Source organism: Haliotis cracherodii, unplaced genomic scaffold (genome assembly GCF_022045235.1).
Source record: "Haliotis cracherodii isolate W230 unplaced genomic scaffold, xgHalCrac1.p SCAF_7, whole genome shotgun sequence".
NCBI lineage: Eukaryota > Metazoa > Mollusca > Gastropoda > Lepetellida > Haliotidae > Haliotis > Haliotis cracherodii.
This window is the reverse complement of record NW_027266330.1, coordinates 6,886,550-7,009,980: the sequence shown is the minus strand read 5'-3', so window position 1 is coordinate 7,009,980 and position 123,431 is coordinate 6,886,550. Positions and strand designations below refer to the sequence as shown.

The window sequence follows — 123,431 nt, the reverse complement described above, 5'->3', positions numbered from 1 at the left end:
AACTCTCTTACCCTAGGAAGATGAACAGGGGCCGACGGAGTCTTCATGCTGTGTCTGAGTGAGGTATTCTTGTTAAACTGCGGCATGGTATCTCAGTGGGATAGTACTATAAAATCGGTATTGGTCGGGACTAGTACAAACAACCACATACACACACGTGCAATAATCATGAACGAGACGGTAAACCCCATTTTACCTCACCTCACACAAAAGGCGAGTGTAGGGATACATTCATAGCCTACATCATACATACACCAATGACTACAGATAACCCATCACAACTATAAAAGAACATTGTCGGATGGTTTGGGGGAGGATTTCGATGTCCTGGACCTTAAACCTGACTTGTTTGTGATGAAATGGCAACTAGTTTGTTAGTTTGTCTTGTCTGGGGATGAACATTTATAGTCAACTTGGGCTGGCCCAACGACTCACTGTGAAGCCAGAAGAATTCGTTATTGATCAGTGAATACAAAAACGTACCTCCTCCATGTCAGTAGAGAAAAGTCACTCGCCATTTGGCCCCTTTGTTTACAGCGACGAAATATACGGCCGAAAATCCAGCCAAGGTAGGCAAGGGTGGAACTTGGACGGCTAAAGTTAGTTCACACAATTGATTCGGGAAGATCAAGTAGGTCAGCCAATCAGGTTGGCCGCGCCTAATTCCGCTCGCCTTTCGTGACTTTTTTTCGAACTCTAATGTGTGTTTGACAACAAGTGTGGCATGTACAATATACGGGAGGATGAGGAGTGACAGAGTGCATATTTTGTTCGGGCACTGACCATTATTGAGTTCCTGTGGGAAAGGTGGCTCAGGGTCTACGAGAAACAGATTGATTTACTGAGTGCGTGAAACAGAAGTAGATAACAACACTGTCAATTGTTATGTGTTCTTACATGCGATTCCAAACCTATGAGTAGTGATGTTGAATTTTTCTCACTGAAGCAGTAGCGTGAATTCTCCTTCACCTGGTGATTTTATTTGGAAACCCATTACATGAGAGACATGAACAGTTCTGTAAACATTACTGACTAACTGAGACATCAGATATTTTGTTAAAGCCTCGAATATTTTAATAATCCACAGAAACCTCCTACCCAGCAGGTGATATGTTTTGAATAAAAAAAAAATAGACTTCAAAACGCAAATTGCTTTGCAGATTATTTGAATTCGTTTTGGACTCAAAAACTGTATCCGTGCTTTCTTGGCGCCTATAATTGTGTGCACCAATTTATAGAACCGTTCGAAGTACCTCTTTAAATGTTATTGAGAGTGCGTGTGTGAGTGAGTTCGTCATAGTTTGGTTTAACACCGCTTTGAAAGTAGCGATTGCAGATATATATCAACTCCATGTGTGAGAAAGGTTCATAATGATGCAGGATTCAGACGTTTACCCATGGTATGGCTGAAATATTGCTGCGTGAGGCGTTAAACAACAAACAAGCAAACAAATGCTGACGTTTGCCACTTTTGTTTAAAACCATAATCACGATTTTATGATTCGGAAACCAGTTTGTTATAAGTGGGATCAATTCGTAGTCCTGAACCATTCGTCAGATAAAATCTGATGACATATAAGAGATAACGTCAGTGTTTTGAGGTTCTACCATGATGACAACTACACATGGTACACAGGTCAGCGATCTCAGAACGTTCCGAAAAGGAGTCACAGATCTTGATAGGTGTAACACATTTTACTCAAGTTTTAGATTAATTACTTATATTCCTGCCTGTTAAAAAAAATGTTGTTAAATAACACTTTTAACACTTTTAATAACACTTGATTCTATCTTTACACAAAATAGATACATATTTATATACTCAACAACAAAAGCTCCTGTGACACCAATATTTTAGTTTATTTTTCAAAGAAGTAAAGTTTGGTTTTCAGTGTTGTAGTACATATATGGAATCAAGTGCTACAGAAAAACATGTATTCCATGCAAAAGTTTACGTTTATGCAAGCCCCATGCATTTCACTACCCAAGAATAGGTATAAAAAAACATGTGCGTTCACGGGATCCATATGCATTGTTTAGCATAATGCTGACAACAACCACTCAGAAAAACAACAAAATTACGCAATTTATTCAACATTATTAAATGCCACGCCTCTCCGAAAATGAGCGTCTGCGAGCCATTGGTATGCTTGAAGCAGGATCGAGTCAACGTGATGTTGCAAGACAATTTAACGTCCACAGAAACACCGTTTGGTGTTTATGTCAACGTTGGCAACAGATGAAAGCAGCCAGAGACCATCCTCGGAGTGGCAGGCCATGCATAACCAATAATCGACAAGACAACTGGATTCGAACAACACACCTACGAAATCGATTCAAGTCAGCAACAGTGACTGCAAGAAGCATCCCTGGCCTTCGACGAATATCTTCACAAACCGTACGTCGCGCCTCAGATGTGCAGGGATTGTCGCCAGAAGACCAACCAGACGTCCCATTTAGACAGGAAACAACCCTCAAGCACGTCTACATTGGTGCAGTCAGCGTCTACGCAGGACGGTCATGCAAGTGGGACAAGTTCTATTCACTGACGAGTCTCGTTTTCACATCAACCACAGCGATGGACGGATTCGAGTGTACCGACGTCGAAGTGAACGTTACGTCAGTCGTTGTGTCATTGAAGATCGGTTCGGGGGCGGCAGCGTTATGGTATGGGTTTGGATTAGAGGAAGACAGAGGATCCGTTTGATAGTGTTAGAGGGAAATCTGAATGGACAGCGCTACCGCGACGTGAACATCGGCCCTGTTGTTCTACCGTTTTTGCGTCGTCATGGTTCAGGCATTACCTTTCAACATGGCAACGCCCGGCCTCTATTGCTCGACTTATTCAGGATTCTCTTCAACAAAACAACGTGAATGCCATCCCTTGGCCGGCTCGCTCCCCTGATCTCTTACCAATCGAGCACATGTGGGATGAGATGGATCGGCGCCTTCGACGTCAACCACGTTTTCTACAGACACTCTAGGAACTTCGAAACATGCTCCAGCAAATATGGACAGATATCCCACAGGTCTTTGTGCGACGCCTGGTCCATTCCAGGAGACGTAGATGTGTTGCTTCCATCGCAACCAGAGGTGGACACACACGCTATTAATTTGTAAATTGACATTTTGGCATGTTCATGGTTTTTTTCATGGAATCACGCATTTTCTGAAGTTACTATGGCAAATTAAACCATTTGAACACTTACTGGATTCTTTTATCTGTTGCAAACCGAAATTGTTTCAGATTTGGTAAAAACATAACTTTGCATTAAATCTTATTCAATGTTTCAGGAACTTTTGTTGTTCAGTATATTTACTGACAATATATAGAGCTGCTCATCTTCCCGAGGCATCGGGGTTAACTGACTATAAAAATCAAATTTCCACCCTTGACGAACTAGGCTGGAATTTCGTGACTCAATCGTTGCCCCACCATTGGCTGTTACAAGTTACGCCCCTTCTATGTCCCTCCTATTGACAAATCGGTTTCTCTTATTTCACATGCATTTGCTTCAAACAAAATGGCGGCGCCCAGTCGACACTGTCTGATCGATTATCAAGATCTATATTGTAATAAAATAAGTGTTACCTCTTGAAGCGCACCTGTTACCCTCACTTGAGCACTTTGTTTGAAAACATGAAAACATTTCCAAATATCCGTCAACGCCCAGTTCATGGTACCCTGCAATTGACCGAAGTTTGCACGTCAGGCGCTATGTTGTTTATGGACTGGTTGTCTATTTCGTTTCGCGATTTTGATTAGACTATGCAAAATATAACTTTATAATTCGAGCCTTGTTCGTCAAGGGCGGAAACTGGACGTTTATAATGAGTTATCTCCCTTGCATCGGGAAGATGAGGATTGCGGTAATGTCAGCCTATTTTGGAAGGAGATTCGGTGAAAATAAAGAAAAATGAATCAGTCGGCGATTCAGTTATTATTTAGACGAGGACCTTATTTGTTTACTTTAAAGAGAGGACTGGGCAAGCAGGAGGTTGAAAACTCAACATGATCTGATGCGTAATTCTTTCTGTGTCGAGGTCGACGAGGTCGGGTTACAGGTTATCACCAGCACATACAGAGATGGCAAAATCCAACACGGTGATCTTCTGATTAAAAGATCCGGGTCAGAACTGGTCTTCAGCAATTGGCTTTCTGATTTGCTGAAAATTGGCAGTGCTCTAATTAAACAAATTGGCGTGAAATGTGAAGAGGATTAATATTTGAGCATTTCAGTGAAGACATTTTGACAGCGGAATTTCCAAAATGACAACATAGAATTTCTTTACATTTTAAATACTTGTTTTTAAGATAAATACATATTTCTTTTGAGAAATGATTGACATTTTTTTGTTACTCAATTAAAACAAACATATTGTGAAATTCAGTTTTTGTAAATTCGTATTTTGAAGTATAAGGGATACCAATTTCACCATGACGCACATTTTAGTCGATTTACGTTACATGTTACAGTGGATCGCAGTGACCCAGTTGCAGGTATATTTTTTCAGATTCACGCAAATAATAGTGTTTCCAATCCAATACATAACAACACAGCTCATTGTTAACCACCCGACCTTCACCTCCAATAAATAACCAGTGATGTACAAGGTGTACAAGTTGGCGTATGACATCACAACCGGTGATCAACATTTACAAAATGGCGTGTCCTCTGACATCATTATGCGAGATTTTACGAGAGGAATTTCATTTATTCAGGGATCGATAATACATAAATGTGCCTTATAAGTATTCAGAAACCTTCTGACAATCCACGTATTGTTACTTGTTTTTTAAGTTTTTACGGATTTTTACAGGAAAATACCCGTCAATAGGTGGGAAAAACAATTATGTTCCCTGCATGAAAAGAAACGTAAAAGTAGAACATTCGTAAACATCTGACAGAGTGTTCAAATCATCCATACAAAATCAATGCCAAAAATGATTTGGTCATTTCTGCGTGGACATGATCGATTTGTGTGGAAAGAAAATGTAACTGTTGAAGTTTTGTGAAAAGATGGGACAATCGCGAACCCATAACCGTGTGAGAGCCTGGTGCCGAAACACACCAATATGACATGTATGCTCGTTTGGTTTTCATTTGAATGCCATCACAATCTTACAGCAAGTGAACTGCAAAAACATGACACAACGTACCCTTACCAGACGCGGCCGACCACGTAGTACTACGAGAACAACCACGGTCACCTCACTGAACCAATTCTTGATATCTACCCTTGAAGACCCGCGTTACTATTATTAAAGATCTTCAATAACCCATGCTTGTCGTAAGAGGCGACTAACGGGATCAAGTGGTCGGGCTCGGGGACTTGGTTCATGCATGTCATCGGTCCCAATTGCGTGGATCGATGCTCATGATATTATCACTTGATTGTCTGGTCCACACTGCATTAATTACTGACCGTCGGTTTTAAATTTGAATGTTGCTGAGTGCGGCGTTAAACAACAAAGAAACATTGCCAGATATAGGAAATTCGAATCATAACTTTGGTATATCAATGTGATTTCTTGGAGTATACTACAACATATAAGCTGCATGCACCAGACAACAATATTGTTGCCTTACATGTCTATCATGTATTTAAGTTGATGGATATATTTCTTGTTTGTGAATTATTCCACCATGACTACGTGAAATACTCGAATTTGGTTTGACAATCCATAACATTTGACATAATCAATTTGGATTGAAAATAATGCGTCTGATTTTATGACCGTTTCACTGCGCAGTCTCACAACTTGAGTTTGACCATCAACACGGCTGAAATCAATACAACATACGTGATGGGTTTCGGATTTGTTTTAATTCTGCATTTTTTCCATATGTGGTTCGATCTTGGCATAATTCAGTGATGTTGAGCTTACCTCTATCATAGCCAGTTTAACCAGTTCAGGTAAATTAAGCCCAGAAAGTTTAGCATCATAAAACAATGTGAAAATACATAAATCGAATGAAAATATCCTCTCCTTTCAAATGTCTTTGTGAATATTTCGTTACAAGGTAACAAAAGTACATAATATTTTTTCACCTCATTTAAAAATATCGGTTTCAAATAAATCTAGAGACCATCAGTTCGGTCTAACATAAATGGAAATTTCAAACACTGTGCGTTAATCTCCTAATTATTTAAAGACATCTTGGCTATGTTGAAAACTAAACCTGACATTCTGAAATGCCGCATTCCTAATTTGTACAGCAAAGGGATAATTTGTGTGAAGAGGTGATTTATTGATATCAGAAATTCGAAGATATCACAAAAAGAACATCAAAAAGTATAACATGACATATCATTATCACATTCAGAACCTAAAAGCCACTTGACCAAAATATCGTTTCCATTTTGTCAATCGCATCAGAGATTCCGATTTCTATGCAAGAAGAAACATGTCAGTTAGAAAGGAAAGGGCAATTGGTGCCCATGGGGATGCCTATTCTATGCCTCAGTCTTCTCTCCACAAACTTTATCTATGATAATAGAAAACGTCAACACAAGAGAATAACCCGTTTTGATAATCCACCCAAACATATTGCATTTGGTGCAAAAGGCGAGATAGCTGTGCCAATTCTGACAAATTGATTTTGACGTTAAAAGATGGATGTGTAAGTATTTCTATGGTTCCACATTTATTAATATAATATGCCGCCATAGATCAAAGAATACGTTTTTCCTTTTTCCTGATTTAGTTGTGTTGAATAGTGGTGTCCCATCATGTTTTGACAGAATGAAACATTTCTGCGATTCAAAAACATTAAAGCAGATTCTTTGTTTTACTTCATTCTCCGGATGAACAGTTTGTACAAATAAAGTTCACAATATCACAGTATTTGGACCTGCGATATACATTTACATTAAAATTGTGCAATAAAATTCTAAGTTTACATTTAGCTCTGATAAGTTAAGTATATTTCAGTCTGTAACAATGATTTTACTTTTCGGTAACTGCTAAGATAAAATGATTCAGAAATACTTTAATGCCAATGTTGAGAAAATATATCCTGTAGTCTTTGCTTAAATGAATATAACAATAACTGTGGATCTCCCTCATCTTGGGGAATCCATACATATGAAAAGCCACTAACAAATAATAGATTTCTCACATCTGAAACCCAATTATTTTTACCATTATCACGAAGTGCCTATAACATTTTGTGACACTGATATGGGCATTTAATCCAATACTTAATTACCCTTAATTGGGTGGCTACAAAAATATTACTACGGCCTGTTTCACCAAGGATTGCTCTGTTTGAGGCAAACTTACCAACACCTAGAAAACATTTAAAATATGAAGTGTGAACATTTTCAGTTGCAGCGTAATACAGCTTCCCATATTTCAGAACCATACAAAAGTATAGGCATAATTTTGCCTTCAAAAATGGCACATGTTTTGAAAAAAGAAACACAACTATTTTTCCTGAAACATTATAAAAAGGCATAATGGCTTTCGATTCAGTTAATTGCCTACATGCCATAGACCATGACAATCCAGAGGAGAACATAAAACCTCAATATTTATAGTAAGTGACTACACTCAAGACATATGAACCAAGAAACCATTTTACATGTTTTGCAACAATACCACCTTTTCTAAGGACTACATCATTGAGTTTTTTTTAGATTCACTTCAAGGCACCACTTTGAACAGTAACTCTGTAACACATTTAACTGTTTTTGCAAGTCATTTAGAGAATAGAAAAAAATACATCATCAGCAAAGAGAAGGAGCATAATGTCCATTATTTCTTGAGTTAAAGATATCCCATGTTGACACAGTATACTGACCCGACCAATCCTTGTTTGATGCCATTAATGCCGATTCCAAGGAAGAACCATATTCTAATGTATTTTGGTGTGACACGGCCAGGGATCGAACCGCTCACAGTACCGCTTTGTGAGGATTTCGGAGAGCATCATACGACTCTTCCTCAAAAGTTGTTTGAAACATTCGAGGTCTCAGCTGTGCTTTCACAAATCTTTATGTGTAGTTCATGTCCGAATTAGACGCGGCAGTGTAAAAAATGATGTCCGATAAGATTTAATGTTTTGACTTATACCATGTGTTTTCCGTCCTTTCAGGTGAACAATTGACTTGCCTTTGTACGTGTTTGTGTAATATGCCCGAAGGTGATGAGGTGAGGTGAAATGGGGTTTAACGTCGCGTCCAAGATTATTGCACTTATATAGCGATGTGCATGCGCGTGTGCGTGCGTGCGTGCGTGCGTGCGTGCGTGCGTGCGTGCGTACGTGCGTGGCTGCTTGTACTAGTCCGGTCTTATGCCGATTTTATAGTTGTTAGCCATTAAAATACCATGCCGCTGTGTGAGACGAATACCCTACCCAGACACAGTATTCTGATGCCGCGCCGACCAGTCCTTGTAATAACAAGTACCAGCTTTTAAAGTCGTTTGGGATGACGCGGCCTGGGATCGAATCCGGGACCTTCCGGTCCCCGGGCTGACGTTATATCCACTAGACCACGGAGGCGGTTGACACCTTGGAACTGACGAAAATGGAGAAGTGAATTGATTGTTTGTTGTTTTACGCCGCTCTCAGCAATATTCCAGCTATATGACCGCGGTCTGTAAATAATCGAGTCTGGACCAGGCAGTTCAGTGATTTACATCATGAGCATAGACGCGCGCAATTGGGATCGATGATATGCATCAACCAAGTCAGCGAGCCTGACACTCGATCCCGTTAGTCGCCTCTTACGACAAACATAGTCTCCTTTTACTGCAAGCATGGTTGCTGAAGACCTATTCTCTACCCGGATCTTCACGGGTCAATGTTCTTTTTGAAAAAGCGAACGAAAATTACGCTTTATCATGACAAACAACTAATCATGAAGTGTATTCAATGTACAAACAAAATTGGAACCAGATTCAGGAACTGGCTGTTGACTCTCGAAGATGGATAACATCATTTTTTATGCTTTACCAGTTCACTGCTCCTCCTTCGTTCCAAATCGTTTTAATGCTCATTTTAAAATGGGAAGATTGGTACACACATTGATCTCCGCTAGAGCCTCATTGGATGACTAAGGAATAATGCTGACGTCTTATTTTATGCAAATCAAGATCCTTGACTATGTATGGGGTCACGTTGAACATTTATCAACAATTCAGCGCACCTTATCAACAGCGTAAAGAAACTTAAACTGACACGTTCTAATGTCATTTAATCTTAGTGCCCTTCTTTATGATATATGAGACTATCACACATGAGGATAAATCCCTTTTTTCAACACACTCGGGAACAGCAATTGCCTCCAAAATAATCCAACCCCTACCACCCCCACCAAACCCAAAATATTAATGAAAGTAAAATAGAAGAAAATTAATGACCTTAAATAATAGATTGGCCGATCTATTAGTACTTATCGAAGGTTTGTAGATTGATATACGACCTGATGTGTATGGTCAGAGCTACAAACATTTAAAGTCGTTTGTTTGTTTGTTTAACGCCGCACTCAGCAATATGACAGCTATAGTCTGGAAGGTAATTTAAGACACCGACGTTTACTACAATATTTGTAAAACTATTGGACCTACTCCAGTCAAAGTTGGTATGAGATTATTAAACAGTCATACATAAGAGAGAGAGAGAGAGAGCGAATGTTTATTCGACGAATATTTTAAAAAGCGTCATACGTTCAAGGCCATAGTAAAACTTTCAAAATGTTTTATTGCACACATTTAGGGGTGTGACCAACGGGTGTGCCATGAACACACACGACCGGGTATTAGGCTAACGTGTAAATAGAGACATAATCAAAACAAATAGATGTGAATCGTAAGTTAATGATCGGCCATGGACGTCTGTGTACCAGACCATAGACATAAGGTTGTCTCGTCCTAACGCCACGATAGTGCATGAATGATTCCACAAGGAACAGTCTAGCCTTGATGACGAGCCAACAGTAGAACAGCAGTGATTTTAGCAGTAACCATCTGGTGCCATCATTGATTTATCATAATCCATACTTTTAACTTTCACTGCTATTTTGCCTTGTGCTCCCATTGGAATCTGTCGGATACTCCATAATGGTTTTTCCCTGGCGTTGACGTTTTGCATTGAGGTACGGACTTGTTGTAAAGGTCAGCGATTGATGTAAGCGTTCATTGCCGCGGGAACGTCCGAGTTAACACGACTGCTGCTGATTGATAAATATTCGCATAAAATCATGTGACGCTGGATTGCGGAAATTCTCTTTTCACTTTTAGGTCAAAAGTGTCATTCCAGGTGATTGCAATTATTATTGATGTTTGTTTGCTAAATACATGCTTTACTTGGAACAAGAGAACTCACTTTCACCTGCAAGGATTTGCAAATTTACATATTCAGTGAGTGAGAAGTAGTATGCAACCAACCAACAAACCCCCCAATCAACAAACCAACCAACCAACATCTTTTACAAAGAATATAAAATATACTGAAAGCGAACGTGTGCAAAAGTGCACATTGCATGGCAAACGTATCAATTCTTTAATAAACGTGTTGAGCGTCCACCCGGATAGCGGAAGGTCCGGGGTTCGATCCCCGGCCGCCTCATAACAAAAGACGTTAAAAGATGGTACTTGTTGTTACTCTGTCTGGCGCTCGACATTAAGGGGCTAAAACAAGGACTGGTCGGCTCAGAGTTAGTATACTGTGTTGAGTGGGTTATTCATGTTAAACTGCGACATTGTATCTCAGTGAGCTTGCACTATCAATCGGCATCAGTCCGGACTAGTACAAGCAGCCACACAAACAAACAAACGTACATGCACGTCGCTATATAAGTGCAATAATGTTGGACGCGACGTTAAACCCCATTCCACCTCACCTTTAATAAACGAGTTGATCTTCAGCACATTGATTGTTTTTATTGACACTAAAGTGGTCTGTTCTCTCTGTCAAGAAACAGTTGGAAAACCAGAAGATCTCTGGCATCAAATTTGAAGATGAAGTGACCGCTTTTCTTGTTGATGTTATAAAACATAATCCCCACTGTTGTCATGGATCGGTTTCCAATTTCCCTGTGCTAAAACTATGTATTTCATGACATGAGATGGAAAACTGGTTCTGACACATTTTCCTTTTTATGCTCCTTGATACAGCACCCAAACATGATCCACTAAAGCTGTTTTCAGTCTAATCCCCGGGTGATTGATATACGTGACAATGTACTGTTGGGCTGATCTGTCTGGAGGATTTTCTTACAAAAGTAATCAAGTGTCGGCCGCGTTACCCAAACCAGGGTCCCACAAGGGCGACGGACAGGTTCCACTCCAATGACCAACTGGATGCACACGGGTTGGGTAACGCGTGACCTAGCGATCTGTGTAAGGGGATGTTATTTAAGGCAATAATGTAGTTATTAATAAACTTAAAAGCTTATGACACAGTCTGAATAGAACAAGTGACTCTGCTTTAAGGACATAATTAAGGAAATGGTTTTGTCTTCATTAGTAAAACTAGATAATATTAGAACTGATGCAAGACCCGTTGTTACCGTTGCTGCAGATCTAAAGGTAATATGGTTTTAAGAAACGGATACAGTGCATCACCATATACACTCTATAAATGTTTTGTACATTTATACATTTGTCCACTAAACTGGAACAAGGATGTTACCTGTCTTGTCTTGCTTTATATATTTGTATCAGATTAGTACTCGTGTCCTCGAGTTTCACGTCGGGATGAAAAAAGAATTACTCCGCCGTTCCGACCTATTTGATTGAGAATGTTTGAGAGGCAGACTCACGAATGCTCCATACGCAGGTAATGAAAAGGGCTTGTGTGAATCGATACCGATTTGAAGAAAACCTTGAAAGCTGACATAGATAGGTCGCATTGTTGTGTCTTGTGTCGTGCATGCGGGTACTTTTCTTCTTTCATAAAATGAATTGGAAGCTTCATAATTAATTGCAGTGAAGATTTCCTGAAGGTAAAAATTGTTTTTAACTGAACGTTCGAAACGAGATTGTTTTGGTAAACATTGAAACGAATTTAGTCTTAGAAATATTTTATAGGTGATGTATATGGTCTTATCAGCTTGGGAGTGGGCCGTGAGACAGAGGGGCGTGAGTTGAATTGAGGTGAGGTGAGGTGGGTTTGGTGAGGTGAGGTGAGGTTTGTCGTCGCGTCCAAGATTTTTGCACTTATATAGCAACGTACATGCATGTGTGTGTATGGCTGCTTGTACAAGTCCGGCCGCCATCATATAGCAGGGATATTGCTGAGTGCGGCGTAAAACAACCAATCACCAAACCAAATGTACTAGTCTGGACTGATGCCGATTTATTGTGCTAGCCCACTGAGATACCATTCCGCAGTTTAACATGAATACCCCACTGAGTCACAGTTTACTCCGAGCCGACCAGTCCTTGTTTTAACCCCTTTATCCCGAGCGCCAGACAGGGTAACAACAAGGGCCATCTTTTAACGTCTTTTAAAAGGGTGTAATCCTGACCTCCGGGTGGACGCTCTACCACTAGACCACGGAGGCGGTCAAGAGGGGCATAAACGAAATTGGGATGCGGCGTCTCCCAAATCGGTAATAGCCACACATGTATGTGTGTGCGCGTGACCCCATGTCAAGTTAACAATCATTACTAAGTATACAACACCGCCTCCGTGATATAGTGGTAGAGCGCCCGCCCGGAGAGCGGAAGGTCCGGGGTTTGATCCCTTGCCGCGTCATACAAAAAGACGTTTAAAGATTGTAATTGTTGTTACCCTGTCTGTTGCTCAGCATTAAGGGGCTAAAACAGGGACTGGTCGGCTCAGAGTCAGTATACTGTGTCTGATGTTAAACTGCGACATGGTATCTCAGTGTGCTGGCGCTATAAATCGGCATCAGTCCGGACTAGTACAAGCAGCCACACACACACACATACATACACGTGCATGCACGTTGTTATATAAGTGCAATAATCTTGGATGCGACGTTAAACCCCATTTCACCTCACTAAGTATACACTCCCCTTGCAGCGACTGGTCCAACTAGGCTAACGCAGTGAGTGGCCTTTGACGTCTCCCGATCATGCCATGTCTTATGGCGGAACGGTCAGCACTCATTGCTGGTCATTGCATTTTGGCAATGTTTTTTTCTGGTGTATGTCGTCAGAAATTCACTGCAGAAAAAATCCATATATACAAGCTTGTATATCCTTTGGAAAGATGATATTTCCAAAGGATATACAAGATTGGAATGATGATATATACAAAAATATACAAATTTGTATATATGGTGTATCCAAATTTGTTTTCTTTGTATATATTGGTAAAGGGAGATAATTATTATGTATTTGTGTATAAATATTATATATGTGCAAATTGAAGTGTTTTAAGTTGAGCACTGTGTTTCTTTGTATATGTTGGTAAAGGATGATAATTGCTATGTATTGCTCTATATCTGTTTTGTATGTGCAAAATAGTATCAGCAAGTTACAAAAAACTGATATAGTGGCGGGTAACATTACTGGAATGTTTAATTAGTACTCCACACTGTTAGCGGGAGTACATACTGTCCTTGCAATGATATTGACGGGTGGGCGGTTGAGGCGTCTGGTACTTTTCCTGGCGCGGTGCTTGGTATGTGAGTAGACTTTATGGTCAAATGCACAGAGAGGATTAGCTGTCGGGGGCGATTGCATTGGCGGTAACTTCTGTATTGAAAGTGTTTGAGCTTGGATTCGTTTTACGGGGAGGCCGCGATGTGTTTTGTAACATGCTCTCGTGCACATATGCCAACAGAGTGGATTGCACAGAGGATGAAAACTATTTTATCACTACTTAAAAGTGTTGAATTTGGTTTGTTCTGAGCTGTCGGTTTCATTGTAGATATACATTGTTATAATGTGAAATCTCGGCGGAAACGCGGAAAATCGCGTTTTGTAAAACGGTAGTCCTTGCAAAAATCATCTACAAAATATTATCAAAGATTATTTTTTAAAAATACTACGAAAATATTGTGTTGCCGGACTACAATGGCGGATGGTCCTGTTTTCGTTCAGAGCGTTCAGCATCAAACATGCCGTTATTATTATTCATAACACAATCGTCGGATCTTACGTTTCCAGACATCATACGTTTTCTATCATGGATACTTGCACTGTAACGGGGAATGTAGCGTCACACATAAAAACTGTTAATACTCCGATGATGACTATGTTTATGATGAAGTTGTCTTTTATAAGTGAATGAGATGTTGAGCTGGCTTGGTCTAATTGGTATTGACTCCCTGGAACAAAAATATTGTTTACTAGCATTGTATTATGAGCAACCGGATGCGTAAATAACGTGTGTAATATATTCCCGTATTATATTTTATAATACTTGTTCTTTTAATATTGTTATCAATGAGAGAACGAAGATTACCTTGTAAAAAAACAACAGCATGCATATGTTCTAGCTAAAGGAAACTTGATATATATTCATTTGGCTTAATTTCTACTTTGGAAAACTTAGTTGGCGCTCTGAAAGCTTGACGCTGTATAATTTGGCACGCGCATGGTTGGGTGCAAACCATATGTACATCAATAATAATAATAATAATAATAATAATAATAATAATAATAATAATAATAATAATAATACATCATGATGGCTGTTTCAATGTAAAGATTAAGTATTTCTAAAGATATGGAAAATAAATCTTGATAACTGCTTTAATCTTTGATCTTTGGGAAAATAATTAAAAGTGACAGGAACGTGATTTACATAATTAAAATATAGAATAATATACAAATTATAAGAGAGGGTTTGTGATTTATTTTGGGATGAAGTCAGTATTTAACTTGCGCTTTCCGACATTATGCGTATTTCGCACACGGTTAAGAAAAAAAATGCAATTCATTTATTTATAAGAAGTACGAATGCATCAATCCTACATCACAGGACCATGTACATAATTTGTTGAATGTTATTTCGTGAATACACAAATTGCATAACACATTCCCTGAGGACAAACCCAAATTGCCCGTCCCTTTGTGACAGGTGTTAATTAGAGAATGTATTGCCACCACATGTCCCGGCACTTTTATGACATGTAATGAACCTAGTCAATCCCTGGGTCTGTAACAACAACATGGGTCTAATAAAATCAAAGTAACATAAATGTTACGTAATTCGAATTAAAAAAAAGACTGAAAAAATGTAACATAAATATAATTGCCCTTTTGAGGGTAATATAATTTTGGGAAAATATACGTTTTCTTGTATTTATAGACGACTTCACACAAGCTGAAAAATTAAACATATGTTTATATAGCTATATTTACATACATGGCATTAATATGTAATAATAATATTGATCATGTTTGTTAATTTGTACATTTCGTTGTTATTGGTATCCTGAGTATGTTGTAATAATGTGTTCTGATCTTATTTGACGTAGATTACATGAACTAGAAGAGTGACTTTCTTTCATCAGCGTGAAAGGATTACCCACACATATACCCTTAATCCTTTGTCAAACAGAAAGAAGTCATATAGATATCATATCTAACTGGTACTAAAAGTTCACTATCAATCTCCTCTGATAACAAACTTACATTTAATATCCCCAGGCTACAATACCCAGCATGCTCATGGATTAATTATGAGAAATCCGAATGATATCCTGTCTACGTGGTCACACCCGGTGATTGTTAAGACATTCAGACAATATGGCAGTCTGTATTCATTTCCTATATCCCAAAAGTACCCACCAAGCTTCCTTTTATTAACATTGGGATGACGGGAGATATACATATTGTATTAAATAATACATCAATACATCAAAACAGAACAAAAAAGATAGGTCAACAGTGCGGTTGATGGAAAGGGGTTTCCTAAGTAAAAGCTATTTAACTGTTTAATACTTAATACGTGTCTCAAAGTATGTATTAATTCTTACTACTAGTTATTATATATGTGCAAATCCACCCGAACGTCGGATGTACATGGCCGAGTTCAAAATAGCTAAATTAGGCACTGTTAAAATTGTTCCAATAAACCACTGATTAGAAACTCACTCAACCTTTAGAATAGAATCGTTTCTTAATATATTGTAGTTGGGGCATGTGAAAAAATTAATGCAGTGTACCATTGTGACAGCCACAAGAGCATGCATGATGTGTTATCTGAGATGTATTTTTTAAGCCGATGGAAGTTTAAAGTGACAAAATCTGGTATCATGGCTTAACTGAATATAACATTCTCCAAGTTTAATAATCCTCTTTTTCCGGTGACTATTCCAATTATTAATTGTATCAGGTAGGAATGACTTGGCATAGCATTCTGTTCTACAACGTATAGCCTGTGAATTGGTTAGATGTCTTTATATGTAATCACTAACAGCAAAGATGTTTTCCATCTTGTAAAAAGGTGTAATGGCTACGTTGGTCTCATTTGGCAGGTGACCGAATCATCAGACAGACCAATCAAGTGTGACCAGTGTATTCGCCTGGTCTAAACTAATAATTACTGTGCTGCTCTCGACTGTGGGCAGAGTAAGCTATTCAAACTCGTTAAGTGATACAGATTAACCAGATTCCTCTACGCTGGGCAAACACTGGTCTATGTAGAATCATATCGTTATCTGGGACTACGGGTTGACGAGCATCTAGATATGTGATGTGTTTTAAATTTGTTCATAAAAGTTTGTCGAAAATGAATTTCACTTTATTCAATGTTATGTCTTTTATGATCTTAGAAGTATTTTACTTAGATAATGGTCATCTCTTTTGTAACACGTGACGCGTTCATAAAATAACTTCCAATTGTCAGACATCCCATTTGGCAGGTGACCAAATCATCAGACAGACCAGTCAAGTGTGACCAGTGTATTCGCCTGGTCTAAACTAATAATTACTGTGCTGCTCTCGACTGTGGGCAGAGTAAGCTATTCAAACTCGTTAAGTGATACAGATCAACCAGATTATGATTGTGTAAGTGGCGTTTGATCTGTGTCGGGTTGTGGGGGGTGTGTTGTTAGCACAGAGTAGTTTGTTCAGTGATATAGAACATAGGAAATTAAGAAGATTAATAAAAACAAATCGTTGAGGTTGTTTTGCATCATTTTCATTAAATATATTGTTACACAGATTAAACTGCTCCATAACCTGAGTACAATCTCACCCACTATAAGTACAGTATTATATTACATTGAGGAATTCTCTAGGATCGCAATGACAAGGTGCGCCTATATTTTGCAACCTGAATCAATTCCCTGGAGCGTCAAGACCATACTTTGCTCGGTTTAAACAAGAATTGCAGTTAGATCCGCTTTGTCGTAGATAAGTAATAGCGAAGGCCAAACAAACAAAATTTCCCTACATTTCTGAGAGATAGCTACTCTAACATATGTACACAGAGCAGCTAAAGAAAAAAAATGCAAATATATATATATATATATATAATAATGGGATCATCACAAGCATAAATTTTATGAATGCTAAAACTCGCAATAGATGTGTACCCTACTCACACACGAGTCCCACAGGAGACAGGTCAGCCAAAGTGGCCCAGACAGAAGACGATCACACTTAAACACTTAAAGCAAAGCAAGAACAACAACTTTGAGGAATAGTGTCCTTTGCAATGATCTAATGAAATACATCAAAATGTGTGATAGCACTCGTTTCAGTTTATGTTGTATATATAGTGTCTTTCTGATAATGAAAAAAATATAATTTCTTATGATAACTTTTCCGCCCACTGTATGAGTGGTATGTTCCACATTAAAGTTAATAAGAAATAAATATATCCCGTAAAAATATTTTACTTCTGGTGTATGATTTGATTAAAAGTGCATAACTTATCCTGTAAATTCTCAAAATGTCTGCTTTCTGGCCACTTGGTCTGTTCCACTTTAATGAAAGGTAAACAGGTAACTATTTCTTAACTAACCATCCTTGACTAATTCTGACTAAAGGTGTCGTACGCATTTTATATTGATCAAACTGTTATTAAGATCTGTACAAATCTTCTATTTCTTATGTAAAACATAACGAAATACAAATTATTTCATAACATCATATAGTTGTCATAATGAAAATAGTATTAAAGCATTGTTGTCACATGAAATAATAATACTGTTCGGTATCATTAGTAAACTTTGCAACCACATATTATGTGAAACCTTCTATAGGAGGTGAAGAAATTCAATGAAGCAGTGGTAAAATCTAACCATATATACAAAGTTGTATAGTTTTGGAAATACCAACTAAACAAAATTGTATATTTTGGAAATACTAAACATGCAAAATTGTATATTTTGTATAAATGGGTATCTTTTCTTGTGAAAAAAACGTTGGCTGAAATAATGCCAATGCGACGTTAAATCTTAACACACTCACACTACTAGACCAGTGACGAAAGTGTGCCCTCTTGAAACGGACAGCATTAGCTGATAAAGTACCAGATGCCATTGAACAAAAGGACAACACAGGATTCTATGGATTCTATTCTGACATTCGAAATGTGAACATTTGTAAGATTGATGGATTTAACATGAGAATCTATCCAATGTGAGATATACAATTTTGTGACAGAACCTTGACCAAAAAGATACGATTGTGGATGTGATCGAGGATATTATTTCGATTGTGGAAAGTTGGTTACTATTTTGTGTTGACAGACTCCGTTCTATCAAGGAGGGGGATATGGACATTAGGATATTGTCATCACAGATTGTATTGCTGTGAGTATGTTATGTTTCCGAACAGGTAGTTCTGTTTCGTTCCTGTGTGTGAAACACACTGCTTTACTTCGTGGATACATATCTAAAAGCAAAAAAAAGCATGCATGTTCGCCAGGTGTCGACCACCATGTGTCGTTGTTATTCAGTTTGGCTTAAGAGTTAGGATAGGCAGCATCATTCGACACGCGAGTCATTTGGTAATTGTGGTTATAATAGAAATTTGAGAATTCAGAAACTTTGTAAATGTGAATTGAAGTACAATAGTAATTGTTGTCTGTAACTGTTGCTTGAAACTAAAAAAAACTATCGTAAATGAATTAGTGTTCTTTGCCTGTCTATTGCACTTGTACTGTTTCTGTTGACCACACACCAAGTGGAAAGCTATTCCAATAGCTATAAGCTCGGATTATGCAATAAGTGTTAAATTGTCACAAACAGGCTACTGTGATGTTGGTGTAATAGCCTGTCGACTACCATCTACAGATGTGTTAAACTCTGTATACTGTAATGCCCTTGATTAACTGATTGATATATATGATAATCTGTGTGAATTAGGAACAGTTTTTATCTTGGGCGATTTAAATGCTGATGTTTGTAAGGGCAATCTAACAGCACGGGATAAGCTACTTAGAAATGTTGTAGAAAATAGACATCTATTACATGCAGTAAATATGGTACAATTCGGAGGACCAGGATATATACTGAACAAATTAAAAGCTTCACAATCCTAAAATTTTATCATTTTGACCAGTTATCATTGTGGGCCCTTGTTGTGTATTTAAACAGTAATTGCTACGTATTGTGTTCAGATAACATCCGTTTTTGTGCAGGTGAATCGATCAAAATCATGTGCACAGCACTATAGTGGCAAAAGTGTTTTTTTCACGTGCATCTGGTCACGTGGCCATAATACCGCACGTGTTTTCAGCCATACTTGTTAGCAGTCATTAACAAAAAAAGAAAAACACAAGAAAACAAAGTCTTTACGGCCATTTGTCATGCCACACCTTTCAAATGTGCAACGTGTACGTGCCATCGGCATGTTGCAGACGGGGACGTCCGCAGCTCAAGTCGCAAGGACGATGGGTTGTAGTCGACAGACTGTTTATGATTTACAGACGCGTCTACAGCAAACGGGTACCAGTGCTGATCGCCCTCGGCCAGGTCGACCACGTCTGACGTCACATGCAGAGGATCGTCAGATTGTCTTATGTCACCTCCGTAACCATTTTTTACGGCTACATCAACCAGAAATGAACTGTTTAGGGTAAGACTGAGTTCGCAAACTGTTCGAAACAGTCTGAGAACTGCTCACCTTCAAGTAGAAATTTCCTTCAGAATACGGGAGTCAACGTTATATGGACTGGCCGTCAAGGTCTCCCGACCTCAATCCCATCGAACACGTCTTGGAAGCTCTTGGCAGAAGTCTGCACACTCTCCAGAACCAACCACAGAATTTGCAAGATCTGGGCACCATTTTGCAGCAACAATGGCGTCGTCTTCCCAATCATGTGTTCACAAGCATTACGAGGTCCATGCGGAGGCGTTGTGTGGCAGTTGTCAACGCACATGGTGGCCATACACGCTACTGAACTTGTGTGCCATCAGATTCTCGTGCTTGGGATTACTTTTAAAAATGTGAAGTTTTTAATTTGACTCAGTATATTTTAATTTGTGGGATAGGTTTCAAGCCGCAGAGGTCTACAAGCACAGATATGGCTACTGGTCCCGCTTGGCTAGGCCTAGTGCCCTCGCAAAATTGTTTCAAAATTTATATCTCCAAAGTTGCCAAAACTTATAAAATGCCTCAGCTACGTCACAGCTAGACACTGATTTTAAGTATATTAGACTGTTCTTTTGATAATGATAGCAATTATCTCTGGAGTTTATCCAGATTCCCGATGGTTAATTCAGACTCGATTGCCGAATGACAAGGGCGACGCCATGTTTGTATATAAACACTGAAAGTAGTCCCTACTTGATCTTTGATATTTGCATCTCTGTCTGCATATGACCCCAACTGATATCGTTTTTATCCGTTGCCTTTATCTTGCCGAGAAACCTACTCATCATATGATAAAAAATTATATCACGCCAATTTCCAGATTGGATTTGCTCAAAGGTGCTATTGAATGAGTCAGATAATCAAAGAGAGAGTACAGTGAGTGTTGTATGACTGACTTAGTAGTGTCGAGAAGGGACAGTTTGATGTTCTGATTACTCCACACAGACAGCAGATGTGCGTATTTTTCTTGTGACAAAGCATTCGACGAGTTTTCAACAGTCTGGGGGGACTGGGATAGTATTCCACGAGCTATACAAGGATGCTAAAGACTGCTAAATAAGGGTAACAGTCTCCCGCGTTCATCTTATCAGATGTAGTGTCTCGTTCGGGGGCCGGGTATCAAAGGTGTCAGGGCTGTCACATATATTCGTGTTAGCGTAAATCGTACTAACTGTACTTTCTGTTTCTTTCTGATGTTCCTTTCAGTAATAATCCTGCATCGCCTTCACACAATTGGGGCAGTATAGATGTGGTAGCATTCCCTGGCAGTTGTTTACGAGTCGAAATTGAAGCGCCCCCTCAAAAATCGACTGGCTCCCATCTTTTTTGCACGTCACTCAAATTCACGCTAAACAAATGAAAAGTTTCGATTATATACACATCTGTTGACGAACCTACTTTTAACGTATATATAATGCAGGATCTCATGAACAGGATAGACTGCTTAGCCGTCGTCACGAAGCCAGGTTGATGTTCCAAAACAAGGTAGGGTATATCATATGATGTATATTTGTCAATTCACTTTCCACTATGTATACTTTCAACTTCATATTGTAAGAAATCAGGTACTGCTGCAGTATGTAAAGCGCCGTAATCTATGTGTAACTGCTCTGTTAAAAGTCCAAAAGTTAACAGTAAACTAAAAAGCTAAAAGTAACTGGGAATACAAAGTCACTGTGTTTCTATGTTGGTTTGGCGTCAAAAGTAAAAATCTTTTCCCTGTTAAAGCGCCATGAAATCTCGCACAAACGTTAGACATTTCGCTATAATAATGAGTGGAATCATTTCGTAAGGAGACAGTGTTTATTAAAGTCTTACTTGCTGTACAATCGTGACTTCAAACGTTTTTATGTTTTTATTTCACATAAAAAGTGTCTAAAGTCTATTCATAAAATACACCAAGAATAGTGATTACGACGCCTTGATTTACAACGTTTATAGCCTCATTTTCCATACATTGGGGACTTCAAACGGATATGTCAATAAATAGAAGACGAAGCCATTGTACAGTAAAATACACTGAAATACACACACCGCTCGTCACGGAAGCCCATTTCTGGTGTTCCCCACGGTGATATTGCTGGAATATTGCTAAAAGCGGCATAAAACTAAGCTCACTCACTCATACACACACAGGTGCGCGCACACACGAATGCACGCATACACAGTGAATAATTATAATCAAGATTAAATTAGTGGAGTAAGATTAACACTGTTTCAATTGGCTAGCGCTTTCAGGTCTTACCAGTTATGCCCAGTTACAATTTTCAAGTAATCAGTAATGCTTTCAAAACGTTTTATTGCAGACATATGGAGGACATTTTCGATATTGGCACATCAGTGACAAAAATGATGTCCAATTCCCCATTTTGACTTGTACCATATGTTCCTATGTTTTTTCGGGTGAACAATAATTGACTTATATAATTATAACTATTTAGGAATTATTTATCCAAATTGATTGTTTTGGTCGAAAGCTGGTCAGACATTAGTGTCCAAAGCTAGTGAAGCTAAGTTATAAACTGTGAAATATTTCTCCAAAGGTATTGTTTGACCTGCAGATTAAACGGAATATTTATGGAACACAGATCTTGGATCCTAATTAACAGGTGTTTCTCAAACTTGTTTTAGCTAAGTTTTCTAAATTTGTTTCGGAGTTGGTTGAAAGGATGCAAACGTTGCAGTGTTAGGGGAATGTGGTCGTTATGGTATTGATATGTTCACTAGATGTGTGAGATATCTGTTTTAAACTCCTCAGTATGTCTCGAGGAAGATATAGCAGACGGTGTTACGATATGTTAGTTGAACTATATGCAGTCGGGAGAAAACATGGGTTTCAAATATCAAGAATATAACTTTTTCTCAGTCTTCGTTCAAAATATTTCCCATTTTTCAATGTCCATACTTATGTTAACCCAAGGTACACTTTGCTAACAATGCTGCAGTCCTCCGATGTATGCTTTCTTAAACATTTAGCAGATTACATTTAAGATGCCATCAGTCTCTATCTTCACATTTGTACATAATTGCACTCGTGTTCGAGATACTATCATTGTATTAATTGTACGTTGGGCTGAAAATGATGATGATACATACTTAAAAATACCATTCCTTGTCGTCACTGTGATAGTGTTCAATTCTCTACATATTTTTACCCGCCAAGACATAAGTAAGTATCATATTTCATTATAACATATTTTCTTTTTTTTCACATTTTTGTGCAAAGACACTGTGCAATGCGAATTTCCCTTAGGATAATAAAGTCTTATCTTATCTGATGTCTCTTTGTCTTTATGTGAAACCATAGGAAAAATACACCATGGCCAGTGTCAGGCAATGACCATGTTCCCAGGCATGGGCGTTAACTGACTATAAAAGTCCAATTTCCATCCTTGTCGAATTAGGGGATAATGTTACATCTCGAGCTTGATCGAAATCCGAACGGTACGACTCGTCAATGTTTTTTATCCTTCTTACTGGTAGGCAACTTCGACGTGACTCTTATGTTCACGGCGTGACTCTAATGTTCATATTATTCTTATCACAACTTGTGTTAACTGACCGTCACCCGCCATTACCCGTCTCACGTCTCACGTATGCAGTCGCATCGTCATGTACGAGTTCAAGATTGTTCATATCAACCAGGTCTGTGTATTATCGGGAAATAGCGAGTTTAGGATAATTACTGTAGTTAATAAGTATCCCTTTCTATGTGGTTATATGTTTGTAATCAGGTAATAATTCACCTTTTCGTTGATAACGTCATCATGCTGTTTTCAAATAGACCGCTTCTTCCTCTTTATGAATCTGAACAGAGTTTATTATCGTATCCTTCACTTGACTCAACGAAGACGGCATTGCCTAAAAGTCAGGTCGGGTCGGGCCAAGACGGGCCAAAGTGTTATTGGCTAATTACATCATTGGCGGCGATCATACCTACATATTATTGATGCAACATACACACATGACATTACTGAACAGCCACCAACAAAAACGGGCACCATAATTAAGTATTTCGGAGTAAATCACTTGAAAACCAGTGTTGTTGGTAAGCGTCGCTGGTCTAGGTAAAATCGTTAAACGAAATAAGATTTGAAACGTACCAAATACTTCTAGCTATCGAGATACAAATTTTCATCTGTCGGCGTAGCGTTTATATTTATAGGAACGTACTATATCTAAATAAATACCACTTTATAATGTCACTGTTCTTCGTATATAAAGCAGACACGTTGATTAAAGTAGACCTCTGCTCCTCATACTCTCAACAGTCTCACAAATGTTCGGTCTGACTCGGACCGGGCTGTCAAAATCAACTTAAACCTCACAGATGTAACATGAAATGGATTCACACCTATAGATTAGTATTATATCTAAACAAATAAATACCACTTTATAGCGTCTTAGATCGCGGTATTTAGAGAAAACAAGGTTCTCAAAGTGAAGCCATTTCCTCTCTACATTCTAAACATAGTCTCTATGAGAAGTGATTGGCTTGTGTCGGGTCCGACTTGGCCCGGGCTGTCAAAATCAACTTTAAACACACAGATGTATCATCAAATGTGTTTACATCTGAAGCTTAGTATTGTATCTACCTATATACAGCTTTATAATGTCACAGTACAGTGTTTACATCTATAGATCGGTGTAATATCTACCTATATACCACTTTATAATGCCATAGTGTATCGCATTTAAAGAAAACTGCACCGTTAAAGTGAAACTCTTTTACTGTATTTTCTTAAGAAAATCTCTGTCAGAAGTGTTTGTTCCGACTTGGCCCGGGCTTTCAAATGAAAAATGTCAAAATTTGGGGGTGCATTTTGTTCACTCAAGTGTGAAACACATAAAAAAGTTATCTTTAAAATACCAACCCATTTGAAGGTTGCTGAAGGCATCTGGAAGGTTTCCGAAAGGTTTCCAGAAGGTATCCGGATGCAAATTTTCTTCATGTCTTGTTTCTGGTTAATGTTACCCTGTGCATTACCGATAGCTGTTGTAATATTCTGTGTTATATTAGTTGTAAATATCCTCCTCAAACTGAGATATGTGGGCATGCATTGTTCACAAGGTGTTTCGTGACATGGGTACAAATGTGTGAAGCTTATTGCTGGTGTCCGCCACCATGATATTGTTGCAATATTGCTCAAAGTGGCAAAACAGCATTCTCACTCAGAAAAAAATGGAAAGTCATTGGCTATGTGCTTTGGCATTTGGCCCTTGTGAGATTAAAATATTAGTTTGGAACGGTATCAGTACTTATTATATCGGGACAGTGTAGTTTCATGGGAATATGAAACAGAATTCCGTTCTCCCAAATTGGTGCATAAGACTAATGGCATCCATAGAAAACACCTAAATAAAGTACAGAAAAAATATCAATGTCATTTGTCTACTAAGGTGGAACTACAACTTTTGTTAAGTGAGCTGTATTTATAGTAGGAAAACATTCAGGGCATTAGGGCATTTAATATTTGTTCAGCACCTATGTTATGGCTGATCAGTATTATATTTCTTTATGCTAATGAAGCAAAACAAATAATGTTTTTGGAAAAAATTCTTATTGATTGATTATATGGCATTTCATTGGTACATATCACAATGAAATTTGATCAAGCAAGAAGAGGAGCTAGCATAAAGTAACCAGTGGTGTTTGCAAGGCCTTACAGAACAGACGCTTCAATGCCATTTTCTAAATAAACAAATTAGTCAAATCTCAGAAGAATTTCATTGAAGAAGAATATCTAAAGTCAATTATGTTTCTGCAGTAAACCACAAAAGTCATTCAGATTTGTATAGTCAGCATCAGTGTACACAACCTGGACATAGTCACAGTGCTTTGGCATAAATTCATTCAGACTTCATTAGTGTCATAATAAAACCACCTACAATAACACTGATGTGGCATAATTCATTCAGAATCATCACTTTCTGAGGTGAATCTGTTGGTTGTTATCGTGAGGATTGTTCATCATCCGGCGAGTCCCTTGTCTGAATTGTGTGAGCAAGATCTTCTTAAATGTAGCTGGTGTCAGACTGTGAAATCCAGGTACCTGAAACAATTCATAACATCTTTAGAAACTTGTCAGTCAAAAATTATGAAACACACACATATTTACAAATGTTTAAAGTTGTTTTCTCGAACAGTGAGGTATTGACAATTTATCTTGCAACTGATATTTAACCAATCTTTGAACATGTAAATAAGCCATTGCAAACAGAAAAGTGTTCTGAAAATACAAAAATGTATCCGGTCTTCTAAAACAATAACATAAGCGCCGCAAGGTTCATCTGAATTTTGCTTGAATGTTTGCATTACATCAAAATGTAAGGAAAGGTAAACAGGACAATGCAAAACTAAGTTACATAGGTTCTTATACATAAAAACAGAACTATTCATAATAATCAAAACACATGTCATGTCAGTGATCTCAAAATACAACATAATGAGCGAGTGAGTTGGTATAGTTTCATGCAGTTTGTTAGCAATATTCCAGCTATGGGCTTCACACATCGTACCCATGTGGTGAATTGAACCCGGGTTTCAGAGACTGTTTTACCCACTAGGCTACCCTAGCACACCAAATACAAAAGAAAGTACATTAGGAATTCAGACAATAGATATTCTCTCAAAATTCATTACTTCATTAATGGAAGCTATATTGAAATTCAAATTTTGACAAATTAGGATGAGACTGTAGAGGTATTTATCTATGTTATTATGGATATTTAATATCTACCGTTAATTGGTAGTCCATCTTAGACAGTGATAAGAAATTCAACTGAAAAGTACAACCTGAACCATCAACTAAAAACTATGTATATTACATTAAAGGGGCCGGTCATGTATTACCGGTGTGTTCTCATTCATTTTTGACACTACCCTCCCTGAAAGAAAATGCAAAGCACTTTATATTTTATTGTCCATTTTGTCAAAAGCCTCCCCTAGAGACTCTCACTTTTTGGGGTGACCCTCCCTGTTTGTTCTGATCTGAATTCAAAAATTCATGACTCATTATCATATTTTATCATTTATCCTATCTTTTTTGAAAATTATCTTAATGAAGATAACAATAACATGCAAATCTGCCAAAATATTGGTTTGGCAAAATTTAAATTAATCATAATTACTGTTATAAAGTTTTGGATCCATCGTCTGTTTCTAAGTACAGTGAAACCCAACTTTGACTTGTGTGGCATTATTGAATCTACCCAATGTTCTTTATGCATTGATATGCATCTGCACAGAGTGTTCAAAGTCCTTGTCTGACACATAGTGTGCTGCAAGGGAGACATCAGTTTGTGTCCAGCCAAACTGTCTGATAATCTCAAGGGCTGCCTTGGTAGCATCAAGGGATGTAGCTAATCCTAAATAAACATAATATCTCTTCTACAGAACACATGATCAAAGCCTGCCCCACCTTTGATGTTTATTACTTTGCTACTCTAAAAACAGCTAATTAGCAAAATTAACTCAATGTCAACTCATTGTGGACTAGGGATTAACAGGGCAATTAGTGCTGGTGGGTATTAGCACTTGCAATTGTCTGTTAATTACTTAATTGAGTAGTGATGGCTTAGTCAGTTGTGCATTTACAACCACGCTGACTGCTATTCAACATATCAAGTCAGTTTACATGACATCTATTCCAAATCTCAAAATTCCCAAATTCTATATAAGCAGCCCCTAAAACCCCCTCTTAGTCATCTAAGGCGTCGCGATTCGCTGTGCAGAGATGCGTCCCTTGGGCACGCCAGAAACCTATGATTGTGGGTTCGAATCTCGCTTCGCCTAAATTATGTTTCTAGGTTTGTCAGCACCATACCTGTGCTCGTGGGTTTCACCGAAGTGGTAAACGTCTGAGACCTGCATCTTCAGGCTTTCCTCCCAAAATAAGCTGACACGCCGTGATATAACTGGAATACTGTTAAAAGCGGCGTTAAAACCCAACTCACTCACTCACTCACTCACTCACGCTGTGGGGTGTTGTGACTTAATTTGACGGGTGTGTGATTACACGCCATTTTGTGTACTGGTAGCTGAAGGCTCAGCAGAAAATCTCCCGTAGTGCTTCTTCGGCTGCAATGAAAAGAAGCCGTGTTTAAACATTGATCATCATACACATTATAAAGCACACAAATGGCGGGGCTCTTGCTAATATGTTAAATAAGATTGCAAGATGCAATAAGGTGTGTTAGCACTTACCGTTCCTTCTTTTCTTCATCACTGATGTAGAAGCGTTCTAGTAGTTCAAAAGCCTCATGCAGCTTCACTATTTCGATGTTGAAGTCGTTAAGATGGAAGTACAGGTGTCTAAAAAGCTCCCAGTTGATATACATCTCTTCTGCGAGATAGCATAGGAATCTGTGTGCGACTGGATACATGAAGGTGCGGTTGAGGAAGCAGATTGCTGCAGATTGCATTGTATGGTGGTAAGCTGAACGGTATTATCACATAGACCGGTATTGATTTATATAGATTGTTTCGATACGGTTTTATGCAATATAGCTAGATTTACGCGGTGTGGTTGCATAGAATACGACTCTATAATTTTGTACTGCGTTAAACTTTGTGACACCCACCAGGTGAGAGGAAGTGAAAGGTGCCAGGTAATTAAATTAGCCGCGTGCACTGTTAAACTGTGCGAGACTGGACATTATGGGCCTAGATGTAAGTACATAATTACCGTATGTGTTTGGAGAATGACACTGACATGGTAAACCCTTCTGTTAACATATGCTAAATCAAAAACCGTTGATGGGTTTATGTACATAGGTATATACTAATTTGTTAGCGGTTGTTTCTGTTTAATACTACTGGGGTGCCACGTTTAGGGATTAGTGGAGATCAAAAGATAATTGGGGTGGCATATTAATGGATTAGTGAAAATTAAAAGATAACAAAATCAGCAATTGGTAGTTTGATAAATCACTTTTTAATGAGGCAGATGTACAGGGTGATGGGTTACGTAAAAGTTAGCTGTAGTGGTAACCTAGCTACTTGCCTGATTATGACATCGTGCTTTGTTAACAGTTTAGTTACTGATCCCATAAACTCGCAACTAAGTGACTGATATAGAAGATTTAACGTGCGCCTGGCCAGACCATTTAGTGTATTCCGAAAAGGGTGAAAGTGGTGTGTGCAACCCAAGAGGGGGCTTTTAGGGGTTGCTTATATTGAAGTTTTGGAATTTTTAAATTTGGAATAAATGCAGAGGTGGGTGTAGGAGGGAACTAAAGGAGCCGGGTGAGGTGGGTGTTTGTATGTTTATTGGATTTTGGATTGGTAGATTAATTAGTTTTTAGATGCGCTTAATTAGGTCTGTTTTGATTAGGAATACGTCTTGGGCCTTGAAGTTTTCTAGGTTTTTTTTAGGGTTTAGTATTTCATCTAGAGTAGGAACCTTCTTTAGATTGAGGGTGGTTTGTAGTGTGGTTCTGTTTGTTTGGTAGTGGGTGCAGTGGATGAGTGCGTGTTCTGTGGTCTCGGGTTGTTTGCAGTGGGGGCAGTTGCCTTTGGTGTGCCTTTTAGTTTTTTTTAGGTGGTTATTTAGGTTAGTGTGTCCTGTTTGGAGTTTTGTAATTAATCTGACAATTTTTGTTTAGGGGTGTAGGATTTTAGGTTTGGCTAGTGGTTTTCTGAGCACTTTTTTGATTTGGCTATTAGAGTTTTGATATTGATTATGCCATTTTTTGATTATGTTTTGTTTGTTTACACTTTTAATTTCTGATTTTGAGATGGGTAGGTTTAGGCTTATGTCTGGTATTTTGAGAGATAATTTAGCTGCTTTATCGGCGCTTTCGTTGCCGTAAATTCCTACGTTGGCGGGGATCCACAAGAAGGTTATTTGTTTGCCTGCTTTTGTTGGGTCGTTGGAGCTTTTAAGTATTTGGTTTATTAATTTAGGTCGTTTTTTGGTATTTTTGTTTTGGAAGGCTTGTAGTCCACTAAGGGAGTCGGTGAGAATTAGGATTTTATTGTTGTTTTTAGATTGTTGGTTATGCAGGGCTGAGGCCATGCCCATACGTTCTGCCGTGAATATAGATTGGTTGTTTGGGAGTCGGTAAGATTATGTGGATATAACTGGTTGTGTGGTGGACTCCGAAGCCTGTGTGGTTGGAGATCGGGTCTGAAGATCCGTCAGTGTATATGTGACACCAATTTGGCCAATTTTCGTGTATGTATGCAAGTGTGGTGGTTTTAGCTATGTTTGGGTCGGTTTGTTTATTTATTTGGTTTGCTAGCGTTGTGTCTATTTTGGGTATTTTGAGTTTAGAATATATTTGATTTTTTGCAGTTTTGTTTAAGATTTTGAGTTTGGTGTTCATTGAGGTAGTTAGTTATTCTTTGTGATATTGGGGTGAGTATGGGGTGTTTGCGAGCTAGAGCTTGGTTTCTTGGGCTAATGTTTTGTTTAGGCTAAACTCGCGACCGGGATCTACTTGAAATAGATTTGGCTATTTTAGTGGTCCGCGTTTATATATGTGGCTCAGTGCATTAGCTACTTCTGTTGAATCTTTCGAGGTTAATGGCTCAGCCTCCTTGTAGCCACTAGCCACATCCACTACTGTTAAAGTGTATTTTGCATCTTACCTTATCATGGGGAAGAAACAAGAGGTCAGCCTGATGAACTTCATTCGTTGTAAAAATATCAAACTTCTTCCTCGGTATATAACGTGGTGCCGGTAAGTATATTTGCCACATCGCTTGTTTCTTTAACCAATCCTTGGCCACATCTTTAGATACCTTAGCCGCAGTGGCTAATTTTTGTATTGCTCCTATACCTTTCCAATATCCTCGTGGGCGATAGTTAATTTTATTCATTATTAATTAATATTCATGTTTCTTTTAATACGACTCATGACGATCGTTGAATCGCATCAGCATTTTCCCTCTGTAGTAGCAGTATAGGTATATAAATCTGGCTCCAGTGGGGTTGCGGCAGAATCACCATTACCTATACTACTTATCGTCGAAATTGCTATGAAAAATACTTTTCCATGAAAACAGACTATCACTGGCCACTGACAAACATGGGAGCAGTATTAGAATAAGAAAAAATAATTATACACAGTATGACGTGATGATGTGTAAGCATACAGAAAACCTAGATAGGTAAACCTGCACAACTTACTTTAAATACGATGTACTGTGACATTATAAAGCTGTATATAGGTAGATACAATACTAAGCTTCAGATGCATTTAAAGTTGATTTTGACAGCCAAGCCCAAGTCGGACCCACTACAAGTCAATCACTTCTGATAGAGACTATGTTGAGAATGTAGAGGGAAAAGGACTTTGAGCACCTTGTTTTCTTTAACTACCCCAATATGAGACAATAAATTGGTATATAGGTTGATAAATACTAGTCTTTAGATATGAAGAATGTTAAGTAACTTAAGAAGTGCTAGGACAGTTATTAACACGTGTTGATTTGGCCCGGGCTGTCAAAATCAACTTTTAACAGATAGATGTATCATCAATGTAGAGGGAAAAGGGCTTCACTTTGAGCAGCTAGTTTTCTTTACATACTGCCTTCTGAGACTCTATAAAGTGGTATATAGGTAGATATATATTATATTATTTTCTCTTGGAACATCTATAAGATGTACAGCTACATGTACATGTATTTACCAAAAGAAAGAATCTACATTTTTACTTCAATAAATAAACATTCTCTCATTGAACATCTCCAACAGGTTTGTCCATGTTGAGAGATCCACTGAAATGGTTAGTTCACTTGTTACATTTATACAGAACAGAACGATCTCTGTGATTAAATAGCTTGCGTGTGGTTTGTTTGGAAGCATAAATCAACTAACAAACCCCTATCATGTAATTATATTTTCCTGAATAACACGTTGTTTGCATGTAAAATAAATGTCCCTGTTCACCTATGTAGAAAGTCAATAAGTGAAATAAAACTGAGTAACAGACTGTGTATTATAGATCCATAGAAATACGATTGCATAGATGATCAATTCAGAATACAACAGGTGTAAAGTGTGGCTAATTGAAATGTATCTCGATGACTAAATGAAATATGTTTCGCAGGTAATAATCAATAAACAATGTGACAACAACAAGTGAAGGATTGGCAACAGCTGATTGAGTTGATTTTTAGTTTTGCGAAAAAAGTCCGTGGTTTCTGTGGATGAAACTAAGTTTGACAAGGTTACAAATGATCCCTTTCTTTGTCTCCATTTGGCATTCCTCATCCTGTATTGAGGAGAATTGTTTACAGTTAAGTAAAACTCTAATTAAGATTTCTTAAAGCTGTCACGGTGGCAAATTCAAACTTCGATATCATGCTACACAGTTCTATCGTAAAGTCAGATTGGGACCGAATCCGAGCTCGAGATGGCGCTTTGTATTTTTATCTCGAATTTGAAATAAGCTGCGAAATTTATATGCTTTGTTTGTTTGTTTTGTTGTTTAACGTCTCACTCAGCAATATGCCAGCTATATGACGCAGGTCATGCAAAAAAAATCAAGTCTGGACCTGACAATCCGGTGATTGACACCACGAGCATTAATCCACACAATTGAGATAAGATGACATGCATCCAATCAACCAAGTCAGCCTGACAACCAACACGATCCCATTAGTCGCCTCTAACGACAAACATAGTCACCATTTAATATAAGCGTTGGTTGCTGAAGATCTGTTCTAACCCTGATCTTCACAGGTCCAAATCTATATGTATTCTTGTGGTCAGGCGGTCGTGATCGGAAAGTAGGTTCGAGAGTTCGGTACACAGATTAGTGGTAAATATCTCTCATGTTGTGACTGATAGGGACTTTGTCATGTTTTGAAGAAATGTCATCACTGTCAGGCTTTTGATTGTAAACATAGCGTAATCTTTACCTCGAACATGCTACTTGTGGTCACAAAATATATGCTTTACTGCATTTCTTCTGATTTTCGTATCAATAACATTACAATGTTTCTAAAGGTTACAGACTCCAAGGATTCATTAAAGTGCATTTTAAGCACCTGAAATTGACAACTCACACTCACTCACCTAACGATTTATACTAAAAATAGATACGAGATTTGAATGACTGACAAATACGTACTTTCTTGTGTTCTCATACATAAAACAGCAGTGAAAACATGATCTAACATGGCTTACTGTGGAAATGTGTGTAGGATTGTAAACTGTCCGTATTATTCCAAATTGCATGCATACACATGTACATGTCTTTATTTGGTTTTGTGTCTCTACCCGCTAACATATGTGGCAAGATACACCTTCCAGGATAGTGGACGATGAAGACACTGACGTAAATTTCTACAACATGTCGAAAAATTCCCAAACAGACAGAATCATATGCTTTCTTAAAGTCAATCCAGCACATTGTTGTTGTCGTTGTCGTTTTTGTCGTCTACGTCACCATTATCCTCCAAGGATAGTGGACGGTATGGACACTGACGTAAACGACACCAAACTAGGCATACATGTAAAAAGGATTTGGAATATTTGGAAATGTGTGCATTTTAATTAATACAAACACTATTTTAAGCCCCAGGAAACGGGATTTTTCTTGCCATGAATAGCGAGTATAACAACTTGGGAAGCTAGCTTGACATTTCGTATACGTAAGTACAGTCCTCATACTGTCTTTGCCTTGTTTCTCCCGATTCTCATTAGTTTCAAAAGAAACAGATAAATGAGTCATAAAAGGATTTCATTGGATTTATCAAAAAGGACCTATCGGGTTTGTTCACTTGGATACGTCTGACTCTGTATGTGGGCGTATTCTAAAGAATTTTATATGTAATTATCATTTTCCATGACGCCCTCTACATATTCTGCGTCGTACCATTGATGGTCTCGGAGTCAAAACCAAAAAGGCGATAGGCGATGACGGTAACAAGAGGATCGAACCATGCCTTAGATACTTTGTTTGTGTCAAGTTGAACACCCACTTTGATACAAAATCACACATTGACGTTTTCGAGTGGGAAGTGACTGGTTCTGGGTCGATTTGAAATGGCACTTCGCTTGGTTGACACCATCCAGCACCATCAACAAAATAAACATTAACATTGATATTCGGTACTACATCAATGGGTCATTTAGGATATATTGAATGACTTGTTTTCAGTCTTGACATGCTTCACAAGAGGATCTTCAGATAAATACATATGTGCAATAGTGCACGATAAAATTCAATCATGAAAGGCCTCCTTGTTAATCACGCCATGGTTCCCGACCTCGTCATACCAAAAGATGTTAACATATGGTGATCATCATCATTATAAACTACTATCATCATCATTATCATTATAATGTTTATGTTCCCGTAGATGCTGATCCTCCTAAAGCTGTGTGTTTCAGTCTGGGTGCTAGTGTTGGATGCAGGAGCACAGGTCGACAGTAAGTAGCCTGCTATTATTTCTACTTTGGTGTGTTGTTTTCCAGGTCTTTTCCGATCAGGGCACTGGGATGAGAACTAAACCATTTTAAAATTGTCTATTTCTTAAATGGTATTTATGAGAAACTGGAATGTTAAAAGGTGTAGAAATACATATTTTATGTTATTATTAATAATTCTGAAGACTTACGTGTGAATATCAGACTCGAGGTTAATTAAGAAAAAATAAACCTGGATGCTGTGTCACATTCCTGTCTTTTAGGCTTGACTGTATTAGATGGTGTATTAAGGAGCGCCTTAAAATCAAAAGAAAATGCCAAAGTCCTACAACCTAGAAGACCGCATGTAACTCTATTCAATAACTTGAACTGAAAATATAGTTATATATTTAACTTTTAGGATAATAATCAGACAATGTTTTTTTTCTCAGTTTGTGGTAGTGCATCAGTGCTAGTTGCCAACTCAACGCCCCAGACACTCCACAACACAGATGGGTTATCTTCAGAATGTATAGTACAAATCACCGTGCCAGCTGGTTCCTCTTTGAAACTTGATTTCACCAGATTTAATGCCACGGCCCATGGTATTGATCTATTTGCGAATGGTGAGTTAAACACAAACGTATCGTGAAAATTGCTTAACTTCAGCCTGCTTCTATAGTGTAGTGGGCAGAGAAGGGGTGTAGTGGGCAGGGTGTTCGCCTTGAGAGTTGTTCAATTGTTCAATCTCCTGGCCGTGTCATACCAAACGATTTTTAAAGATGGCACCTCTGTTTCCTTGCCTGGATCCCGCCACACAGGGAATAACACAAGGACGGGTCGACTCAGAGTCAGTGGATTGTGACTAAGTGAGGCTACCATGTTAAACTGCGGCATCTCCGTGGGCGAGCACAATAAAACCAGAATAATTCCAGGCTAGTACAAGCAGCCACACATACGTGCAGAAACGTTGCTATATAAATGGAATAATCTTGAATACGACGTTATTTTTCATTTCCTCAGTGGGGACCCGGGGTCGAATAGAATGTGTCCTCAGCACCCCACTTCTGGTCGCAAGAGGCGACCGAATTGTGCAACTTGTGTGCCATGGGTTGCCGCCCTGTGTCGGTGGAGGAAGGGAGTCTGGTGGTTGAAGGCACTGGAGCCAGGAGCAGGTGTTCCTTTTGCCCAACACTTCACTTTGATCCTTACTTCATCTAGAAAGGTGGTAGAATGGGCCCGGTTCTATCAATCGGCTGGTCATACCGTGCCTTGTGCATGGTCAATTTCAATTTTGATTATATAAGTGTACTACACAGTAAATGTGGTACATGGCAACCTTGCCTAGAGTCCTATGCCAGAAGGCAGTGGCGCATTGGCCAAACTGGCATTATCGACCTCCAGGTTCCAATTGTCTTCAAATGACTGTTAAAAGGCAGAACCAAACTGACTTTTATTCTGTTTGACATTATTAGCTACCTATGTTGATATAGCTTTCGTATAGCACGCCTGTCGCCCTATAGTGTATGTTGACACTCCATGGTGGGTGGGGAGTAGGGTTGTCATATCTGTTTTCTTTCATCATGGCTTCCCAACAAATCTCTGGTTCTCGTAACAAAAGTAATTGAAGGCACGTTGACACAGATCTAGTTTCAACTTCTGATGATTTGCCAGTGCCACCCTCGTTGGATCCAGGACTATCTCATCCAGATTACCAGATAACTGTTCAATTTTACAGCAGAAACGATTCTCTTTCAACAGCACTAAAATATATCAACAACCAAACTAAACATTAACAGTTAATCAGTTTTTCAGATTCTCTATTTTGTCTTCCACACATGTTCTGTTTGACTATAGATTTATCCATCACAAGGGATAACTATTTCAAGACATCATATATACACATGCACAAAAGTTAAGCGCCACCATATTCATAGTCTCTTGATTTGACGTGTGGGAATCAGAAATACGAAATATGATGATGTATGACTGAATTAGGCTTCAATAGTTTCATGAACCCATATTTGTCCAGATACAACAAGGAAAGCGTGCTTTACGTGTTGCTGCAGTTCCCCTGCCCTATAAAAAGTGAAATTCAAGTTTCAGACACGTGGTTGCATTTTGCTCCTGTGTGAGATTCCACTTCCAATAGAGGTTGAAAATCAGCCACAGTGTGGAGAAAGTTAACGAACGCTGAAAGATGGCAAGTGATAGGCATGAATAATGCTGGCATGTCATGCAGGGCCATTGCAAGACAAATGGGTCGTCATCACAGTGTTATCACTCGTTTGATTGTCAAACATGGTCAAACCAATGATGTCAATGACAGGCTTAGGTCTGGTAGGCCACGAAAGACCTCTAACAGAGGGGATAGACGTCTTTTCAGGACAGTCAGATGCCACTTCAACAGATTTAAGACTGCAGTGGATTACCCATAAGAGACTCTCGACGATGACCGTAAGGCATCACCTCAGAGCGGCTTGTTATAACGCCAGAAGACCAGTAAAACATCCTCAACTGACTGAGAGGCACATGCGGAATCGTCTGATATGGTGTCGTGCCCGTAGTCGATGGAACTTGGCCAACTGGAGACGAGTGTCGAATGCTGCTACGAACTGTTGATGGTCAAATACGTGTTTGGAGGCAACATAACACTCGTTTTGCACCAAGGAACATCCAGAGGTCTAAGCATGTGGCGGGGGATCTGTCATGATATGGGTTGTGTTTCCTTCGGCTGCAAACTTTCGCTGTTGACAATTGTTGAAGCCTGAATGGCCAACAATACCAAGATGCCGTTCTTCGTCCAGTGGTAGTCTCTCATTTTGACAACCATCCTCTTCAGACAAGACCTGTTTACATGGTCGGCAATGCTAGACCACACATATCTCCGTCAGTTTTTGCTTATTTGCATCAAGAAGCTATTGCCACTCTTCCTTGGCCGGCCTGTAGTCCGGATCTTAATCCGACTGAGCATCTCTGGGACATTCTTGGCCGGAAAATCAGACATCGTGATCCCCCAGTTCAAAATCTCGCTGGTCTTGAAGCCGGACTTCATGAAGAATGGATCCGTTTGTCTCTGAGAAGCATTCAACTTCTTGTAATGAGTATGAGTCGTAGGGTTGAAGCTGTGGTCAATGTCGATGGATGATACACACGTTACTGACGTTTCTGTCGTGCAATAGACTCTGCACTCCCTAGGGTGTCTATGTGACACCTGATATGGTCTGCTGATAAAGTAAAAGCTCACAAATATGGTTTGTGGCGCTCAACTTGTGTGCATGTGTATATTAAGAATCTCCATGATCCCAAGTATGCTGATCTACCTTCAACTGTTGTCGATCTATTTTTAAGGTATTGTTATATACAATGATGTCCATTTGATGATTCCATACTACTTGTAAATCTTTTTCTGTGATACGACCAGTTATTTTACTTTCCTTCGTTGGGCGGTCGTGGGTAGCCTATTGGTTGTGCTGGAATACTGCTAAAAGCCGCGTAAAACCATACTCACTCACTCACTCATTCACTACTGTCCTTTTTTGGCAGGTTTAGATGTAAGCCTCAATGTATTTATTATGTTTAACCCTTGATAGTCACCATATGGATGAATGTTGACGATGTGACTTAAAATTTATCTCACCCTCTCATTAGAATTCATTTCATTTCAACTAATTAAGGGGCATTATTGTTGGCCAATGAGGTTCCAGGGACAGATTACTATATCCCCAGCAATATATACATGGTTGTCTACTAAAACTAACCGGGAGGTTCTGTTGTTATAAAATGCTGCTTAAACAGCTCCACATCGGATTGAGTAGGCTTCACTCATCTTTCATTGCTGTGTAATTTTGTATTCGTATTCTTGTCATCTTCTCTGTCACCACTGTGATTTAGGACAATATTCATCGCTGCGAGTGAATGATGATGTCAGACAACATTAATCAATATGAAATTATGCAAATTATCCCTACAAAATAGCCGTGCCATTGAGATAGATTGTTCTTGATTTTAAGTATTGTTCATTCTTGTATAGATCCGTCAGTCAACAGGCAGAGGCTTGCAGCAGTCATCACAAATATGAGAGAGGCCGGAGGCGCACCCACCTACGTTTACCATGGATCTGTCTACATCAGAGTTTATTTCTCATTCACAAATTCGACATTTGTCATGACGTATCAAGAGGTAGACTTCGAAGAGAACAGTAAGTCGTAGCCACAGTGTTTAGTATTTTGGAAACTGGGGGCCCATTTGAATAAAGTTGTGCATTTGACAGGATCTGCTGATCACAGACAAAAAGAGATTCACCTGATTATGTTTAAACCTTTGTTATGTTCATTGTAATTCCTGCATTTTGATTAGCTGAAATGGTCACGTGTTCAATAGTATTCATTTCCAAATGAATGTAAAAAAAAATCAGCCATGCCCACCGAGGATGACTACTTTCACCACTACGGAATATGTGGGAATCCCAATTTTGCTGTTGATGGAATTGCCTTCCTGCTCACCTGTATTATCATGCAAGGGGCTTGTGATCTAAAGTCATGCATTCATCATCCAAACTTGATTCATGTCACGTCACAATATGTATTCCTACGCAGGACATTTTAATCAATCTCGTTATATTTTGTGTCTGCTTTGATTAATATAACTGTTTTTCATTAATTGGGTATGCATAACACATAATGTAATATCGAACCTATTTATAAGGATTGATTCTTTTCGGTCCGTTTTGAGGTATGACTAAAAATAGTGATGTGCACACTTTTGCAAGAATCCACTGTGCCCCAATGAACCGAAAAAAACACAGAGTTAATCATTGAGTAATCACTCTAATATCAGCACCCAACTAGGGCTCGTGTGCGTCCCCAGTTTGTCAACCTGCATCAATTCCGGCTTTTTCCCTTCACTCACTCATTCTCTCACGTTAACTAGGATATATAACCCCAAAACGAGGTCCGTCACAAAATTGCTACCACAACATGTAAACTTAAAATGGGAACTTGAAACAGGTTAAAGGTGTGGTGTTTTTAATCAAGAGTAACAAGCTAGATTAGCTCAGTGATCTTAGGGGAGGAGATGTGGTCATTATTTGCATGAAAGACATCATACCCAATGTATGGATACGATAGGGGTTTCCTTACAGTTTTTTTTAAGTTATCAGAACAATTAGTGAAGTATCATTTTTACTGACCGTGTACCTTGTTGTATGTGATGACATGAGAATAATCACCAATAAGTCATATTCTTCTGTCATACTTCTCCATGGATGATTTCAGTCAAACTCATGTAAAAGAAACACTCAAAACCAGTTTCTTTCCAGCCAAACATAGGCCACAAAATAGAACATTTTTAATGTTTTTTCAGCGTGGGTTAAGTCAGTGCATGATGTTGTCATTGGTAGAATGCTCAAACCTAAAAAGAGGAAGCGGAATTGGAATAAACCCTGTCCCAAGTCTGTCTACCCTACAAGAAAAGTCACGTTTTGTTCTTAATCAGCCAAAGGCCCTCGTCCCTTTACAAAAGCCCAAACAGTGAATGGGACCGCTCCAAGGAAGCGCTACCTAATCGAAATCACCGAGAACGTTTTGGAGAATGTGAAGACTCCCCAACACTGCAGCATTCTGCATTATCCAGATTGGCAGAAGGCCTGTATTCCTGGCCGAAAACCCATGTACTCACCCAATGTCAGATAACCGATTGGGAGGTGCCAAACCTAAGGCACCGAGAACAATGGGCAGTCGGATAGCTTGGTACTTGGGATGCAAGCGTGACATTGCGAAAGTGAGGTCTGCATATTTGCCATGTTTTCCTCAATCTTGTCAATAACATTAGTGTCAAAAGTGATAGAAAATTCAATGATATACATTGGATTTATCAAAAAGGACGAGATCAGGTTTGTTGGAGTTGAAACGGGACTATTCCTAAGAATTTTGTATTTATCATTTTCCATGACGCCCTCTACATATTCTTGGCCGAACCGTTGATTGACCTCTGTGTCTAAACCACAAGCATGGCGAAGACGGTAATACAATCATCGAGCCACTCTATCATGTCGCTTAAGATACTGTATTTGTGCCAAAGCTTGCTATCCACTGACAATGTGTTTGACAGTCTCATTTCATTACATAATCTACATTTCACACTAACATTTTGATGCAAAATCCTATATTGACGGTTTCGAGTGGAAGTGACCGATCTTGAGCAGCAAACAGAAAGGCTTCTGTTTTAATTTTTCAGGCCAGACAACTTCATTCATGTGAAGGACTCTTCAGGGTTGCTCATTTTCTGAACACACTGCACATAAACTCGATGCAGTGCTCGTTCCGATAGCCTCCCCTTGAAAAAAACGGAGTCTGGGCCGATTTGATATGGCACTATACTTGGTTTACATCGTCCAGCAGTACAGAAGCTTTAACAAAATCAATATTGACAATGAAATTCTGTCCCACATCTTTGGCTCGTTTACGAATACGGTTGAATGCCTTCTTTTCATAATTAGTCTTGACATGCTTCACAAGAGGATCATGAGACAAATAGATGTGTGCAAAAGTGCACAAAACCATTATATCCTGAAGAGCCTCAACGTTAATCAAACCACGCCCTGCCATTACGATTGGTAAATATAAGCGATTGAGGGAAGAGTGAGGGGTAGTTGGATCTATTGTCTGACATGATGCTTCGTGTGAGAGTGTCAATACCGTCAATATTCTTGTTTCGTCTAATAACAACACCAATAGGATATGGGGTACAGCATAAGTATTTGTGGCTTTTACTTCAGCTCTGAACTCCAGATTTTGAGTCTACATTTGTACTCTGCCCAAAGTTGTTTCTTGATACAGGCATTCTGGAGTTTGTCCCTAATCTGCTTCCCTAAGTATGTCTAGGCCTGACCTTTCACGAGATGGTCAATAAGTCACCCCCTTCCCCCAGGTATACTGACTGATCTTAACATTTCTACCTTGCCACGTTCCAAATGAAGAATGTTGCATTTGTCGAGTGCAAAGGACATGCCGATATCATTAGACAAGGACTCGACAATCAATGAGGCGAAGGTGCCATGTCTGCATCAATGCATGAACTGGACACAGTCGCTACTGACCATGGGAACTTGCTTGTGAACCCCCTCTTGTGTTGTGGCTCATTTGCATATGCCAGGTGCCCTGTTCTTATGGACTGTTGACCGTTACCACACATTGAGACATTTGGGTAAGCTTTATGTATGAACTACCCGATAAACTACACGACTGGTCGACAAAGCTACAATCAAAAACGAAATGCCCAATTGTTCCCGAGAAGTATAGTGTAGTTTCACCTTGAATTGGCTATTGTAATGGCCAGTGCTTGATACAATTGGGCATTATTGATAAGGGACAGATGAAAGCATCTATGTGTGCCATATGTCTGTTGCAGTCTGTACTCTACCGAGTCTGGTCTTTGCTGACACCACTGTCCAGGAAGTTGTGACGCCCAACTTCGGGAACGGTCCTTATTTTGACAATGCAGATTGCGAAGTCATGATCGAAAGTAGCATCACTGGTGCGAGGGAAGTAAAGGTGGAGGTTATGTCTCACAATTTTGAGTGTTGTTGTGACGGTGTACGAATATGTGACGGTAAGTATATAGAGGTTATCACGCGAGTGTTTTGGGGGATGGAAACTATACTTCATTAGGAATATGCAATCTATTTAGCGAGACTTGGTGAGCTAAATACACAGCGTTTATTCCGTATACCTAGGGCATTACCAGAGATGAAAGTAATACAGAGGGTATCCCAGAAGATGGAAGTAAGACGGAGGGTATCCCCTGAAATAGAAGTAAGACACAGGGTATCCCTACAGATTAAGATAAGACAGAGGTTATCCAATGAGATGAAGGTGACGGAGGGCATACCCTGATATGGAAATAACACAGAGGGTATCCCCTGAAATGGGAGTAAGACGGAGGGTATCCCCTTATATGAAGGGAAGACCGAGGGTATCCCCTGAGAAGAAAATAAGACAGCGGGTATCCCTTTAGATGTATGTAAGGCAGATTGTATCCCCAGAGATGGACATAAGACAGATTGTATCCCCAGAGATGGGAGTAAGACAGAGGTTATCCACTGAGAGGGGAGTAAGACAGAGGGTATCCCCTGAGATGGGAGTAAGACAGAGGTTATCCACTGAGAGGGGAGTAAGACAGAGGGTATCCCCTGAGATGGGAGTAAGACAGAGGTTATCCACTGAGAGGGGAGTAAGACAGAGGGTATCCCCTGAGATGGGAGTAAGACAGAGGTTATCCACTGAGAGGGGAGTAAGACAGAGGGTATCCCCTGAGATGCAGGTAAGACGGAAGGCTTCCATAGAGATGAAGGTAAGACAGAGGGTATCCCCAGAGAAGAAAATAAGACAGCGGGTATCCCTTGAGATGTATGTAAGGCAGATGGTATCCCCATAGATGGAAATAAGACGGATGGTATCCCCAGAGATGGGAGGAAACCAGGGGTTATCCCCTGAGATAAAAGTGAGACAGAGGGTATCCCCACAGATTAAGATAAGACAGAGGTTATCCAATGAGATGAAGGTGACTGGGAGTATCCCCTGATATGGAAATAACACAGAGGGTATCCCCCGAAATGGCAGTAAGACGGGGGGTATCCCCTAATATGAAGGGAAGACAGAGGGTATCCCCTCAAATGGGGGTAAGATGGGGGGTATCCACTGAGATGCAGGTAAGACGGATGGCCTCCATAGAGATGAAGATAAGACAGAGGGTATCCCCAGAGAAGAAAATAAGACAGTGGGTATCCCTTGAGATGTAGGTAAGGCAGATGGTATCCACAGAGATGGAAATAAGACAGAGGGTATCCTCAGAGATATGAACGTTAGAGGCTGGGGCAGAGATGAAAGTAATATGGAGGGTCTCTTCAGAGATTGAAGTAAGACAGGGGGTATCCCTACATATTTAGATAAGACAGAGGGTATCCCCTGAGATGGGAGTAAGCCAGTCGGTATCCCCAGAAATGGGAGTAAGACAGAGGGTATCCCCTGAGATTGTAGTAAGACAGAGGGTATTCCCTGAAATGGATGTTAGTATGCGAGTATGACAGAGAATATCCCCTGAGACTGTTGTAAGAGGGAGTGTATCTCGTGAGATGGGAATAAGACGGAGGGTATCTCCTAAGATTGTAGTAAGATAGAGGATATGCCTTGAGATAGGAGTAAGACAGAGGGTATCTTCTAAGATGGGCATAAGACAGAGGGTATCTCCTGAGATAGGAATAAGACAGAGGGTATCTCCTGAGATGGAATAAGACAGCGGGTATCCCCAGAGATAGGAGTAGGACGGAGGGTATCTTCTGATATGGGCATAAGACAGAGGGTATCCCCTGAGATTGAAGTAAGACAGAGGGTATCTTCTGAGATGGGCATAAGACAGAGGGTATCTCCTGCGATGGGAATAAGACTGTGGGTATTTCCTGAGATGGGAATAAGACAGAGGGTATCCAATAAGATTGGACTAAGACAGAGGTTATCCTCTTATTCGGTGAATAAGACAGAGGGTATCTCCTGAGATGTGAGTAATACAGAGGTTATCCCCTGAGATGGGTAGTAAGACGGAGGGTACCCCCTGAGATAGGAGTAAGAGAAAGGGCATCTCCTGAGATGGGAGTAGGACAGAGGGTATCTTCTGAGTTGGGCATAAGACAGAGGGTATCCCCGAAGATGGGAATAAGACAGCGGGTATCCACTGAGATTGGAGAAGAACAGAGAGTATCTTTTGAGGTGGGACATCGGGTATTTCCTGAGATGGAAGTGAGACAGAGGGTATCCCCTGAGATGGCAGTTAGTCAGAGGGTATTCCCTGAGATTGTAGTAAGACAGAGGGTATCTTCTGAGATGGGAATAAGACAGAGGGTATTTCCTGAGACGGAAGTAAAACAGAGGGTATTCCCTGAAATGGATGTTAGGCAGAGGGTATCCCCGGAGATGGGAGTAAGACAGTCGGTATCCACTGAGATGTGAATAAGACGGAAAGTATCCCATGAGATGGGTGTGAGGCAGAGGGTATCCCCAGAGATGGCAGTTAGGGAGAGGGTATTCCCTGAGATGGTAGTAACACAGAGGGTATCCTCTCAGATGGGAGAAAGACGGAGGGTATCCCCAGATATGGGAGTAAGACAGTGCATATCCCCTGAGATGGAAATGAGACAGAGGGTATCCCCTGATATGGGAGTAAGACAGAGGGTATCCACTGAGATGTGACTAAGACCGAGGGTATCCCCTGAAATGGGAGTGAGGCAGAGGGTATCCCCAGAGATGACAGTTAGGGAGAGGGTATTCCCTGAGATGGTAGTAACACAGAGGGTATCCTCTCAGACGGGAGAAAGACGGAGGGTATCCCCAGAGATGGGAGTAAGAAAGAGCATATCCCCTGAAATGAAGTGAGACAGAGGGTATCCACTGAGAAGGGAGTAAGACAGAGGGTATCCGCAGAGATGGAAATGAGCGAGAGGGTATCCCTATAGATGGAAGTGAGACAGAGGCTATCCTCAGTGATGGAAGTGAGGCAGAAGGTATCCCCAGAGAGGAAGGTAAAACAGAGGGTATCCCCAATGAGAAAGGTAAGACAGACGGCATTAGTGGCGATAGTATTGAGAGAAGGAAGTAAGATGGAGTCTATCCACATGGTTTAAAGTAAGTCAAGTGAAAGGATATCACCAAAATTGCAGTTTGGAGGGATTTCAATCTCATTATATTCACATCTTTAATTTTGACGCGATACATGTACGCGTGAAGATGGCCACCCCTACGGGACCACCTTTTGCTCACTGTCGAAGCTTCTAAATCGGAACCAAATGAAAACAAAGTAGCACCGCCTTAATATATTATTGTTGTGGATATTTTACACATTCCGTCGTTTGGGGGTATTGGCATGTACACCTCAACGGGTGTATCATAAAGAGTATATCTGGGTTTTGTGGGGATTTTCATTAGCTAAGATGGACATTTCCGAATCGAGGTGTTTAAAACAGAATCATTCAGAAAGCCGGCGGGTGATTGGCTCAATAATCCACAATCCGTGGTTTACATTGGATTGTCAAATTTTGCTCAGGGTTCTCATATGATGTGATCTCCTTTGGAGTGAGTGAGTGAGTTTGGTTTTACACAGCTTTTAGGAATATTCCAGCAATATCACGGCGGGGAACAGCAGAATGGGCTTCACACATTGTACCCATGTGGGGAATCGAACCCGGGCCTTCGGCGTGACGAGCGAACGCTTTAACCACTAGGCTACCCCACCCCCCCCCGATCTCCTTTGGGAATGTGATTAGATTTACATGTGTAGTATCTGAGTATAATATCTGATTTTAAAACGGTACACTATAATCCACACACGATAAACACAATGTTTTCTTTATTTCTTCTTCAGATGACGGCTGTCTTAATTTGTGTAGTACATCCAAAAGGATCTTCCGTGGAAGCAATGTTACAATTCATCATTGGTCAGATTTCCTATTTGCTTACAATGGTACGAGATTAGAGTACACTGTAGGTAAATATCTTCTTTATTATCTTCTTTAACCCCTCCTTTCTCAAAAGTAAACATAGTATATGATTAAAATTAACCATTTATATCTTCCAAATGATTAGATCTGTTTTAGATTTATTGCTTAATGTAATCATAAAAAATGCAAAATGAATTACTTGTTATAGGAATAAAATAAAAGGTCAAAGTTCATAATCAATGGCAGGCCCTATCATTAAACACTATTACAATTGATCAAATCAAAATGTTATTGTTCTCGTTTTTATACTTGGCGTGTCACATTTCCTCCAAACCCAGCATACAACAATTGGACAATATGTGGCATAATGCACGAAATTTGTGTCATCAAATTTGCAAACATAACCACGTTTTCGTTATTTCGTCATTTTGGTCATTAAAATCCATGTATTATGTATATGATTTCGTGACAATAGTGAGGTGACACGAAATGTTAACGCACATGTCGCTACTAAAAAGGTTCTATCCCATTTATCAAACATGCCAACAAGGAATATATATATACATATTAAAAAAATATATATGCTCTTCAAAATAAGAAACACAAAGCCAGATTTGTGTGAGGTAGCCTAGATGTTGTGGAGAGAACATTTGGTCATTGTAGTCCTCTCAGTTATCGGTACATAGGAAAAGTCCAAGGTGAAGGTCAGCTACCATCAATAACGCGTATTTCGCCCGTTGGAATCGATAGCGGCCTGACATCTCCTGCCCATGGAAGAGACGAGTATGCGAATCACCTTCCTTGGATATGTGATTCTGTAGCCCACACTCTGCCTGCAACGCAAAAGCCAACTGCTGCAACGTCTGGGGTTGTGGTTGACTTCGGCGTAGCCGTCTATCCAATTCATCCCACAGGTACTTTATCGGTTTCAAATCTTGGGTTCTGGAGGGCCAGGGGAGAACATCAATGTTGGTGTTGTATAGACAGGATCTTGTGATCCGTGATGTCCTCTTGGAATACACCTTTGCCGTTGGCTGAATTTAGCAGGACATGTGGCAGGAGAATTTCGTTGATGTATCGTTGAGCCGTAAGATTGCCCTGGATAGCGATCAAAAATGTTCTGCCATGATGAGGGATAACCGCCCACATCATAACGCTACTACCACCAAACATGTCCACTTCATGTACGCAGTTTCCGGCGTATCGTTCTCCCCGATGTCTGCAGACCCGTGCCCATCCATTCCCTCGATGGGCGAGAAATCTCGATTCGTCGCTCAACCAGACATCTCTCCATTGCAGTTAACCACCAATGCAGTCGTTGTTGGCGATGTTGTCGACTCAATATGACGCGTCGAACAGAACGTCTTGCTCGTAGACCTGCTGCTCTTAAATGGTTTCGTACAGTCTGGTCGGAAAATCTGTGCAGTCCAGATATTTCTGATGTGGTTGAAGTGGCTGTGATGGTCTTTTCACGTATGTGGCGCAGTCGAATGTAGCGATCTTGGTCGGGGGTGGTTGCTCTTAGGCTTCCCGAACTTTGCCGATCACGTGTTGACCCATGCTGTTGAAACCGATCCCATAGCCTTGTGATGGTGCTCGGCGCTACATTGAAAACACTGGCTTCAGCTGATCGGGATTCCCCAGCTAGCAAGCGGCATTTGACGCTGTTTCTTTGCACTTCTGTTAATCATGGCATGTTGTTGAGCTGTCACTGTTCGATTGACGCAGATGCCAAGCAATAAAAAAACCTGCATTTTAATGCCGTTCATAGTACTGCTGCACGTGCAGCTCCATGGCCCTTTTTTTACTGCACTGGGTGCGTTTTTCCGAATCGTACGTGTTTCCCGACTAATGGTTTGCATGTCCTGGGTGTGAACATTTGATCCCGGAAATTTGTCACTGACACTATAACACGTTAAACCTCTTCATTTTGAACATCTTGGTCCGTAAAGTTTGCTCTTATGGCCAACAATATCGGTTTTGTGTTTCTATTTTTGAAGAGTATAAAATATTATAATTCTGATTGGCTTGCGCCGTTCCGACGCACGTCAGCCTTCGAAAGGGGGACAAGCCGTCTTGTAGGTTACGGCTACTCTCTCACCACATGTCTATTCCCGTTTCTCGTTTGCACAAAACATATGTCCTTGTTACGTTGTAGCGTTAAAAAGTAGCGTATTAGAACACTTAGAACATATACCTCGTATGGTGGAGTAATCCAGTTATATCACGGCGCGTCAGCTTAATGTGGGAGGAAAGCCAAAAGTGATGCAGGTGCCAGACGTTACCCCTGGGTATGGTGTATGGTGTAGCACGGATGTGGTGCTGAGAAACCTAGAAAGATAATCGGGGCGATTCGGGTTTCTGGCCTGCCGAAGGGGCGCAACTCTGCAGAGCGAATCGCAAAGCCTTAGACGAATGGGCCACCCGTGCCTCCTATGATAAAGTAAACCTAACTCACTCACTCAAAGGAAGAGGCCTTCTGCCTGGGTCACGACGGCGATGGTCATCACGTGACGATGTAAAACCGTCGAACCGAGGCTTGTTCGACTCCCGTCCGACCGAGGGTTATGGTGTATGGTGTAGCACGGGTATGGTGCTGAGAAACCTAGAAAGATAATTGGGGCGATTCGGGATTCGAACCCACAATCATAGGTTTCTGGCCTGCCGAAGGGACGCAACTCTGCAGAGCGAATCGCGACGCCTTAGACGAATGGGCCACCCGTGCCTCCTATCATAAAGTAAACCTAACTCACTCACTCAAACGAAGAGGCCTTCTGCCTGGATCACGACGGCGATGGTCATCACGTGACGATGTAAAACCGTCGAACCGAGGCTTGTTCGACTCCCGTCCGACCTTGGCGCGTTGTGCCTGTTTTGGTCGTTACGAGTTGAGTTAAAATTAGGTTTAACGTCGCGTCAAAGATTATTGCACTCAATAAGCGACGTGCATGCACGTGCGCGTGCGTTTGGGGCTGCTTGTACTTGTCCGGACTGATGCCGATTTATAGTGCTAGCTCACTGAGATACCATGCCGCAGTTTAACATGAATAGCCACTCAGACACAGTGTACTGACTCCGAGCCGACCAGACCTTGTTTTAGCCCCTGAATGCCAAGAGCCAGACAGGGTAAAAAGAAGAACCATCTTTTAACGTCTTTTGGAATGACGCGGCCGGGGATGGAACCCCGGACCTTCCGCTCTCCATGAGGGTGCTCTACCACTACACCACAGAGGGGATCTGGTCGTTACGAATAATAATGACGAAAAATATCGAATATGGGCATAGTGAATCCTAGTGGTATAATTTACGTTGTTCTTACTAATATTCCAGCTTTATGACGACGGTCTGAAGTAATCGAGTCTGGACCAGACAATCCAATATTTGCCATAATGGGCATGAAAACACACGCAACTGGAATACGACGACAAACATCAATCAATTCAGTGAACATGCCTAACTGATCCAATTAGTTCCCTTTACAACAGACATTGATTGCTGAAGAAAACTTCTAACCCAGATATTCACGGGAGAGGGAAGATGAAATGGGGTTTAAGGTCGCGTTTCAGATTATTGGACTTATATAGCAAAGTGTTTGCGTGTGGCGGCTTTCATTAGTCCAGATTTCAGTCAGTTTTATAGTGCCACTGAGATAGAGCAGGCCCACTGAGATAGAGCAGGCCAACTGAGATAGAGCAGGCCCACTGATATATGTTGCTGTTGACCAGTCCTTGCTCTCGTCGAGCGCCAAGCACCATCATTTAACATATTTTGATAGCATGCCACACTCAACAATATTCCAGCTATATGAGGGCGGTATGTAAATATTCGACCCACCTCCACCCCTACCAAACAAACAAAGAGGTAATGTCCTTTTGTGGATCAAGCCTTTATTTCATGTACTTATATTGGACGTCCGTTGCAGATTTTACTGACTGGACTCCGTGGAAGAGCAACGCCTGTTACTTTGACTGTACCACCAAACAACGCCTTGTCGACGACACTAGAACAAGGACTTGCCTCAAGGACAGCTGCATGGGCGAGACGAACCAGAAACGAACCCGGGTCTGCAGAACCACGTGTAAGGATTGCGTCCTCGGGAATTAGGTAAAGCTTATGAACAATACAATATTTGGTTCCAGACAGGATATGTTTAGGACTAATGCATGGAGGAAGAGCAGAACAGTGGGTATTTTACACAACACAAGTTTTCACAGGATATCCAACATGTTTCGCGAGGACATATGTTCTTTGAAGAAACACGGGAACACATGACACACCATTTTGATCACTGATGTGGCAAAGTTTGAAGTGTCCTACACCTGCCTAACACAACACTTCCTGAAAGCGCCACCAATGCTGTAACCCGTATCAAACAACCTCTGATAAAGCGTCTCATGACACTGTTTTGAAATCGTCGTAGAAAGAACACATTCAATTGCACGGCAAAGGTGAAATCACACCAGATGCTGGCGCTGATCGTCACAAAGAAAAATCTGGCTTTTGGAAATTGAAATAAAAACTCTGGTCATGGTCTTGTGTATACATGCTTCTGAATACTTTACATGTATTGTCATTCTAAATCTTAATGCATAAATCTCGAATGCACAAAAGACATCATATGTTAAAAGAAAATCATGTTATTTTTGTCTCTTCTAAATGTCTTTATAAACCTCAAGTGACGGCATGCCTTTCTTGTCGTGGCGGGTTATGCCTCTTAAAAGTAAAAACCAGGAAATCATGTTAATTAGCATTACCTTCAATATGTGTACAGATTATGGAGGTATTAACGTGTAAGCAGGCGTGCATACCATGTAAATTCGCGTTGAGGATTTACGCAAAGCCTGTACGCCCGTTTATAACTACATAGCCGAAGTAAATACGTCAACAAAAATAACTCCACAGACTGCATATTTTCACCAGGAACAAACACAAACTGTAAACAATAATTATCATTAGCGGCAAGTGATAAAATATGTAACTGTTTTGTATAATGGAAGACGCCCTTTCATGTTTTACAGTTCCGGTCTGACAGAATACAAAGAATAATATTCTGAAAATGGATTCAAGATATGGTTGCGCATTCATCACTGACTAGAGAGGGATTCACAAAGCTGAAAATGTTTCGGTGCAAATACTGATATTTGAAAGTATTTCTAGGGGAAAATCAACACGGTATCTGCTTATATTATTTGAAGACATGTCTATCTTAGAGGGCCAACGACTTTTGCATTTTGTTTTCTTTTAACTTGCTTTCGGGATTTACAAAGAAATAAAGCAAATGGTATACGTCTCCTGGCCTTCTTGGATTTGCTGTTGTGCACAAGTGAGCTAATATTAGTTATTCTGTCATGACATAAAAGAATGTTTGGGGTATCACGGGGCATCAAATGGTATCTAGTGGTATAGTGTCCGCCCGGGGAGCGGAAGTCGCGGGTTTGATCCCCGGTCACATCATACCAAATGACTTGAAAGATGGTACTTGTTGTTACCCTGTCTGGCGCTCGGCATTAAGGGGCTAAACAGGGGCCATCTTCCCGAGGCAAGAGAGTTAACTGATTTTAAACGTCCAGTTTCCATCCTTGCCGAACTAGGCTGGAATTCGGGGGCTCGATCGTAGCTTCACCAGTGGCTATTATGAGTTATGTCCCTTCTAAGCCTCTGCTATGGACCAATCAGGTTCCATCTCTCGTATCAGCCGCGCCCAGTCAAGACGATCTGATCGATAATCAAGTTCTATATTGTGATTAAATGGGTCTTACATCGCGAAGTGCATCAAATCAAGTGAGCACCTTGATTAAAAGCATGAAGAGATTAGGAAAATATCTGTTGACAACGAGTTGGCGGTGCACATACTTTGCAAATCCTGCAATCGACCGAAATCTGCATGACAGTTTACGAACCGGATTTCGATTTCGGTGCGCTATTTTAATTGGACTATGCATAGAGTCGTTAGTCCAGCCAACATAAAACTCTATAATACCAGCCTTGATCGGCAAGGGAGGAAACTGGTCTTTTGCAGTCAGTAAACTCTCTTGCCCTGGGAAGATGAACAGGGGCCGACGGAGTCATCATGCTGTGTCTGAGTGAGGTATTCTTGTTAAACTGCGGCATGGTATCTCAGTGGTATAGTACTATAAAATCGGTATTGGTCGGGACTAGTACAAACAACCACATACACACACGTGCAATAATCATGAACGAGACGGTCAACCCCATTTTACCTCACCTCACACAAAAGGCGAGTGTAGGGATACATTCATAGCCTACATCATACATACACCAATGACTACAGATAACCCATCACAACTATAAAAGAACATTGTCGGATAGTTTGGGGGAGGATTTCGATGTCCTGGACCTTAAACCTGACTGGTTTGTGATGAGATGGCAACTAGTTTGTTAGTTTGTCTTGTCTGGGGATGAACATTTATAGTCAACTTGGGCTGGCCCAACGACTCACTGTGAAGCCAGAGGAATTCGTTATTGATCAGTGAATACAAAAAAGTACCCCCTCCATGTCAGTAGAGAAAAGTCACTCGCCATTTGGCCCCTTTGTTTACAGCAACGAAATATACGGCCGAAAATCCAGCCAAGGTAGGCAAGGGTGGAACTTGGACGGCTATAGTTAGTTCACACAATTGATTCGGGAAGATGAAGTAGGTCAGCCAATCAGGTTGGCCGTGCCTAATTCCGCTCGCCTTTCGTGACTTTTTTTCAAACTCAAATGTGTGTTTTACAACAAGTGTGGCATGTACAATATACGGGAGGATGAGGAGTGACAGAGTGCATATTTGTCAATTGTTATGTGTTCTTAAATGCGATTCCAAACCTATGAGTAGTGATGTTGAATTTTTCTCACTGAAGCAGAAGCGTGAATTCTCCTTCACCTGGTGATTTTGTTTGGAAACCCATTATATGAGAGACATGAACACTTCTGTAAACATTACTGACTAACTGAGACATCAGATATTTTGTTAAAGCGTCGAATATTTTGATAATCCACAGAAACCACCTACCCAGCAGGTGATATGTTTTGAATAAAAAAAAAATAGACTTCAAAACGCAAATTGCTTCGCAGATTATTTGAATTCGTTTTGCACTCTCCCTTCCCAAAAAACTGTATCCGTGCTTTCTTGGCGCCTATAATTGTGTGCACCAATTTATAGAACCGTTCGAAGTACCTCTTTAAATGTTATTGAGAGTGCGTGCGTGTGTGAGTGAGTTCGTCATAGTTTGGTTTAACACCGCTTTGAAAGTAGCGATTGCAAATATATATCAACTCCATGTGTGAGAAAGGTTCTGCGTGAGGCGTTAAACAACAAACAAGCAAACAAATTCTGACGTTTACCACTTTTGTTTAAAACCATAATCACGATGTTATGATTCGGAAACCAGTTTGTTATAAGTGGGATCAAATCGTAGTCCTGAACCATTCGTCAGATAAAATCTGATGACATATAAGAGATAACGTCAGTGTTTTGAGGTTCTACCATGATGACAACTACACATGGTACACAGGTCAGCGATCTCAGAACGTTCCGAAAAGGAGTCACAGATCTTGATAGGTGTAACACATTTTACTCAAGTTTTAGATGAATTACTTATATTCCTGCCTGTTTAAAAAAATGTTGTTAAATAACACTTTTAACACTTTTAATAACACTTGTTTCTATCTTTACACAAAATAGATACATATTTATATACTCAACAACAAAAGCTCCTGTGACACCAATATTTTAGTTTATTTTTCAAAGAAGTAAAGTTTGGTTTTCAGTGTTGTAGTACATATATGGAATCAAGTGCTACAGAAAAACATGTATTCCATGCAAAAGTTTACGTTTATGCAAGCCCCATGCATTTCACTACCCAAGAATAGGTATAAAAAAAACATGTGCGTTCACGGGATCCATATGCATTGTTTAGCATCATGCTGACAACAACCACTCAGAAAAACAACAAAATACGCAATTTATTCAACATTATTAAATGCCACGCCTGTCCGAAAATGAGCGTCTGCGAGCCATTGGTATGCTTGAAGCAGGATCGAGTCAACGTGATGTTGCAAGACAATTTAACGTCCACAGAAACACCGTTTGGTGTTTATGTCAACGTTGGCAACAGATGAAAGCAGCCAGAGACCATCCTCGGAGTGGCAGGCCATGCATAACCAATAATCGACAAGACAACTGGATTCGAACAACACACCTACGAAATCGATTCCAGTCAGCAACAGTGACTGCAAGAAGCATCCCTGGCCTTCGACGAATATCTTCACAAACCGTACGTCGCGCCTCAGATGTGCAGGGATTGTCGCCAGAAGACCAACCAGACGTCCCATTTTGACAGGAAACCACCCTCAAGCACGTCTACATTGGTGCAGTCAGCGTCTACGCTGGACGGCCATGCAAGCGGGACAAGTTCTATTCACTGACGAGTCTCGTTTTCACATCAACCACAGCGATGGACGGATTCGAGTGTACCCACGTCGAGGTGAACGTTACGTCAATCATTGTGTCATTGAAGATCGGTTCGGGGGCGGCAGCGTTATGGTATGGGTTGGGATTAGAGCAAGACAGAGGACCCGTTTGATAGTGTTAGAGGGAAATCTGAATGAACAGCGCTACCGCGACGTGATCATCGGCCCAGTTGTTCTACCGTTTTTGCGTCGTCATGGCCCAGGCATTACCTTTCATTATGACAACGCCCGGCCTCATATTGCCCGACTTGTTCAGGATTCTCTTCAACAAAACAACGTGAATGCCATCCCTTGGCCGGCTCGCTCCCCTGATCTCTTACCAATCGAGCACATGTGGGATGAGATGGATCGGCGCCTTCGACGTCAACCACGTTTTTTACAGACACTCCAGGAACTTCGAAACATGCTCCAGCAAATATGGACAGATATCCCACAGGTCTTTGTGCGACGCCTGGTCCATTCCAGGAGACGTAGATGTGTTGCTTGCATCGCAACCAGAGGTGGACACACACGCTATTGATTTGTAAATTGACATTTTGGCATGTTCATGGTTTTTTTCATGGAATCACGCATTTTCTGAAGATACTATGGCAAATTAAACCATTTGAACACTTACTGGATTCTTTTATCTGTTGCAAACCGAAATTGTTTCAGATTTGGTAAAAAACATAACTTTGCATTAAATCTTATTCAATGTTTCAGGAACTTTTGTTGTTCAGTATATTTACTGACAATATATAGAGCTGCTCATCTTCCCGAGGCATCGGGGTTAACTGACTTTAAAAATCAAATTTCCACCCTTGCCGAACTAGTCTGGAATTTCGTGACTCAATCGTTGCCCCACCATTGGCTGTTACAAGTTACGCCCCTTCTATGTCCCTCCTATTGACAAATCAGTTTCTCTTATTTCACATGCATTTGCTTCAAACAAAATGGCGGCGCCCAGTCGACACTGTCTGATCGATTTTCAAGATCTATATTGTAATAAAATAGGTGTTACCTCTTGAAGCGCACCTGTTACCCTCACTTGAGCACCTTGTTTGAAAACATGAAAACATTTCCAAATATCCGTCGACGCCCAGTGCATGGTAGTCTGCAATCGACCGAAATTTGCACGTCAGGCGCTATGTTGTTTATGGATTGGTTGTCTATTTCGTTTTGCGATTTTGATTGGACTATGCAAAGACTCGTTTGTCCAGCCAAAATATAACTTTATAATTCGAGCCTTGTTCGTCAAGGGCGGAAACTTGACCTTTATAATGAGTTATCTCCCTTGCATCGGGAAGATGAGGATTGCGGTAATGTCAGCCTATTTTGGAAGGAGATTCGGTGAAAATAAAGAATGAATCAGTCGGCGATTCAGTTATCATCAGACGAGGACCTTATTTGTTTACTTTAAAGAGAGGACTGGGCAAGCAGGAGGTAGAAAACTCAACATGATCTGATGCGTAATTCTTTCCGTGTCGAGGTCGACGAGGTCGGGTTACAGGTTATCACCAGCACATACAGAGATGGCAAAATCCAACACGGTGATCTTCTGATTTAAAGATCCGGGTCAGAACTGGTCTTCAGCAACTGGCTTTCTGATTTGCTGAAAATTGGCAGTGCTCTAATTAAACAAATTGGCGTGAAATGTGAAGAGGATTAATATTTGAGCATTTCAGAGGAGACATTTTGACAGCAGAATTTCCAAAATGACAACATAGAATTTCTTTACATTTTAAATACTTGTTTTTAAGATAAATACATTTTTCTTTTGAGAAATGATTGACATTTTTTTTGTTACTCAATTAAAACAAACATATTGTGAAATTCAGTTTTTGTAAATTCGTATTTTGAAGTATAAGGGATACCAATTTCACCATGACGCACATTTTAGTCGATTTACGTTTCATGTTACAGTGGATCGCAGTGTCCCAGTTGCAGGTATATTTTTTCAGATTCACTCAAATAGTAGTGTTTCCAATCCAATACGTAACAACACAGCTCATTGTTAACCACCCGACCTTCACCTCTAATAAATAACCAGTGATGTACAAGGTGTACAAGTTGGCGTATGACATCACAACCGGTGATCAACATTTACAAAATGGCGTGTCCTCTGACATCATTATGCGAGATTTTACGAGGGGAATTTAATTTATTCAGGGATCGATAATACATAAATGTGCCTTATAAGTATTCAGAAACCTTCTGATAATCCACGTATTGTTACTTGTTTTTATGTTTTTACGGATTTTTACAGGAAAATACCTGTCAATAGGTGGGAAAAACAATTATGTTCCCTGAATGAAAAAAGAAACGTAAAAGTAGAAAATTCGTAAACATCTGACAGAGTGTTCAAATCATCCATACAAAATCAATGCCAAAAATGATTTGGTCATTTCTGCTTAGACTGGATTGATTTGTGTGGAAAGAAAATGTAACTGTAGAAGTTTTGTGAAAAGATGGGACAATCACGAACCCATAACCGTGTGAGAGCCTGGTGCCGAAACACACCAACATGACATGTATGCACGTTTGGTTTTCATTTGAATGCCATCACAATCTTACAGCAAGTGAACTGCAAAAATATGACACAACGTACCCTTACCAGACGCGGCCGACCACGTATTACTACTAGAACCACCACGGTCACCTCACTGAACCAAATCTTGATATCTACCCGTGAAGATCCGCGTTACTATTATTAAAGATCTTCAATAACCCATGCTTGTCGTAAGAGGCGACTAACGGGATCAAGTGGTCGGGCTCGGGGACTTGGTTCATGCATGTCATCGGTCCCAATTGCGTGGATCGATGCTCATGATATCATCACTTGATTGTCTGGCCCACACTGCATTAATTACAGACCGTCGGTTTTAAATTTGAATGTTGCTGAGTGCGGCGTTAAACAACAAAAAAACATTGCCAGATATAAGAAATTCGAATCATAACTTTGGTATATCAATGTGATTTCTTGGAGTATACTACAACATATAAGCTGCATGTACCAGACAACAATATTGTTGCCTTACATGTCTATCATGTATTTAAGTTGATGGATATATTTCTTGTTTGTGAATTATTCCACCATGACTACGTGAAATACTCGAATTTGGTTTGACAATCCATAACATTTGACATAATCAATTTGGATTCAAAATAATGCGTCTGATTTTATGACCGTTTCACTGCGCAGTCTCACTACTTGAGTTTGACCATCAACACGGCTGAAATCAATACAACATACGTGATGGGTTTCGGATTTGTTTTAATTCTGCATTTTTTCCATATGTGGTTCGAACTTGGCATAATTCAGTGATGATGAGCTTACCTCTATCATAGCCAGTTTAACCATTTCAGGTAAATTAAGCCCAGAAAGTTTAGCATCATAAAACATTGTGAAAATACATAAATCGAAAGAAAATATCGTCTCCTTTCAAATGTCTTTCTGAATATTTCGTTACAAGGTAACAAAAGTACATAATTTTTTTTCACCTCATTTAAAAATATGCTACACGTTCGGTTTCAAATAAATCTAGAGACCATCAGTTCGGTCTAACATAAATGGAAATTTCAAACACTGTGCGTTTATCTCCTAATTATTTCAAGACATCTTGGCTATGTTGAAAACTAAACCTGACATTCTGAAATGCCGCATTCCTTATTTGTACAGCAAAGGGATAATTGGTGTGAAGAGGTGATTTATTGATATCAGAAATTCGAAGATATCACAAAAAGAACATCACAAAGTATAATATGACATATCATTATCACATTCAGAACCTAAAAGCCCCTTGACCAAAATATCGTTTCCATTTTGTCAATCGCATCAGAGATTCCGATTTCTATGCAAGAAGAAACATGTCAGTTAGGAGGGAAGGGCAATTGGTGCCCATGGGGATGCCTATTCTATGCCTCAATCTTCTCTTCAAACTTTATCTATGATAATAGAAAACGTCAACACAAGAGAATAACCCGTTTCGATAATCCACCCAAACATATCGCATTTGGTGCAAAAGGCGAGATAGCTGTGCCAATTCTTACTAATTGATTTTGACGTTAAAAGATGGATGTGTAAGTATTTCTATGGTTCCACATTTATTAATATAATATGCCGCCATAGATCAAAGAATACGTTTTTCCTTTTTCCTGATTTAGTTGTGTTGAATAGTGGTGTACCATCATGTTTTGACAGAATGAAACATTTCTGCGATTCAAAAACATTAAAGCAGATTCTTTGTTTTACTTTAAATTCTCCGGATGAACAGTTTGTACAAATATAGTTCACAATATCACAGTCTACATTAAAATTGTGTAATGAAATTCTAAGTTTACATTTAGCTCTGATAAGTTAAATATCTTTCAGTCTGTAACAATGATTTTACTTTGCGGTAACTGCTAAGATAAGATGATTCAGAAATACTTTGGTGCCACTGTTGACAAAATATATCCTGTAGTCTTTGCTTAAATGAATATAACAATAACTGTGGATCTCCCTCATCTTGGGGAATCCATACATATGAAAAGCCACTAACAAATAATAGATTTCTCACATCTGAAACCCAATTATTTTTACCATTATCACGAAGTGCCTAAAACATTTTGTGACACTGATATGGGTATCTATCAGGCATTCAATCCAATACTTAATTACCCTTAATTGGGTGGCTACAAAAATATTATTACGGCCTGTTTCACCAAGGATTGCTCTGTTTGAGGCAAACTTACCAACACCTAGAAAACATTTGAAATATGAAGTGTGAACATTTTCAGTTGCAGCGTAATACAGCTTCCCATATTTCAAACACCATACAAAAGTATAGGCATAATTTTGCCTTCAAAAATGGCACATGTTTTGAAAAAAGAAACACAACTATTTTTCCTGAAACATTATAAAAAGGCATGATGGCTTTCGATTCAGTTAATTGCTTACATGTCATAGACCATGACAATCCAGAGGAGAACATAAAACCTCAATATTTATAGTAAGTGACTACACTCAAGACATATGAACCAAGAAACCATTTTACATGTTTTGCAACAATACCACCTTTTCTAAGGACTACATCATTGAGGTTTTTAGATTCACTTCAAGGCTCCATTTCGAACAGTAACTCTGTAACACATTTAACTGTTTTTGCAAGTCATTTACAGAATAGAAAAAATTACATCATCAGCAAAGAGAAGGAGCATATTGTCCATTATTTCTTGAGTTAAAGATATCCAATGTTGACACAGTATACTGACCCGACCTATCCTTGTTTGATGCCATTAATGCCGATTCCAAGGCAGAACCATATTCTAATGTATTTTGGTGTGACACGGCCAGGGATCGAACCGCTCACAGTACAGGCTCTCTTTGTGAGGATTTCGGAGAGCGTCATACGACTCTTCCTCAAAAGTTGTTTGAAACATTCGAGGTCTCAGCTGTGCTTTCACAAATCTTTATGTGTAGTTCATGTCCGAATTAGACGCGGCAGTGTAAAAAATGATGTCCGATCAGATTTAATGTTTTGACTTATACCATGTGTTTTCCGTCCTTTCAGGTGAACAATTGACTTGCCTTTGTACGTGTTTGTGTAATATGCCCGAAGGTGATGAGGTGAGGTGAAATGGGGTTTAACGTTGCGTCCAAGATTATTGCACTTATATAGCGACGTGCATGCCCGCGCGTGCGTGCGTACGTGCGTGGCTGCTTGTACTAGTCCGGACTTATGCCGATTTTATAGTTGTTAGCCCACTGAAATACCATGTCGCTGTGTGAGACGAATACCCTACCCAGACACAGTACGCTGATGCCGCGCCGACCAGTCCTTGTTAGAGCTGCGAAATGCCCAGCGTCTGCAGGGTAATAACAAGTACCAGCTTTTAACGTCGTTTGGGATGACGCGGCCTGGGATCGAATCCGGGCCCTTCCGCTCCCCGGGCTGACGCTATATCCACTAGACCACGGAGGTGGTTGACACCTTGGAACTGACGAAAATGGAGAAGTGAACTGATTGTTTGTTGTTTTACGCCTCTCTCAGCAATATTCCAGCTATATGACCGCGGTCTGTAAATAATCGAGTCTGGACCAGGCAGTTCAGTGATTTACATCATGAGCATAGACGCGCGCAATTGGGATCGATGATATGCATCAACCAAGTCAGCGAGCCTGACACTCGATCCCGTTAGTCGCCTCTTACGACAAACATAGTCGCCTTTTACGGCAAGCATGGTTGCTGAAGACCTATTCTCTACCCGGATCTTCACGGGTCAATGATCTTTTTGAAAAGGCGAACGAAAATTACGCTTTATCATGACAAACAACTAATCATGAAGTGTATTCAATGTACAAACAAAATTGGAACCAGATACAGGAACTGGCTGTTGACTCTCGGTGATGGATAACATTATTTTTTATGCTTTACCAGTTCACTGCTCCTCCTTCGTTACAAATCGTTTTAATGCTCATTTTAAAATGGGAAGATTGGTACACACATTGATCTCCGCTAGAGCCTCATTGGATGACTAAGGAATAATGCTGACGTCTTATTTTATGCAAATCAAGATCCTTGACTATGTATGGGGTCACGTTGAACATTTATCAACAATTCAGCGCACCTTATCAACAGCGTAAAGAAACTTAAACTGACACGTTCTAATGTCATTTAATCTTAGTGCCCTTCTTTATAACATATGAGACTATCACACATGAGGATAAATCCCTTTTTTCAACACACTCGGGAACAGCAATTGCCTCCAAAATAATCCAACCCCTACCACCCCCACCAAACCCAAAATATTAATGAAAGTAAAATAGAAGAAAATTAATGACCTTAAATAATAGATTAGTATAATCTATTAGTACTTATCGAAGGTTTGTAGATTGATATACGACCTGATGTGTATGGTCAGAGCTACAAACATTTAAAGTCGTTTGTTTGTTTGTTTGTTTGTTTGTTTGTTGTTTAACGCCGCACACAGCATTATTACAGCTATAGTCTGGAAGGTAATTTAAGACACCGACGTTTACTACAATATTTGTAAAACTATTGGACCTACTCCAGTCAAAGTTGGTATGAGATTATTAAACAGTCATACATAACTGGATATTACATTCAAAGACAATCGGTGCATAAACAAAATCTGTCTATTTTTCTATCACTATATTTCATCAACAACCAGACCTGTTCGTCACGGGTAAAACATTGAAACAGCCATCTGCATAATGCTACCCCTGCGTCACTCATAGCCTTATGGCTGGACGTTACTCTTACATTATATGTCCACTTTTGGGAATATACACTGCTTATGTAACGTGTGACACATAAATAAACGAGAGAGAGAGAGAGAGAGAGAGAGAGAGAGAGAGAGAGAGAGAGAGAGAGAGAGAGAGAGAGAGAGAGAGAGAGACCGAATGTTTACTCGACGAATATTTTAAAAAGCGTCATACGTCAAAACGTTCAAGGCCATAGTAAAACTTTCAAAATGTTTTATTGCAGACATTTAGGGGTGTGACCAACGGGTGTGCCATGAACACACACGACCGGGTATTAGGCTAACGTGTAAATAGAGACATAATCTAAACAAATAGATGTGAATCGTAAGTTAATGATCGGCCATGGACGTCTGTGTACCAGACCATAGACATAAGGTTGTCTCGTCCTAACGCGACGACAGTGCATGAATGATTCCACAAGGAACAGTCTAGCCTTGATGACGAGCCAACAGTAGAACAGCAGTGATTTTAGCAGTAAACATCTGGTGCCATCACTGATTTATCATAATCCATACATTTAACTTTCACGGCTATTTTGCCTTGTGCTCCCATTGGAATCTGTTTGTCGGATACTCGATACTGGTTGTTCTCTGGCGTTGACGTTTTGCATTGAGGTACGGACTTGTTGTATAGGTCAGCGATTGATGTAAGCGTTCATTGCCGCGGGAACGGCCTAGTTAACACGACTGCTGCGGATTGATAAATATTCGCATAAAATCAAGTGACGCTGGATTGCCGAAATTCTCTTTTCACTTTTAGGTCAAAAGTGTCATTTCAGGTGATTGCAATTATTATTGATGTTTGTTTGCTAAATAAATGCTTTACTTGGAACAAGAGATCTCACTTTCACCTGCAAGGATTTGCAAATTTACATATTCAGTGAGTGAGAAGTAGTATGCAACCAACCAACAAACCAACCAACCAACAAACCAACCAACCAACATCTTTTACAAAGAATATAAAATATACTGAAAGCGAACGTGTGCAAAAGTGCACATTGCATGGCAAACGTATCAATTCTTTAATAAACGTGTTGAGCGTCCGCCCAGATAGCAGAAGGTCCGGGGTTCGATCCCCGGCCGCGTCATAACAAAAGACGTTAAAAGATGGTACTTGTTGTTACTCTGTCTGGCGCTCGACATTAAGGGGCTAAAACAAGGACTGGTCGGCTCGGAGTTAGTATACTGTGTTGAGTGGGTTATTCATGTTAAACTGTGACATTGTATCTCAGTGAGCTTGCACTATAAATCGGCATCAGTCCGGACTAGTACAAGCAGCCACACAAACACACATACGTGTATGCACGTCGCTATATAAGTGCAATAATGTTGGACGCGACGTTAAACCCCATTCCACCTCACCTTTAATAAACGAGTTGATCTTCAGCACATTGATTGTTTCTATTGACACTAAAGTGGTATGTTATCTCTGTCAAAAAACAGTTGGAAAACCAGAAGATCTCTGGCATCAAATTTGAAGATGAAGTGACCGCTTTTCTTGTTGATGTTATAAAACATAATCCCCACTGTTGTATCGGTTTCCAATTTCCCTGTGCTAAAACTACGAATTCATGACATGAGATGGAAAACTGGTTCTGACACATTTTCCTTTTTATGCTCCTTGATACAGCACTCAAACATAATCCGCTAAAGCTGTTTTCAGTCTAATCCCCGGGTGATTGATATACGTGACAAGGTACTGCTGGGCTGATCTGTTCTGGAGGATTTTCTTACAAAAGTAATCAAGTGTCGGCCGCGTTACCCCAACCAGGGTCCCACAAGGGCGACGGACAGGTTCCACTCCAATGACCTAACGATCTGTGTAAGGGGATGTTATTTAAGGCAATAATGTAGTTATTAATAAACTTAAAAGCTTATGACACACTCTGAATAGTACAAGTGACTCTGCTTTAAGGACATAATTAAGGAAATGGTTTTGTCTCCATTAGTAAAACTAGATAATATTAGAACTGATGCAAGACCCGTTGTTACCGTTGCTGCAGATCTAAAGGTAATATGGTTTTAAGAAACGGATACAATGCGTCACCATATACACTCTATAAATGTTTTGTACATTAATACATTTGTCCACTTAACTGGAGCAAGGATGTTACCTGTCTTGTCTTGCTCTATATATTTGTATCAGATTACTACTTGTGTCCTCGAGTTTCACGTCGGGGTGAAAAAAGAATTACTCCGCCGTTCCGAACTATTTGATTGAGAATGTTCGAGAGGCATACTCACGAATGCTCCATACGCAGGTAATGAAAACGGCTTGTGTGAATCGATACCGATTTGAAGAAAACCTTGAAAGCTGACATAGATAGGTCGCATTGTTGTGTCTTGTGTCGTGCATGCGGGTACTTTTCTTCTTTCATAAAATGAATTGGAAGCTTCATAATTAATTGCAGTGAAGATTTCCTGAAGGTAAGAATTGTTTTTTAACTGAACGTTCGAAACGAGATTGTTTTGGTAAACATTGAAACGAATTTAGTCTTAGAAATATTTTATAGGTGATGTATATGGTCTTATCAGCTTGGGAGTGGGCCGTGAGACAGAGGGGCGTGAGTTGAATTGAGGTGAGGTGAGGTGGGTTTGGTGAGGTGAGGTGAGGTTTGTCGTCGCGTCCAAGATTTTTGCACTTATATAGCGACGTACATGCATGTGTGTGTATGGCTGCTTGTACAAGTCCGGCCGCCATCATATAGCAGGGATATGGCTGAGTGCGGCGTATAACAACCAACCACCCAACCAAATGTACTAGTCTGGACTGATGCCGATTTATTGTGCTAGCCCACTGAGATACTATTCCGCAGTTTAACATGAATACCCCACTGAGTCACAGTTTACTCCGAGCCGACCAGTCCTTGTTTTAACCCCTTTATCCTGAGCGCCAGACAGGGTAACAACAAGGGCCATCTTTTAACGTCTTTTAAAAGGGTGTAATCCTGACCTCCGGGTGGACGCTCTACCACTAGACCACGGAGGCGGTCAAGAGGGGCATAAACGAAATTGGGATGCGGCGTCCCCCAAATCGGTAATAGCCACACATGTATGTGTGTGCGCGTGACCCCATGTCAAGTTAACAATCATTACTAAGTATACAAGACCGCCTCCGTGATCTAGTGGTAGAGCGCCCGCCCGGAGAGCAGAAGGTCCGGGGTTCGATCCCGTGCCGCGTCATACAAAAAGACGTTTAAAGAATGTAATTGTTGTTACCCTGTCTGTTGCTCGGCATTAAGGGGCTAAAACAGGGACTGGTCGGCTCGGAGTCAGTTTACTGTGTCTGATGTTAAACTGCGACATGGTATCTCAGTGAGCTAGCACTATAAATCGGCATCAGTCCGGACTAGTACAAGCAGCCACACACACACATACATACACGTGCATGCACGTCACTATATACGTGCAATAATCTTGGATGCGACGTTTAACCCCATTTCACCTCACTAAGTATACATTCCCCTTGCAGCGACTGGTCCAACTAGGCTAACGCAGTGAGTGGCCTTTGACGTCTCCCGATCATGCCATGTCTTATGGCGGAACGGTCAGCACTCATTGCTGGCCATTGCATTTTGGCAATGTTTTTTCTGGTGTATGTCGTCAGAAAAAAAAGTTGGCCAGCACGGCGCTCAAATTGCACAACTATTGGCTGAAATAATGCCGATGCGACGTTAAATTTTAACACACTCACACTACTAGACCAGTGACGAAAGTGTGCCCTCTTGAAACGGACAGCATTAGCTGATAAAGTACCAGATGTCACTGAACAAAAGGACAACACAGGATTCTATGGATTCTATTCTGACATTCGAAATGTGAACATTTGTAAGATTGATGGATTTAACATGAGAATCTATCCAATGTGAGATATACAATTTTGTGATAGAACCTTGACCAAAAAGATACGATTGTGGATGTGATCGAGGATATTATTTCGATTGTGGAAAGTTGGTTACTATTTTGTGTTGACAGACTCCGTTCTATCAAGGAGGGGGATATGGACATAAGGATATTGTCATCACAGATTGTATTGCTGTGAGTATGTTATGTTTCCGAACAGGTAGTTCTGTTTCGTTCCTGTGTGTGAAAACATTTCACGCACACACTGCTTTACTTCGTGGATAGCATGTTCGCCAGGTGTCGACCACCATGTGTCGTTGTTATTCAGTTTGGCTTAAGAGTTAGGATAGGCAACATCGTTCGACACGCGAGTCATTTGGTAATTGTGGTTATAATAGAAATTTGAGAATTCAGAAACTTTGTAAATGTGAATTGAAGTACAATAGTAATTGTTGTCTGTAATTGTTGCTTGAAACTAAATAAAACTATCGTAAATGAATTAGTGTTCTTTGCCTGTCTATTGCACTTGTACTGTTTCTGTTGACCACACACCAAGTGGAAAGCTATTCCAATAGCTATAAGCTCGGATTATGCAATAAGTGTTAAATTGTCACAAACAGGCTACTGTGATGTTGATGTAATAGCCAGTCGACTACCATCTACAAATGTTTTAAACTCTGTATACTGCAATGCCCTTGATTAACTGATTGATATATATGATAATCTGTGTGAATTAGGAACAGTTTTTATCTTGGGCGATTTAAATGCTGATGTTTGTAAGGGCAATCTAACAGCACGGGATGAGCTACTAAGAAATGTTGTAGAAAATAGACATCTATTACATGCAGTAAATATGGTACAATTCCGAGGACCAGGATATATACTGAACCAAATTAAAAACTTCACAATCCTAACATTTTAACATTTTGACCAGTTATCATTGTGGGCCCTTGTTGTGTATTTAAACAGTAATTGCTACGTATTGTGTTCAGATAACACCCGTTTTTGTGCAGGTGAATCGATCAAAATCATGTGCACAGCACTATGGTGGCAAAAGTGGTTTTTCACGTGCAACTGGTCACATGGCCATAATACCGCACGTGTTTTCAGCCATACTTGATAGCAGTCATTAAAAAAAAAAAACCACAAGAAAACAGAAGTCTTTCCGGCCATTTGTCATGCCACACCTTTCAAATGTGCAACGTGAACGTGCAATCGGCATGTTGCAGACGGGAACGTCCGTAGCTGAAGTCGCAAGGACGATGGGTTGTAGTCGACAGACTGTTTATGATTTACAGACGCGTCTACAACAAACGGGTACCAGTGCTGATCGCCCTCGGCCAGGTCGACCACGTCTGACGTCACATGCAGAGGATCGTCAGATTGTCTTACGTCACCTCCGTAGCCGATTTTTGACGGATACATCAACCAGAAATGAACTGTTTAGGGTAAGACTGAGTGCGCAAACTGTTCGAAACAGTCTGAGAACTGCTCACCTTCAAGTACGACGGCCATACTGCGGGCCGATTCTGACTCAATTACACAGACGTCAACGTCAATTGTGGGCACAGCGACACTTACGATGGACTTGGAATCTAGTCGTCTTCATTGATGAATCCCGATTTAATCTTCGACTTGCTGATGGTAGGGCGAGGGTGTGGAGGCGCCGTCATGAACGATACGCCCAGTGTTGTGTACAGGAAGTTGACAGATTTCGAGGCGGAAGTGTCATGGTGTGGTGTGCTTTCTGTGGCAATGCACGTTCCAGGCTTCTTGTCATCCATGGCAACCTCAACGCTGCTGCTTACTGCGACCAGGTTCTGGCACCAGAACTTTTGCCTTTTATGGCAGCGCATGGACCCGGTTTGATCTTCATTCCAACACGACAATGCCAAACCCCACACAGCAATTTTGACAAGGAATTTCCTTCAGAATGCGGGAGTCAACGTCATGGACTGGCTGTCAAGGTCTCCCGACCTCAATCCCATCGAACACGTCTGGGATACTCTTGGCAGAAGTCTGCACACTCTCCAGAACCAACCACAGAATTTGCAAGATCTTGGCACCATTTTGCAGCAACAATGGCGTCGTCTTCCCAATCATGTGTTCACAAGCATCACAAGGTCCATGCGGAGGCGTTGTGTGGCAGTTGTCAACGCACATGGTGGCCATACACGCTACTGAACTTGTGTGCCCTCAGATTCTCGTGCTTGGGATTACTTTTGAAAATGTGAAGTTTTTAATTTGACTCAGTATATTTTAATTTGTTGGAAAGGTTTTGACTCAGTATATTTTAATTTGTTGGAAAGGTTTCAAGCCGCAGAGGTCTACAAGCACAGATATGGCTACTGGTCCCGCTTGGCTAGGCCTAGTGCCCTCGCAAAACTGTTTCAAAATTTATATGTCCAAAGTTGCCAAAACTTATAAAATGCCTTAGCTACGTCACAGCTAGACACTGATTTTAAGTATATTAGACTGTTCTTTTGATAATGATAGCAATTATCTCTGTAGTTTATCCAGATTCCCGATGGTTAATTCTGACTCGATTGCCGAATGACAAGGGCCACGCCGTGTTTGTATATAAGCACTGAAAGTAGTCCCTACTTGATCTTTGATATTTGTATCTCTATCTGCATATGACCCCAACTGATATCGTTTTTATCCGTTGGCTTTATCTTGCCAAGAAACCTTCCCATTATATGATAAAAATTTATATCACGCCAATTTCCAGATTGGATCTGCTCATAGGCGCTTTTGCATGAGTCAGGTGGTCAAAGAGAGAGTACAGAGAGTATGACTGACATAGTATTATCGAGTAGGGACAGTTTGATGATCTGATTACTCCACACAGACAGCAGATGTGCGTATTTTTCTTCGGACAAAGCATTCGACGAGTTTTCAACAGCCTGGGGCGACTGGGATAGTATCCCACGAGCTATACAAGGATGCTAAAAACTGCTAAATAAGGGTAACAGTCTCCCGTGCTCATCTTATCAGATGTAGTGTCTCGTTCGGGGGCCGGGTATCAGAGGTGTCCGGGCTGTCACATATATTCGTGTTAGCGTAAATCATACTAACTGTAGTTTCTGTTTCTTTCTGATGTTCCGTTTAGTCATAATCCTGCATCACCTTCACACAACTGGGGCAGTATAGATGTGGTAGCATTCCCTGGCAGTTGTTTGCGAGTCAGAATTGAACCGCCCCCTCAAAAATCGACTGGCTCCCATCTTCTTCGCACGTCACTCAAATTCACGCTAAACAAATGAAAAGTTTCGATTATATGCACATCTGTTGACGAACCTACTTTTAACGTATATATAATGCAGGATCTCATGAACAGGATAGACTGCTTAGCCGTCGTCACGAAGCCAGGTTGATGTTCCAAAACAAGGTAGGGTATATCATATGATGTATATTTGTCAATTCACTTTCCACTATGTATACTTTCAACTTCATATTGTAAGAAATCAGGTACTGCTGCAGTATGTAAAGCGCCGTACTCTATGTGTAACTGCTCTGTTAAAAGTCCGAAAGTTAACAGTAAACTAAAAAGCTAAAAGTAACTGGGAATGCAAAGTCACTGTGTTTCTATGTTCATTTGACGTCAAAAGTAAAATCTTTTCCCTCTTAAAGCGCCATGAAATCTCGCACAAACGTTAGACATTTCGCTATAATAATGAGTGGAATCATTTCGTAAGGAGACAGTGTTTATTAAAGTCTTACTTGCTGTACAATCGTGACTTCAAACGTTTTTATTTTTTCATTTTACATGAAAAGTGTCTAAAGTCTATTCATAAAATACACCAAGAATAGTGATTACGACGCCTTGATTTACAACGTTTATAAATGGCCTCATTTTCCATACATTGGGGACTTCAAACGGATATGTCAATAAAAAGAAGACGAAGCCATTGTACAGTATAATACACTGAAGTGTACATAACGGAGTTTGAGGTATTGAGAAGCCACTAAAACAGTAAAACTAGAATGTAAAGCATAGAATACAAAAAAAATATTTACCACACTATTTGACACATATTGTATCGCATACACACACCGCTCGTCACGGAAGCCCATTTCTGGTGTTCCCCACGGTGATATTGCTGGAATATTGCTAAAAGCGGCATAAAACCAAGCTCACTCACTCATACACACACGCGCGCGAACACACGAATGCACGCATACACAGTGAATAATTATAATCAAGATTTAATTAGTGGAGTAAGATTAACACTGTTTTAATTGGCTAGAGCTTTCAACTCTTACCATTTATGCCCAGTTACAATTTTCAAGTAATCAGTAATGCTTTCAAAACGCTTTATGGCAGACATGTGGAGGCCATTTCTGATATTGACGCATCAGTGACAAAAATGATGTCCAATTCCCTATTTTGACTTGTACCATATGTTCCTATGTTTTTCCGGGTGAACAATAATTGACTTATATAATTATAACTATTTAGGAATTATTTATCCAAATTGATTGTGTTGGTCGAAAGCTGGTCAGACATTGGTGTCCAAAGCTAGTGAATCTAAGTTATAAACTGTGAACTATTTCTCCAAAGGTATTGTTTGACCTTCAGATTAAACCGAATATTTATGGATCAGAGATCTTGGATCCTAATTAACAGGTGTTTCTCAAACGTGTTTTAGCTAAGTTTTCTAAATTTGTTTCGGAGTTGGTTGAAAGGATGCAAACGTTGCAGTGTTAGGGGATTGTGGTCGTTATGGTATTGATATTTTCACTAGATGTGTGAAATACTGTTTTAAACTCCTCAGTATGTCTCGAGGCAGATATACTAGACGGTGTTACGATATGTTAGTTGAACTATATGCAGTCGGGAGAAAACATGGGCTTCAAATATCAAGAATATAACTTTTTCTTAGTCTTCATTCAAAGTATTTCCCATTTTTCAATGTCCATACTTATGTTAACCCAAGGTACACTTTGATAACAATGCTGCAGTCCTCCGATGTATGCTTTCTTAAACATTTAGCAGATTACATTTAAGAAGCCATCAATCTCCTATCTTCACATTTGTACATAATTGCACTCCTGTTCGAGATACTATCATTGTATTAATTGTACGTTGTCCTGAAAATGATGATGATACACACTTAAAAATACCATAGTGTTCAATTCTCTACATATTTTTATCCGCCAAGATATAAGTAAGTGTCATATTTCATTATAACATATTTTCTTTTTTTTCATATTTTTGTGCAAAGCAACTGTGCAATATGAATTTCCGTTAGGATAATATAGTCTTATCTTATCTGATGTCTCTTTGTCTTTATGTGAAACCATAGGAAAATACACCATGGCCAGTGTCAGGCAATGACCATGTTCCCAGGGATGGGCGTTAACTGACTATAAAAGTCCAGTTTCCATCCTTGTCGAATTAGGGGATAATGTTACATCTCGAGCTTGATCGAAATCTGAACGGTACGAGTCGTCAATGGTTTTGATCCTTCTTACTGGTAGGCAACTTCGACGTGACTCTTATGTTCATATTATTCTTCTCACAAATGTCAACTTGTGTTAACTGACTGTCACCCGCCATTACCCGTCTCACGTCTCACGTATGCAGTCGCATCGTCATGTACGAGTTCAAGATTGTTCATATCAACCAGGTCTGTGTATTATCGGGAAATAGCGAGTTTAGGATAATTACTGTAGTTAATAAGTATCCCTTTCTATGTGGTTATATGTTTGTAATCAAGTAATAATTCCCCTTTTCGTTGATAACGTCATCATGCTGTTTTCAAATAGACCGCTTCTTCCTCTTTATGAATCTGAACATAGTTTATTATCGTATCCTTCACTTGACTCAACGAAGACGGCATTGCCTAAAAAGTCGGCATTGCCTAAAAGTCACCTTGGGCCGGGCCAAGACGGGCCAAAGTGTTATTGGCTAATGACATAATTGTCGGCGATCATACCTACATATTATTGATGCAACATACACATGACATTACTGAACAACCACCAACAAAAACGGGCACCGTAATTAAGTATTTCGGAGCAAATCACTTGAAAACCAGTGCTGTGTGTAAGCGTCGCTGGTCTAGGTAAAATCGTTAAACGAAATAAGATTTGAAACGTACCGAATACTTCTAGCTATCGTGATACAAATTTTCATCTGTCGGTGTAGCGTTTATATTTCTATGAACGTACTATATCTAAATAAATACCACTTTATAATGTCACTGTTCATCGTATTTAAAGCAGACACGTTGGTTGAAGTAGACCTCTGCTCCTCATACTCTCAACAGTCTCACAAATGTTCGGTCTGACTCGGACCGGGCTGTCAAAATCAACTTAAACCTCACAGATGTAACATGAAGTGGATTCACACCTATAGATTAGTATTATATCTAAACTTACTTACTTACTTACTTTGGAGATTTAACGTGCGCTTTCCGACTGATGCGTATTTCGCACACAGGCCCGGCCAGGCCATTTAATGTGTTTCCGAAAGGGGCGAGGGTGGTCTGTGCAACCCAAGAGGGGGGTTTAGGGGTTGCTTATATAGAATTTGGGAATTTTGAGATTTGGAATAGATGCCGATGGGGTTGGGGAGGAGAACTAAGGGAGCTGGGTATGGTGGATGATTGTTTGTTTATGTGATTTTGATTTGGTAGGTTATTATGGTTTTAGATGCGTTTTATTAGTTCCGTTTTGATTAAGAATACGCCTAAGGTCTTGAAGTTTTCTAGTATATTTTGTGGGTTTAGTATTGCTTCAAGAGTGAGAGCCTTGTTTAGATTGAGGGTGGTTTGTAAAGCGGTTCGATGTGTTAGGTAGTGTGTGCAGTGGATGAGTGCGTGTTCTGGGGTTTCTGGTTGTTTGCAGTGTGGGCAGTTACCTGTAGTGTGTTTTTAAAATTTTTTTAGGTGGTTATTTAGGTTGGTGTGTCCTGTTTGGAGTTTAGTGATTACTCTGTCGATTTTTTTGGATGGATGGAGAATTTTTGGTTTGGTTAGTGGTTTGCTGAGCACTGTTTTGATTTGGCTATTTGAGTTTAGATATAGGTTATGCCATTTTTTGTGATTTTTTGTTTGTTTACACTTTTAATTCCTGATTTTGAGATGGGTAAGTTTAAGCTTATTTCTGGGATTTTGGGGGATAGTTTAGCTGCTTTATCGGCGTTTTCATTACCGTATATTCCTACGTGGGCGGGTATCCATAAGAAGGTTATTTGTTTGCCTGCCTTAGTTAGGTGGTTGGAGCTTTTAAGTTTTTGATTTATTAATTTAGGTCGGTTTTTGGTATTTTTGTTTTGGAGGGCTTGTAGTCCACTTAGGGAGTCAGTAAGTATTAGGATTTTTTGGTGGTTTTTGGATTCTTGATTGTGGAGGGCTGAGGCCATGCCCATTAGTTCTGCCGTGAATATTGATTGGTTATCTGGGAGTCGGAAGGATTGTGTGGTTTTAGTTGGTTGTGTGGTATGGACTCCGAAACCCGTGTGTTTGGAGGTCGGATCTGAGGATCCGTCCGTGTAAATGTGACACCAATTTGGCCAATTTTTGTGTATGTATGCTAGTGTGGTAGTTTTAGCCATGTTTGGGTCGGTTTGTTTATTTATTTGGCTAGCTAGTGTTGTGTCTAGTCTATTTTGGGTATTTTAAGTTTAAGGGTGAAGATATTTGATTGTTTGCAGTTTTGTTTAAGATTTTTAATTTGGTGTTCATTTAGGTAGTTTGTTATTCTTTGGGATATTGGGGTAAGTAAGGGGTGTTTACGAGCTAGAGCTTGGTTTTTAGGGCTGATGTTTTGGTTTATTAAGTTTTGGATGAGAGGGTTTGATTGGGACGCGGCCCAGAAATTTAAGCTTAGCTGTTCCCTGCGTAGACTTAGTGGCATTTCTCCTGTTAAGGCCTGAAGTGAGGTGTAGGAGGTGCCATGTTAGGTGCGTGTAATGAGTTTGAGCGTCTTAGATCGCGGTATTTAAAGAAAACAAGGTTCTCAAAGTGAAGCCATTTCCCCTCTACATTCTAAACATAGTCTCTTTCAGATGTGATTGGCTTGTGTTGTGTCCGACTTGGCCCGGGCTGTCAAAATCAACACAGATGTATCTTCAAATGTGTTTACATCTATAGATCGTTGTTATATCTACCTATATACCACTTTATAATGCCATAGTGTATCGCATTTAAACTGCACCGTTAAAGTCAAACTCTTTTACTGTATTTTCTTAAGAAAATCTCTGTCAGAAGTGTTCGTTCCAACTTGGCCCGGGCTTTCAAATGAACTTAAACCTCACAGATGTAACATGAAATGGATCACATCTATAGCTCAGTATTTTATCTACCTATATGTACCACTTTATAGTGTCTCAGATCGCGTTACAGGGGCAGAATATTTCCACAGCACCCTATTGCTGGTCGTAAAAGGCGACCAACGTGGGCAGCCCGTTAGCCGTGGGTTGCGTCCCTGTGTCGGCGGAGGACGGGAGTCTGGTGGTTGAGAGCACTGGATCCAGTAATTGTGTTCCTTTGCCCAATACACCACTTTGACCCCTACTTCGCCTAGACGGGTGGTAAGATGGGCCCAGTCACAGCAAAAAAACTGTAGGTTTCCGTCTTCCGGAAACCTTCCCATTTTGGATCCGGCCCGGATACCTTCCGGAAACCTTCCCCAAAAAATGTCAAAATTTTTGGGGGTGCATTTTGTTCACTTAAGTGTGAAACATAAAAAAGTTATCTTTAAAATACCAAGCCATTTTAAGGTTGCTGAAGGCATCTGGAAGGTTTCCGAAAGGTTTCCGGATGCAAATTTTCTTCATGTCTTGTTTCTGGTTAATAATGTTACCCTGTGCATTACCGATAGCTGTTGTAATATTCTGTGTTATTTTAGTTGTAAATATCCTCCTCAAACTGAGATATGTGGGCATGCATTGTTCACAAGTTGTTTCGCGACATGGGTACAAATGTGTGAAGCTTATTGCTGGTGTCCCCCACCATGATATTGTTGCAATATTGCTCAAAGTGGCAAAACAGCATTCTCACTCAGAAAAAAATGGAAAGTCATTGGCTATGTGCTTTGGCATTTGGCCCTGGTGAGTTTAAAGATTAGTTTGGAACGGTATCAGTACTTATTATATCGGGACAGTGTAGTTTCATGGGAATATGAAACAGAATACAATTGTCCCAAATTAGTGCATAAGACTAATGGCATCTATAGAAAACACCTAAATAAAGTACAGACAAAATATCAATGTCATTTGTCTACTAAGGTGGAAGTACAACTTTTGTTAAGTGAGCTGTATTTATAGTAGGAAAACATTCAGGTCATTAGGACATTTTATATTTGTTCAGCACCTATGTTATGGCTGATCAGTATTATATTTCTTTATGCTAATGAAGCAAAAAAATAATGTTTTTGGAAAAAAATCTTATTTATTGATTATATGGCATTTCATTGGTACATATCACAATGAAATTTGATCAAGCAAGAAGAGGAGCTAGCATAAAGTAACCAGTGGTGTTTGCAAGGCCTTACAGAACAGACGCTTCAATGCCATTTTCTAAATAAACAAATTAGTCAAATCTCAGAAGAATTTCATTGAAGAAGAATATCTAAAGTCAATTATGTTTCTGCAGTAAACCACAAAAGTCATTCAGATTTGTATAGTCAGCATCAGTGTACACAACCTGGACATAGTCACAGTACTTTGGCATAAATTCATTCAGACTTTATTAGTGTCATAATAAAACCACCTACAATAACACTGATGTGGCATAATTCATTCAGAATCATCACTTTCTGAGGTGAATCTGTTGGTTGTTATCGGGAGGATTGTTCATCATCCGGCGAGTCCCTTGTCTGAATTGTGTGAGCAAGATCTTCTTAAATGTAGCTGGTGTCAGATTGTGAAATCCAGGTACCTGAAACAATTCATAACATCTTTAGAAACTTGTTAGTCAAAAATTATGAAACCGACACATATTTACAAATGTTTAAAGTTGTTTTCTCGAACAGTGAGGTATTGACAATTTATCTTGCAACTGATATTTAACCAATGTTTGAACATGTAAATAAGCCATTGCAAACAGAAAAGTGTTCAGAAAATACAAAAATGTATCCGGTCTTCTAAAACAATAACTAAAGCGCCACAAGGTTCACCTGAATTTTGCTTGAATGTTTGCATTACATCAAAATGTAAGGACAGGTAAACAGGACAATGCAAAACTAAGGTACATAGGTTCTTATACATAAAAACAGAACTATTCATAATAATCAAAACACATGTCATGTAAGTGATCTCAAAATACAACATAATGAGCGAGTGAGTTGGTATAGTTTCATGCAGCTTGTTAGCAATATTCCAGCTATGGGCTTTACACATTGTACCCATGTGGTGAATTGAACCCGGGTTTCAGAGACTGTTTTACCCACTAGGCTACTCTAGCACACCAAATACAAAAGAAAGTACATTAGAATTCAGACAATAGATATTCACTCCAAATCCATTACTTCATTAATGGAAGCTATATTGAAATTCAAATTTTGACAAATTAGGATGAGACTGTAGAGGTATTTATCTATGTTATTATGGATATTTAATATCTACCGTTAATTGGTAGTCCATCAAAGACAGTGATAAGAAATTCAACTGAAAAGTACAACCTGAACCATCAACTAAAAACTATGTATATTACATTAAAGGGGCCGGTCATGTTTTACCGGTGTGTTCTCATTCATTTTTGACACTACCCTCCCTGAAAGAAAATGCAAAGCACTTTATATTTTATTGTCCATTTTGTCAAAAGCCTCCCCTAGAGACTCTCACATTTTGGGGTGACCCTCCCTGTTTGTTCTGAATTCAAATATTCATGACTCATTATCATATTTTGTCATTAAAATTTTTATCCTATCTTTTTTGAAAATTATCTTAATGAAGATTAACAATAACATGCAAATCTGCCAAAATATTGGTCTGGCAAAATTTAAATTAATCATAATTACTGTTATAAAGTTTTGGATCCATCGTCTGTTTCTAAATACAATGAAACCCAACTTTGACTTGCGTGGCATTATTGAATCTACCAAATGTTCTTTATGCATTGATATGCATCTGCACAGAGTGTTCAAAGTCCTTGTCTGACACATAGTGTGCTGCAAGGGAGACATCAGTTTGTGTTCAGCTTAACTGTCTGAAAATCTCAAGGGCTGCCTTGGTAGCATCAAGGGACTTACTTACTTACTTACTTTGGAGATTTAACGTGCGCTTTCCGACTGATGCGTATTTTGCACACGGGCCCGGCCAGGCCATTTAATGTGTTTCCGAAAGGGGCGAGGGTGGTCTGTGCAACCCAAGAGGGGTTACTTACTTATATTGGAGATTTAGCGTGCGCTTTCCGACTGCAAGCGTATGTCGCACACGGGCCCGGCCAGGCCATTTAATGTGTTTCCAAAAAGGGGAAAAGTGAGTTTGTGCAACCCAAGAGGGGGCTTTAGGGGTTACTTATATAGTAATTTTGAAATTTTGAGATTTGGAAAGAATGCCAAGAGTGGGTGGGGGACGAACTAAGGGAGCTGTGTGTGTTGGGTGGTTATCAAATAAGGTAGTTTTGGTTTTAATATTTTATTTGGGGTTTAAATGCGACTAATTAGTCCTGTTTTTATTAGGTATATGGCTAAGGCTTTAAATTTTTCTAATTTATTTTGCGGATTTAGGATTGATTCTAGTGTAAGTCCGGTTTTAAGATTTAGGGTGGTCTGTAGTGTTGTTCGGTGTGTTTGGTAGTGTGTGCAGTGAATGAGTACGTGTTCTGGTGTTTCTTGTTGTTTGCAATGTGGGCAGTTTCCTGTTGTGTGTAGTTTAGCTATTTTACGGTGATTATTTAGTTTAGTGTGGCCTGTTTGTAGTTTGGTAATTATTCTGTCGATTTTTTTGGATGGGTGTAGTATTTTGGGTTTATTTAGGTTTTTTTTGAGTACTTTCCTGATTTGGCTATTTGAGTTTTGGTATATATTTTGCCATTTTTGGTTGATTTTTTGTTTAGTGACACTTTTGATTTCTGATTTTGAGCTGGGTAAGTTTAAGCTTATTTCTGGGAGTTTAAGGGATAATTTTGCTGCTTTATCTGCCTTTTCATTTCCAAAGATTCCTACGTGGGCGGGGATCCAAATGAACTCTATTTGTTTACCTACCTTAGTTAAGTTGTTTGAGCTATTGAGTATTTGATTTATTAGTTTGGGGCGGTTTTTAGTGTTTTTATTTTTGAGGGCTTGTAGTCCACTGAGGGAGTCGGTTAGGATGAGGATTTTTTGGTGTTTTTTAGATTGCTGATTGTGTAGTGCTGAGGCCATGCCCATTAGTTCGGCCGTGAATATGGATTGGTTGTTTGGGAGTCGGTAAGATTGTGTGTCTTTGGTTGGTTGTGCAATGTGGACTCCGAAACCTGTGTGTTTTGAGATCGGATCTGAGGATCCGTCTGTGTATATGTGACACCAATTTGGCCAATTTTCATGTATGTATGCTAGTGTGGTGGTTTTAGCGATGTTAGGATCGGTCTGTTTATTTAGTGTATCGGCTAGTGTTGTGTCTATTTTTGGTATTTTAAGTTTTGGAGTGAAGATATTGGATGATTTATTGTTTTGTTTAAGATTATTTATTTTGTGTTCGTTTAGGTAATTGGTTATTCTTTGGGAAATTGGCGTAAGTAGTGGATGTTTCCGGGCTAGGGCTTGGTTTCTAGGGCTAATATTTTGTTTTATTAAGTTTTCGATTAGTGGGTTTGATTGGGACGCGGCCCAGAAGTTTAGGGTAAGTTGTTCTCTACGTAGTTTAAGTGGCATTTCTCCTGTTAAGGCCTGGAGTGAGGTGGAAGAGGTGCCATGTTGAGTTCGTGTGATTAGTTTTAGGGCCTGATACTGGATTGAGTCTAGTTTTTTAATGAGAGAGTTGTTTAAGGTGTCGTAAATGGCACTGCCATAGTCTAGTTTGGACCTAATTAGTGATATATAGAGTGAGAGGAGGGTGTTTTTAGAGGCCCCCCAGTTGGAGCCGGTTAGGCATCTTAACGTGTTTAGGTCTTTGCTGCATCTGGTTACAAGGTTTTTAATGTGAGCATCCCAGGTGAGATGTTCATCGAAGATTAATCCTAAGAATTTGGTTTGTTTTTGGAATTTGATTGGTTTGTTGTTTAGTTGGAGGTTTAGGGTGGCGGGTTGCATATTTTTGTGTTTAAATACTATTCCTGTGTTTTTTTCTGAGTTAAGGGAGAAGCCCCATTTGTCAGCCCATTTTTGTATTTTATTTAGAGATTTTTGTAGTAAGTTTTGGGTCATTTTAATGCTTTTAGTGCGGATCCAGAGGGCTCCATCATCCGCGAATTTTGATGTGTTTACTTTGGGGGATAGTCCCTCGAATAGATCGTTAATCATAATATTGAAGAGTGTTGGGCTTAGGATGCTGCCCTGGGGAGTGCCATTTTCTAGGGGACATTGGTCCGATAGCGTTTGGTCTATGCCCACGGTAATTTTGCGGTTTGTTAGGAAACTTTGGATGTAGTTAATTATTTGACCTTTAAGTCCTATTTTTGTAGTTTTTGTATTAGCCCGTTATGCCAAACCATGTCGAATGCTTTGGAGAAGTCTAGAAAGATGCCTGTAGTATATTGTTTGTTAAGTTGGCCTGTTTTAATGTCCTGCTCTAGTCGGGCGAGGTTATCTAAGGTTGAGCGTCCAGGAGTGAAACCGCTTTGGTCTGGATTTATTATGTTGTTTTGTTCTAAGTAGTGTTGTAACCTGTTTTTGGCCATTGATTCCATTACTTTGCATAAGTTAGAAGTTAGGGAGATTGGTCTGTATGAATTAGCCTGGTCAGCTGGTTTATTGGGTTTGGGGATTGGTATGACCAGGGCTTGTTTCCAAGGTGATGGGACCTGTCCGTTTAGATATATGAGGTTATAGAGTTTCAGAAGAGTTTGGAGTAGTTTGGGTGGTAGTTGTTTAATTATCTGGTATGAAGTAAGGTCTAAGCCTGGGGCTGTGCCCTTTTTCCTATTTTGTAGGACGTGGAGTAGTTCTTCCATTGTGAAATGGAGATTAATTTCTAGGTTATTATCTTTTGGCTCTTTGGTAAATTTGGTTTCTGCTTTTAGTTGTTCCTGGAATTTTTGGTTGAAGTTGCTATTGCTACTGACGGCCGAGAAGTGATTTGCTAGGTTATTAGCTTTTTCAGTGGGGTTTGTTGAATTGTTTACGTTGGGAGTTTTTTTATGACGTTTAATGCCCCTAATGGCACGGATTTTGCGCCAAACTGTTCTGGCGTCTGTATGATGGTTAATTTCTTCGCAAAATTTTTTCCAGTCTCTTGTTTTAGCTGTTTTAACTAAGCTTTGTACTTTGTGATTTAGTTCATGTGCTATCTTTAGGTGTTTGAAGTCACGTTTGGCTTTATTGAATGCGGATTTGCGTTTACGCCTAGTTTGTTCTATCTCCTCGTTCCACCAAGGAACCGAGGGTTTGCCTATGCTGGTTGTTTTGAAAGGAATGGAGTTTTTAGCTGCGTTTATTATATAGTCTGTGAGGTTTTTACAGTAGATTTCGGGGTCGTTACTTTCTAGGTCAGCTAGGTTAGCCTGGTTGCAAATGTCCTGAAATTTGTCCCAGTCGGCTTTGTTGTAGTGGAATTTAGGTTCCTGGTTTGGGGCTGGTGATGGGATGTTTACGTCTCCTATAGTTATATTTATGGGGAAGTGGTCACTACCTAGTGGTACCCCGTGTACTTCCCATTGAATACTTTGGGCTAAATCTGGGGTGCATATGGTTAAGTCGATAGCCGACATTTTGTGGTGTATTTTGTCGTATCTAGTAGGTTGGTTGTTATTTAGTAGTATTAGGTCATTTTGTTCTATCCATTCTGAGATGAGTTTTCCGTGTTTATCTATTTTATCTTCTATACCCCAGGTAGGTGGGCATTAAAGTCTCCTAGGAAGATTGTAGATTTATTGCCTATTTGGAGGAGGGTGTTTAAATCCTCAGGTTTGACCTGTTTTTCTACCCAGTGGTATATATTTATGATATTAATTTTTTGGTTGTTATTTGTTATTTGGATACCGTTGGCTTCCAGGTTCGGTGTGTTTATTTTTAGTTCTTTGTAGCTTAAATCTTCCCTGACGTATATGATTAGGCCGCCTCCGGCTCTACCTGGGTTTGTTTTGGCTCGGTCAGTTCTTATTGAGTTATACATTGGTAGGGTGAATTTAGATCTGGTAGAGAATTTAGTTTCCTGTATACAGACTATGTGTGGACCTTTGTCTCGTTTGAATTTAGCTTTTAATTCCTGGCCGTGGGAGGCTAATCCGTTGGCGTTCCACTGAAATATATTTAGTCCTTCCATTTTGGGGGATGAGAGGTTATTAGTTTGTTTTGAGTTTTAGGTTTTGTTTAATTGGTAGCTTCCCTAAGTTGGGAGAGAAATAACTCAAAGGAGAGATTTGTGAGTTTTAGTTTTTGTGCTACTGAGTGAAAAGCTTTAGTACTAGCATTTGGTGAGTTTTGCTTATGCATGTAGGCTAGGAGTATTGTGAGGTTATTAAGAGTTTTAGTGCTGGTTAATTGAGGATTTTTGCGCCTGAAGTTTTTGTTGGTTTTAGGGGCTGAGAAAGTGATTTCATTTATTTCCTCGGTGGAAGAATACTCGTCTTCGTCGGTTAGGTTGGTTTTTATTGTTTGAGTTTTCATTGGGGAGGCCTGTGGAGGTGTTTGTGGTGTGGGGTGTTGAGTTTGTGCTTGAGTGTTGGGTGTAGCTGTGGTTTCCTCAGTGTTTGAGTTTTTTTGTTGTGGTTGCTTGTGGGGAAGTGTTGTTGCCTTGTGGGCTGTAGAGTGTCTGGCTGAGGGTCGTTGTGTGTCTGTGGTTTTGCTGTTTGCTTTGCATGCGGGTGTTGATGTTATGGGGGAGTTGGTAGGCGGCTGTGTGAGGTGGTGTGTGGAAGTGGTGGATGCGGTTTCTATGTGGTTGCCCCAGATTGAATCCGAGAGTTTGTGTGTGGTGTTTGAGTGTGGTGTGGGGAGGAGAGGTTTGGATGTAGGTGGTGCATATTTTCTTGTTTGGATTTTGGCCGAATCTATGTTTATGTGTTTGTTGGCCTGTTGTGTTAGGGCATGTCTGTGCGGACACTGGTTTGAGAGTGATGTATGTTTTATGCATTTGCAATGGATGCACCAGGGAGAGCATGTACCTGGGCAATCGGTTTGGGCACATTTTTTACATTTAGTTTTTTTGAATGTACATTGGGTGGCCGTGTGGTTATATCTAAGGCAGTTAGAACAATGTTTGACCTGTTTGATGTATGGTTTAACTTCTAGTTTAGTGTGGGCACCGAAAGAGATGTGATTAGGGGCTTCAGGAAATTTAGCAGTTTTTTTTAAGTTTACAATAACGATTGATGTAGGGGCCGTTTTGCCGTTTCTGTTTGTTGTTATCCTGCGGGTGCTTGTTATTTGGGGTTGAGGGTATTGATTTGTGTTTGCTTCTTGGGTGTAGAGTTCTAGGTCTTCGGCTGTTTCTCTAGGGTTTACTCTTATTACCCCTCGGGTGAATTGCTGCCAATTTGGAATTTGTTTTGTTACGGTTACGTGAAAAATTTATACTATTTTTTTAGCTGCATTGAATGAATCTTGATTTGGGAATATTATTTGGTAACCTTTATTTGCTTTTTTGATGTTGCTGTAATGGATTTTTTCGCGTTTAAACCATAAACCTATCCTGTCTGCTGAGAGTTGTTTAGTTAGGATTGATGCTGAGCCTGCGGCGAAAAAGTATATATGTGCGAAGGTGGTGATGAAGGAAGCCGGGGTGGGTGTGGGAAAAGGTGGTGGAGTGGATGAGTCGAGCTTACGTTTTGGGGGGTTTGTGTATTGTGGAGGCGAGTTGGCTGGTTTGGTGGGGGTGGTATGTTCCATGTCTGAGCCATACTCGTCCGGAACAATGTTTTCGACTGTCCTCCCGGAGGTGTTGTGCGCTTCCGCGGGTGTGGGTAAGTCAGGATCTGGGGTGTCTGCGTGTGAGATGATGCGTGTGTCTGTCATGTTTTGGGGTGTTTGATTTGGGTGAGTTGAGATGTGTGGTGCCTGAACCCTAGAGATTTATTTTTTTGCTGGAAGGCTGGGGTTGGTGAGACAAGTGGAAAGCTGGGATTAGGAAATATTTAGTCGAAGGAGTGGAGTGATAGGTGAGTGGTGGGCGTGGGTGGTGAGTAGGAAAAAGCGTGCGTTGTGTTTAGGAGAAGGGGGGATTAGGTGTTTTTTGTTTTTAGGAGTTGGGTCAAAGGGTGCGTTTGAGTGGTGGGCGTGGGTAGTGAATAGAAATGAGAGCGTGCTGTGTTAAGGAGATGGGGGAGGGTAAGGTGTTGGTTTGAGACTAAAGGGTGTGTTTGAGTGTTGTTGTTTTTTTTAAGGATTTAGGGGTTTTGTGATTAATTTGGTGAGAGTGATAAGAGTGTGTGAGTAAGGATGAAAGGATAACGTGATGATAATTACCGATGGTGAAGTTTCCTTGGCTGGCTATCAGGCAATGCTCTGTGCTGGCTTGGGAGGTGTTGCTCGCTTGGGGTACAAACTGCAACTGATTGTCTGGCCAAGACTCGATTTTTTACAGACCGCTGTATTATAGCTGGAATATTTCTGGTTTCGGCGTTAAACAACAAAAAACAAACGGTGAGAGTGATTTTAAGAGTATGTGAATAAGGCTGAAAGGATAACGTGATAATTACCGATGTTGGAGTTCTCCTGGGCTGGCTATCAGGCAATGCTCTGTGCTGGCTTGGGAGGTGTTGCTCGCTTGGAGTACAAACTGCAACTGGCCAAGAGGGGGCTTTAGGGGTTGCTTATATAGAATTTGGGAATTTTGAGATTTGGAATAGATGCCGATGGGGTAGGGGAGGAGAACTAAGGGAGCTGGGTATGGTGGATGATTGTTTGTTTATGTGATTTTGATTTGGTAGGTTATTATGGTTTTAGATGCGTTTTATTAGTTCCGTTTTGATTAAGAATACGCCTAAGGTCTTGAAGTTTTCTAGTTTATTTTGTGGGTTTAGTATTGCTTCTAGAGTGAGAGCCTTGTTTAGATTGAGGGCCGTTTGTAAAGCGGTTCGATGTGTTAGGTAGTGTGTGCAGTGGATGAGTGCGTGTTCTGGGGTTTCTAGTTGTTTGCAGTGTGGGCAGTTACCTGTAGTGTGTTTTTAAAATTTTTTTAGGTGGTTATTTAGGTTGGTGTGTCCTGTTTGGAGTTTAGTGATTACTCTGTCGATTTTTTTGGATGGATGGAGAATTTTTGGTTTGGTTACTGGTTTGCTGAGCACTCTTTTGATTTGGCTATTTGAGTTTAGATATAGGTTATGCCATTTTTTGTGATTTTTTGTTTGTTTACACTTTTAATTTCTGATTTTGAGATGGGTAAGTTTAAGCTTATTTCTGGGATTTTGAGGGATAGTTTAGCTGCTTTATCAGCGTTTTCATTACCGTATATTCCTACGTGGGCGGGTATCCACAAGAAGGTTATTTGTTTGCCTGCTTTTGTTAGGTCGTTGGAGCTTTTAAGTTTTTGATTTATCAATTTTATGTCGGTTTTTGGTATTTTTGTTTTGGAGGGCTTGTAGTCCACTTAGGGAGTCAGTAAGTATTAGGATTTTTTTGTGGTTTTGGGATTCTTGATTGTGGAGGGCTGAGGCCATGCCCATTAGTTCTGCCGTGAATATTGATTGGTTATTTGGGAGTCGGAAGGATTGTGTGGTTTTATTTGGTTGTGTGGTATGGACTCCGAAACCCGTGTGTTTGGAGGTCGGATCTGAGGATCCGTCCGTGTAAATGTGACACCAATTTGGCCAATTTTTGTGTATGTATGCTAGTGTGGTAGTTTTAGCTATGTTTGGGTCGGTTTGTTTATTTATTTGGCTAGCTAGTGTTGTGTCTATTTTGGGTATTTTAAGTTTAAGGGTGAAGATATTTGATTGTTTGCAGTTTTGTTTAAGATTTTTAATTTGGTGTTCATTTAGGTAGTTTGTTATTCTTTGGGATATTGGAGTAAGTAAGGGGTGTTTACGAGCTAGAGCTTGGTTTTTAGGGCTGATGTTTTGGTTTATTAAGTTTTGGATGAGAGGGTTTGATTGGGACGCGGCCCAGAAATTTAAGCTTAGCTGTTCCCTGCGTAGACTTAGTGGCATTTCTCCTGTTAAGGCCTGAAGTGAGGTGTAGGAGGTGCCATGTTGGGTGCGTGTAATGAGTTTGAGAGCCTGATATTGTATTGAGTCAAGTTTTTTAGATAGAGAGTTGTTTAGGGTGTTGTATATGGCGCAGACGTAGTCTAGTTTTGATCTAATTAGGGATATGTAGAGAGAGAGGAGAGTATCTTTGGAGGCTCCCCAGTTAGAGCCAGTTAGGCATCTTAGGGTGTTTAGGTCTTTACTGCATTTAGTTGTTACGTTTTGGATGTGAGCATCCCAGGTGAGATGTTCATCGAAAATAAGTCCTAAGAATTTGGTTTGTTTTTGAAATTTGATTGTTTGATTGTTTAGCTGGAGGATCAAGGGATGTAGCCAATCCTAAATAAACATAAAACAAGTGACATCATCTCTTCTACAGAACACATGATCAAAGCCTGCCCCACCTTTGATGTTTATTACCTTGCTACTCTAAAAACAGCTAATTAGCAAAATTAACTCAATGTCAACTCATTGTGGACTAGGGATTAACAGGGCAATTAGTGTCGGGTGGGTATTAGCGCTTGCAATTGTCCGTTAATTACTTAATTGAGTAGTGACAGCTTAGTCAGTTGTGCATTTACAACCACGCTGACTGCTATTCAACTTATCAAGTCAGTTGACTATGTAACATGCTTCTTGGGACCAAGAAAAAGTATCTTGCTGGATAACATTTTTTGCTACTTTATCAGAGATCAGAAATAATAATAATGAAGTTTTTGATGTGCATTTTTTTGTTGTGTTCACTAGGATGATTAGTAGTAACTGTGTTTGAATTATTAGACACTTTTTATTCCAAAAGAGGAATAGTGTTGGTGAAGAGGCAAAGCTTATTTGAACAACATATACATTTAATAAACAGAAACTGTACAAAAAAAACAGATTAACTGTATCTAGAGTTGAAACTATCATGATGCAAATTTTCACTGTATCAAAGTCATATCTTTTCAAGACTCAGATCAGGTTGTAGTGATTGAAGGTCACATAAAACTTGCTAATTTCAAATGACCCATCCCGCACTTATGATTTGGTTTGTTGTTTTATGCCGCACTCAAGCAATATTCCGGCTATATGTAAATAATCGAGTCTGGACCAGACAGTCCAGTGATTGACATCATGAGCATCGACCCACACACTTGGGATCAATGACATGCATCAACCAAGTCACCGAGCCTGACCGCCACCTGATCGCTTTAGTCAACTCTTTAGACAAGCATTGTCGCCTGTTACGGCAAGTATTGGGTTACTTTATATTTGTGTGTCCAAATTACGCCATTATTAGAAATAATATGTATTATTATACACATGAATATGGTATAAAAATGGCAAATATGGTTGACAATATGAGCATTGATCTAAGCAATTGGAGCAGAATTGTTGTGATCAGAATAAAGAAGTTGACATCAATACATTCTCCACCTTTAAGTCCTTATGTGTATCACTCGTAAATAACTTTCATAGGAGTATATCTGTGATATATGTGTGCACATAAATAAATCACTACACAGACGCCCTGTTGTGAGCCGCGATACATTTTAGTCATAGCACAGTTCAAAAGAAGGTAACATCTTCTGGTATCATGGGTGTGGATATTTTGACGTGGAGAGCACGAATTGGGACATTTAAACAGCCTGCTTCACTGAAAGGTATTGTTGTTGATGAATATGACCCCATGTCGCGCTGGTCATGGATGAATGACTTGATGTTTCGATTTTCGTGTATGGGGATTTTACTGGCGATTTTTACAGCTGGCGTTTCGTGTGTACGTGCAGTTGGTAATGAGATTGAACATGGCAATGCTACTTTATTTTGTGCCAAAAAACTCAACTTGTTCGTACTGTACACCCCTTTTGACAGTGTTGACATGTTTACCCCCTTATTCCGCCACTCATCGAGTACAATAAATGGTGATCTGTCACCTTCAGTCTGCCTGGTAATAAGTACTGTCTTGAGAAGACTACTTCTCATTGCTGGTGATATTGAACAGCAACCAGGCCCGACGGTGGAGGAACAGATAATGGGTTTGAAGGATGCACTGTTCAACAAAATGGAGGAAAACAAGAAAGAAATATGTGCAACAGTGAGTGAAGTTCGAACACAGATGATAGCCATTGAAAAGAAATACTATTCACTGGAGGTGATGTGTGAAGACATAAATAGCCAAGTGTCTGAATCACTAAGCTTTTTTACAGAAGTTCGTGAAGACAATAAGCAAATAAAATCTGATTTGGAATCCCTTACAGCACGTTACAACGAGATAGAAGACAGACTGCAAAGTACAGAAGAGGAGATTTCCGAAATGGACGTGATGGACGAGCGTCTCGACAGCGTCATGGAGGCCGTTGATAGGCTAGAGGCCTATAGTAGGCGGGACAATGTCATCATATACGGCATGTCAGAGGTCAGGGATGAAACAGCTGAAGATTGTAAACAAGGTGTATTGGAACTATTGGACTCTGTTAACAGGGATGAACCGATACTTGCAACTGATATTGTCCGATCACACCGTCTCGGGGTACGAGTAAGCGGTAAACCACGACCAGTAATTGTCCGATTTGTCTGTAATGATATTAAAATTAGAGTTCTAAAGATGCGAGGTGACCTCAAAACGTCTAATATCGGGCTTGCAAATGATCTGACAAGAAATGAACGTGACAAACTGAAACGTTTGAGAGAGTAGAACAAGCGCGGATACTACAAGGGAGGTAGGCTATTCATTTTGGACAACGAGGACAAGGCTGAGTCCAATTCGTTCCCAGTCCACACAACCGATCCCACCAACAAAACTCCAAATCAGACTAGGGGTAGAGGCTCGGGGCGCAGGGGCCCAGGATCCATAGGTAGAGGAATCAACACAGACACTAACCAGCTGTCGCTACGATCGAATTCTAAAGGAAGAACTGGGAAAAAGCGGCGTGGCCAGGGCCCCGAGAGTAGTGATAGACAATACAAAGTGTCATTCCTTTCATGGAATGTGGACGGACTTGAAAATAAAAAACGTGATGATGATTTTTTTATCCTTTGTTACCAGTTTTGACATTATAGCTTTGTTTGTAACATGGACTACAGAAAAAGACTTCAGTGCTATTTTTTCTGATTTTCAGTTATATAGTGTGCCTGCAACCAGACTTTCTAAACATGGGCGTTTATCAGGTGGAATTATCCTTTTAGTAAGAAATTTTCTTTATATTGTTACTTTTGAACATAGCATATGCATTGTTTTCTCAAAAGAAATGCTAAATTTGACAGATAATATCCTGTATGTCTTTTCATATGTACACCCTGAACGTTCCAGATGGTATGAAAATAAGGAAAACAAGAATGGTATTGAAGTACTTCAAAATGATATTCTGGAACTGTTTCGGCAAATATCCAAATATTCCTATTGTTTTGATGGGAGACCTTAATGCAAGAACAGGCGAAAAAGTAGATTATTTAGAAGATGACATTTTCCCATTCCTTGATAATAATGGGTGTTACTCAGATTATTTTCCAAGGTTCTGCCAACCAAGATATTCCTGCGATAAAGTAGTCAACATGTATGGAACAAGCCTACTTGAGTTACGCTTACTATTAGACATTCACATAGTGAATGGTAGACTAGGGGCGGATAACCAAATAGGAGAGTACACTTATGTCAGCCCTAATGATTGTAGTACCATAGATTATGTTGTATGCTCATCTGACTTCTTTTATCATATATGTGATTTTGAGGTTGTGCCTCGATGTGACTCTCTACATCTACCTGTAACTATGACAACGCCTGTGGTAAAATGCTTCGCGGAAACGCAATCAACAGACCGTCGTGTTCGATACACCTGGGTGGATAACAAGCAGGAACAGTTCATACATAATATGGAATCGCCCGAAATTGCAACGAATCTGGAAAAAGCGAGCTTGGAAGCTCTTACTGACATAGACAAGAGTGTATCAACGTTTACAGAGGCAATTCTTTCAGCAGCATGTATGTTAAAAAAACGTGGAATAATAATAACAATCATCAACATATTTGTAAAACAATAAAAACCCGTGGCATGATGATGACTGTCTGTTAATGAAACACGAACGCTGTCGTGCACTGAACAAATTTAGGAAAACTAAAGACAATGAAGACTTGCTGAACTACCATCAAATTAGGAATGAATATAAGACTATTTGTAGAAAAAAAACAAGGGGATTACATGACCAGTAAACGTACCACACTGGAGCAAACTACTGAGTCATTCTGGAAGAACATCAAGGACTTGCAGAATACGAAAAGTAACTATAATCCCATAGATTCAAAAGAATGGATGGAATACTTTGAACATTTATTTAATCAATCTGCCATTGAAGAAGATAGTGATTTCTTAAACGACGAAGCTGAACCACTAATAATAGAAAGCAAGGAAATCTCCCGCGACATCCTGGATGGACCAATCACAAAAGATGAAATTATTGACAGTATTAATTCTCTCAAAAACTCTAAATCACCTAAGTCAATTTATGGTAATGTCAAGGCATGTGTCAGAAGTAACAACCTGTTGTCAAACCAATTTCAATGTAATTTAGATGTAAGACAAGGTTGCGTTTTAAGCCCCTTCTTATTTCAATTATTCATAAATGAAATTGTACACACAATGGAACAGGAGCAGCTATATGGAGTACAGATACACCCTGATATTATACAAGTTTAAATATTGCTCTTTGCAGATGATTTGATTTTAATTTCAGACACTATTGGGGGACTACAGAAGGAACTATCTATCTTAGATAAATATTGTGTGGACTGGAGTATGTCAGTTAACATTGAAAAAACTAAAATTGTAGTTTTTCAGAAAGGTGGGCGGCTGAAAAAAAGTGAAAAATGGTATCTAAATGGACAACTTGTGGAAGTCAGACAAGGATATAAATATTTAGGTTTGTTTTTTAGCAGCAGGCTTTCAGGGACACAAGCTTTAACCAACATAGCAGTTCAAGCTAAAATGGTACTAATCAACTTATTAAAATCCGTACAGGTATTTACTTCGATGTTATTTCAACGTTTGAAAGATAATTTTCAACAAATATGGCACAGAAGTTTATGTAATAGCTCCAAAATGTCCTTCTATTCTCATTTTAAATAAACGTTGAAGTGTGAAGAATATTTGTTTTGTGTAACCGTGAGTAAATTCCGGTCATATATGTCAAGGTTTAGATGCAGTGCACACTGGCTGGAAATAGAAACTGGTAGAAAACTTAATATCCCTCGCGAAACAAAGATTTTGCAAACTATTTCAAGTTGGCCTAATAGAAAACGAGTTTCATTTCCTGCTAGTGTGCCCTGCATACACTCACCTACGCCATCTCTATATTCTTTCAAGATATTATTTACACCCAAATGTCCATAAGTTTAACATTCTTTTATCTACAACCAACACAAAGCTGATTATTAATATCGCTAAATATCTGTATCACAGTAAAGAAGAAAGAACACGTATTTTATCATTGTGACTGTTGCCATAAATATGCCATACATTTTGTACAAAGGGCCTGTGGCCTGTACTGTACTGAATAAAGATTTTGAATACATCCTTACCTGAGGCAGGAATAGATAATTTCACAGAAACAATAGTCAAATTTATAGCCAAATACAGGTATTTGAAGATTTTCAGTTGTGGCAACACTTTCAGTAAAACCCATACAGTGTTTGATTTGTAGTAGTAAACTGTTCTAGTATTTTCTGTCTGTAGCTGTAAAGAAGTTCCGAAATTGTAGCGAGCAACTGCTCAGATATTAGGAGGAACAAGATGACATAGATATTAACCTATTTGTAAAATGTACAGCCTGAAGTATGTTGCCACATATCAATAAAATAGTTCAATATTGGCTGATTTATTTGTTGTAATGTAAGGGCAGAAATAGCATCAGTTACTACTGACAAATTTCTCTTGTAAAACCTTTCAACTTGTTCAAATGACACATCGAAAGGCCATGGGAAAAATTGTGATCTGATAGCACCATGTTAGGATTCTTAAATACAGTTTCAGCTTGACATTGAGTACTTTAAAGCGTATAATACATTCACAATAAGTTAGCTGTGTCTGCCAATCAGAGTCGGCGAGTAAATTGGAGTAGGGGACTAATTTCTAAGGTAAACTTGTTTCAACATTTAACAACTATTTGTGTTTGTATGAGACGATGTGTGTTTAATTCCATATATTTTACTTCAAAGCATGTTATCACAATAAATTGAGTCGGGTATAGGATAAGTTGGAGTAGAGGCTAATTTCTAATGTAAACTTGTTTTAACATTTCACAATTATTGGTCTTTAGGCACGGCGATTCGCTGTGCAGAGTTGCGTCCCTTGGGCACGCCAGAAACCTATGATTGTGGGTTCAAATCCCGGTTCGCCTAAATTATGTTTCTAGGTTTGTCAGCACCATACCCGTGCTCATGGGTTTCACCAAAGTGGTAAACGTCTGAGACCTGCATCACTTCGGGCTTTCCTCACACATTAAGCTGACACGCCGTGATATAACTTGAATACTGTTAAAAGCGGCGTTAAAAGCAAACTTACTCACTCACTCACTCACTCACTCACTCACGCTGTGGGGTGTTGTGACTTAATTTGAGGGGTGTGTGATTACACGCCATTTTGTGTACTGGTAGCTGAAGGCTCAGCAGAAAATCTCCCATAGTGGTTCTTCGGCTGCAATGAGAAGAAGCCGTGTTTAAACATTGATCATCATACACATTATAAAGCACACAAATGGCGGGACTCTTGCTAATATGTTAAATAAGATTGCAAGATGCAATAAGTTGTGTTAGCACTTACCGTTCCTTCTTTTCTTCATCCCTGATGTAGAAGCGTTTTAGTAGTTCAAAAGCCACATGCAGCTTCAACATTTCGATGTTGAAGTCGTTAAGATAGAAGTACAGGTGTCTAAAAAGCTCCCAGTTGATATACATCTCTACTGCGAGATAGCATAGGAATCTGTGTGCGACTGGATACATGAAGGTGCGGTTGAGGAGGCAGATTGCTGCAGATTGCTGCAGATTGCTGCAGATTGCATTGTATGGTGGTAGGCTGGACGGTATTTGCACATAGACCGGTATTGATTTATATAGATTGTTTAGATACGGTTTTATGCAATTTAGCTAGATTACGGGGTGTGGTTGCATAGAATGCGACTCTATAATTTTGTACTTAGTTAAACTTTGTGACACCCATCAGGTGAGAGGAAGTGAAAGGTGCCAGGTAATTAAATTAGCCGCGTGCACTGTTAAACTGTGCGAGACTGGACATTATGGGCCTAGATGTAAGTACATAATTACCGTATGTGTTTGGAGAATGACACTGACATGGTAAACCCTTCTGTTAACAGATGCTAAATCAAAAACCGTTGATGGGTTTATGTACATAGATATATACCAATTTGATAGCGGGTGGTTCCGTTTAATACTACTGGGGTGCCATGTTTAGGGATTAGTGGAGATCAAAAGATAATTGGGGTGGCATTTTTATGGATTAGTGAAGATTAAAAGATAACAAAATCAGCAATTGGTAGTTTGATAAATCACTTTTTAATGAGGCAGATGTACAGGGTGATGGGTTACGTAAAAGTGTAGTGGTAACCTAGCTACTTGCCTGATTATGACATCGTGCTTTGTTAACAGTTTAGTTACTGATCTCATAAACTCACGACTGACTGACTGGTAACCTCCCAAAACCCCTACATCCCATTTCCCCTACAGCTTAAGACAACAAAGTTCACGGTCCATGGCACTGCTAATCCCTAGTCTGTTACCTATTTCATACAATGGAACAACCCAAGAAACACGAATAGATTGAGATAAATATTAAATTACGATTATGATATTATTCAAAGTTCATAATACATTATAATAAAATGTTCATTTTTCAAAATTCATAATACATCATAATAAATTTCATCTCAAATGTTCAATTCACTCTTTATCCCAGCCTGAGGAAATGGCCAACCGCATCTAGAAACTGCATTGGGGATTTCACCTCTCTATTCAACTCGTCTATTCAAGAGGGTTCTCCTCCTCTCTGTACACTCTCTTCCTGTCATCAAATAGGACTTGGGGCTTTCCTCTCTGTGACATAACAAACTAAACATAGCGAAGCCCAGACATGTTGATGTCATGTTAGTACTTACTTACTTACTTACTTACTTTGGAGATTTACCGTGCGCTTTCCGACTGATGCGTATTTCGCACACGGGCCCGGCCAGGCCATTTAATGTGTTTCCGAAAGGGGCGAAAGTGGTCTGTGCAACACAAGAGGGGGGTTTAGGGGTTGCCTATATAGAATTTGGGAATTTTGAGATTTGGAATAGATGCCGATGGGGTTGGGGAGGAGAACTAAGGGAGCTGGGTATGGAGGATGATTGTTTGTTTATGTGATTTTGATTTGGTAGGTTATTGTGTTTTTAGATGCGTTTTATTAGTTCCGTTTTGATTAAGAATACGCCTAAGGCCTTGAAGTTTTCTAGTTTATTTTGTGGGTTTAGTATTGCTTCTAGAGTGAGAGCCTTGTTTAGATTGAGGGTGGTTTGTAATGCGGTTCGATGTGTTAGGTAGTGTGTGCAGTGGATGAGTGCGTGTTCTGGGGTTTCTGGTTGTTTGCAGTGTGGGCAGTTACCTGTAATGTGTTTTTTTAATTTTTTTAGGTGTTTTTTTAGGTTATGCCATTTTTTGGTGCTTTTTTGCTTTTTTACGCTTTTAATTTCTGATTTTGAGCTGCGTAAGTTTAAGCTTATTTCTGTGATTTTGAGGGATAGTTTAGCTGCTTTATCGGCGTTTTCATTACCGTATATTCCTACGTGGGCGGGTATCCACAAGAAGGTTATTTGTTTGCCTGCCTTAGTTAGGTCGTTGGAGCTTTTAAGTATTTGATTTATTCATTTAGGTCGGTTTTTGGTATTTTTGTTTTGGAGGGCTTGTAGTCCACTTAGGGAGTCGGTAAGTGTTAGGATTTTTTTGTGGTTTTTGGATTCTTGATTATGGAGGGCTGAGGCCATGCCCATTAGTTCTGCCGTGAATATTGATTGGTTGTTTGACAGTCGGAAGGATTGTGTGGTTTTAGTTGGTTGTGTGGTATGGACTCCGAAACCTGTGTGTTTGGAGGTCGGATCTGAGGATCCGTCCGTGTAAATGTGACACCATTTTGGCCAATTTTCGTGTATGTATGCTAGTGTGGTAGTTTTAGCTATGTTTGGGTCGGTTTGTTTATTTATTTGGCTAGCTAGTGTTGTGTCTATTTTGGGTATTTTAAGTTTAGGGGTGAAGATATTTGATTGTTTGCAGTTTTGTTTAAGATTTTTAATTTGGTGTTCATTTAGGTAGTTTGTTATTCTTTGGGATATTGGGGTAAGTAAGGGGTGTTTACGAGCTAGAGCTTGGTTTTTAGGGCTGATGTTTTGGTTTATTAAGTTTTGGATGAGAGGGTTTGAATGGGACGCGGCCCAGAAATTTAAGCTTAGCTCTTCCCTGCGTAGACTTAGTGGCATTTCTCCTATTAAGGCCTGAAGTGAGGTGTAGGAGGTGCCATGTTGGGTGCGTGTAATTAGTGTGAGAGCCTGATATTGTATTTAGTCAAGTTTTTTAGATAGAGAGTTGTTTAGGTTGTTGTATATGGCGCAGCCGTAGTCTAGTTTTGATCTAATTAGTGATATGTAGAGAGAGAGGAGGGTATCTTTGGAGGCTCCCCAGTTAGAGCCAGTTAGGCATCTTAGGGTGTTTAGGTCTTTACTGCATTTAGTTGTTAGGTTTTGGATGTGAGCATCCCAGGTGAGATGTTCATCGAACATAAGTCCTAAGAATTTGGTTTGTTTTTGAAATTTGATTGTTTGATTGTTTAGCTGGAGGATTGGGGAGGCGGGTTTCATGTTTTTATGTTTGAATACTATTCCTGTTGTTTTTTCTGAGTTAAGGGAGAAGCCCCATTTGTCAGCCCATTGTTGTATTTTATTAAGAGATGTTTGGAGTAAATTTTTGACCATTTTCATGCTTTTAGTGCGGATCCAGATGGCTCCATCATCCGCGAATTTTGATGTGTTTACTTTAGGGGATAGGCCCTCGAATAGATCGTTTATCATTATATTGAAGAGGGTGGGGCTGAGGATACTGCCCTGTGGAGTGCCATTTTCTAGGGGGCATTGGTCCGATGTCATGTTAGTACTTACTTACTTACTTTGGAGATTTAACGTGCGCTTTCCGACTGATGCGTAATTCGCACACAGGCCCGGCCAGGCCATTTAATGTGTTTCCAAAAGGGGCAAAAGTGGTGTGTGCAACCCAAGAGGGGGCTTTAGGGGCTGCTTATATAGAATTTGGGAATTTTGAGATTTGGAATAGATGCCGATGGGGTTAGGGAGGAGAACTAAGGGAGCTGGGTATGCTGGATGTTTATTTGTTTATGTAATTTTGATTTGGTAGATTATAGTGTTTTTGGATGCGTTTTATTAGTTCCGTTTTGATTAAGAATACGCCTAAGGCCTTGAATTTTTCTAGTTTATTTTGTGGGTTTAGTATTGCTTCTAGAGTGAGAGCCTTGTTTAGATTGAGGGTGGTTTTTAATGCGGTTCGATGTGTTAGGTAGTGTGTGCAGTGGATGAGTGCGTGTTCTGGGGTTTCTAGTTGTTTGCAGTGTGGGCAGTTACCTGTAGTATGTTTTTTAATTTTTTTTAGATCGTTATTTTGGTTGGTGTGTCCTGTTTGGAGTTTAGTCATTACTCTGTCGATTTTTTTTTATGGATGGAGAATTTTTGGTTTGGTTACTGGTTTGCAGAGTACTTTTTTGATTTGGCTATTTGAGTTTAGATAAAGGTTATGCCATTTTTTGGTGATTTTTTGCTTGTTTACGCTTTTAATTTCTGATTTTGAGCTGGGTAAGTTTAAGCTTATTTCTGGGATTTTGAGGGATAGTTTAGCTGCTTTATCGGCGTTTTCATTACCGTATATTCCTACGTGGGCGGGTACACACAAGAAGGTTATTTGTTTGCCTGCCTTAGTTAGGTCGTTGGAGCTTTTAAGTATTTGATTTATTAATTGAGGTCGGGTTTGGTATTTTTGTTTTGGAGGGCTTGCAGTCCACGTAGGGAGTCAGTAAGTATTAGTATTTGTTTTGTGGTTTTTGGATTCTTGATTATGGAGGGCTGAGGCCATGCCCATTAGTTCTGCCGTGAATATTAATTGGTTGTTTGACAGTCGGAAGGATTGTGTGGTTTTAGTTGGTTGTGTGGTATGGACTCCGAAACCTGTTTGTTTGGAGGTCGGATCTGAGGATCCGTCCGTGTAAATGTGACACCAATTTGGCCAATTTTCGTGTATGTATGCTAGTGTGGTAGTTTTAGCTATGTTTGGGTCGGTTTGTTTATTTATTTGGCTAGCTGGTGTTGTGTCTATTTTGGGTATTTTAAGTTTAGGGGTGAAGATATTTGATTGTTTGCAGTTTTGTTTAAGATTTTTAATTTGGTGTTCATTTAGGTAGTTTGTTATACTTTGGGATAATGGGGTAAGTAAGGGGTGTTTACGAGCTAGAGCTTGGTTTTTGGGGCTGATGTTTTGGTTTATTAAGTTTTGGATGAGAGGGTTTGAATGGGACGCGGCCCAGAAATTTAAGCTTAGCTGTTCCCTGCGGAGACTTAGTGGCATTTCTCCTGTTAAGGCCTGAAGTGAGGTGTAGGAGGTGCCATGTTGGGTGCATGTAATCAGTTTGAGAGCCTGATATTGTATTTAGTCAAGTTTTTTAGATAGAGAGTTGTTTAGGTTGTTGTATATGGCGCAGCCGTAGTCTAGTTTTGATCTAATTAGTGATATGTGGAGAGAGAGGAGGGTATCTTTGGAGGCTCCCCAGTTAGAGCCAGTTAGACATCATAGGGTGTTTAGGTCTTTACTGCATTTAGTTATTAGGTTTTGGATGTGAGCATCCCAGGTGAGATGTTCATCGAACATAAGTCCTAAGAATTTGGTTTGTTTTTGAAATTTGATTGTTTGATTGTTTAGCTGGAGGATTGGGGAGGCGGGTTTCATGTTTTTATGTTTGAATACTATTCCTGTTGTTTTTTCTGAGTTAAGGGAGAAGCCCTATTTGTCAGCCCATTGTTGTATTTTATTAAGAGAGTTTTGGAGTAAATTTTTGACCATTTTCATGCTTTTAGTGTGGATCCAGATGGCTCCATCATCCGCGAATTTTGATGTGTTTACTTTAGGGGATAGGCTCTCGAATAGATCGTTTATCATTATATTGAAGAAGGTGGGGCTGAGGATACTGCCCTGTGGAGTGCCATTTTCTAGGGGACATTGGTCCGATGTCATGTTAGTCAGTTTCAAGTATCTATATACTAAACCTAGCCATCTCAACTGTAAATCGTCCATCTCAGTTTCTAAGTGTAATAATTTTTTCTTCCTATTGTTATTTTTTGTAATTTTTAAAAATTGTCTTCTCATCATATAGGCATCTTTCATTACACTTACATTATTTACTTTTTTTAAACTTCCCCTAGTCCCCTAAAGCTCTACCCCTTTCATTTCTACTACCTCTACTCCAGACCTTAATCTCTCCTTTAGGTGAGTTCATAATACCAGACAGGTAAATGCCGCGTGTTGTTTTAACTAATTGTAGGGGAACTGGGTTGTAGGGGAAATGGGATGTAGGGGTTGTGGTAGATAACCGACTGACTGATATAGAAGATTTAACGTGCGCTTTCCGACTGTAGCGTATTTCGCACACGGGCCTGGCCAGACCATTTAGTGTATTCCGAAAAGGGTGAAAGTGGTGTGTGCAACCAAAGAGGGGGCTTTTAGGGGTTGCTTATATTGAAGTTTTGGAATTTTTAAATTTGGAATAAATGCCGAGGTGGGAGGGAACTAAGGGAGCCGGGTGAGGTGGGTGTTTGTATGTTTATTGGATTTTGGATTGGTAGATTAATTAGTTTTTAGATGCGCTTAATTAGGTCTGTTTTGATTAGGAATACGCCTAGGGCCTTGAAGTTTTCTAGTTTATTTTGAGGGTTTAGTATTTCATCCTGAGTAGGAACCTTATTTAGATTGAGGGTGGTTCTGTGTGTTTGGTAGTGGGTGCAGTGGATGAGTGCGTGTTCTGTGGTGTCAGGTTGTTTGCATTTGGGGCAGTTGCCTGTGGTGTGCCTTTAAAGTTTTTTTAGGTGGTTATTTAGGTTAGTGTGTCCTGTTTGGAGTTTTGTAATTAATCTGTCAATTTTTTTTAGGGGTGTACGATTTTAGGTTTGGCAAGTGGTTTTCTGAGCACTTTTTTGATTTGGCTATTTGAGTTTTGATATTGATTATGCCATTTTTTGGTTATTTTTTGTTTGTTTACACTTTAAATTTCTGATTTTGAGATGGGTAGGTTTATGCTTATTTCTGGTATTTTGAGAGATGATTTAGCTGCTTTATCGGCGCTTTCGTTGCCGTAAATTCCTACATGGGCGGGGATCCACAAGAAACAAGAGGTCAGCCTGATGAACTTCATTCGTTGTAAAAATATCAAACTTCTTCCGCGGTATATAACACGTGTGTATTTATACGTTTTGCATCTTACCTTATCATGAGGAAGAAACAAGAGGTCAGCCTGATGAACTTCATTCGTTGTAAAAATATCAAACTGCTTCCGCGGTATATAACACGGTGCCGGTAAGTATATTTGCCACATCGCTTGTTTCTTTAACCAATCCTTGGCCACATCTTTAGATACCTTAGCCGCAGTGGCTAATTTTTGTAATGCTCCTATACCTTTCCAATATCCTGGTGGGCGATAGTTAATTTTATTCATTATTAATTAATATTCATGTTTCTTTTAATACGACTCATGACGATCGTTGAATCGCATCAGCATTTTGACATAAAGAAATTCCCTCTGTAGTAGCAGTATAGGTATTTAAATCTGGCTCCAGTGGTGTTGCGGCAGAATCACCATTACCTATACTACTTATCGTCAAAATTGCTATGCAAAATACTATTCCATAAAAAAACAGACCATCATTGGCCACTGACAAACATGGGAGCAGTATTAGAATAAGAACAAATAATTATACACAGTAAGACGTGATGATGTGTAAGCACACAGAAAAACCTAGATAGGTTAACCTGCACAACTTACTTTAAATACGATGTACTGTGACATTATAAAGCTGTATATAGGTAGATACAATACTAAGCTTCAGATGTAAACACATTTGATGATACATCTGGGTGTTTAAAGTTGATTTTGACAGCCAGGTCCAAGTCGGACGCAACACAAGCCAAACACTACTGATAGAAACTATGTTGAAAAGGTAGAGTGAAAAGGGCTTCGCTTTGAGCACTGTGTTTTCTTTAACTACCCCAATATGAGACAATAAAGTGGTAGATAGGTTGATATAATACTAGTCTTTAGATATATCAAGTGCTAGGACAGTTATTAACACGTGTCGTGTAAGCCCTATGACCTTCGCGAATATCCACTTCCCGAAAACATCCTGTGTTGGTTTAACATGAATTAGTAGAGGGATGCCCAACACGTTAATTAGTGAAAGAAGAGTAGTGAAAGCGTAGTCAAAACACTGTCTTTCCTACCCAGGACCCCTACACGCTAACAATCTCATCAAAGAAAACACACAGTCACGACACTGACTTTTCTACAAGGACTCACGGTATGTAGTCATAATTACCAGTTTATTACATTGTTGAAGATGCATTTTCATTCAAACTCAATTAAATGAGCAAAACTATACGTTTGTGGGCATTTGAGATCTGGCTAGATATGCACGTTTCGTTTTATTATTCTACAATCCGTTTTTAGTATTACCTGCTGGCCCGGCCCAAGACGGGCCAAAGTGTTATTGGCTATATACATCATTATCGGCGACCATACCTACATATTATTTATGCAACATACACACATAACATTATTGAACAATCACCAACCAAAAACGTGCACTATATTTGAGTAATTCGGAGTAAATCGCTTGAAAACCAGAAAGTGGAGCTGTTGGTAAGCGTCGCTGATCTAGGTAACATGTAAAATAGCAATCGTTAAACGAAATCAGATTTGAAACGTATCAAATACTTCTAGCTATCGTGATACCAATTTCCATCTGTCGGCATAGCGTTTATATTTTTGGGATAGTACTATATATAAGTAAAATCCACTTTATAATGTCACTGTTCATCGTATTTAAGCAGACACGTTGGTTGAAGTAGACCTCTTTTCCCTATACTCTCAACAGTTACGCAAGTTTTCGGTCCGACTTGGCCAGGGCTGTGAAAATCAAATCAAACCTGACATACGTATCATGAAATGGATTCACATCTATAGACTAGTATTATATCTACCTAAATACTGCTTTATAGTGTCCCAGATCGCGGTACTTAAAGAAAACAAGGTGCTCAAAGTGAAGACCTTTTCCCTCTACATTCTCAACATAGTCTCTATCAGAAGTGTTTGGCTTGTGTTGCAAAAAAAGTCTGTGGTTTCTGTGGATGAAACTAAGTTTGACAATGTTACAAATGATCAATTTCTTAGTCTTCATTAGGATTCCTCATCCTGTATCGAGGACAATTGTTTACAGTTAAGTAAAATTCTAATTAAGATTTCTTAAAGCTGTCACGGTGGCAAATTAAAATTCCGATATCATGGTACACAGTTCTATTGTAAAGTCAGATTGGGACCAAATCCGTGTTCGAGATGGTGCTTCGTATTTTTATCTCGAATTTGAAATAAGCGGTTAAATTTATATGCTTTGTTTGTTTGTTTTGTTGTTGAACGCCTCACTCAGCAATATGCCAGCTATATGACGGAGGTCATGCAAAAAAAAATCAAGTCTGGACCTGACAACCCAGTGATTGACATCACGAACATCAATCCACACAATTGAGATAAAATGACAACCATAGTCACCATTTAATATAAGCGTTGATTTGTTGCAGATCTGTTCTAACCCTGATCTTGACAGGTCCAAATCTATATGTATTCTTGTGGTCGGTCGTGATTGGAGAATAGGTTTGAGAGTTCGGTACACACATTAGTGGTAAATATCTCTCATGTTGTGACTGATAGGGACTTTGTCATGTTTTGAAGAAATGTCATCACTGTCAGGCTTTTGATGGTAAACAAAGCGAAAGCTTTGCCTCGAACATGCTACTTCCGGTCTCAAAATATATGCTTTACTGCTTTTCTTCTGATTTTCGTATTAATAACATTACAACGTTTCTTAAGGTTATAGACTCCAAGGATTCATTAAAGTGCATTTTAAGCACCTGAAATTGACAACTCACACTCACTCACCTAACGATTTATACTAAAAATAGATACGAGATTTGAATGACTGACAAATACGTACTTTCTTGTATTCTCATACATAAAACAGCAGTGAAAACATGATCTAACATGGCTTACTGTGGAATGTCTCTAGGATTGTAAACTGTCCGTATTATTCCAAATTGCATGCATACACATGTACATGTCTTTATTTGGTTTTGTGTCTATACCCGCTAACATATGTGGCAAGATACACCTTCCAGGATAGTGGACGATGAAGATACTGACGTAAATTTCTACAACATGTCCAAACATTCCCAAACAGACAGAATCATATGATTTCTTAAAGTCAATCCAGCACATCGTTATTGTCGTTTTGCCGTCTACGTCACCATTATCCTCCAAGGATAGTGGACGGTATGGACACTGACGTAAATGAGACCAAACTAGGCATACATGTTAAAATGATTTGGAATATTTGGAAATGTGTGCATTTTAATTAATACAAACATTATTTTAAGCGCCAGGAAACGTGATTTTTCTTGTCATGAATGGCGAGTATAACAACTTGGGAAGCTAGCTTGACATTTCGTATACGTAAGTACGGTCCTCATAGTGTCTTTGCCTTGTTTCTCCCGATTCTCATTAGTTTCAAAAGAAACAGATAAATGAGTCATACAATGATTTCATTGGATTTATCAAAAAGAACCTATCGGGTTTGTTCGCTTGGATACGTCTGACTCTGTATGTGGGCGTATTCCAAATAATTGTATATGTAATTATCATTTTCCATGACGCCCTCTACATATTCTGCGTCGTACCATTGATGGTCTTGGAGTCAAAACCAAAAAGGCGATCGTGCGATGACGGTAACAAGAGGATCGAACCATGCCTTAGATACTGTGTTTGTGTCAAGTTGAACATCCACTTTGATAAAAAATCACACATTGACGTTTTCTAGTGGGAAGTGACTGGTTGATGGTCGATTTGATATGGCACTTTGCTTTCAGACTTGTTTTCAGTCTTGACATGCTTCACAAGAGGATCTTCAGATAAATAAATATGTGCAATAGTGCACGATTGAATTCAATCATGAAAGACCTCCTTGTTAATCACGCCATGGTCCCCGACCTCGTCATACCAAAAGATGTTAACATATGGTGATCATCATCATTATAAACAACTATCATCATCATTATCATTATAATGTTTATGTTCCCGTAGATGCAGATCCTCCTAAAGCTGTGTGTTTCAGTCTGGGTGCTAGTGTTGGATGCAGGAGCACAGGTCGACAGTAAGTAGCCTGCTATTATTTCTACTTTGGTGTGTTGTGTTTCTAGGTCTTTTTCGATCAGGTCACTGGGATGAGAACTAAACCATTTTAAAATTGTCTATTTCTTAAATGGTATTTATGAGAAACTGGAATGTTAAAAAGTGTAGACATACATATTTTATGTTTTTATAAATAATTCTGAAGACTTACGTGTGAATATCAGAGGATAATTAAGAAAAAATAAACCTGGACGCTGTGTCACATTCCTGTCTTTTAGGCTTGACTGTATTAGATGGTGTATTAAGGAGCGCCTTCAAATCAAAATAAAATGCCAAAGTCCTACAACCTAGAAGGCAGCATGTCACTTTATACCTTAAACTGAAAATAAAGTTATATATTTAACTTTTAGGATAATAATCAGACAATGTTGTTTTTCTCAGTTTGTGGTAGTGGACCAGTGCTAGTTGCCAACTCAACGCCCCAGACACTCCAGAACACAGATGGGTTATCTTCACAATGTACAGTACAAATCACCGTGCCAGCTGGTTCCTCTTTGAAACTTGATTTTACCAGATTTAATTCCTCGGCCGATAGTATTGAGCTATTTGCGAATGGTGAGTGAAAACACAAACGTATCGTGAAAATTGCTTAGTGGGCAGAGAAGGGGTGTAGTGGGCAAGGTGTTCGCCTTGAGAGTTGTTCAATTGTTCAATCTCCTGGCCGTGTCATACCAAACGATTTTTAAAGATGGCACCTCTGTTTCCTTGCCTGGATCCCGCCACACAGGGAATAACACAAGGACGGGTCGACTCAGAGTCAGTGGATTGTGACTGAGTGAGGCTACCGTGTTAAACTGCGGCATCTCAGTGGGCGAGCACAATAAAACCAGTATAATTCCAGGCTAGTACAAGCAGCAACACACACGTGCAGAAACGTTGCTATATTAATGGAATAATCTTGACAGCGACGTTATAATTCATTTCCCCAGTGGGGACCCGGGGTCGAATAGAATGTGTCCTCAGCACCTCATTGCTGGTCGGAAGAGGCGACCGAATTGGGCAACTTGTTTGCCATGGGTTGCGCCCCTGTGTCGGTGGAGGAAGGGAGTCTGGTGGTTGAAGGCACTGGAGCCAGGAACAGGTGTTCCTTTTGCCCAACACTTCACTTTGATCCTTTCTTCATCTAGACGGGTGGTAGAATGGGCCCGGTTCTATCAATCGGCTGGTCATACCGTGCTCTGTGCATTTCAATTTTGATTATATAAGTGTATCACACAGTAAATGTGGTACATGACAACCTTGCCTAGAGTCCTATGCCAGAAAGCAGTGGCGCATTGGCCAAACTGGCATTATTGACCTCCAGGTTCCAATTGTCTTCAAATGACTGTTAAAAGGCAGAACCAATCTGACTTTTATTCTGTGTGACATTATTAGCTACCTATGTTGATATAGCTTGCGTATAGCACGCCTGTAGCCCTATAGTGTATGTTGACACTCCATGGTGGGTGGGGAGTAGGGTTGTCACATATGTTTTCTTTCGTCATGGCTTCTCAACAAATCTCTGGTTCTCGTTACAAAAGTAATTGAAGGCACGTTGACACAGATCTAGTTTCAACTTCTGATGATTTGCCAGTGCCACCATCGTTGGATCCAGGACTATCTCATACAGATTACCAGATAACTGTTCAATCTTACAGCAGAAACGATTCTACTTCAACAGCACTAAAATATATCAACAACCAAACTAAACATTAACAGTTAATCAGTTTTTCAGATTCTCTATTTTGTCTTCCACACATGTTCTGTTTGACTATAGATTTATCCATCACAAGGGATAACTAAATGTATTTCAAGACATCATATATACACATGCACAAAAGTTAAGCGCCACCATATTTTAGTCTCTTGATTTCACGTGTGGGAATCAGAAATACGAAATATACTAGTTGTAAATCTTTTTCTGTGATACGTTCAGTTATTTTACTGTCCTTCGTGGGGCGGTCGGGGGTAGCCTATTGGTTAAAACGTTCGCTCGTCACGCCGAAGCCCCGGGTTTGATTCCCGACATTGGTACAATGCGTGAAGCCCATTTCTGGTTTCCCCCGCCGTGATATTGCTGGAATACTGCTAAAAGCCGCGTAAAACCATACTCACTCACTCACTCACTCACTCCTTCACTACTGTCCTTTTTTTGGCCAGTGAGGTTCCAGGGACAGATTACTATATCCCCAGCAATATATACATGGTTGTCTACTAAAACTAACCGGGAGGTTCTGTTGTTGTAAAATGCTGCTTAAACAGGTCCACATCGGATTGAGTACGCTTCACTCATGTTTCATTGCTGTGTAATTTTGTATTCGTATTCTTGTCATCTTCTCTGTCACCACTGTGATTTGGAGAATATACATCGCTGCGAGTGAATGATGATGTCAGACAACATTAATCAATATAAAATTATGCACATTATCCCTACAAAATAGCCGTGCCATTGAGATAGATTGTGCTCGATTTTAAATATTGTTCATTCTTGTATAGATTCGTCAGTCAACGGCGTGTGGTTTGCAGCAGTCAACGTAAATGCGTTAAACGGCAGAGGCGCACCCACCTACGTTTACCATGGATCTGTCTACATCAGAGTTAATTTCTTATTCGCAAATTCGACATTTGTCATGACGTATCAAGAGGTAGACTTCGAAGAGAACAGTAAGTCGTAGCCATAGTGTTTAGTATTTGGGAAACTGGGGGCCCATTTGTATTAGGTTGTATATTTGACAGGATCCGCTGATCACAGACAAAAAGAGATTCACCTGATTATGTTTAAACCTTTGGTGTGTTCATTGTAATTCCTGCATTCTGATTAGCTGAAATGGTCACGTGTTCAATTGTATTCATTTCCAAATGAATGTAAAAACAATAAGCCATGCCCACCGAGGATGACTACTTTCACCACTACGGAATATGTGGGAATCCCAATTTTGCTGTTGATGGAATTGCCTTTCTGCTCACCTGTATTATCATGCGCGGGGCTTGTGATCTTAAGTCATGCATTCATCATCCAAACTTGATTCATGTCACGTCACAATATGTATTCCTACGCAGGACATTTTAATCAATCTCGTAATATTTTGTGTCTCGTTTGATTAATATAACTGTTTTTCATTAATTGGGTATGCATAACACATAATGTAATATCGAACCTATTTATAACGATTGATTCTTTTCGGTCCATTTTGAGGTATGACTAAGAATACCGATGTGCAGACTTTTGCAAGAATCCACTGTGCCCCAATGAACCAAAAAAACACAGAGTTAATCATTGAGTAATCACTCTACTATCAGTACCCAACTAGGGCTCGTGCGCGTCCCCAGTTTGTCAACCTGCATCAATTCCGGCTTTTTCTCTTCACTCACTCATTCTCTCACGTTAACAAGGATATATAACCCCAAAACGAGGTCCGTCACAAAATTGTTTTCACAACATGTTAACTTAAAATGGGAACTTGAAACAGGTTAAAGGTGTGGTATTTTTAATCCAGAGTAACAAGCTAGAGTAGCTCAGTGATCTTAGGGGAGGAGATGTGGTCATTATTTGCATGAAAGACATCATACCCAATGTATGGATACGATAGGGGTTTCCTTACAGTTTTTTTAAGTTATCAGAACAATTAGTGAAGTATCATTTTTAATGACCATGTACCTTGTTGTATGTGATGACAAGAGAATAATCACCAATAAGTCATATTCTTGTGTCATACTTCTCAATGGATGATTTCAGTCAAACTCATGTAAAAGAAACACTCAAAACCAGTTTCTTTCCAGCCAAAACATAGGCCACAAAATAGAACATTTTTGATGTTTTTCAGCGTGGGTTAAGTCAGTGCATGATGTTGTCATTGGTAGAATGCTCAAACCTAAAAAGAGGAAGCGGAATTGGAATAAACCCTGTCCCAAGACTGTCTACCCTACAAGAAAAGTCACGTTTTGATCTTAATCAGCCCAGGGCCCTCATCCCTTTACAAAAGCCCAGACAGTGAATGGGACCGCTCCAAGGAAGCGCTACCTACTCGAACTCACCGAGAACGTTTTGGAGAATGTGAAGACTCCCCAACACTGCAGCATTCTGCATTATCCAGATTGGCAAAGGCCTGTATTCCTGGCAGAAAACCCATGTACTCGCCCAATGTCAGATAATAGATTGGGAGGTGCCAAACCTAAGGCACCGAGAACAATGGGGAGTCAGACAGCTTGGTACTTGGGATGCAAGCGTGACATTGCGAAAGTAAGGTCTGCATATTTGCCATGTTTTCCTCAATCTTGTCAATAACATTAGTGTCAAAAGGGACAGAAAATTCAATGATATAAATGATTACATTGGATTTATCAAAAAGGACGAGATCAGGTTTGTTGGACTGGATACGGGCCTATTCCTAAGAATTTTGTATTTATCATTTTCCATGACGCCCTCTACATATTCTTGGCCGAACCGTTGATTGACCTCTGTGTCAAAACCACAAGCATGGCGAAGACGGTAATACAATCATCGAGCCACTCCTTCATGTCGCTCAAGATAATGTTTTTGTGCCAAAGCTTGCCATCCACTGACAATGTGTTTGACAGTCTCATTAATTTCATTACATAATCTACATTTCACACTAACATTTTGATGCAAAATCCTATATTGACGGTTTCGAGTGGAAGTGACCGATCTTGAGCAGCAAACAGAAAGGCTTCTGTTTTAATTTTTCAGGCCAGACGACTTCATTCATGTGAAGGACTCTTCAGGGTTGCTAATTTTCTGAACACACTGCACATAAACTCGATGCAGTGCTCGTTCCGTTAGCCTCCCCTTGAAAAAAACAGAGTCTGGGCCGATTTGATATGGCACTTCACTTGGTTTACACCCATTTCTGTACCGTTCAGCAGTACAGAAGCTTTAGCAAAATCAACATTGACATTGAGATTATGTCCCACATCGTTGGCTCGTTTACGAATACGGTGGAATGCTTTCTTTTCATAATTAGTCTTGACATGCTTCACATGAGGATCATGAGACAAATAGATGTGTGCAAAAGTGCAAAAAAACATTGTATCCTGAAGAGCCTCAACGTTAATCAAACCACGCCCTGTCATTACGATTGGTAAATATAAGCGATTGAGGGAAGAGTGAGGGGTAGTTGGATCTATTGTCTGACATGATGCTTCGTGTGAGAGTGTCAATACCGTCAATATTCTTGTTTCGTCTAATAACAACACCAACAGGATATGGGGTACAGCATAAGTATTTGTGGCTTTTACTTCAGCTCTGAACTCCAGATTTTCTTGAGTCTACATTTGTACTCTGCCCGAAGTTTTTTCTTGATACAGGCATTCTGGAGTTTGTCCCTAATCTGCTTCCCTGAGTACGTGTAGGCCTGACCTTTCACGAGATGGTCAATAAACCCCCCTCCACCCTCTTCCCCCAGGTATACGGACTGATCTTAACATTTCTACCTTGCCACGTTCCAAATGAAGAATGTTTCATTTGTCGAGTGCAAAGGACATGCCGATATCATTAGAAAAGGACTCGACAATCAATGAGGCGAAGGTGCCATGTCTGCATCAATGCATGAACTGGACACACTCGCTACTGACCATGGGAACTTGCTTGTGAACCCTCTCTTGTGTTGTGGCTCATTTGCACATGCCAGGTTCCCTGTTCTTATGGACTGTTGACCGTTACCACACCTTGAGACATTTGGGTAAGCTCTATGTATGAACTACCCGATAAACTGCACGACTGGTCGACAAAGCTACAATCAAAAACAAAATGCCCAATTGTTCTCGAGAAGTATAGCGTAATTTCACCTTGAATTGGCAATTGTAATGGCCAGTGCTTGATACAAATGAGCATTATTGATAAGGGACAGACGAAAGCATCTATTTAACCTGACTGCTGTAGGCTGAGTGCACTGATTGTTCTCTGGCGTTGATGTCTGGAATTATATTCATTGCAAGGGTAATAAAACCCGATGCAAATGAAAGTGTATCACTTTCATGACTATATTACTATGTGTGCCATATGTCTGTTGCAGTCTGTACTCTACCGAGTCTGGTTTCTGCTGACACCACTGTCCAGGAAGTTGTGACGCCCAACTTCGGGAACGGTCCTTATTTTGACAATGCAGATTGCGAAGTCATGATCAAAAGTAGCATCACTGGTGCGAGGGAAGTAAAGGTGGAAGTTATGTCTTCCCATTTTGAGTGTTGTTGTGACGGTGTACGAATATGTGACGGTAAGTATATAGAGGTTATCACGCGAGTGTTTTGGGGGATGGAAACTATACTTTATTAAGAATATGCATTCTATTTAGCGAGACTTGGTGAACTAAATACATAGCGTTTATTCCTTATACCTAGGGCATTACTAGAGATGAAAAAAATACAGAGGGTATCCCCAGAGATGGAAGTAAGACGGAGGGTATCCCCTGAGATAGAAGTAAGACAGAGGGTATCCCTACAGATTAAGATAAGACAGAGGTTATCCATTGAGATGAAGGTGACGGGGGGTATCCCCTGAAATGGGAGTAAGATGGAGGGTATCCCCTAATATGGAGGGAAGGCAGAGGGTATTCCCTTAGATGCAGATAAGACGGAGGGCCTCTATAGAGATGAAGGTAAGACAGATTGTATCCCCAGAGAAGAAAATAAGACAGCGGGTATCCCTTGAGATGGATGTAAGGCAGATGGTATCCCCAGAGATGGAAATAAGACAGAGGGTATCCTTAGATATGAAAGTTCGAGGCAGGATATCCCCAGAGATGTAAGTAAAATGGAGGGTATCTTCAGAGATGGATTTAAGACGGGGGTTATCACCTGAGATGGGAGTAAGACAGAGGGAATCCCTTGAGATGGGAGTAAGACAGACGGAATCCCCTGAGATGGGAGTAAGGCGGAGAGTATCCCCTGAGATGCAGGTAAGACGGAGGGCCCCAATAGAGATGTAGGTAAGACAGAGGGTATCCCCAGAGAAGAAAACAAGACAGAGGTTATCCCCTGAGATGGAAGTGAGACAGAGGTTATCCGCTGAGATGGGAGTAAGACGGAGGGTATCCCCTGAGATGGGAGTAATACAGAGGGTATCCCCTGCGATTGGAGTAAGACGGAGGGAATCCCCTGAGATGGGAGTAGGACAGTGGTTATCCCGTCACCCCTGAGAGGGTAGTAAGAGACAGGGTGACCTCTGAGTTGGGAGTAAGCGAGAAGGTATAATCCTGAGATGGGAGTAAGACAGAGAGTATCTCCTGACATTGTAGTAAGAGAGAGGGTATCCTCTGAGATAGGAGTAAGAATGAGGGTATCTCCTGAGATGGGAATAACACAGCGGGTATCCCCAGAGATGGGAGTAGGACAGAGGGTATCTTCTGAGATGGGCATAAGACAGAGGGTATTTCCTCAGATGGGAGTAAGACAGAGGGTATCCCCTGAGATTGAAGTAAGACAGAGGGTATCCCTTGAGATGGGAGTAGGACGGAGGGTATCCCATAAGATGGGAGTAAGACAGAGGTTATCTCCTCTGATGGGACTAAGACAGAGGGTATCTCCTGAGATGGGAGTAAGACAAAGGTAATCCCTACATATGAAGTACGACAGAGGGTATTCCCTAAGATAGAAGTAAAACAGAGGGTATCTATCCCCTGAGATGGAAGTGTGACAGTGGGTATCCCTTGAGATGGGAGTAAGACTGAGGTTATCCCCAGAGATGGTAGTAAGACAGAGTGTATCTTCTGAGATGGGAGTAAGACAGAGGGTATCCCCTACGTATGAAGTAAGACAGATGGCATTCCCTGAGATAGAAGTAAAATAGAGGGTATCTATCCCCTGAGATGGGAGTAAGACGAAGGGTATCCCCTCAGATGGAAGGAAGACAGAGGGTATCCCCTGAGGTGGAAGTAAGACAGTCCGTATCCCCTAAGATGGAAGTGAGACAGTGGGTATCCCCTGAGATGGTAGTAAGACAGTCGGTATCCCCTAAGATGGAAGTGAGACAGAGGGTATCCCCTGAGATGGTAGTAAGACAGAGGGTATTCCCTGAGATGGAAGTGAGACAGAGGGTATCCCCTGAGATGGGAGTAAGACAGATGGTATCCCCTGAAATGGGAGTAAGACGGAGGGTATCCCCTGAGATGGCAGTTAGGCAGAGGGTATCCCCTGATATGGGAGTAAGACAGAGCATATCCCATGAGATGGAAGTGAGACAGAGGGTATTCCTTTAGGTGGGAGTAAGACGGAGGGTATCCGCCGAGATGGAAGTGAGACAGAGGGTGTGACTTGAGATTGGAGTAAGACTGAGGTTATCCCCAGATATGGGAGTAAGACAGATGGTATCTTGTGAGATGGGAATAAGACAAAGCTATCCCCCACGTATGTAGTAAGAGAGAGGTATTCCCTGAGATGGAAGTAAGAGAGAGGGTATCCCCTGAGATGGGAGTAAGACAGTCCGTATCCCCTGAGATGGGAGTGAGACAGGGGGTATCGCCTGAGATGGTAGTAAGACAGAGGGTATTCCCTGAGAAGGAAATGAGAGAGAGGGTATCCCCTGAGATGGGAGTAAGACAGGTGGTAACCCCTGAGATGGGAGTAAGACGGAGGGTATCCCGTGAGATTGGAGTAAGACAGAGGGTATCCCATGAGATGGAAGTGAGACAGAGGGTGTCCCTTGAAATTGCAGTAAGACATAGGGTATCCCCAGAGATGGTAGTAAGACAGAGGGTATCTTGTGAGATGGGAGTAAGACAAAGCTATCCCCTACGTATGTATTAAGAGAGAGGGTATCCCCAGAGATGGTAGTAAGACAGAGGGTATTCCCGGAGATGGAAGTTAGACTGAGAGTATCCCCAGAGATGGGAGTAAGACAGAGGGTATCCCCAATGATGGAAGTAAGACAGAGGGTATCCCCAGAGAGGAAGGTAAGACAGACGGTATTAGCAGCGATAGTATTTAGAGAAGGAAGTAAGATGGAGTCTATCCACAGGCTTTAAAGTAAGTCAAGTGAAAGCCAAAATTGCAGTTTGGAGGGACTTCTATCTCATTACATTCTCATCTTTTACTCCGACGCGATACATTTTCGCGTGAAGATGGCCACCACAACGGGTCCACCTTTTACTCACTGTCGAAGCTTTTAAATCGGAACCACATGAAAACAAAGTAGCACCACCCTAATATATTGTTGTTAATATTTCATAAATTCCGTCGTTTGAGGGTATTGGCATGTATCAAAGGGCGTATCATGAAGAGTATATCTGGATTTTGTGTGGGTTTTCATTTGCTAAGATGAACATTTCCGAATCGAGGTGTTTAAAACAGAATCATTTAGAAAGCCGGCGGGTGATTGGCTCAATAATCCACAATCCGTCGTTTACATTGGACTGTCAAAGTTTGCTCAGGGTTCTCATATGATGTCCCCTTCTTTGGAGTGAGCGAGTGTGTTTGGTTTTACACCGCTTTTAGCAATATTCCAACAATATCACAGCGGGGGACACCAGAATGGGCTTCATACATTGTACCCATGTGGCGAGCGAACGCTTTAACCACAAGATTACCCCTTCCCTCGATCTCCTTTGGAAATGTGATTAGATTTACATGTGTAGTATCTGATTACAATATCTGATTTTAAAACGGTATACCATAATCTACACGCGATAAACACGATGTTTTCTTTATTTCTTCTTCAGATGACGGCTGTCTTAATTTGTGTTATACATCCAAAAGGATCTTCCATGGAAGCAGTGTTAGCATTCGTCATTGGTCAGATTACTCTTGGGGTTACACTGGTACGAGATTAGAGTACACCGTAGGTAAATATCTTCTTTATTATCTTATTTATCCCCTCCTTTTTCAAAAGTAAACATAGTATATGATTAAAATTAAAAATTTATTTCTTCCAAACTGTAAGATCTGTTTAAAAATGTTAAATATCCATGTATTATGTATATGATTTCTTGAAAATAAATATATATATATATATATACTCTTCAAAATAAGAAAAAGAAAGCCAGATTTCTGTGAGGTCGCCAAAATGTTGTGGAAAGAACATTTGGTCATTGTAATCCTCTCAGTTATCGGTACATAGGAAAAGTCCAAGGTGAAGGTCAGGTACCATCAATAACGCGTATTTCCCCCTGACATCTGCCCACGGAAGAGACGAGTTTGCGAATCACATCCTTGGGTATGTGATTCGGTAGCCCACACTCTACCTGCAACGCAAAAGCCAACTCCTGCAACGTCTGGGGTTGTGGTTGACGTCGGCGAAGCCGTCTATCCAAATGAAACTCTATCGGTTTCAAATCTGGGGTTCTGGAGGGCCAGGGGAGAACATCAGTGTTTGTGTTGTATAGACAGGATCTTGTGATCCGTGATGTCCTCTTGGAATACACCTTTGCCGTTGGTTGCGTTGATGTATTTTTGAGCCGTAAGTTTGCCCTGGATAGGCACCAAAAATGTCCTGCCATGATGAGAGATAACCGCCCACATCATAATGCTACCCCCACCAAACATGTCCACTTCATGTACGCAGTTTACGGCGTAACGCTCTCCCCGACGTCTGTAGACCCGTGCTCTTCCATTCCCTCGATGGGGGAGAAATCTCGATTTGTCGCTGAACCAGACATCTCTCCATCGCAGTTAACCACCAATGCAGACGTTGTTGGCGATGTTGTCGACTCAATATGACGCGTCGAACAGAACGTTTTGCTCGTAGACCTGCTGCTCTTAAATGGTTTCGTACGGTCTGGTCGGAAAATCTGTGCAGTCCGGGTCTTTCTGATGCGGTTGAAGTGGATGTGATCGTCTTTTCACGTATGTGGCGCAGTCGAATGTAGCGATCTTGGGCGGGGGTGGTTGCTCTTGGGCTTCCCGAACTTGGCCGATCACGTGTTGACCCATGCTGTTGAAACCGATCCTATAGCCTTGTGATGGTGCTGGGTGCTACATTGAAAACACTGGCTTCAGCTGATCGTGATTCCCCTGCTAGCAAGCGGCCTTTGTCGCAGTTTCTTTGCACTTCTGTTAATCATGGCATGTTGTTGAGCAGTCACTGTTCGATTGACGCAGATGCCAGCCAATAAAAAATCTGCATTTTAATACCGTTCATAGTACTGCTGCACGTGCAGCTCCAAGGCCCTTTTTTTACTGCACTGGGTGCGTTTTTCCGAATCGTACGTGTTTCCCGACTAATGGTTTGCATGTCCTGGTTGTGATCATTTTGATCCGGGAAATTTGTCACTGACACTATAACACATTAAACCGCTTCATTTTGCACATCTTGGTCCGTAAATGTTGCTTTTATGGCCAACAATATCGGTTTTGTGTTTCTATTTTTGAATATTATTATAATATAATATAATTCTGATTGGCTTGCGCTGTTCCGACGCACGGCGGCCTTCGAAAGGGGGACGAGCCGTCTTGTAGGTTACGGATACCCTCTCACCACATGTCTATTCCCGTTTCTCGTTTGCACAAAACATATGTCCTTGTTACGTTGTAGCGTTAGCGTATTAGAACAATTAGAACATATACCTCGTATGGTGGAGTAATCCAGTTATATCACGGCGTGTCAGCTTAATGTGGGAGGAAAGCCAAAAGTGATGCAGGTGCCAGACGTTTACCCCTGGGTATGGTGTATGGTGTAGCACGGGTATGGTGCTGAGAAACCTAGAAAGATAATCGGGGCGATTCGTGGGTCACGACGGCGATGGTCATCACGTGACGATGTAAAACCGTCGAACCGAGGCTTGTTCCAACCTCGGCGCGTTGTGCGTGTTTTAGTCGTTACGAGGTGAGTTAAAATTAGGTTTAACGTCGCGTCAAAGATTATTGCTGCTTGTTCTTGTCCAGACTGATGCCGATTTATAGTGCTAGCTCACTGAGATACCATGCCGCAGTTTAACATGAATATCCCACTCAGACACACTGTACTGACTCCGAGCCGACCAGTCCTTGTTCTAGCCCCTGAATGCAGAGCGCCAGACAGGGTAAAAAGAAGAACCATCTTTTAACGTCTTTTGGAATGACGCGTCCGGGGATCGAACCCCGGACCTTCTGCTCTTCGGGAGGGTGCTCTACCACTACACCACAGAGGGGGTCTGGTCGTTACGAATAATAATGACGAAGAATAACGACCCCCGAAGCAATGGACATAGCGAATCCTAGTGGTATGATTTACGTTGTTCTTACTCATATTTCCGCTTTATGACGGCGGTCTGACGTAATCGAGTCTGGACCAAACAATCAAATATTTGCCATAATGGGCATGAAAACAAACGCAACTGGGATACGACGACATACAATTCAGTGAACATGCCCAACAGATCCAATTAGTTCCCTTTACAACAGGCATTGATTGCTGAAGAAAACTTCTAACCCGGATATTCAAGGGAGAGGGAAGATGAAATGGGTTTAAGGTCGGGTTTCAGATTATTGGACATATATAGCAAAGTGTTTGCGTGTGGCAGCTTTCATTAGTCCGGATTTCAGTCGGTTTTATAGTGCAGGCCCACTGAGATATGCTGCTGTTGACCAGTCCTTGTTCTCGTCGAGCGCCAGGCAGGGTCACAACAAGCACCATCATTTAACATATTTTGGTATCATGCCGCACTCAACAATATTCCAGCTATATGAGGGCGGTATGTAAATATTCGACCCCACCTCCACCCCTACCAAACAAAGAAAGAGGTATTGTCCTTGTGTGGATCAAGCCTTTATTTCATGTACTTATATTAGACGTCCGTTTCAGATTTTACTGACTGGACTCCGTGGAAGAGCAACGCCTGTTACTGTGACTGTACCACCAAACAACGCCTTGTCGACGACACTAGAACAAGGACTTGCCTCAAGGACAGCTGCATTGGCGAGACTAACCAGAAACGAACCCGTGTCTGCAGAACCACGTGTAAGGATTGCGTCCTCGGGAATTAGGTAAAGCTTATGAACAATACAATATTTGGTTCCAGACAGGATATGTTTAGGACTAATGCATGTAGGAAGAGCAGTTCAGTGGGTATTTTACACAACACAAGTTGTCACAGGATATCCAGCATGTTTCGCGTGGACATATGTTCTTTGAACAAACACGGGAACACATGACACACCAACAGAGAGTTTTAACACCATTTTGATCACTGATGTGGCAAAGTGTGAAGTGTCCTACACCTGCCTAACACAACACTTCCTGAAAGCGCCACCATTGCTATAACCCGGATCAAACAACCTCTGATAAAGAGTCTCATGACACTGTTTGAAATCGTCGTAGAAAGAACACATTCAATTGCACCGCAAAGGTGAAATCACACCAGATGCTGTCGCTGATCGTCACAAAGAAAATCTGGCTTTTGGAAATTTGAAATAAAAGCTCTGGTCATGGTCTTGTGTATACATGCTTCTGAATACTTTACATGTATTGTCATTCTAAATCGTAATGCATACATCTCGAATGCACAGAACACATCATATGTAAAAAGAAAATCATGTTATTTTCTTTCTGTACTAAAGTCTCTTCTAAATGACTTTATAAACTTCAAGTGACGGTATGCTTTTCTTGTCGGGCCGGGTTATACCTCTTAAAAGTAAAAACCCGGAAATCATGTTAAATCCGAGAGATAGCTTCAATATGTGTACAGATTATGGAAATATTAACGTGTAAGCCGGTGTGCATACCGCGTTGAGGATTTACGCAAAGCCTGTACGCCCGTTTATAACTACATAGCCCGAAGTAAATACATCAACAAAAATAACTTCACAGACTGCATATTTCACCAGGAACAAACACAAACTGTAAACAATAATTATCATTGGCAACAAGTGATCAAATATGTAACTGTTTTTGTTTTTCTAACTTATCAGACATTGATATGTGCAACAGCATTTTAACAGATTCTACGTTTCTGAGAGCAATAGGCGAGAGGCGTTGTATCCATATGAGATCAGTCTTCCTAGTGTGGTACTTGTCAATCTCTGGATTTTTTAACGATTTTTATTGAATCTTGTGAAAAATTATTTTTGTCTGTTTTGTATAACTGAAGACGCCCTTTCATATTTTACAGTTCCGGTCTGAGAGAATTCAAAGAATGATATTCTGTAAATGGATTCAAGATATGGTTGCGCATTCATCACTGACTAGAGAGGGATTCACAAAGCTGAAAATGTTTCGGTGCAAATACTGATATTTGAAAGTATTTCTAGGGGAAAATGAACACGGTATCTGCTTATATTATTTGAAGACATGTCTATCTTGGAATGCCAACGACTTTTTGCATTTTGCTTTCTTTTAACTTGCTTTCGGGATTTACAAAGAAATAAAGCAAATGGTATACGTCTCCTGGCCTTCTTGGATTTGCTGTTGTGGACAAGTGAGTTAATATTAGTTATTCTGTCATGACATAAAAGAATGTTTGGGGTATCACGGGGCATCAAATGGTATCTAGTGGTATAGTGTCCGCCCGGAGAGCGGAAGTCGCGGGTTTGATCCCCGGTCACGTCATACCAAAAGACGTTAAAAGATGGTACTTGTTGTAACCCTGTCTGGCGCTCGGCATTAAGGGGCTAAACAGGGGCCATCTTCCCGAGGCAAGAGAGTTAACTGACTTTGAACGTCCAGTTTCCATCCTTGCCGAACTAGGCTTTCAATTCGGGGGCTCGATCGTAGCGCCACCAGTGGCTATTATGAGTTATGTCCCTTCTAAGCCTCTGCTATGGACCAATCAAATTCCATCTCTCGTATCAGCCGCGCCCAGTCAAGACGATCTGATCGATAATCAAGATCTATATTGTGATAAAACGGGTCTTACATCGCTAAGTGCATCAAATCAAGTGAGCACCTTGATTAAAAACACGAAAAGATTAGGAAAATATCTGTTGACAACGAGTTGGCGGTGCACATGCTTTGCAAATCCTGCAATCGACCGAAATCTGCATGACAGTTTACGAACCGGATTTCGATTTCGGTGCGCGATTTTGATTGGACTATGCATAGACTTGTTAGTCCAGCCAAAATATAACTCCATAATACCAGCCTTGTTCGGCAAGGGAGGAAACTGGTCTTTTGTAGTCAGTAAACTCTCTTGCCTCGGGAAGATGAACAGGGGCCGACGGAGTCATTATGCTGTGTCTGAGTGAGGTATTCTTGTTAAACTGCGGCATGGTATCTCAGTGGGATAGTACAATAAAATCGGTATTGGTCAGGACTAGTACAAACAACCACATACACACAAGTGCAATAATCATGAACGAGACGGTCAACCCCATTTTATCTCACCTCACACAAAAAGGCGAGTGTAGGGATACATTCATAGCCTACATCATACATACACTAATGACTACAGATAACCCATCACAACTATATAAGAACATTGTCGGATGGTTTGGGGGAGGATTTCGATGTCCTGGACCTTAAACCTGACTGGTTTGTGATGAGATGGCAACTAGTTTGTTAGTTTGTCTTGTCTGGGGATGAACATTTATAGTCAACTTGGGCTGGCCCAACGACTCACTGTGAAGCCAGAGGAATTCGTTATTGATCAGTGAATACAAAAAAGTACCCCCTCCATGTCAGTAGAGAAAAGTCACTCGCCATTTGGCCCCTTTGTTTACAGCGACGAAATATACGGCCGAAAATCCAGCCAAGGTAGGCAAGGGTGGAACTTGGACGGCTATAGTTAGTTCACACAATTGATTCGGGAAGATGAAGTAGGTCAGCCAATCAGGTTGGCCGCGCCTAATTCCGCTCGCCTTTCGTGACTTTTTTTCAAACTCAAATGTGTGTTTTACAACAAGTGTGGCATGTACAATATACGGGAGGATGAGGAGTGACAGAGTGCATATTTGTCAATTGTTATGTGTTCTTAAATGCGATTCCAAACCTATGAGTAGTGATGTTGAATTTTTCTCACTGAAGCAGAAGCGTGAATTCTCCTTCACCTGGTGATTTTGTTTGGAAACCCATTATATGAGAGACATGAACACTTCTGTAAACATTATTGACTAACTGAGACATCAGATATTTTGTTAAAGCGTCGAATATTTTGATAATCCACAGAAACCACCTACCCAGCAGGTGATATGTTTTGAATAAAAAAAAAATTGACTTCAAAACGCAAATTGCTTCGCAGATTATTTGAATTCGTTTTGCACTCTCCCTTCCCAAAAAACTGTATCCGTGCTTTCTTGGCGCCTATAATTGTGTGCACCAATTTATAGAACCGTTCGAAGTACCTCTTTAAATGTTATTGAGAGTGCGTGCGTGTGTGAGTGAGTTCGTCATAGTTTGGTTTAACACCGCTTTGAAAGTAGCGATTGCAAATATATATCAACTCCATGTGTGAGAAAGGTTCTGCGTGAGGCGTTAAACAACAAACAAGCAAACAAATTCTGACGTTTCCCACTTTTGTTTAAAACCATAATCACGATGTTATGATTCGGAAACCAGTTTGTTATAAGTGGGATCAAATCGTAGTCCTGAACCATTCGTCAGATAAAATCTGATGACATATAAGAGATAACGTCAGTGTTTTGAGGTTCTACCATGATGACAACTACACATGGTACACAGGTCAGCGATCTCAGAACGTTCCGAAAAGGAGTCACAGATCTTGATAGGTGTAACACATTTTACTCAAGTTTTAGATGAATTACTTATATTCCTGCCTGTTTAAAAAAATGTTGTTAAATAACACTTTTAACACTTTTAATAACACTTGTTTCTATCTTTACACAAAATAGATACATATTTATATACTCAACAACAAAAGCTCCTGTGACACCAATATTTTAGTTTATTTTTCAAAGAAGTAAAGTTTGGTTTTCAGTGTTGTAGTACATATATGGAATCAAGTGCTACAGAAAAACATGTATTCCATGCAAAAGTTTACGTTTATGCAAGCCCCATGCATTTCACTACCCAAGAATAGGTATAAAAAAAACATGTGCGTTCACGGGATCCATATGCATTGTTTAGCATCATGCTGACAACAACCACTCAGAAAAACAACAAAATACGCAATTTATTCAACATTATTAAATGCCACGCCTGTCCGAAAATGAGCGTCTGCTAGCCATTGGTATGCTTGAAGCAGGATCGAGTCAACGTGATGTTGCAAGACAATTTAACGTCCACAGAAACACCGTTTGGTGTTTATGTCAACGTTGGCAACAGATGAAAGCAGCCAGAGACCATCCTCGGAGTGGCAGGCCATGCATAACCAATAATCGACAAGACAACTGGATTCGAACAACACACCTACGAAATCGATTCCAGTCAGCAACAGTGACTGCAAGAAGCATCCCTGGCCTTCGACGAATATCTTCACAAACCGTACGTCGCGCCTCAGATGTGCAGGGATTGTCGCCAGAAGACCAACCAGACGTCCCATTTTGACAGGAAACCACCCTCAAGCACGTCTACATTGGTGCAGTCAGCGTCTACGCTGGACGGCCATGCAAGCGGGACAAGTTCTATTCACTGACGAGTCTCGTTTTCACATCAACCACAGCGATGGACGGATTCGAGTGTACCCACGTCGAGGTGAACGTTACGTCAATCATTGTGTCATTGAAGATCGGTTCGGGGGCGGCAGCGTTATGGTATGGGTTGGGATTAGAGCAAGACAGAGGACCCGTTTGATAGTGTTAGAGGGAAATCTGAATGAACAGCGCTACCGCGACGTGATCATCGGCCCAGTTGTTCTACCGTTTTTGCGTCGTCATGGCCCAGGCATTACCTTTCATTATGACAACGCCCGGCCTCATATTGCCCGACTTGTTCAGGATTCTCTTCAACAAAACAACGTGAATGCCATCCCTTGGCCGGCTCGCTCCCCTGATCTCTTACCAATCGAGCACATGTGGGATGAGATGGATCGGCGCCTTCGACGTCAACCACGTTTTTTACAGACACTCCAGGAACTTCGAAACATGCTCCAGCAAATATGGACAGATATCCCACAGGTCTTTGTGCGACGCCTGGTCCATTCCAGGAGACGTAGATGTGTTGCTTGCATCGCAACCAGAGGTGGACACACACGCTATTGATTTGTAAATTGACATTTTGGCATGTTCATGGTTTTTTTCATGGAATCACGCATTTTCTGAAGATACTATGGCAAATTAAACCATTTGAACACTTACTGGATTCTTTTATCTGTTGCAAACCGAAATTGTTTCAGATTTGGTAAAAAACATAACTTTGCATTAAATCTTATTCAATGTTTCAGGAACTTTTGTTGTTCAGTATATTTACTGACAATATATAGAGCTGCTCATCTTCCCGAGGCATCGGGGTTAACTGACTTTAAAAATCAAATTTCCACCCTTGCCGAACTAGTCTGGAATTTCGTGACTCAATCGTTGCCCCACCATTGGCTGTTACAAGTTACGCCCCTTCTATGTCCCTCCTATTGACAAATCAGTTTCTCTTATTTCACATGCATTTGCTTCAAACAAAATGGCGGCGCCCAGTCGACACTGTCTGATCGATTTTCAAGATCTATATTGTAATAAAATAGGTGTTACCTCTTGAAGCGCACCTGTTACCCTCACTTGAGCACCTTGTTTGAAAACATGAAAACATTTCCAAATATCCGTCGACGCCCAGTGCATGGTAGTCTGCAATCGACCGAAATTTGCACGTCAGGCGCTATGTTGTTTATGGATTGGTTGTCTATTTCGTTTTGCGATTTTGATTGGACTATGCAAAGACTCGTTTGTCCAGCCAAAATATAACTTTATAATTCGAGCCTTGTTCGTCAAGGGCGGAAACTTGACCTTTATAATGAGTTATCTCCCTTGCATCGGGAAGATGAGGATTGCGGTAATGTCAGCCTATTTTGGAAGGAGATTCGGTGAAAATAAAGAATGAATCAGTCGGCGATTCAGTTATCATCAGACGAGGACCTTATTTGTTTACTTTAAAGAGAGGACTGGGCAAGCAGGAGGTAGAAAACTCAACATGATCTGATGCGTAATTCTTTCCGTGTCGAGGTCGACGAGGTCGGGTTACAGGTTATCACCAGCACATACAGAGATGGCAAAATCCAACACGGTGATCTTCTGATTTAAAGATCCGGGTCAGAACTGGTCTTCAGCAACTGGCTTTCTGATTTGCTGAAAATTGGCAGTGCTCTAATTAAACAAATTGGCGTGAAATGTGAAGAGGATTAATATTTGAGCATTTCAGAGGAGACATTTTGACAGCAGAATTTCCAAAATGACAACATAGAATTTCTTTACATTTTAAATACTTGTTTTTAAGATAAATACATTTTTCTTTTGAGAAATGATTGACATTTTTTTTGTTACTCAATTAAAACAAACATATTGTGAAATTCAGTTTTTGTAAATTCGTATTTTGAAGTATAAGGGATACCAATTTCACCATGACGCACATTTTAGTCGATTTACGTTTCATGTTACAGTGGATCGCAGTGTCCCAGTTGCAGGTATATTTTTTCAGATTCACTCAAATAGTAGTGTTTCCAATCCAATACGTAACAACACAGCTCATTGTTAACCACCCGACCTTCACCTCTAATAAATAACCAGTGATGTACAAGGTGTACAAGTTGGCGTATGACATCACAACCGGTGATCAACATTTACAAAATGGCGTGTCCTCTGACATCATTATGCGAGATTTTACGAGGGGAATTTAATTTATTCAGGGATCGATAATACATAAATGTGCCTTATAAGTATTCAGAAACCTTCTGATAATCCACGTATTGTTACTTGTTTTTATGTTTTTACGGATTTTTACAGGAAAATACCTGTCAATAGGTGGGAAAAACAATTATGTTCCCTGAATGAAAAAAGAAACGTAAAAGTAGAAAATTCGTAAACATCTGACAGAGTGTTCAAATCATCCATACAAAATCAATGCCAAAAATGATTTGGTCATTTCTGCTTAGACTGGATTGATTTGTGTGGAAAGAAAATGTAACTGTAGAAGTTTTGTGAAAAGATGGGACAATCACGAACCCATAACCGTGTGAGAGCCTGGTGCCGAAACACACCAACATGACATGTATGCACGTTTGGTTTTCATTTGAATGCCATCACAATCTTACAGCAAGTGAACTGCAAAAATATGACACAACGTACCCTTACCAGACGCGGCCGACCACGTATTACTACTAGAACCACCACGGTCACCTCACTGAACCAAATCTTGATATCTACCCGTGAAGATCCGCGTTACTATTATTAAAGATCTTCAATAACCCATGCTTGTCGTAAGAGGCGACTAACGGGATCAAGTGGTCGGGCTCGGGGACTTGGTTCATGCATGTCATCGGTCCCAATTGCGTGGATCGATGCTCATGATATCATCACTTGATTGTCTGGCCCACACTGCATTAATTACAGACCGTCGGTTTTAAATTTGAATGTTGCTGAGTGCGGCGTTAAACAACAAAGAAACATTGCCAGATATAAGAAATTCGAATCATAACTTTGGTATATCAATGTGATTTCTTGGAGTATACTACAACATATAAGCTGCATGTACCAGACAACAATATTGTTGCCTTACATGTCTATCATGTATTTAAGTTGATGGATATATTTCTTGTTTGTGAATTATTCCACCATGACTACGTGAAATACTCGAATTTGGTTTGACAATCCATAACATTTGACATAATCAATTTGGATTCAAAATAATGCGTCTGATTTTATGACCGTTTCACTGCGCAGTCTCACTACTTGAGTTTGACCATCAACACGGCTGAAATCAATACAACATACGTGATGGGTTTCGGATTTGTTTTAATTCTGCATTTTTTCCATATGTGGTTCGAACTTGGCATAATTCAGTGATGATGAGCTTACCTCTATCATAGCCAGTTTAACCATTTCAGGTAAATTAAGCCCAGAAAGTTTAGCATCATAAAACATTGTGAAAATACATAAATCGAAAGAAAATATCGTCTCCTTTCAAATGTCTTTCTGAATATTTCGTTACAAGGTAACAAAAGTACATAATTTTTTTTCACCTCATTTAAAAATATGCTACACGTTCGGTTTCAAATAAATCTAGAGACCATCAGTTCGGTCTAACATAAATGGAAATTTCAAACACTGTGCGTTTATCTCCTAATTATTTCAAGACATCTTGGCTATGTTGAAAACTAAACCTGACATTCTGAAATGCCGCATTCCTTATTTGTACAGCAAAGGGATAATTGGTGTGAAGAGGTGATTTATTGATATCAGAAATTCGAAGATATCACAAAAAGAACATCACAAAGTATAATATGACATATCATTATCACATTCAG

The 123,431-nt window shown here is 40.2% G+C and overlaps 2 protein-coding genes and 1 long non-coding RNA gene across 5 annotated transcripts; all 3 read left to right on the top strand.

Annotated features, from left to right (window-relative positions):
- Nucleotides 1-21,433: 21,433 nt before the first annotated feature.
- Nucleotides 21,434-34,956, top strand: LOC139448392 (uncharacterized). Its single transcript, XR_011652079.1, has 3 exons — nucleotides 21,434-21,466; nucleotides 34,299-34,368; nucleotides 34,797-34,956. It is a non-coding gene; the product is annotated as an uncharacterized lncRNA (long non-coding RNA).
- A 2,494-nt stretch (nucleotides 34,957-37,450) lies between these two features.
- Nucleotides 37,451-51,083, top strand: LOC139448014 (uncharacterized). Its single transcript, XM_071229519.1, has 6 exons — nucleotides 37,451-37,457; nucleotides 38,378-38,545; nucleotides 41,755-41,955; nucleotides 45,757-45,855; nucleotides 49,755-49,936; nucleotides 50,851-51,083. Exons 1-5 carry the CDS (start codon nucleotides 37,451-37,453, stop codon nucleotides 49,934-49,936), a joined length of 657 nt encoding a protein of 218 aa, XP_071085620.1. The 3' UTR covers nucleotides 50,851-51,083.
- Nucleotides 51,084-68,713: 17,630 nt separating this feature from the next.
- On the top strand, nucleotides 68,714-116,477 carry LOC139448040 (uncharacterized). Of its 3 annotated transcripts, none has more exons than XM_071229541.1 (8): nucleotides 68,714-68,787; nucleotides 102,082-102,151; nucleotides 102,571-102,744; nucleotides 104,665-104,832; nucleotides 108,201-108,401; nucleotides 111,840-111,962; nucleotides 114,899-115,080; nucleotides 116,205-116,477. In XM_071229541.1, exons 1-7 carry the CDS (start codon nucleotides 68,773-68,775, stop codon nucleotides 115,078-115,080), a joined length of 933 nt encoding a protein of 310 aa, XP_071085642.1. In that variant the 5' UTR covers nucleotides 68,714-68,772; the 3' UTR covers nucleotides 116,205-116,477. The 3 variants fall into 3 exon arrangements, with proteins under 3 accessions (XP_071085642.1, XP_071085640.1, XP_071085641.1); XM_071229539.1 differs by lacking the exon at nucleotides 68,714-68,787 and adding an exon at nucleotides 91,811-91,891 and having other exon boundaries at nucleotides 111,840-111,958; XM_071229540.1 differs by lacking the exon at nucleotides 68,714-68,787 and adding an exon at nucleotides 101,435-101,454 and having other exon boundaries at nucleotides 111,840-111,958.
- Nucleotides 116,478-123,431: the final 6,954 nt, after the last annotated feature.

What these genes read in the sequence shown, in the direction of transcription:
- LOC139448014 (XM_071229519.1), top strand. An exon ending in CGGTGTACGAATATGTGACG is followed by an intron (nt 41,956 to 45,756) that starts GTAAGTATATAG and finishes TTTCTTCTTCAG; the next exon opens with ATGACGGCTGTCTTAATTTG. An exon ending in TTTCCTATTTGCTTACAATG is followed by an intron (nt 45,856 to 49,754) that starts GTACGAGATTAG and finishes CGTCCGTTGCAG; the next exon opens with ATTTTACTGACTGGACTCCG.
- LOC139448040 (XM_071229539.1), top strand. An exon ending in CGGTGTACGAATATGTGACG is followed by an intron (nt 108,402 to 111,839) that starts GTAAGTATATAG and finishes TTTCTTCTTCAG; the next exon opens with ATGACGGCTGTCTTAATTTG. An exon ending in ATTGCGTCCTCGGGAATTAG is followed by an intron (nt 115,081 to 116,204) that starts GTAAAGCTTATG and finishes CATATTTTACAG; the next exon opens with TTCCGGTCTGAGAGAATTCA.